The 144,179-nt window shown below is 46.5% G+C and overlaps 1 protein-coding gene across 3 annotated transcripts; it reads right to left on the reverse strand.

The window, feature by feature from the left end:
- Nucleotides 1-46,850: 46,850 nt before the first annotated feature.
- LOC119396385 (transcription factor GATA-4) lies at nt 46,851-119,682 on the reverse strand. 3 transcript variants are annotated; one of them, XM_049417072.1, is made up of 8 exons: nt 119,479-119,680; nt 116,914-117,315; nt 107,328-107,514; nt 67,425-67,603; nt 60,872-61,003; nt 54,961-55,105; nt 52,955-53,029; nt 46,851-49,780 (listed from the first exon to the last, which is right to left on the reverse strand). In XM_049417072.1, the coding sequence occupies exons 1-8, from the start codon at nt 119,626-119,628 to the stop codon at nt 49,560-49,562; spliced, it is 1,491 nt and encodes a 496-aa protein (XP_049273029.1). In that variant the 5' UTR covers nt 119,629-119,680; the 3' UTR covers nt 46,851-49,559. The 3 variants fall into 3 exon arrangements, with proteins under 3 accessions (XP_049273029.1, XP_037519511.2, XP_049273030.1); XM_037663583.2 differs by having other exon boundaries at nt 67,431-67,603; nt 119,479-119,679; XM_049417073.1 differs by lacking the exon at nt 52,955-53,029 and having other exon boundaries at nt 119,479-119,682.
- Nucleotides 119,683-144,179: the final 24,497 nt, after the last annotated feature.

The following is a 144,179-nucleotide window of genomic DNA, read 5'->3' on the forward strand; positions in this document are numbered from 1 at the left end:
CTGTCACTGTCGATCATCTTCGCCGAGTGTCCGCCAATAAACATCTTTATAATTTGGTGGAGAGTGCTGTGCCCTTCAAACAACTACGGTCAGCATTCAATGCCCTTGGAGCTGCGATCCCGTGCCGTGCCGTCTACCATGACTCAAGATGCCGCCCAGCAAACGCCTCCCCCTGCACCGACATCCTGTCCCGGTGTCCCCCGCATCCGCGACCCTCCTGTTTTCACCGGCGCGGATGGCACCGACGTCGAGGACTGGCTCGCGATTTACGAGCGTGTCAGCGTACCCAATAAATGGGACGAGGCCGGAAAACTAAGCAACCTGGTTTTCTACCTCGCGGGTGTCGCGAGCCTATGGTACAACAACCACGCATCCGATTTCGCTACGTGGTCCGCTTTCAAGACCGCCATCGTCGACGTGTTTGGCCGCCCTGCCGTTCGTAAGCTGCAAGCTGAACAGCGTTTACGTGAACGAGCCCAGCAATCCGGCGAGTCTTTCACGAGTTACATTGAAGATGTCCTGGACTTGTGCAAGAAAGCCAATGCGACCATGCCTGAGTCTGACAAGATCCGGAACGTCATGAAAGGCATCGACGACGATGCCTTCACCATGTTGCTCGCGAAAAACCCTAGCACTGTGGCTGAGGTCATCACACTGTGCCAAAGCTACGAGGAGCTGCGCCGGCAGCGGCTGATGACGCGTCGACCTCCATCACGCGACGCCGATCTCGCTGGCATGTCGGCCATCTCGGACCACTCCGTCTTGCTCGCCGAAATCAAGTCCTTCGTGCGCGAGGAGATTGCCCGCCAGTTCTCTCTACTGGCATTCGCTCACCCGCAGCCTGTTGAACAGCCGTCGAGCACACTGCTGCCTCCCCTACGCCGGGCTATTGAGCAGGAAATCGCAGAGGTCATGCCGGAATACCACCAGCCCCCTCGGGCGACTGTGCCGCTCAGTTACGCGCAAGTTGTCGCCAGGCCGCCTCCAGCGATTCCTGTGGTTCCCCCACATACTTACGCCGGAGCCGTCGCAAGGCCTCAGGCCTTCGAAGAGAGTGTGCCGGCTGCGTACGCCGACGTCATCCATACGCCACGACTGCAGCCCACCATGCAGTCATATCAGCAGCCACCTCGTCCCTCGCGTCCTGCGACATGGATGGGACCTAGCCCGGCAAGCCGATGGCGCACTTCCGACAACCGCCCCATCTGCTTTGCGTGCGGTTGCGCCGGTCATGTCGCCCGCTATTGCAATCGCATGCAGGCGCCTCGATTCGGATCGACCGTCACCAGCCAGTCCAGCCGCCCATACTACGAGCCGCCGCCTATGTCACCGACGTCACACCCGTCTCCATCTACCCGCCGTTCGCCGTCCCCAAGACGCCGCTCACTGTCACCGATGCGGCCCCGCCCGGTCGCGCGCGACCAGGAAAACTAGTCGTCGCAGTCCAAGAGGCAAGGGCTGCGACGCTATCGAACTGCCAAAGCCCTCAGCATAGCCCATCGAACGTAGTAGACGTGTTTGTAGATGGCGTGCGCACATTGGCCCTTGTGGACACTGGAGCTGCCGTATCCGTTATGGACGCTAAATTTAGCCGACTACTACGAAAAGTGACGACGCCGCTTTCCGGGCTCTCCCTCCGTACAGCCAGCGCCCAAAGTATTCACCCGACAGCGGTGTGTACAGCCCGTGTCATCATTCAGGACGCTCTGTACGCCGTCGAATTCATCATCATTTCTTCATGCTCTCACGACGTCATCCTGGGTTGGGATTTTCTCGCTCGCCACGATGCCGTAATTCGTTGCGCACCAGCCGAAATCGAGCTCTCACCATTCTCCAATTTGACGCCGGCGAATAGTCCATCGGCTACGACCAAGGTACTCGTCAAAGACGACACAACAGTTCCTGCAAACTCGTCAACGGCTGTGTCCGTCTATTGCACCGGTCTCTCCGACACCGTTGCACTCCTTTCTCCCTCTGACCGCGTTTTCACCAGGAAAGGTTTGCTGGTGCCATTTGCGACCGTGCAAGTCACTCAGGGCGACACCGATATTTTCGTTACGAACTCATCCCCGTACATTGTTACGTTGGTGCGAGGGGAATGTCTCGGCAGAGCGGAAGCCCTCGAAGACGCACAAGTTATGGACGCACCGGGTGACACGCACTGTGCCAGCTCCCGTACGCTCAGTGCTGTTACCACATCCGACTCGTCACCCGCTGACGTGTTTGCTTCCTCCATTGCTGACAACCTTACGTCGGTCCAGCGTTCCCAGCTTCTGTGCCTGTTGGAAGAATTTCGTTCTTCTTTCGATGTCGCGCAAACTTCTCTCGGCCGCACGTCTGCTGTCACGCATCGCATCGACACTGGCGCCCAACCACCACTGCGGCAACGTCCATATCGCGTGTCGCCAACAGAGCGTCGTGTAATTACCGAGCAAGTCGAAGACATGCTTCGCCGCGATGTTATTCGACCCTCAAACAGCCCGTGGGCGTCCCCTGTCGTTCTCGTTGCGAAGAAGGACGGCTCTGTGCGGTTTTGCGTGGACTACCGACGACTCAATAAGATCACCCGCAAAGACGTTTATCCCCTCCCTCGAATAGACGACGCCATTGACAGCCTGCAAGGAGCAGAATTCTTTTCATCGCTAGATTTGCGCTCAGGGTACTGGCAAGTCCCCATGGCTGATGACGCTCGACCGAAGACAGCGTTTGTCACACCCGACGGCTTGTACGAATTCAACGTCATGCCGTTTGGGCTGTGTAATGCGCCCGCGACCTTTGAGCGCATGATGGACACCGTTCTGCGCAACTTGAAATGGCACACGTGCCTGTGCTACCTCGACGACGTCGTCGTTTTCGCCCCGGACTTCTCCACGCATCTTCAACGTCTGCGGCTTGTTTTGACGCGTTTGAGCGACGCCGGGCTACAATTGAACCTAAAGAAGTGCCGATTTGCAGCAAGGCAGCTGACAATACTAGGCTACGTCGTATCCAAGGACGGAATTCTCCCCGATCCAGCCAAGCTTCGGGCCGTGACAGAGTTCCCCAAACCTACGTCCGTCAAAGAACTGCGCAGTTTCGTAGGACTATGCTCCTACTTTCGGCGCTTCATACGAAACTTCGCGACCATCATATCGCCGCTGACGAAGCTCCTTGGCAGCAACGGGCCCCCCAATACGTGGTCGTCAGAGTGCGACGCCGCTTTCGCGAAGCTCCGTCGTTTGTTGACGTCTCCTCCGATACTACGCCACTACGACCCTGCGGCCCCTACAGAGGTACACACGGACGCCAGCGGTGTGGGCCTTGGCGCTGTCCTTGCACAGCGCAAACCTGGGTTTCCGGAATATGTCGTGGCATATGCAAGTCGCACGCTTACTAAAGCCGAGACCAATTACACCGTCACGGAGAAAGAATGCCTGGCAATCATCTGGGCCTTTACGAAGTTCCGACCTTATTTGTATGGTCGCCCATTTGATGTCGTCACCGACCATCATGCGCTGTGCTGGTTGTCGTCATTGAAAGATCCCTCAGGCCGTCTCGCCCGTTGGGCACTTCGCCTGCAAGACTACGACATCCGCGTACTGTACCGCAACGGACGCCAGCATGCTGACGCCGACGCCCTGTCGCGCTCTCCCTTGCCTGACGACAGTGCCCACAGCTCAGTGTCTCCCCTTGCCGTTTCTTCCATCGACATTCAAACCATCGCTACCGAACAGCGCAAGGATCGCTGGATTGCCTCGCTGATAGACTTGCTGACTGATCCGTCGGCAACACCACCCACTCGCGCGTTGCGTCGTCAACTCCACCATTTCGCCGTTCGCGACGACCTCCTCCACCGACGCAACTACAGCGGCGACGGCCGCCAGTGGCTACTAGTAATACCCCGAAGTCTGCGTACTGACATATGCGAGTCGTTCCACTCTGATCCGCAGTGTGCGCATTCTGGGGTATCGAAAACGTACCACCGCATCCGCCAACGGTACTTTTGGCGAGGGATGTACCGCTACGTACAGAAGTTCGTCCGCTCCTGCATCGATTGTCAGCGCCGCAAGACTTCAACGCACCTGTCGCCGACAGGTCTGCAACCTCTACCTTGCCCGGACCGGCCGTTTGGGCGTGTTGGCATCGATTTGTATGGGCCACTTCCTCTGACGTCCGCTGGTAACCGCTGGGCCATCGTCGCTGTAGACCACCTCACGCGATACGCCGAAACTGCCGCCCTCCCAGCGGCTACAGCGCGCGATGTGGCCTCCTTCCTGCTCCACCGATTCATGCTACGTCACGGTCCACCTCAGGAGCTGCTCAGTGATCGAGGCCGTGTCTTCTTGTCAGAAGTCGTCGAAGCCATTCTAAAGGAGTGCAACGTTGTTCACCGCAAAACTACTGCTTACCACCCGCAGACGAATGGCCTCACCGAACGCTTTAACCGTACGCTCGGCGACATGCTCTCCATGTACGTCGCCGCCGATCACACCAATTGGGATGCCATTCTGCCCTTCGTCACCTACGCCTACAATACCGCCGCTCAGAGCACCACTGGTTTTTCTCCCTTTTTCTTATTGTATGGCAGGCACCCCTCGCACACAATCGACACAATCCTTCCATACAAGCCGGATCGGTCTGAGTGTGCGCCGATTTCTGCTACCGCCAGACTTGCTGAAGAGTGTCGCGAACTTGCCAAGACCTTCACTACGCATGACCAAGAGCGGCAGAGGAGCATTAGCGGTGACAGAATCACTTCTGAGCCGACGTTCCTCCCTGGAGCGCTCGTATGGCTCTGGATCCCTACCACTGCACCTGGCCTCTCTTCAAAACTACTGCCCAAATACGAAGGCCCCTACCGTGTCATTGAACGCACTTCTCCTGTAAACTACCTGATCGAACCCATCGATCCATCCTCGGACATGCGCCGTCGAGGGCGCGACATTGTAAACGTGAAGCGCCTCAAGGCGTACCATGACCCGCTCATTGTGACAAGTTGTTAGGTCGCCAGGCGGCTCCCTTTTCGCACCCGTAGTAATTGTAGCGAAGCTTATTGGAACCCTGAAGTGGGTCGTCCTCTCCGGCCCCTTCTAGTGGGTTGCCCTCTTCGGACAGAGCGCAGCTCGCGCAGAGTCGGCCCCGCCTTGACTGTCGCTGTCGATCATCTTCGCCGAGTGTCCGCCAATAAACATCTTTATAATATATATATATATGGAGAGAGATAAGGAACAAGCGAAGAGTACGACGCACGTTGATTTTTTACGGCATGTTTACTGACGTTTCGGCTAGTGGACCAGCCTTTGTCAAAGTACCAACTACATGTCAACGAGTTTCCTTATAACCCTTTGCGACACGGCGTCCTCATTTGGTGACGCGAACTTCGGAGGCGCGTCCCACGCCGCGTGTTTCTTCAAAACGGCTTAAAACTCAATGTGCACATTCGTGCACGCTTCCTGATTGCACAACTAGCGGTCATTAAACTTCATTGTCCTGCGTATTGCTGCAGAAGATCACTTTGCTGAAGACACTACAGTGTTAGACAATCGTTCGACGTGCCGCGTTCCAGGACGACCGTCAAGAATATTTTTTTTCTCCGCTCGAAACGAATACAACAAAAAAAAAAAGGTGTGCATGCTTTTCGGGCCTAATAGTTGAGTCTTTTTTTATGCAAGTATTGAAGCTGATGGATGGCAGAAAAATTAGATAAGTAGTTACATGCTAATTAAAATTAATTACTGAAACTCACACAAATCAACACATTCCTTCGTTTTCTTTCTTGGAATGTAATACTGAGTGCCTTCGAACCATGCCATGCGAATTTGACACATTTGCAGGCAGTGCATCATAATGCATGTCTGAAGGGGATAAATGCGATACACATGAGACAGTATAGCATGGCGACGTAGATCAGCGATTACACAATTCATTGCGAGCAGTGCTCGTGACGGTACAGTTAGATCTCATGCGGAAAAAAGAAAAAAAAGAAAAAAGTACAGGCAGAACATATCGACAACGATACCGGCAATTACAACGCAAACATCACAATATCTAAGCGGCGCGTGACAGTGCATCCAGATTGTATATGCCATATTTTTCGTTATATACATGCTCGAGTGCGCCGTCTGCCAAAAAGCAAGGTTACACCTCTGCAAAGTTATTTCGAACTGAACCAAGAACAAGACAATGTCCCTCCCACCTTGTACGCTTTAATCCACTGGTTCATCAGACATGGCTTTGACCACGCTCGATGTATTAAGGTTCTCTCCATCGGTGCCCGCCGCCGCACAATTCTTCTTTTCGTGTTTCGTGATCTCTTTTCGTGTTTTTACCTTCTCGCTCACGCTTTCTCTCGCTCTCCTTTCGTCCACGACCGCATTTTTTTTCCTGCACTAACTCCCAAGCAATAAGCGCTCCAGTCGTCATTGCCACTATCTTTAACTGCCTTTAGACAGCTGCCTATTTCACTCGTCCGCATCGACTCCCACTCATCTCATAATTTAACCTCACCTAGCAATCTCCTCAGATGCATGCTCGCTTCCTCTACTGGTGGCTAGGACCGATTTGTTAAGTAGTCTATGCATACTCAAAATATTATACAACTGTCTGGACTCCCAGAACAAAATAGGCGCAAAAACTGCGAAGTAGAGCAAGTCCAATGGGAAAAACACACTCTGATCCATAGATGCTGCACCACACCATTCGGATTACATCTTCGCTGCTCCCAGTTTCTTCGAACTTTGTGGTCCGGAGGTTCGTCCTTATCGCGGCCAACGCTTTCAGGACTCTTTCGAGGCTTGGACAGCCGTTTCGATGATGCAAAAACCTGCAATGTGAGCAGATACAATTGTCGTGGCTCAGTGTACATCTAAGATTCCGGTAAAATATTTCTCAGGTTTAGAAGGTTCGGATATTATGGCAGCGGTGCAGACTGACCTATCTTTATCTTAAATGCCTACCACAGTAATGACTCACCAACAACGATCATGACCATTAATAACATCCCTACTTTACAATACCGAAGAGCAGTTGCCCGGCTGAAGTCCTTACACTCACTTTATTTTCGCAAATTTAACATTAGTCCAGAAACTTATATAAGAAATCGAATTTCAAGAAGAACTCGACATACACATTCTTGCACTCTTGAACCTTACTTTAATCTTTTCATGAACTCGTTCTTTCCTGCGACCATCAATGATTGGAACGCGTTACCTTTTGAAGCAATATGTGATAATGAAAATCCTGACTTTAATAACTATGTATCTTTCTCTTTTCAACCGTACAACTCGAAATCTCAGACTGTCTCAAGTTGTATTTGATTTGCATTCTCTAGTTGCGATTTGTATTTTCTTGTTGCCATTGTTCTTTGTTCAATTGTTATCCTGTGTTCTACTGCCTTAACGTGTTTTTATTGCTTGAACTTTCTTTTTATTGAAGTTACATTGTGAATTGCTTTTTGTTTCTCCCCTGCTTGTTCTTTCGACCGCAGTAAGCTGTAAATAAAAAATAAATAAAAAATAGGGTAAGAAAAATTTAGCGCACCATCTTTTTTTAAAATGTGAAGTGTCTTTTTGTGGATACTATCGCCGCTACCGTGGAGGCACTAGGATGGGCTTGTCGCTGCCTTTATACACTTTGTGATTCTCCCTCGACAATCCGTTCACTCTTTGATAGAATAAAAGAGGCCTTTATCTATAGATGGCTGCAACGGCCACAGTTTAGTCGATACTCTTGGTTTCAAATATTATGCAGACTTTATTATAAGGTTACAAAATCAGAGCGGAGGGGTCCAAATGACATTCCTTAATTGGTGGTTTATGAGCCAGAAAATCGCTGATAGTTTAATCTGAATTCATACGTATGCGCATATGTCCTCAGAAGTTCGTTGCTCTCTGGTGGAACCCTTCGCACAATTTCAGCGACTGTGTTACATGAATTTCTGTGCAGGCGAGGGAGCTCTGCCCCACTGGCAGGTCGACCAGCCAGTAAGTAAACTCCTTCTGTTTAACGTGAAATAATTGTACTTCAATTTAGCAGCCTTCAATATTTCCGTTATTAAGTACTTCAGCAACCATAACTTCGCGTCCATTGAGCGCACTGTATTTTAGCCTTGATATAGCGAAGCGTATTTGTTTGACTTCAAAGAATTAGGTTCAATGTTTCTCCTCAGTAACACTGACACAAAGAAACCTAAACTACTCCGGGGTTGTGGAACAGGATCATGGACGGGTTTCACAAACACATCGAATCTCGCGTGACGCGAAGAAAAAAGAAAGCAGAAAATGAAGCTGAGTGCAGCCTTTGCAATCGTCGCAGGAACTACAAGTTGGGGGCAGCGTCTATTCTGGCAGTGCCAAAGTTAGCTGACCATGACTTAGAATATGTACCACGAGGTGTCAGTGGCCATAAGCTAAGGAGTGCAAAGTCGATCAGAGGCGCTATTATCAGGGTGCACACTGCACAGAGCGTAGCCCTCTATTCTATACATGATTTGCGCTAGCGCCTTTCTGTTTTGTTGACTTCGCTTTGTCAGTGATCAGCCCTGCATAACTTCTAATTGAAGATTCAGAGTGGCTAATGTTAGTGTGCCTTAACACACAGGCGCTCTTCGCCACGCCCGCCGACCAGCCGCCTGAGTCACCAAACGTGGCGGCACCGAACTGGTCGGCGGGGCCCAATCCGGCCAAGACGTCCGCCCTGTTTGCGGCCGTCATAAAAAAATATGCTGCCTTCAACTTCAACAGAGAGGCAGTGACTATCAAGGCACAGCCACGACTCAAGACCGCCGAGGTGCAGCACATGCCGGTGATCGTTGATGGTGAGTTTTAAAGGCGAAGCAGTCCGTGCGCACGGCACAGCACCGTGTAAAATTGGAACATCAGGTTTAGCAATAGACTCAATCATAATTGTGCCAGAACATATAAAACACCAACAAGCACAAACCCTTTATACTAGTCGGCGACTTCAACGTAGACATTATGGACCTTAGGACCTAGCTTTGTCATCGACTCTTTATGTCACTTTGTAACTCAATTTACATTATATGGGGCAACACTCGGGGAACGTACGGTTACTCACCCATACAATACCCAGAGCTTCGCCCACTCGTCATGATTCACTTCGTGGAGATGCGTGATACTTTCTCCCTCTATTTATACAATGTTTATTATTGTGCGGTTATATTAGCTATGCAGAGAAGGTACACGTAAGTAGAAACAACAAAACAATTGTGTATTTCTTCTCACACAGAAATGTTTAGGGTCTCTGAAATTTGTTCTATATAAAGGGAACGCTCGAACGTAGACAGCACATCTGACAGATTGTATTGTGCTATAATGAGCCATGGCATGGGATGCTAGTGGGCTGCAGCTAAGACGTCAAGTAGCAGTCGCAGTAATAACCCATCATGTTTCAGTATCAGATGACCTTGTCTATTCGAAGACGTAGTGATGCATTTAAATAAACTCTACTAATAGCAATCTAGCATAACTAAGCCGCGTATAATTAAAAAATTCTCAGAAAAAACTCCGGCAGATCCCACCCACCATGGGAACCGACGTTATGCAAGGCAGATGGTTACGGCTTACGGCTCATTGTTTAACTTGGGATCAAGTATTACGAAGCAGACGCACGCCTTTGTGTAAATAGAGAAGTTCTGAGCGTCATGCGCGCTTACAAGTCACGTCGGTTACACTGTGATAGGTTACAAGGGTGGTTTAGTCCAAATCACAGTCCTGATTAATACGTTTTCCTCACGAAACTCCGCCGTCACGGTATCAGAGAACTTCAGACAGTGCTTAAGGCTGCCGCTACGTTGCGCCACTGGGCTGCAGAGGGCACCTTTTCGCTTTCCAAAACCCTTGTGCTGTGCGAGACGAACTGATGAATTCAATGTGTTCTGTGCAAGTGCCGCACTATTTTTGGAGAGAGCTGTAGTGTTCAAGTGGGACGACGATGCCGAACACGTGTTTAATACCGGGGTGGCTTCCTGCTGCAAAGGAACGGCCAAAAACCTGCCGTTATTTGTTTTTACCAAGTAACAAGGAGCAGTGCAAGAAATAAAAGCCGCCCATACAGCGGCAGGACAGTGGCGATTTCAACTAACTGTGATAAGTAGCAGTGGCGTAAATCGAGGAGAATCACAAGGGGGGGGGGAACACATCTTGCCGTGGCGGCCATTTCGTTTTCCTAAATATATGTTTTATTTTTTTATTATATAAAAATTAAAATCATGCTTTGAATAAAATAAAAGGAAAACGAGCATGTGCGACGGCGCCGGGCCTGGGAGCTTAGCCTAAGAGCAATGAGAAGCCAATTTCTATCATAATTCTAGCGAATACGTCATTCGGGGTAAACCATCAAATGGAAATACTAGGACTTTTTTGTTAAAACGCGTAAACATAGGCGTGCACACGAGGATGGCAGGTGTGTGTGGGGGGGGGGGGTGCCCCCCTCCCCTATATAACCTACGGCGGGTGCGAAGACTGCCCCACACCATTATTCAGTCGTACCTGTACCGTTATTGTTCAAAGAGCAGGCTTATGGCCACGCAGATTGTTCACGATAATGGCAGGCGAAAGGGGGCTGCAATAGAACTCCCCCTCCCCCTCTTAGAAATATTGCGCACGCCTACGCGCGTAAAGGTACAGCTTTCCTTTAAATTATGCAACCTGTCAGAAAAGGCCTCCGACGATTAAAACCTGTAATGTTTCTTGCAAAGCATGTTTATGCTCGCCGGTGATTTTTTTTTTTTTTAATAACGCAGTCATGGTGGAGCAATCGGATTCCTGCTTCATTGTTAATGGACTCCAACAAATCGTCGGCACAAATAAATAACGGTAGATGATCGGGAATTCTTTTTTATTTTCCATTTTGAAGCGCAGCGTAATGAACATTTGCGGTACGTCAGAAGTATTCCCTACCATTTCAGGAAGCTCGTGCTCTTAGTGCCTTTTGAAACGAAAAGCAGATCTCACTTTTGTACTTCGTTTCGGCTCTTTGGAAGGGCTTCAGATTGCTTCACAAGGGCTTGATGTAGCTGCCTTGATGCAAGGTACGTCGCATATTAAATTATGGTGGGAATTTATCTAATGATGCTGAAGCCTAAACGCTGATAAAGTTTCAGAAAACCGCGTGTGGGTCCCTTTAACTGTCAAGTAATTCAAATATGATGTTTGAAAAATTAATCTCATGGGGGGGACACTTGTGAGGGGTGTCCCCCCTAGTCTGAACACAAGGGGGGCCAGGACCCCCCATGATTTACGCCACTGATAAGTAGCCATGATAGCCCACTTATTACGGCTGGAAACTTCGTCGCAAAAACTACAAGTATGGGGCAGCGTCTGCCCGCGGAAAAGGGGGCGGCAGTGTTGTGGCGAGACGCGCCGTGGATATATTCCCAAGTTACGATAAGAGCAGTAGCGCCGCTCGACGTTGCTTTGGAAGCCTATAACTCGCCGACAGACGTTGCGACGACACCAGATGCGCGCCTTAATTAACGGCCTACTGCGTGCTGATCACGCGACCAGCGCAAAGCGAAGTAGACGCACAGCTCGCGTACTCATGTGCATTTATGTTTCCATTCACGCGACGTCGCATGGACGACGTGGGACGAAGTACACACTTTCTCGTCACCTTGGTTAACCTTGATCGGTCAAAGGCATGCAACCAGCCGTTTCCTGGGTTTCTGCCTGGAGACGTAGAGCTATCGCTTTCACACGCAAAGCAGTCTCGGGGAGAACGCAGACATTGCCGTAACTCTGCAATGAACTGACACTACCTTCAACATTTTATATAATTGTACATCCATACAAAATATATTACAACATGCCTTGCGTGTAAAAATAAAACATCCTATTTGTTGGTTTAGGTGTGAACGACTGTGACAGAAGTCGCAGGATAGTGCATAGAATTTACAAGCACGCGCAAAGGGCCACCGCTAGTTTTTCCCCTATAGTGAACCGTAAAGTGGTCCAAGGGGTTCAAGTGCAATGCTGTACCTTCCCAATGATCCCATTGTTGCGCTCTTTGGGCTATAGACTGCTAATAGTTTCCAGATACATTTAGATTAAAGCGCTACATTAGCTATATATTTGGTTGGAATAACCTAAGCAGTGATCCAAATGCAACCCATTAAATTCCCTGCAGGCTGGATGCTGAAAGAGGTGCATAAGTGCACTGGCGGTGGTGGTTCGCAATCGTTGCGCACTTTTCCGAAAATGCCTGTGAATGAATGCAGATCGGTTTTATGCACGCATACCCCAAGAAACGAATTTGCAGTAAAAGCTCTTTCGATCTCCGTTGTTTCGGAAAATTTGGACCTGTTCTCTGGTCCCGGCCCACATATGTATCGTTTAATGGCATCAAACTCTGCAACCCGATTAATTCGGTCGATCCCCGGAGCGCACCTAGCATGAAGCGCCGCAGATGTGCGACGTGTTGAAGATGAAGAGATTCAACCACGGTCTGCATGCTGGCATAAAACTCCCTCGCTACGTTGTCATGGACGAGCGATCAGTTTCCGGCCATTCTTCCGGCGAAAAAAAAATGCACGTGCAAATGGTGGTGTTGGTAATGGCAGAACGTAATAAGGGATGGGTTCAGAGCACGTTTCGGCTCAAGACACGGGGCGCTTGAGCCGCTGTTACATTGTGAACAATGCATCGAATGACGACAATTGCGTCTTTTACTTTGCTCTTATGCAAAATAATTCTGGATTTGCGTATTCATCACGAAAATGAAAATGCATTGACGTAGCAGGCACTTGTTTAGTGTTTTCTCGATACTTTCAATAATTCGGTTAATTCGGACATTTTTTTCCGGTCCCGCGAAATCCGAATTAACGAGTTTTTACTGTAGTAGTAGTATATGATGATCAATTACTTCATTACGATCTCTGAACGTTGATGTGCGTTGACGTTCTTCTTGCAGATCCGGTCACCGGTAAAAATGTGGCTAGGAGCATAAAGGATGCCGACACCCTCAAAGACGCCTTTTCCCAGGCCGCCCAGCACCTCGACGACGGCGACTACGACGAGGTGCTCGGCGAGGGCGACTGGTAAGTGACCATCACATCAAGGAATCTTAGGAAGTGCATATTTTATCCAATACATGCTTCGTGAAGTCATTTCGCTATTGGTGACGTTACCTGAAGTCACTGAAAAAAGAATTCACCGACGACTACTGTACTGCATAATGCGAGTTCTGAGCGTATAGCTGTTTAGGTGTTTTGACTTTGCAGTAATTTGAGGCAAACGCTTATCAGCGTCACAACATGGTATGAGCCTCCTAGTCACGTGCTCTCACAATATATAGTGACGTTTCCACGGCCGCTCCGTATCGTGGCTCCGTTGGTGATGCACAAGCGGCCATTTTGGAAGTTTTGATGACGCACCAGTGGCCCATCTTGGAAGTTTTCGTACATAACGTCATCACAACTAGCCAGGCTGCTGCGTGAAGTCACCGGAATTTCTACTGTAGCCTGACGTCAAGCTAGTATCGATGTCAGTAGGTGCGTCATGGAAAAATTTACTTTAATATCAAATTAAAATATCTCATCAGCATTTGCTGAGCTTCACACTTGCTCAGAGCCGTCTCTGCATGCAGGAGATTCGTATGGCAGAGTAAATTCTCCTTCGAAAAAAAGGTGTCAGTACCCCTTTAAAGGGGTACTGACACAAAATTTAGCGGCCGAGATAGCCTGCGGGATCGATTCCAGTGAACATGCGTATACCATCTGCAAAATAGCAACAGCGAATAGAGCTTGGAAGTTATCTTAAATGAATTTTGAAGTTTGCGTGAGCGATCGACATCCTCGCGCTACTGACACCCTCAAAGGGGACCCTAGGGGACCCCCATACTTCCCTCACGTGACCACGCTGCAACAAGTTATGAGGTGTCCCACACTCGCCGCCATGGCTGCGATAGGCGCTGACTAACACTCCTAGGTTTAAATACACATATATACCCCATAAAGTGGACGAGAGGATGACCGCCGCCGTAGCTCAGTGGTAGAGCATCGGACGCGTTATTCGAGGGTCGCATGTTCGGTCCCTGCCGGCGGCAAGTTTCGTCCACTTTACTTTCTTCACAATTATATCCTAATTACTACAAATAACATCCTCTATACTTTTATTGTCTGTTAGCTCTCATTAATATTGTGTGTAACAACGAAAAACGAGCCCTTAAAAATAATACAGTTGAACTGGTGAACCCTACTGCGAGGCAGAAGCGTTGAATCGCGTCAGGGCTAAAAACATTTGAACTGTGTAATGAGTGCCTAAATTAAAGGGCCACCATTTACAAAGCGCACAGGCATAATTAATCATTACAAGCAACAGCATCAACAAACTGTGCAGGATGCGCAGGTGAGTGTTGCCTTACGAACGCGTAGTGGGTACTACGCCAATTCGCAAAATGAAGAGTTACGGCGTAGTGCGCACTTCTCAACTGTACTACCAAGCATTTTAGGATAGCTTGAAATGGCCAGTGCTACGCACACAGACGTTCCTTTCCTTGCGGCATGGTTAGGTGTCCACCGAGAAGCGAAACCAGACTAGCGATTGAGAAGGCGATGTGAACGAGGACCAATTACGCTAGCGCGTCCTGCTGTTGAAGGCGAAGCTCAAGCGTCCTCCCCAAGCTGAGTTTTCTTTTTTTTAAATAGCGAATCTGTTAAAGCTCGAGGTAAAACATGCGTCCGACCGCAAAAAACCCTCCGCATCGTTGCTTAGCAACAACCAAGCCGCAGCTGCGCAACACCTGGGTTTAACCTCGCCAGGGGCGTTAGAAATTTTTTCGGGGGGGGGGGGGGGGGGTTCAACCATACTTCATGTATGTTCGTGCGTGCGTTTGTATGTGTGCGTGTATATATACGCAAGCAAAATTGAAAAATTTCGGGGGGGGGGGTAGTTGAACCCCCCCAACCCCCCCCAACCCCCCCTTGGCTACGCCCCTGAACCTCGCGTACCCGCGCTGGTGCCAAAGAGCAGCCGTCGCCAAGCCACGCCCACCGACTGAGACAGTCCGCGCAGCCGCCAGCTCCGCCACAACTGGTGTGACGTCAGCATAGCCGCGCATGGCCTTGCGCCGCAGCTGTGTGACGTAGCACTGCCGCGCATGGCCGCCGTGACGTAGCATAATCGCATATGGGCTATGCATAACCGTGTCGTATATCTATAGCATAACCGTTGCATAGCCATGCCGTAGCTAGTATAGCGTCGTCACAGCAGGTTTGACGTCAGCACTGTTGCTTAGCGACCGCGTATACGTCATAGCTCCTCTAAGTGTACGTGCGCTCGGCCGTGTTTAAGCAGTCTGTAGCCATGGTTCGACCAAAGAAGGTGCGCACGGCAGAAGCCGCTTAACGTGAGCCTCGGCGGGCTGCGGATCGAGAGCGCAACCGCCAACGGCGATTGGATACCGCCTGCGTGGCCCATGAAACGGCCATGAAGCGGCAACGACGAGCGGAGCTGGGCTATGCTCGGCGAGAGCGCGAGGCCGACGCGGGAAGAACGCGGACTATGTGAAGTTTTCCCGGCGTGCGCGAGCAGGGGGGGGGGGGGAGTACGAGCGACGAAAGCATCAGCCAAGAAGGCCACGTTAAGCCTTCTTAAGCTTACAAGATTTCTTAAGCTTTACACGCCTAGTGTAAACCTTTTTTTTTTTTTCTTTACTACACAATCCTTCTTTGCATGTCTTCGCAGATAACCGGATGCCATGTGGCCGGGCAGGGCCACAGCGGGTACAACGCGAACCTGCCCAACGTACCCAAACTACGACAAACTACCGACCCGAAACTCCCGACCTGAAATGCGACGACCGACACTCCCCGATCATGACCACATGTTGTTTACCTACCTACCTACCTCCACTGACCATGACCACTCCTCTTTTCGAGGCGGGCGCGATTTGCTCCTAGTGTAGTACACTGTACTCCTAGGGAGTGTGGGGGCTCTGCAGTCTAACTTTGCGCCAAGTAAACGGCCGCTCTACGCTGGCTTCTCTGCCGCCGCAGTTTTGTGCGTTTTAAGTCGGTGCTTGGTAGCGTCTTTTTTTTCTGTGTGTTTGCATGGTCGCTGTGTGTGCACGTGGCAAGCTTCCGTGGTCTTCTGAAGACAATCCGACGTCTACACTGACGTCTGCGACGTAGGACATTCCGATTGTTGTGTATCGTGGGCACGATCTAAGCATTGACCACGCACGGACGCACCGAGCACGTGTTAGTGTTCTAGAGGTTTGTAGTGCGCTCACTGAGCGGCGGAGCGTGACGCACTTCATGTCGCCGCCGACAGGCGGCGCGGCTCGCAGCGTCACCTGAAACTTTCCGGCGGATTGCTGGGCGCGGCTAGCGCGCGTTGCTGTTTTGCGCGCAAGAAAAGTAAAAGTTACGGTGCGCAGCACACGGAGCTTTTTGATGCAACTTTTCTGTGAGTTGTGGACTAAATTACTGTCGTTGTGACTGATTTACGAAGGGTGGGCGATGTTTAAAGCGGCTATTGCATAGATGAATGCTCCTCCACATAGCCGCTGCAGTAACAGATAGGGCGTGTAGTTGGGGGTTGAAGTTTTTTTTTTTTTTTTTTTTGTCCTGCTGATCGATACGATTTTCAATGCCCTTTCGCCACTGTAACGATCATAGCGACTTCACTCTCGCCTTTCAAGCCCCGCAACAACGCTTCACTTTTTTCCTTTTTTTTTTTTTATTCGCATATATGAGCTGGTCTGTGTAATAGGAGAATCTGTTGCTGGGCTTCTTGGTATACATACTTGAAGAAACGAAAAAACCAGCTTACGGACGCCTACACAAGAAGAGAAGACACTCGCTGGAACTAGCAACAGGTTTAATGAAACCACATAACGTTCCCTGATAAGCCAAGCGCGCATGCGTCGTACATAAAACACGTGTGATTCACAATAAGAGAGAATGACAACCACATTTTTTTTTTAATAAGCAATCTCTTTCTTTGATAGTGACAGATACACTAATGCATTTGTTCGAACCATATGTTTCCAGATTCGCGCTTCAATCACTTAACGTTCGTATTAATTGCGTGGTTCCCTTACCAATAATTTGCGTGCCTTTCAGATCAGGAGAACAGCCGCACACCCGGCAATGAGCAGGCAGATTTGCTCCTCCTCCTGACCTGATAGACCTCTGATCTGATTTTATTTACACAAACCCCGGCCTATGTATATATGCGCAAATGCTTGCCATGATTAACAATGCAGAAATGGTCACGACCAATAAACAGCCGACGACGACAATGATCTAACAGGCACTGGAGCATCCCAAAAGGAGCCCAATCCCTACGGGTCTCCCGCTTCCTAATGACAGCTACTTCAGTCTCCCCTACATCTCCTTTTTCTGTACACGAGTATGGTTTTGCTGTCACCACCCTCCTGGTTTTTTTTTTTTGCTTTTATTGTTACCGCACTTGACTACGCGGTGACTCCTAGCTTCGTTGGGTCCAGCTGTTTTTGTTGTCAAACGCTGCCCCAGCAATTTTCTGCACGTACGCTGCATGCCCCATGTGCACGACCGCAGGAGGCTGTAGCGCGTCCCTCCCGTTCAGATGCAGCGGTGGACCGTCTTTGCGACAGTTGCAGTTTGCGGACGGACACAAATGCCGATCCTTCAGAAAAACAAGCATACGTAAGTGCAGCAAAGCGGTACGCGTGGTGCCGATCGACAGAGGTCCTTCAAACGAATGAATGGCGTGAACATGCGCTGCAGCTGGGGGAATCAGCTTAAAAGAATAAAAGGCTCGACCCCCTCCTCCCTCCTTTTTTTTTTTTTTGTGGTCTCTTTTAAGTGTCATTGTGGTGGCCCTCTTACCGCCTTCAACTCCGCGTTTGTTGAACCCCCCGGAACAGGGGCGTAGCCAGACATTTTTTTCGGGGGGGGGGGGGGGGGGTTCAACCATACTTCATGTATGTTCGTGCGTGCGTTTGTATGTGTGCGTGTATATATACGCAAGCAAAACTGAAAAATTTCGGGGGGGGGTTTGAACCCCCCCAACCCCCCCCCCCTTGGCTACGCCCCTGCCCCGGAACTACATCGTAACCAGCGTAACCCCGACCAGGGGACGCATGTCAACGAGTTTCCTTATAAATACGATACACGTGAGATAGTATAGCATGGCGACGTAGATCAGCGATTACACAATTCATTGCGAGCAGTGCTCGTGACGGTACAGTTAGATCTCATGCGGAAAAAAGAAAAAAAAAGAGAAAAGGAAAAAATAAGTACAGGCAGAACATATCGACAACGATACCGGCAATTACAACGCAAACATCACAATATCAAAGCGGCGCGTGACAGTGCATCCAGATTGTATATGCCATATTTTTCGTTATATACATGCTCGAGTGCGCCGTCTGCCAAAAAGCAAGGTTACACCTCTGCAAAGTTATTTCGAACCGAACCAAGAACAAGACAATGTCCCTCCCACCTTGTACGCTTTAATCCACTGGTTCATCAGGCATGGCTTTGACCACGCTCGATGTATTAAGGTTCTCTCCATCGGTGCCCGCCGCTGCACAGTTCTTTTCGTGTTTCGTGATCTCGACTCGTTTCGTGTTTTTACCTTCTCGCTCACGCTTTCTCTCGCTCTCCTCGCGTCCACGCCCGCATTTGTTTCCTGCACTAACTCCCAAGCAATCAACGCTCCCGTCGTCATTGCCACTATCTTTAATTGCCTTTTAGACAGCTGCCTATTTCACTCGTCCTCATCGACTCCCACTCATAATTCTAACCTCACCTAGCAATCTCCTCAGATGCATGCTCGCTTCCTCTACTGGTGGCTATAGGACCAATTCGTTAAGTAGTCTATGCAAACTCAAAATATTATACAACTGTCTGGACTCCCAGAACAAAATAGGCGCAAAAACTGCGAAGTAGAGCAAATCCAATGGGAAAAACACACTCTGATCCATAGATGCTGCACCACACCATTCGGTTTACATGTTCGCTGCTCCCAGTTTCTACGAACTTTGTGGTCCGGAGGTTCGTCCTTATCGCGGCCAACGCTTTCAGGACTCTTCGAGGCTTGGGCAGCCGTTTCGATGATGCAAAAACCTGCAATGTGAGCAGATACAATTGTTGTGGCTCAGTGTACATCTAAGATTCCGGTAAAAATATTTCTCAGGTTTAGAAGGTTCGGATATTATGGCAGCGGTGCAGACTGACCTATCTTTATCTTAAATGCCTACCACAGTAATGACTCACCAACAACGATCATGACCATTAATAACATCCCTACTTTACAATACCGAAGAGCAGTTGCCCGGCTGAAGTCCTTACACTCACTTTATTTTCGCAAATTTAACATTAGTCCAGAAACTTATATAAGAAATTGAATTTCAAGAAAAACTCGACATACACATTCTTGCGCTCTTGAACCTTACTTTAATCTTTTCATGAATTCGTTCTTTCCTCAGCAGCAGTCCGCGGCAAAGTCAACATCACCTAAGCGCCTCTTCTTGTATATGCAGCATTGACGATCACCGTATCAGTTTCCACGTGTGGACGGAAGGGCGTTCGGATCGACTGACAGGCTTCACTCTGGACCTGCGCAGTAAGCTAGCCGCTCCACAAGGGCTATAAAGGTCTCTGCGGACAGCGTCGTCGCCACATTCAGCAGCAGCAGTCCGCGGCAAAGTCAACATCACCTAAGCGCCTCTTCTTGTATATGCAGCATTGACGATCACCGTATCAGTTTCCACGTGTGGACGGAAGGGCGTTCGGATCGACTGACAGGCTTCACTCTGGACCTGCGCAGTAAGCTAGCCGCTCCACAAGGGCTATAAAGGTCTCTGCGGACAGCGTCGTCGCCACATTCAGCAGCAGCAGTCCGCGGCAAAGTCAACATCACCTAAGCGCCTCTTCTTGTATATGCAGGTTGGTTGCGCTCCATTTTAAGGTGTTTTCTGTAAAATAGCTTCACCGCGGCTGCTGCTGAGCCATTGTGCATTTTGGTCTGTTGTCTTGCCGTAAACTAGCATGCCATCCAATGTTGAACTCGCGAAAAGGCTCGAATCGCTCGAGTCAAAGTTTGAAAACAAGTTGGAGGACTTCGTTAATGACCTAACAGGAAGGCTACTAGAAAAAATCAAGAACCGTTCTATTGATGAACAGGGTTCCCTTTGTGAGACAGTGGAATTTCTAAGTAAGGAATATGCTGCAATACGTGCGAGACAGGAAGAGCTTATTGCTGCAAACAAAGTCCTTGCTAATGAAAATGAAGCCCTCAGGAAAAAACTGGCAGACCTTGACCAGTATTCCAGAATGAACAACGTTGAAATAAAGGGCGTCCCAAGTACTCAAGGAGAAGAATGCGCAGCCATTCTCGAGCAGGTTGGCCAAGCAATAGGCTGTCCTGTCTCGACTGATGACATTGATTGTGTTCACCGTGTTGCTGCAAAATCTGGTGAAAAAAACATCATTGCACGTTTTGTCTGCCGCGAGAAGAAAAATGAATTTGTGAAAAAGGCGCGAAAAGCACGGATTCACACATCCCAGATCGGCTTCGGTAATGCGACTGACCGGGCCGTGTATGTAAACGATCACTTGACTCTCGAGAACAAAAAGCTGTTTTCTAGGGCTCTTGCGTTGAAGAAAGAAAAAAGGTGGTCCTTTCTCTGGACAGAAAACTGCCAGATAAAGGCGCGAAAGACTAACGACAGCAGGGTGTTTCGCATTCAGACAGAAACAGATCTGCGCATCTTCACATAGATTTCCTTCTTTTTTGACTACGGCCATGAAATGCAACGTATAAGGGAAACATGGCTTCTCTGTCACCCGCTAAAGTACGATCTTTGATATCTGACAACAATCCCTGCCTCGTTCACTTGAATGCAAGAAGCCTTCGGCGTAATCACGATAATATTAGCAGCTTTCTTACTTCCCTTTCTGTTCCATTTTCTTTCATATGCATAACCGAAACCTGGCTTTGTCAAGCTGATACTAACATGTTTGGATTTCCGTCTTATCAATCAGAATACTGTCACCGCTTAAATGATTGTCATGGAGGATCAGCTATATTCATTTCCGATAAAATCTCCTACACTAGAAGGCGTGACATTAGTATACCTATTGCGCAGTGCGAGTCGGTATGGATTGAACTTGATCATTCGTTCTTGTCCGTTGATTCAAAAAAATTTGTTTTGGGCTGTATATACCGTTCGCCATCATCATGTTCCTCTGAATTTATGATTCACCTGGATCGCATTTTCAACATATTAGCTTCAGAGAACACACATGTTCTCATAGTGGGTGATATGAATATCAATTTGTTAGATATCGACAACAGGCTGTGTGTAAATTATACTGATTGCTTTAGTGGATTTGGTTACGAGCAACTCATAACGTCGCCAACAAGATGTACTCTTTATGGAACAGAAACGCTTCTAGACCATGCATTAACTAACATCACTCCTGCACCTAACTCTGGGGTCATTAAAACTGATATTAGCGATCATTATCCTATTTTCGTCATCTTTAGCTCGTCGAACAGCTCGGATAGTGCACGATACTTAGCTAAAGTATTCGATAAGAACAGCTTTATAGAAGATGTAAGCAATATTGATTGGTCTGAAATTGATCAGGTGCAAGACCCTGAATATGCACTCAAAAGTTTCTGCGATCTTTTTCGGGAAGCCGTGTCTCGGAATACAACTATTAGCAAATGTAAACGGCGTTACAATTCACCTCGATGTCCTTGGATAACTAAGGGTCTTCTTAAAAGTATGCGTAAAAAAGAAAACTTATACAAAAAAACAAAGAAGCGACCTTTCAATCTAACATTGGCATCAAGATACAAAAAGTACTGCAACATCTTAAATTCTTTGCTCAAGAAAGCTAAGAAAAATTATTATGAAAAAGAATTTGTAAGTCGCCAGAACAATTCTAAAAGAAAATGGGAGTTGCTCAATACATTCCTAAACAGAACAACGTGTCACATTTCAATCTCAAAAATCATATATAATGACTGTACGCACGATGACGCGCTTGAAATCGCTAATGCTTTCAGTGACTTCTTTTTTGAAATTTACAATCAGGATCACACGGGCGCTGAATGTAGCATGAGTCGAGTTAATTTTTCGTTTTTTCTTTTCCCTGTAACATCAGAAGAAGTTTTCACCACGATTAAGAACCTTAAAGATACCTCTCCTGGTTTAGATGATATTCATGCGCGCCACCTAAAAATGGTAGGTCATTTAATCTCTCCAACACTAGCTAGCATAATTAACAGCATCTTTAAAACTGGAATTTTTCCACGCACCCTTAAGAACACAAAAGTCATACCCATTTTTAAGAAAGGGGATAGGTCAATTATTTCTAATTACCGACCTATTTCTATCTTATCATCCGTCAGCAAAATATTTGAGAAATTATTTGTTAGTCGCCTGAATAGTTACCTAAAAAAGTTTAATCTCTTGAACAACTGCCAATTCGGTTTCCGTTCTGGTAGTTCAACCGACTTGGCAGTAATCACATTAACTGACTACATTAAGAGTTCCATAGACAAAGGACTTATTGTTGGTTCCGTATTCTTAGATTTTTCCAAGGCTTTTGATACAATTAATCACGGTATGTTACTAAAAAAATTAGAAGCCTATGGAATAACAGGGCCAGCGTTCATCCTTCTGAAAAACTACTTGTGTGACAGAAAGCTGACAGTTTATTTATCTTATAAGTTTTCAGACACTAAAACAATTAATCAGGGGGTGCCACAGGGCTCCATCTTGGGACCATTATTATTCATTCTCTACATAAATGATCTTCCCCTGCACGCTTCACCCTCACAGTGCATGTTATACGCTGATGACACTACTGTCTCAGACTCAGATGTATGTTTAACAACGTTAGCTAATAAATTAAACAGTGCATTGGCTAACATTGCCACTTGGTGCCAGAATAATCACTTGATTTTAAATCCAAACAAAACTAAATTCATGGTTTTCCGTTCTCCTCAAAGACGACTAGAATTTTCACCTCGGGTAACCCTCGAATCCCACTTCATTTCGACTAGCGACTGTGTTTCATTTCTCGGTGTCTATTTCGATGAACAACTAAAATTTCACAATCACATTTCACAAGTTAAGAAAAGAACTTCTTTCGGCATAAGAGCATTAATAAAAGCTAGACATTGTCTGTCTACTCCTGCTCTCTTTTCTGTTTATCACGCATTCATTCATAGTCATATCAATTACGGTATCGCTGCCTATGGCAACACATATCAATGTCATTTCTCATCCATCCAACATATACAAAATCAAGCTCTGCGCATTATTTCTAACTTTAGTCGCGATAACATTAGTATCGTACGCATGGAGAATAAAGTGCTCACCACTAATGACTTATTTGCATTTAACTTAATTACCTTGCTTTTCAGGTTAATTAATAAAGATCTCACCCATGAGTTTATTTCCTTAGATTCCTTGAAGAATTATAAACCGACTCGTTTTGCTCAAAAAAATAACTTCTTGCTGCCTAAAGTTTATACTAATTATGGTAAAATGACAGCATCGTTCTGTGCTATCAAAGCATGGAATTCTCTTCCTCACCCCATAAAAACATCGCCATCTCTTACTGCATTGAAAAAAACACTCAAAGCTCATTTCCTGAACCAATAATTATACGAAATATTCATAGCGTGTACTGTTTTTTTTTTATTTTTTATTATTTTTTTTATTTTTTGCTTTTCTCTCTTTCCTCTATATTTATAAGTGAACATTACGTGAAATCCATTGTTGTAGTTCATTCTGTATTCATTTATATGTTTTCATTGTTAGTATGAATATATATGGATATATATTGTATATATTTAATATCAATATTTCTACAATTAGAAAACAGTTATTTGCGCTTTAAAATGATGTCGCGGGTTATCGTAGCATTTTTTCTGTGTAACTATTGTACTCTTGTTTTAGGTTGACTTGATATTTCATTTATTCATTTTTCCTGCTTATTTTGTAATTTTTATCTAATGATCATGCACAGAGGGTCCCGGTACGGTTTTCTGACCTTGGGACCCTCTTCTGTATATCCTTATCCCTGTAACCATAATATGCAAAATAAAGATTTGATTTGATTTGACCATCAATGATTGGAACGCGTTACCTTTTGAAGCATTATGTGATAAATGAAAATCCTTACTTTGATAACTATGTATCTTTCTCTTTTCAACCGTACAACTCGAACTCTCAGACTGTCTCACGTTGTATTTGATTTGCATTCTCTAGTTGCGATTTGTATTTTCTTGCTGCCATTTTTCTTTGTTCAATTGTTATCCTGTGTTCTACTGCCTTAACGTGTTTTTATTGCTTGAACTTTCTTTTTATTGAAGTTACATTGTGAATTACTTTTTGTTTCTCCCCTGCTTGTTCTTTCGACCGCAGTATGCTGTAAATAAAAAATAAATAAAAAATAGGGTAAGAAAAATTTAGCGCACCATCTTTTTTTTAAATGTGAAGTGTCTTTTTGTGAATACTATCGCCGCTACCGTGGAGGCACTAGGATGGGCTTGTCGCTGCCTTTATACACTTTGTGATTCTCCCTCGACAATCCGTTCACTCTTTGATAGAATAAAAGAGGCCTTTATCTATAAATGGCTGCAAGGGCCACAGTTTAGTCGATACTCTTGGTTTCAAATATTATGCAGACTTTATTATAAGGTTACAAAATCGGGGCGGAGAGGTCCAAATTACATTCCTTAATTGGTGGTTTATGAGCCAGAAAATCGCTGATAGTTTAATCTGAATTCATACGTATGCACATATGTCCTCAGAAGTTCGTTGCTCTCTGGTGGAACCCTTCACACAATTTCAGCGACTGTGTTACATGAATTTCTGCGCAGGCGAGGGAGCGCTGCCCCACTGGCAGGAAGACCAGCCAGTAAGTAAACTCCTTCTGTTTAACGTGAAATAATTGTACTTCAATTTAGCAGCCTTCAATATTTCCGTTATTAAGTACTTCAGCAACCGTAACTTCGCGTCCATTGAGCGCACTGTATTTTAGCCTTGACATAGCGAAGCGTATTTGTTTGACTTCAAAGAATTAGGTTCAATGTTTCTCCTCAGTAACACTGACACCAAGAAACCTAAAATACTCCGGGGTTGTGGAACAGGATCATGGACGGGTTTCACAAACACATCAAATCTCGCGTGACGCGAAGAAAAAAGAAAGCAGAAAATGAAGCTAAGTGCAGCCTTTGCAGTCGTCGCAGGAACTACAAGTAGGGGGCAGCGTCTATTCTGGCAGTGCCAAAGTTAGCTGACCATGACTTAGAATATGTACCAAGAGGTGTCAGTGGCCATAAGCTAAGGAGTGCAAAGTCGATCAGAGGTCCTATTATCAGGGTGCACACTGCACAGAGCGTAGCCCTCTATTCTATACATGATTTGCGCTAGCGCCTTTCTGTTTTGTTGACTTCGCTTTGTCAGTGATCAGCCCTGCATAACTTCTAATTGAAGATTCAGAGTGGCTAATGTTAGTGTGCCTTAACACACGGGCACTCTTCGCCACGCCCGCCGACCAGCCGCCCGAATCGCCAAACGTGGCGGCACCGAACTGGTCGGCGGGGCCCAATCCGGCCAAGACGTCCGCCCTGTTTGCGGCCGTCATCAAAAAGTACGCCGCACACAACTTCGCGACCGACGCCATTGCCACCAAGGCGCAGCCAAGATCAAAGAGCGCCAATGAGCAGCACATGACGGTGATTATTGACGGTGAGTTTTAAGGGCGAAGCACCTTAAGACCGAGGCTTGGCTGTATGGCGTCCGTGCGCACGGCACAGCACCGTGTAAAATCGAAACATCAAGTTTAACAATAGACTCAATCATAATCTCAATCATAATTGTGCCAGAACATATAAAACACCAAGCACAAACCCTTTATACTAGTCGGCGACTTCAACGTAGACATTATGGACCTTAGGACGTAGCTTTGTCATCGACTCTTTATGTCACTTTGTCACTCAGTTTACATTATATGGGGCAACACTCGGGGAACGTACGGTTACTCACCCATACAATACCAAGAGCTTCGCCCACTCGTCATGATTCACTTCGTGGAGATGCGTGATACTTTCTCCCCTTATTTATACAATGTTTATTATTGTGCGGTTATATTAGCTATGCAGAGAAGGTACACGTAAGTAGAAGCAACAAAACAATTGTGTATTTCTTCTCACACAGAAATATTTAGGGTCTCTGAAATTTGTTCTATTTAAAGGGAACGCTCGAACGTAGACAGCACATCTGACAGATTGTATTGTGCTATAATGAGCCATGGCATGGGATGCTAGTGGGCTGCAGCTAAGACGTCAAGTAGCAGTCGCAGTAATAACCCATCATGTTTCAGTATCATATTACCTGGTCTATACGAAGACGTAGTGATGCATTTAAATAAACTCTACTAATAGCAATCTAGCATAACTAAGCCGCGTATAATTAAAAAATTCTCAGAAAAAACTCGGGCAGATCCCACCCACCATGGGAACCGACGTTATGCAAGGCAGGTGGTTACGGCTTACGGCTCATTGTTTAACTTGGGATCAAGTATTACGAAGCAGACGCACGCCTTTGTGTAAATCGAGAAGTTCTGAGCGTCATGCGCGCTTACAAGGCACCTCGGTTGCACTGTGATTGGTTACAAGGGTGGTTTATAGTTCAAATCACAGTCCTAATTAATACGTTTTCCTCACGAAACTCCGCCGTCACGGTATCAGAGAACTTCAGACAGTGCTTAAGGCTGCCGCTACGTTGCGCCACTGGGCTGCAGAGGGCACCTTTTCGCTTTCCAAAGCCCTTGTGCTGTGCGAGACGAACTGATGAATCCAATGTGTTCTGTGCAAGTGCCGCACTATTTTTGGAGAGAGCTGTAGTGTTCAAGTGGGACGACGATGCCGAACACGTGTTTAATACCGGGGTGGCTTCCTGCTGCAAAGGAACGGCCAAAAACCTGCCGTTATTTGTTTTTACCAAGTAACAAGGAGCAGTGCAAGAAATAAAAGCCGCCCATACAGCGGCAGGACAGTGGCGATTTCAACTAACTGTGATAAGTAACTGTGATAAGTAGCAGTGGCGTAAATCGAGGAGAATCACAAGGGGGGGGGGGGGGGGGGGGAGGGACACATCTTGCCATGGCGGCCATTTCGTTTTCCTAAATATATGTTTTTGATTATATAAAAATTAAAATCATGCTTTGAATAGAATAAAAGGAAAACGAGCATGTGCGACGGCGCCGGGCCTGGGAGCTTAGCCTAAGAGCAATGAGAAGCCAATTTCTAGCATAATTCTAGCGAATACGTCATTCGGGGTTAACCATCAAATGGAAATACTAGGACTTTTTTTGTTAAAACGCGTAAACATAGGCGTGCACACGAGGATGGGAGGTGTAGGGGGGGGGGGGTGCCCCCCTCCCCTATATAACCTACGGCGGGTGCGAAGTCTGCCCCACACCATTATTCAGTCGTGCCTGTCCCGTTATTGTTGAAAGAGCAGGGTTATGGCGACGCAGATTGTTCACGATAATGGCGGGCGAAAGGGGGCTGCAATAGAACTCCCCCTCCCCCTCTTAGAAATATTGCGCACGCCTACGCGCGTAAAGGTACAGCTTTCCTTTAAATTATGCAACCTGTCAGAAAAAGCGTCCGACGATTAAAACCTGTAATGTTCCTTGCAAAGCATGTTTATGCTCGCCGGTGATCTTTTTTTTAATAACACGATCATGGTGGAGCATCGGATTCCTGCTTCATTGTTAATGGACTCCAACAAATCGTCGACACAAATAAATAACGGTAGATGATCGGAAATTTTTTTATTTTGCATTTTGAAGCGCAGCGTAATGAACATTTGCGGCACGTCAGAAGTAATCCCTACCATTTCAGGAAGCTCATGCTCTTACTGCCTTTTGAAACGAAAAGCAGATCTCACTTTTGTACTTCGTTTCGGCTCTTTGGAAGGGCTTCAGATTGCTTCACAAGGGCTTGATGTAGCTGCTTTGATGCAAGGTACGTCGCATATTAAATTATGGTGGGAATGATCTAATGATGATGAAGCCTAAACGCTGATAAAATTTCAGAAAACCGCGTGTGGGTCCCTGTAACTGTCAAGTAATTCAAATATGATGTTTGAAACATTAATCTCATGGGGGGGGACACTTGTGATGGGTGTCCCCCCTAGCCTGAACACAAGGGGGGCCAGGACCTCCCGTGATTTACGCCACTGATAAGTAGCCATGATAACCCACTTATCACGGCTGGAAACTTCGTCGCAAAAACTACAAATATGGGGCAGCGTCTGCCCGCGGAAAAAGGGGCGGCAGTGTTGTGGCGAGACGCGCCGTGGATATTCCCAAGTTACGATAAGAGCAGTAGCGCCGCTCGACGTTGCTTTGGAAGCCTATAACTCGCCGACAGACGTTGCGACGACACCAGATGCGCGCCTTAATTAACGGCCTACTGCGTGCTGATCACGCGACCAGCGCAAAGCGAAGTAGACGCACAGCTCGCGTACTCATGTGCATTTATGTTTTCATTCACGCGACGTCGCATGGACGACGTGGACGAAGTACACTCTCTCGTCACCTTGGTTAACCTTGATCGGTCAAAGGCATGCAACCAGCCGTTTCCTGGGTTTCTACCTGGAGACGTAGAGCTATCGCTTTCACACGCAAAGCAGTCTCGGGGAGAACGCAGAGACTGCCATAACTCTGCAATGAACTGACACTACCTTCGACATTTTATATAATTGTACATCCATACAAAATATATTACAACATGCCTTGCGTGTAAAAATAAAACAACCTATTAGTTGTTGTTTTAGGTGTGAACGACTGTGAGAGAAGTCGCAGGATAGTGCATGGAATTTACAAGCACGCGCAAAGGGCCACCGCTAGTTTCTCCCCTATAGTGAACCGTAAAGTGGTCCAAGGGGTTCAAGCGCAATGCTATACCTTCCCAATGATCCCATTGTTGCGCTCTTTGGGCTATAGACTGCTGATAGTTTCCAGATACATTTAGATTAAAGCGCTGCATTAGCTATATATTTGGTTGGAATAACCTAAACAGTGATCCAAATGCAACCCATTAAATTCCCTGCAGGCTGGATGCTGAAAGAGGTGCATGAGTGCACTGGCGGTGGTGGTTCGCAATCGTTGCGCACTTTTCCGAAAATGCCTGTGAATGAATGCAGATTGGTTTTATGCACGCATACCCCAAGAAACGAATTTGCAGTAAAAGCTCGTTAATTCGATCTCCGTTGTTTCGGAAAATTTGGACGTGTTCTCTGGTCCCGGCCCACATATGTATCGTTTAATGGCATCAAACTCTGCAACCCGATTAATTCGGTCGATCCCCGGAGTGCACCTAGCATGAAGCGCCGCAAATGTGCGACGTGTTGAAGATGAAGAGCTTCAGCCACGGTCTGCATGCTGGCATAAAACTCCCTTGCTACGTTGTCACGGACGAGCGGTCAGTTTCCGGCCATTCTTCCGGCGAAAAAAAAGTGCACGTGCAAATGGTGGTGTTGGTAATGGCAGAACGTAATAAGGGATGGGTTCAGAGCACGTTTCGGCTCAAGACACGAGGCGCTTGAGCCGCTGTTACATTGTGAACAATGTGTCGAATGACGACAATTGCGTCTTTTACTTTGCTCCTATGCAAAATAATTCTGGATTTGCGTATTCATCACGAAAATGAAAATGCATTAACGTAGCAGGCACTTGTTTAGTGTTTTCTCGATACTTTCAATAATTCGGTTAATTCGGACATTTTTTTCCGGTCCCGCGAAATCCGAATTAACGAGTTTTTACTGTAGTAGTAGTATATAGTGATCAATTACTTCATTACGATCTCTGAACGTTGATGTGCGTTGACGTTCTTCTTGCAGATCCGGTCACCGGTAAAAATGTGGCTAGGAGCATAAAAGATGCCGACACCCTTAAAGACGCCTTTTCCCAGGCCGCCCAGCACCTCGACGACGGCGACTACGACGAGGTGCTCGGCGAGGGCGACTGGTAAGTGACCATCACATCAAGGAATCTTAGGAAGTGCATATTTTATCCAATACATGCTTCGTGAAGTCATTTCGCTATCTGGTGACGTTACCTGAAGTCACTGAAAAAAGAATTCACCGACGACTACTGTACTGCATAATGCGAGTTCTGAGCGTATAGCTGTTTAGGTGTTTTGACTTTGCAGTAATTTGAGGCAAACGCTTATCAGCGTCACAACATGGTATGAGCCTTCTCGTCACGTGCTCACACAATATATAGTGACGTTTCCACGGCCGCTCCGTATCGTGGCTCCGTTGGTGATGCACAAGCGGCCATTTTGGAAGTTTTGATGACGCACCAGTGGCCCATCTTGGAAGTTTTCGTACATAACGTCATCACAACTAGCCAGGCTGCTGCGTGAAGTCACCGGAATTTCTACTGTAGCCTGACGTCAAGCTAGTATCGATGTCAGTAGGTGCGTCATGGAAAAATTGACTTCAATATCAAATTAAAATATCTTATCACCATTTGCCAAGCTTCACACTTGCTCAGAGCCGTCTCTGCATGCAGGAGATTTGTATGGCAGAGTAAACTCTCCTTCGAAAAAAAGGTGTCAGTACCCCTTTAAAGGGGTACTGACACAAAATTTAGCGGCCGAGATAGCCTGCGGGATCGATTCCAGTGAACATGCGTATACCTTCTGCAAAATACCAACAGCGAATAGAGCTTGGAAGTTATCTTAAATGAATTTTGAAGTTTGCGTGAGCGATCGACATCCTCGCGCTACTGACACCCTCAAAGGGGACCCTTGGGGACCCCCATACTTCCCTCACGTGACCACGCTGCAACAAGTTATGATGTGTCCCACACTCGCCGCCATGGCTGCGATAGGCGCTAACACTCCTAGGTTTAAATACACATATATACCCCATAAAGTGGACGAGAGGATGACCGCCGCCGTAGCTCAGTGGTAACGCATCGGACGCGTTATCCGAGGGTCGCAGGTTCGGTCCCTGCCGGCGGCAAGTTATCTTTTCGTCCACTTTACTTTCTTCACATTTATATCCTTATTACTACAAATAACATCCTCTATACTTTTATTGTCTGTTAGCTCTCATTAATACTGTGTCTAACAACGAAAAACGAGCCCTTAAAAATAATCTTCTTTCCTTCAAGTTGTAATGACGTCATAGCCGTTTTTTTTTTTTTTTTTGCCGCGTTTGCTTCAGCAGCCTACTTCTCAGCTGTATCTCGGCGGCTGCTCATTAACGGGGAGAAGAGCGTCACAGTTCGGTGTGCTGACGTGATCGAGCGCCGCACCCGCTGGGTGGTGATAGTTGCACCCGGAGGCTTGTCGTTTTTGAAACTGAAACTGACACTGGTCGGTAATGAGGAGCCTGTAATTATCTGTCGCGCGCTGCAGCAAACGATGAGCCATGTTATGACTAAAAGGCCCCCAGCAACAAATTGCAGCAAAAAAACGCGAGGCCAACATTTTTGTGTCAGTGCCTCTTTAAGAGGGCGCACCAGCTCCAAAGCAACGTAGACTTGAACTTTTTGTGTCCATAGATGGCAGCACTTATACACCACCAAAAGGGGGATGTTGGGGTACACTCTAAGCGTGTAAATCTCACCAGGACATGAAAGCTTTTGTCATTCCGCGAGCGAAAAGTAGCGCTGCTTGAAACTTGCCCGGAAATACCTCGAAACACGGTGAACGCTTTGTCTAAAGCTCTTCCTAGGTTTTCCGCCCCCTAGCAAATGCGATGGGGTTCCTTCAGCTTTGTCCTCCCCGCACCGTGTGGTGTAAAGGCCGAGATAGACGGCACGATTTTCCATGCGATGCGACGTCCGACGTGGCGGTGGGGTAAAACCGGAACGGTTACCTTCCATAGCATGGGACGGCCACCATTCCCTCTCCCCCACCGCCGTGTCAGCCGTCGCATCGCATGGAAAATCGTACCGTCTGTCTCGTGCTTAAGCCAGTTACGGCCTAGTGACCCTCCAACTCCTCCGTTTCGCCTCGCCGCTCCCGTAGTAACTCAAACAATGGGTAATGACCTGTCTTCACAGTTGTCTGCTGCTTTTTGTGAGAGGCTATCGGACGTCTTCAGCAGCCGGTTTGGAAAAGATGTGACGCACACGCGCACTGAGGTGATAATTCGAATAAACTTTCCACTGTTCGTAGAAGTTAAGGCTGAGACAGACGGTACGATTTTCCATGCGATGCGACGTCCGACGCGGCGGTGAGGAAACCGGAATGGTGACCTTTCATAGAATCGGACAGCCACTAAACCGGCTGCCGCACCGCCGCGTCGGCCGTCGCATCGCATGGAAAATCGTACCGTCTGTCTCGCGCTTTAAGGGCGACGCCGCAAATGTTGCATCCACACTGCAAAGCGACAATATATATATATATATATATATATATATATATATTATATATATATATATATATATATATATATATATATATATATATATATATATATATATATATATATATTTATATATAATCTCGAAGGAAAGTTTTCCCGCCGCAAAACCCATGCTGCTATGGCCTCAGCGGCTCTGCAATGCGCAGATCGTGGGTTTTTGGAACGCGGTGCGAGCTGGCATACCGAAGAATAAACGCAGGATTTCTAGATATATCTGTCAAGATCCACTTTCGCGGTCTTTTTGTCCAATTTTGGGCAAAAATGTGATCGTATTAAACGCATGAAAATGCATTATTTCCAAGGGATGTTGCCCGAAAATAAAAAATCACAGCATATCCACGGAGTGAATGATGATGAGTGGGCGAAGCTGCGGAGGTTCATCGGTAAACCGTGAATCTTCCGTGAATTCTGCCCAGTACATCATCACCGACGTGAGATCGGGCGCGTTTATACTAAAGGTTCGATGAGTTATGACGACTTGCAGCTCACTTTAATTTTACATGTACGCTGTGAATTTTCATTGTTTAGAAAACCATTGCTTTAGAAAACACCTTGCGTCTTTCGTTAAGCAGCTGGCGTCTTTTTCGTTTTGCTTTAGAAACATCTGGCGTTCTTTCGTTTTGTTTTTACAAAACATCTGGCGTCTTTCGTTGGTTTATTTCATCAATCAACGGCGTTTTGAACAAAATTTTTATTGTTTAATCACGCACAGGAGAAATCTCACCAGGCACTACCTTGGAGGTAAACAATGGCTGCTAATGGGAATGAGAGACAGAAGAAGTCGGCTTTTAGCTAACACTTACACTTCTACAGAGACAGAAGAATTCGGCTTTTAGTTAACGCGCACGCTGCGAATTTTTTATTGTTCAACAACGCACAGGAGAAATCTCCCACCGGCACCACCTTGGAGGTCAAAGGGTAAAAACTTGTTACTCACTACTACGAGCACGACGAGGGACGAACGGGTGCCGCCTTAAGGAGCTTCGCCCCTAAAACAAAAACGTATTAGGCTGAAGGTGTATTATGCAGAATCGTATCAACGAGGTTCCACTGCGCCCCGCCACGGTGGTCTAGTGGTAATGTCGCGGGATCGAATCCCGGCCGCGGCGGCTGCATTTTCGATGGAGGCGAAAATATTTAAGGCCCGTGTACTTAAACTTAGGTGCACGTTAAAGAACCCCCAGGTGGTCGAAATTTCCGGAGCCCTCCACTGCGGCGTCCCTCATAATCATATGGTGGTTTGGGGACGTTAAACCCCAGATATTTTTATTATTGTTATTGAAATTCCACTGTGTATATATGCTATACAAATGCATATATTATTCCGAATGTATTTCGGGCATTTATTGAACGTGTCAACCCAATAAAGCATTAAATGAAATTATTTTGGGAACGATTTTTCAAGAATAACTCGGGATGTAAAGGCTTAGAGATATGTGAGCTCAAAGTAACATTAGTTGACTCACTGGAATAAGAACCTCGGGCACGACAATGCTATATTTTAGTTTATCTACCACTTGCCTAATAAGGTAGACAAAATACATGCATCTTTGCAATTACTGACTTGTGATGCACAACTGAAAAAATGAAGATTGAGTGGCAAACTAAACAGACCAAGGTGAACCATTACAGATTCACGAGCAGGTAGCTTCACACTCGGGTGCCTCGTGAAACAGTATGCTGTGCCAAGACGCTCTGTCGAACAGGGTGGTGACCCGTGGTTTCAGGAGGCGTTGACTATGGTGTTCAGTGTCTCAGTGAATTGCATTCAGCAGTGCGATGATACCTGTTATGTTCTGTTTTACTGACACCCCGTCAACCAATTATTCGCGATTATATCATTATTCGGAAAATTGCAGAGTATAATTTCCCCGCACAAAGCACTACTGCCGAAAAATTCAACTCCAGCACTTGTCAAATGGGTACCGCAGTGCCACCGTCGGATAGCCGAGGGGGGGCCGGGCCCCTTCTTAAAAAGTGGAAGGAGCCCCCCCCCCCCCCCTGACTTTAAGCCCTGGGTTTACCGTCAGCACTGTTGATTAGCGACCGCTTATACGTCGTAGCTCCTACAAGTGTACGTGCGCTCGGCCGTGTTAGCAGTCTGTAGCCATGGCTCCACCGAAGAAGGTGCGCACGGCAGAAGCCGCTTACCGTGAGCATCGGCGTGCTGCGGATCGAGAGCGTAACCGCCAACGGCGATTGGATACCGCCTACGTGGCCCATGAAATGGCAATGAAGTGGCAACAACGAGCGGAGCCGGACTATGCTCGGCGAGAGCGCGAGGCGGACGCGGCAAGAAAGCGGACTATGTGTATGGCGTCGCGCGAGCCGAGTACGAGCGACGAAAGCATTAGCTAAGCAAAGACCTAGCATCAGCCAAGAAGGCCACATTAAGCCGCTAAGATCGACCAGTTTCACAGTTTCGCTGTTTCTTAAGCTTTACACGTCTAGTGTAAACAATCCTTCTGTGCATGTCTTCGCAGGTGATCGGACATTCCACGTGGCGGGGCAGGGCCACAGCGACCTTCTCGCGAACCTGCCCAGGATACTTGAAGTGTGACCGCAGCAATTGCCCGACCCGAAATACGGCGACCTACTTTGACTACCCTGATTATGACGACATGTGGCTACCCACACAGTAAAAAAAAATGAAATAATACTCCCAGGTGGCAGTAAAACGCTTGTCCTCTAGCGACCCCCCCCCCCCCATTGGGAGTTTTTTTCCGGACTTCCGGAGTAAAGCTTTCACTCTGGCTGGCCGGAATTATTGCGTGACGCCTCCGGAGTATTTTTTGCTGTTCTTTCACTCCGGCTGGCCGGAGTTTTCTCGCGGCACCTCCGGAGTATTTTTTGCTGTTCTTTCAATCCGGCTGGCTGGAGTGACTGCGTGGCACTTTCGGAATATTTTTTGCTGTTCTTTCACTCCTTCTATCCGGAGTTTTTTCGTGGCACCTCCGGAGTATTTTACGAATTTCCTTACTCTGTCCGGACGGAATTTCAGTGAGATGCATCGCGAGTATTTTTTTCTTTGCTCTGCTGTTACAGTTTCTATACTCTATGCTGATCGTGTCACGCGTTGGTTATGTGAAGGAAACACTGCAGAGTCACTGTACTTTCTTTCTGCAGAGTTCTAGCAGATGAAATTCAAGAGAACACTTGAGTTCCTATTATTTCATTTATTCACCATACAGTGATGCAACAGCTGGGCCAATTGCGCCAATTTGATACAATTCCGTATTTTGGCGCCAAGCTGAGCCAAAACCGTGAAGTCACGCTGCGCCAAAATGCCCGACCAGCTTCAAAATTTTCTCAGTAGCGCAAATTTTAGCGAGAAATGGAGGCCGCGTTGGTCATCTGCAGTAACTTTGGTGTAAGAGAATACGGCCGGTCCAGGGAAAGATGCTCTTTGTGCACAGTGTCTTCGCATTGAGAGCGCAGCACGTAGCAGGATATACGAGCCGCCCGCTGATGGCTGCCGAGACAGCGCGCGCGCCAGCGATCACGACCACGCCCTTAAATAAAAGTACAATGTTGCTGCTCGAGCGACAGCCCCCCCCCCCCCTCGCGTCTTTTCATGCTCGTTCAAGACGGGCGTGGCGTTTCGACGGCAGGCCTCCCGAGCAGAGTGGTGTTATCGCATGCGCCCTCCGTGCGAGGGAGATGGGCTGGCTCGTTTTATCTCTGCTTCAGCCGCGTTCGTCACCGGCACTCGCGCGCTTTTACCCGCTGTAGAACATACTATGCGCGGGGGGATGTTATCAATTTGGACTTTCTACGGGACATGACGGCAAAAACCCGTCGAGAGTGTCCATATAATTGCTATCGCAATAAAAAAGAACAGTGGTTCTAAAATTTCCTGATGCTTGTTTTATCGCGTGCAGAACGCTCTTTAAGCCATTTTGCCGTAGTACACTGGTGTCCTGCGGAAAAGCGTATTGAGATTTAGAAGGGGCTATTAGTACTAGCTGTCAGGGACACAGCACATTTTATTCCTTAATTACTCATTCGTGCACGCGCCGTCTAATTACGAGTCCTAGTATGATCGCTGACGTCTAAAAAATTGCCAATCACTTGGAGCTGCTGTGTATGGCGTTTCTGCGGCCTTGAGAAACAAAAAGACAAAAACGTACGCCAGTTTTATTTTTTCGTCACCCCCACTTGCTCCTGCTTTAAGAAACTCCCGAATTTCGAGATTGCCAGGTTCGCAGGTCCACATTAGCATTTGCAGTGCCAGTAGAATTATTTGACAGGCCCTGCAAATGCTAATGTGGATTTAGTCATTCGCACTGTGGGGTGGCTCAACAGACTGTTTTTATTGAAATAGCAGTGTTCACGTGCACTGTGCACGAGTAAGCTGATGTTGAGTGGTTTGTACGTATATATATAAAAGCCCCAAAGAAAAATAATTCAGAAAAATGCATCCGAAGCGCGGAATCGAACCAGCGACCTCTCGTTCCGCAGCGCGCGGCACTAACCACTACGCCAAAAATCGCAGATCATTCAGGTAGCTAACGGCGAGCGTTATATACACACCCTTTACCGCTGGCAGGACTCTGAGACGGCAGGCGCTTATAAGCGTTTCTTCATTACCAGCGAGATGGCGTGAGGAGCGCGACGGGCGCGTTTAAAAGTCGTCGGCGAGCTCGCTCGCTTCTTATATTTGCGCAGGGAGAACCTTGCCCTTCCGCTGTCTGCTCGCACGGCTTTCTCGTGGTGAGGAGAAGAGGGATGTTTCGAGCTTTCACCGTGATGTCCGCGCTCATATTAGGGAGCGTACGAAAGTCACTCGAGCTCAAGGGACCCCGCTAAACGAACAAACAAGATGAGCGCGAACTCTCAAGTGTCACAGCTCGACACTTGAAGCACGCTAGTTTCCTTCGCTGCTTCGGCCGCCTTTGCAACAGGAGCGCTGTTCAAACTGAGAGGATCCATTGGCGAGCCTCACTTCGTATGGCATTAGTTTCTTGCTATCGCATTCATTGCTTCGCCCTTGCGGCGAAACTGTGACTTTTTTGTTTTATTTTCTAAAAGTAAGCCTTCTTTGTTACGCTGCTCCAAATTTGGATATTTTTGCTCCAAAAGCAACATTTTGCTGCTCCAAAAATTGCTCCAAGTCCTATTTCGGCTGTTGCACCCCTTACCATAACCTGCAGTTTTCGGTTCAGATCCATCATTTGGGAAAGCAATAAAAGAAGAAACAACGATGTAAAAAGCCACAAAAAAACAAAGCAGAAGGCAGATCGCGTGAAATAAACAGCTAGCACTCAAGTTTTAAGCACAGCCTATCGAAATGGAGCCCAGAATGCTGCAAAAAAATTGGGGTACCCTTAAAGGGCCCCTCACCAGGCCACATAGCAAATTTTAGTTAGACGCTGGAAGTTGTTGTGTGCCGAATGAAGAGCAGTATGCCGCAAGAATTTTTCAAGTCGGTTCATTACGAGCTGAGAAAAACAATAATTTGTAGCGGCGCGAAACCATGATGCGAGGAGGCGAGTTTCAAACCCTTGCCACTCGCCCCGTGTAGCCTTAGCAAGCCAAATCCCTTCCCTGCCCTCTTCACTTGGCACATACGCATGAACACGTCATGCGCATGCATGGTCACGTGCGCATGACGTGCCCGAGCCAGCCCGAGCACGCGAGCGGCGTTGCACGGCCGCTACCTTTGTTTTTATGTAGCGGCCGTGGGCGTTTTGTCGGCGTTCTCTGTGGTGTACTGCCTGTTTCTGCGGGACGAGCATGAAAGTCGAGACATTTGTACGGGCACGAGAGTGGCGGTATCATGAGCCAGTGCCGCATTAACGTTTACTTGGACGCGGTAGAATAAATGAGCATAATGAGTGCTCGAACGCGCCAGAACATTACTTTCGTTTCCAGGGCTGGCGTCTGCTCGATGCGCTAACTGCGGGGGCACGAACGCATGGGAAAGGGAGGCACATTAGCCCTGCATCTCGCTGCAATTCACGAAAAAAAAATGAAAAAGACGCACAAATTCCCTTTGTGTGTCTCATTATTTCTCTCAAGTTTTATTAATCTGTTCAAGCAATAAATTACAGAAACTACACATGTCGTGTCAAATAATTATCGCAGTGTCACGTGCTACTGTTGGCGACGTCAGAACACAGTCGTCTACGTAGAGGAGCGACATCACAGCACTGCCATCTACGTAGGGCCATTTTCTCATGTACGTCATCCCCTCATTCTCTAAAGCGCGCGCCCGCGAGAGGAAGGGCAAGCAGCGTTCACCTTGAAATTTGACCCATTTCCGCGGCGCGTAGCGTTGCAAATTTTGGCAGACGTGATCGTGAACGCTCAGTGTATGCATTGCGCTCGTTAGCTCAAAATTGTCAAACCTGGTGAGGGGCCCTTTAAGCTTCGACCTTAAAGGGACAATAAAGGCAAATAATTTGTCAGAGTGAAAGCCCAATGTATGACAACTTCTAAAACGGCAATATTATCAACAGCAGTGCCCTACTTACCGAGAAATTAGGCTAAATGTATCACATGATGAGCGCCACGAGTGGGACATTTTCGAAGTGATCCCGATGACGTATAGACGTCAGACTCTGGAGTTTCCAAGACGTGTGGCGCCACCTGTCGGAGAAGTATTGAGTAGTGCATAGACCGACTCTCTCGCACAGTTTGCTATGGGACCAGGTGCAACTAATGAGTGTGAAAGAACGATTGAGCTTAATATCGCGTGTGTTTGCGCATTTAGCACTCAGAACGAGAGCTGTGAATTGCTCTCCGCTAGTCGGACGCGCCACCGAACCGTCGTGAAGTGCTTGCTGGATCACTCGCCTGAACGACGGCGAAAACAGCAGCAGACGAGACCCCTTCGCACGCTACGAAGAAACTCCGCAAAAGACGCACTGTTGCGCTGTGAATTGCCACAGAAAGGCGAGAGCGCTGGATACGGGCCGTTGCGAGCGTGTTGGGTAAGCGAAGTACCCGCGTTCTCCACAGCCGGTGGCATGAATGTGTGGCTCTGCTGTTGTTTTGCGTAGCCCTGATGCAAAACCGTGGTAACCTTGACTATGAAGCTCAGCAGAGGCTCTGACCGCTGTGCTTGTCGTGTAACACGAAGTGAGCAGCTAGAGGCAAACTGGAGACGCGTGATACGCACACCGCGACGAGTTGGTCGTCACAACACAGCATCGCGGACGTATGTTTTGAAGGCTCAGAGTTCTGGTTCTAACTAGCTAACAGAGGAGCTAACAGCACCACGTGCGTCATACAAGTAAGTCGCAGAATGTTGGTCGTGACCCCCTTCAGGTTTGTTTCGCCCGTGTCTTCCGCGGTTGCCGTAGCTATCTCGGAGGCCACGGTTTTGCCTTTGGTTGTACCCCGCGAAAGTGTACACGCACGTATCCCCATTTGCAGTACATACAAACGGAAGACGACCATCAAGAGACCATTTGAGGATGCGTAATAAAACACTCCAATGCACAGGAAGCGAGAGATGAATTAAGGGAGAATGCAACTGAAAAGGCGAAAATCGCCGGAGCCATTCGTCCCTGATGAACCGAGTTTTGTACCACTGATCGTAAGATGCATAGCTAAGTAAATTGATCGTGTATATAGGTACATTATCGCTGTGACATACGTATATACCCGATCTTAACGCATTTAGGCTCTAGAGAACGGATGTCGGAGGGCTTGCCTCGAACTCGGTGTCGTGTGATGCTCGCGTGTACTTGCGAGTTGCAGCGCGCGGGAATAACTAAAACTTGTTTTGCATTGTACTCGCAGTTCGCTTTGATCAGCTTCCTTTGTTTCTGAAGCGTGGATTGGCGGAAGAAGCTTTCCAGGTCTTTGATTTTCAGGAAACCGCGCATCGACACCAACGAAAGAGGATGGTTATATTGCGGCCTATGCACATTCGCTTGCGGACGGCTCTCTTTGCACTACCCAGTTAGTGCCAGGTCTACGATGAGGGCGCTGGTGGCGGTGTTTTTCGCAGCGCCGCCTGGGCAGAGTCTGACGTCTATGGAAGTCGGCCTACAATAAATCACTAGTAATCAAACTAGCAGCAGTAAAAAAAGAACATTCCGAGCATCAAAAGACGTAATAAAATGCTGTTTGTTCGTTTCCGCTTGATTCATGGAAAACAAAACCTCCGTGGCGTTGCCATGGGGAACGGCGCGCGTGGTTCAAAGGTTCCGTTTTCGCCGAAACTGCGCCTCGCCCGTCTCAGTGGTAGTTTCGGGATCGCGTACTGCCGTGCGTGTTTTGCGCGCTCGTGAAAGTCGCTCTGACAGAAAGTTCGACAAAATGCCGCATGCGTGTGGTATTGCCAGATGCCCGGATGGTGCACAACGCCAGGGCTGCAGCAAGGAAACCGGTGTGTCTTTTCACTGGGTGCCGCGGAATGAACCCTTACGCTCGAAGTGGCTTAGTGTCATGCCATTGCTCCAGTGTGCTAAACAGTCAAAACCTCTGCGTCTGTGCTCGCTGCACTTTCGTACTGAGGATTACGAGACCAACCGCAACTTGGTGAAGGGTTTGAATGTGCCCATCCGAGCAAGTCTTTGCCGCAGCGCCTTTGTTCCTACTGTGGGTCCCGCTACTTCCGCTCGGCTGCTACTAGTGTCGGCGGCCGCGCAGTAAAAACGGGCAACGTTGGGCACGGCAGCAGTGACGTATGAAAGTCGTATTTTCAGGCGGGAGATTTGAAGCGCGCTAACGTGATGCGGACCACTAAAAACGTGATTTTATTTCAAAATAAGCACTTCCTTGGCACAAAAGCAGCACTACGAGGTTTCTGGACCGCTATTTCAACAATCGACGTCGACTTAATATTTGCCTTTAGTGTCCCTTTAAGCTATGACCGCGATAGCGAAATCCGGCCCCTAGTGGGCACTTCAACCATTAAAGGGGTCATGAACCACTTTTCCAAGTAATGATGTAATGACCTCAGTATCGGAGCTTACTGCCTCCCGAATCGATTGCCGCAAAAATTTTTCGAATCTGTCAAGAATGAGCGGAGTTACGGGGGTTTGGCGCACGCTCTCACCGCTTTCTCTTTTCTCGTGCCGACGAGCGCACTGGAAGCTACATAGGGAGTGATGGCACGGGGGAAAGAAGTTACGTCAGCGCGCGTCATGAAACGCGATCGCTCTCCCGCTGTGATTCGCGTGCGCGAGTGCGGCTACCATGTACTGAGGAGTGCGGCGCCGGCAAGTGGCGGCACCCCGTGACAAGAAGCGCATCCGATCCGAACGCCGCTCTCGATTTACGCCGGCTGTCGTCCAATAAGCATGCTATGTCTCTTGCGACGTAAACTGGTAGATCCGCGACGTCAACGTGCAGACGCCCCGCCCACCGACGAGAGTGAGACCGGCCTCTGTTTGAAAAGAGGGTGCCTGGGGAAATGCGGCAACTTCGCGCTCCGCTTGTGGCCTTTACGCGCGCGCACGACTAATATTTGGCAGAGCAGTTCATAGCCGTGTCAGCTTTCCACAGGATGTTTTTCTAGAAGCCCAAGGGGTGCTTCATGGCCCCTTTAAGTGCATACTTATTAATGTGTATTGTTACACGCACACAGACACACACGCGCGCGCGCGCGCGAGTGGTACAGGTTTTCGATCTAAAGCACTTCCCTGTGCAAGAGTCGCATGGCCTCCGAGGTACACGCCGCGCGCCTACCATCTCGGAGGCCATGAAGAGTCGAGACATATTTCTCACAATGCCTCACAGATGGGAGCACATTGTCTAGCGTTTGCTGTTTGCTTGATCACCGCCTTCTCTAGAAAGCCGGCGTTGGCTTGATATGTTTTCCGCCAGATGGACATAATTGTCCATTTTTAGAGCTGTTTGAAAGTTCGTGCGTGTTTTTAGCGGCGATGGCTGCACTATCCCGGCCTTTTTCGACGGAGTTTGATGGCCTCGCCAATGCGCCTACAAATTGTCGAATGGGCTCGTTTTCGTCATGACACCTGCCGAACAAAATGCGTTAGGGGGACTCCTTCCACTACATGGCATTTATGTAGTGTTTTTTTCCGAAGCACTTGCAAGTAACATCGTGGCTTTGTGGTAGCTAGGACACCTGCTTGCCACGCGGACGGCCCGGGTACGATCCTCATTGGGACCGAAGATTTGTATTAACGCGATAGCGTTAAAGAGCTCGTATCGCAGAAATTGCGCCGTCGGCGTCGGGGCCGTTGGTTGTGAGCGAAAAATCATCATCATGTCCATGACCGAAAAATCGAATTGCTGCAAATAAAATAAATAATAAAAATGTTGGGACTGAGTGAGAATCGAACCCAGGCCGTCTGCGTGGCAAGCAGGTGTTCTACCACACAGCCACGCCTCTGCTTGGAGCTGCACTGAAAGTAACTTTCATGCTTCCCAAAAATACGCGTCCTGTATACAGGTGTCACAGTACGAGATGTAATATCGCAGTAATATTGCGTGGTACAAGTGTACATTGCCATAGGGCGTCACACCATGCCAATATCATAACGACTTCGTGGTTTAAAGACAGCCACCATGCATTACAAAAGGCGCACACATTAGTGCGCGTATTCCGTTAAGACCACGTAGTGGGTGCATCGCAACTTCGAAGAAGTTTCTCGCGCATGATTGCTCCTGGTTTAAAGCATGCTACCCATTACATAGGGCACAAGCCTTAGTGGGAGCATTCTGTTAAACCCTCGTAGTGTTCGAACTGCGCACTAGGAACAGAATATCGCTATCGCGTTCAGCTCTTAAAGGCGAAGCTTAAGCGTCCCCCAATTTTGTTTATTTTATTTGTTTCTTTCTCGATTTTTCGGTCACGGACGATTTTTCGCTCACAACCAACGACACCGTCGCCGACACCGGGATTTCTGCGACACGAGCTGTCTACGCTGTCGCGTTAAAAAAATGCACAACAACCGAGGGAAGCGTAGTCGCCGGTAACCATCCACGAACCATCCATCAGATCCATTGACGATGCTGCATAATTTAGCAAAAAAGTTCATGAGAATTGTAAATCATGCCAAAAACACGAAAACTGCATGCCACAGATACTCATTAAATCCCATACAGTGTACCAGTCCATGAGAACACCCAGGCTCTTCCAGCATAGTCAATACTAAAATTAACGACAAAGTTTGACAGAGCAGCGCTAAATAAACAGACCACACAAAGAAGTCAATATCAAGAAGCAGATCCCATGTACTCTGGTGTCAGGCAGCCGCTCTGTGATGAAAACGCGCCTCCGCGCCGCGAACAAAGTGCAAAACGCGCGAAACATTTCCATACGTTTCTAAATCGATACCTCTACTTCTGCTCAATCTTTCAAAACCACTTTTTTTCATTAAAATGAGTGAATTTCGGTACTCTCGATGAAAATATCAGGAATACCTCTCCTGATGAACATGCTAATTTTATGAAATATTATTACGGTTGCATTTTAATCTGTACTTATCGTCCTACTCCGCCTATTAGGCGCTTACAGTTTGTATGCTTCCGGGCGCTCCATAAGAAATGTGTACCTGTATTCTGCTTTGCAAACAGGCTTCGTTGGCGTTGTATCTAACTTTCTTAATTTGCTGCGCCCGCTCGGTCATGGAACTTTTTGTAACGGACATTTTTCAAAATAGTTATTGCGTGACCATGTATAGTTTCCAAACGTACAGCCTCGAGCATAAATTTTTAAAAAATTTACTCCCCTTTAACAAAACAAATCAATAATAAAAGGTACAAACATTACGCCGCCTATGCCAATGCATCTTCAGTACATACTGACAGAAATGAGGGAATGTCGACCGGTCTACTACAACACACAGGCCCTTGCAAACGTCCGGCAGGAGGCCACGGATGGTGTTGCACACCGAGGCGTCGGGATGTGGGCACCAGGATTGGTGGAATTTCCTTTTTCCCTCTTTTGTTCACGGGCCAACGCCGTTGCATTGTTCAGGTCCAAACTATGCCCCGTCTGCGAGTACTGTTCGTCAGGGAGAGATAGAAATGTTTTATTCACAGAGACACTTTACTTGAAGGTGAACATCTTGACAGTTTTAACTATCTGGTCGGGGAGAAAAACTGAGAATTAATAGCGCCTCAACCCCTCCCCCCTCAAAAAAATTCTACATACATAACCTTGGCAGCAGGACGGAAAAGAGAAAAAAAAAAGCCGCAGCGCAATTGTTCCACACTCGCAGTCATGGCTGCGATCGGCGCTGACTAACACTTCTAGGCTTAAGTGAACATATATACTCCAAAAAGTGGACCAGGGGATGACCGCCGCCGTAGCTCAGTGGTAGAGCATCGGACGCATTATTCCAAGGTCGCAGGTTCGGTCGCTGCCGGCGGTAAGTTATCTTTTCGTCCACTTTACTTTCTCCACATTTATATTCTAATTGCTACAAATAGCACCCCCTATACTTTCCTTGGCATTATTGTCTGTTCTCATTAATATTAAATTGTCATTAATATTAAAAACGAGCCCTTAAACGTCACCTTCTTTCCTTAATTCATAGCGAGCGAGACTTGATGCCTTCAGGTAGTATGCGAGGGATTATTGGTCAGCTGCCAGCTCGCATAAAGATCACGTGCTACGTGACGCCAACAGGCAGAAAAAAATGTGTTCCACAATCGCCGTCATGGCTACTGGCGGCGCTGACTGACGCTCCCACGTTTAAATGCACATATATACCCCATAAAGTGGACGGGGGGATGGCCGCCGCGGTAGGTCATCGGACGCGTTATTCGAAGGTGGCAGGTTCGGTCCCTGCCCGCGGCAAGTTATCTTTTCGTCCACTTTACTTTCTTCACATTTATATGCTAATTACTACAAATAACGCCGCCTATACTAGCCTTGGCATTATTGTCTGTTATTTCTCATTCACATTGTGTATAACAAAGAAAACGAGCCCTTAAAATTAACACTTCTTTCCTTCATTCATAGCGAGGGTCTCGTTCTGGCAGACTTGATGCTTTCAGGTAGTATGCGAGGGATTATTGGTCAGCTGCCAGCTCGTAATAAGTTCACGTGCTACGTGACGCCAACAGGCAGAAAAAGAGTGTTCCACACTCGCCGTCATGGCTGCAATCGGCGCCGACTAGCGCTCCTAGGCTTAAATGCACATATATACCCAAAAAGTGGACGAGGGGATGACCGCCGCCGTAGCTCAGTGGTAGAGCATCGGACGCGTTATTCGAAGGTCGCAGATTCGGTCCCTGCCGGCGGCAAGTTATCTTTTCGTCCACTTTACTTTCTTCACATTTATATGCTAATTACTACAAATAACACCGCCTATACTATCCTTGGCATTATTGTCTGTTATTTCTCATTCATATTGTGTATAACAAAGAAAACGAGCCCTTAAAATTAACACTTCTTTCCTTCATTCATAGCGAGGGTCTCGTTCTGCTACGTGACGCCAACAGGCAGAAAAAAAGAGTGTTCCACACTCGCCGTCATGGCTGCAATCGGCGCCGACTAACACTCCTAGGCTTAAATGCACATATATACCCAAAAAGTGGACGAGGGGATGACCGCCGCCGTAGCTCAGTGGTAGAGCATCGGACGCGTTATTCGAAGGTCGCAGATTCGGTCCCTGCCGGCGGCAAGTTATCTTTTCGCCCACTTTACTTTCTTCACATTTATATTCTAATTACTTATTGCCTGTTAGTTCTCATTAATATACCCTGAAGCAATATTGGCTGGCGCTGGTACAGTTTGTCAGCAGTTTTCAAACAGCAGGCAACACATGCGTTTGGTCGTCGTCACAAGGTTCAGGTAGGGTGGCTAGTTCAGGTATGCTGCCTATGAGATGTTTTAGCTTACCTTTATCTCGGAGGCTATGCTGAGGAGTCATGCGTTCTTGGTTATCTTTTGACAAGCAATAACGAGTTTTTTTCCCTTCAGTTTTGGTATCAAAGGCCGCTGTATTAAGTACCTCTTCGCTATATATTTATATTTTGCTATTGAACTCTACATATACACAAGCTTAAATTAGGCCCTTTATGCGATCTGGATTTTTTCTGGTAGTGTGCTTTTAATAGAGCGTTTTAGTTTGTCTGCAACCTTTTTTTTTTTTGCGTTAGCATTATACAGGATACCACATCCGTAAACATGAGGTTAGATAGGTGGTGCCACCTGGGACGGCCGAGATGAACCACGCAAGCAGTGAATTATTACTGCAGAAACATACTGCATTCTACTTCTCTGCTGGTGTACACTCTCATCAGTGACCTAATAGTGAAAGAGTTGCCTCTTTAAACTTTTCCTCAAGAACGCTAGGCAAGAACAAACAAACCTGTCTATAATTCTGGTTGCATGAAGCGTTGCTAGAAGTCGGTGCCATCGTCTGGTAATCCAGTGTTCTGTAAACCCTTTGCGCAACCGCAATACTAGACAAGCTAAAAACCTCTAATACTAAACAACTTCACACTATATTGTATGCAGGAACTCCACATCTAGCAGAAAGTGCAAACGGACAAATGTACACCGTGAAATAATATGTTTTATTATAAATATACTCAGCAACTAAAGTAAAACCATCAACCTAGGGGTGACTTCCGAATTGCAACACACAGATGAAGCAATGTTGCAGGTACGCAAGAGAGAAGCGGGATGAGGCTACAAGTACGTCATGCGTTTTGGTGCACTCCCACATAAAAAGCACACATCTGAGATGCAAAATGTGAAAAATCTCTGCGGTACGTCGATGCATTTAACCTCCAAGGGAAAGGGAGGGAAAGTAAAAAATAAAGAGGGACGAGCAAAGGGGGCAGATGCTCTTCAAGCAGCCTCAGAACAAAGGCACTTGCCACGAGCCTAGCTACGAGAAGTACTGATAAATAAAGTACATTTGGAGCAATAATAATATATAAAAAAACTGGCGATTAACTTTAGTAGTACACTTTCTTTCTCTCTCTCTTTGCTACAAAGCTTGGAGCTATCACAAGAAACCAGGTGTGAGTATTTTCCGAGCACTGTGCTCATAATTGTAGTAACTACGTGAAGAACGAAATACAAGAAAAAAAAAGACGCTCAGAAAACACGCAAAAAAAAATAATAGTGCCAAAAATGCAAGGAAGTATAGGTCACAACACGCTTTTGCAGTGTGGTTGGTGCTGAGAAGCCGTATTGTGCTGCACTACAGGACGATCCTCCAGTATATTATAGTTATGCAAACACACGTGACTCCCCTTCACGATCTAGGCTCACGAAAAAAAAAAGGAAAACGTTATTGTATGCATGTTGTACAAAGTATCGTAGTAATCTGCAGCTATAGGCCTGGCTTGCTCGTGCACGATAGCTACGGGTGAAAGTTAAGGGCTATTCTGTCCCATACCTGTGTCAGCTTAGCAACACGTCGGAGGCATAAGGCAGTTATTATGCTTGCCACAAATCTCTTAAAACGCATCATTTTGCGACTCGCTGTCATGCAAATGCACACACACATACACGCACACTCACTCGCATGCACACAGTGTAAACAACGCGTCAAGAAGAGTGTTCCCACGACAAACGGTTCGAGAGATACAGTGCATCACGCGTCGCTTTAGTTGTTATGTGAGATAACGTTGTCTTCAGGACATCTTCGGGTTGCAGGAAAAAAGTATAAGTTGCAGTGCACGTCACCTAAAAACAAATACAGTTGGTCACAGCTATACGAGATGGGTGACCCAGCTGCCGACAGCATCTGCACGATGTGGTGGATAAGAGCTGCAACGTTCCTTCAAAGCGTGCTCTCGACAAACACTCTGGCCTGTTTATTCAAAGCTCCCACCAGTCTTCCCTTTTTTTTTTCCTCACACGAAATCACAGTTGAGAATACGTTTTGGTGGCGGTGCAGAAAAGAAAAACATTGGTTGAACATAAAAGGCATGATGGGGGGAGGGGCAACGCAGGGTGTGAGATGAGAGAGAAAAGTTATGTTCTACAGCTACGTGTGGATGTCATGACATCGCCCACTGCTGCCTGTGATGCTTACGACAAGGCTTAGAAAGTGCCAGCCGAAATGGCTCGTCGTCTACTAATGACTACTGCCGTATACTCAAGCGCTTCTAAACTCGAACATATTCCTCCACCCAGCTGAGCTGAGCACAGCACCACCCCTGGACTGAACAAGACGCTTTCTCAATAATTACGATCAAACTTCTGTAAAGCACAGCGACTGCTTCTGTCAAGGGACGATGCTGCCATCCAGGGGCGTAGCCAAGAGGGGGGGGGGGGTTCAACCCCCCCTCCCCCCGAAATTTTTCAATTTTGCTTGCGTATATATACACGCACACATACAAATGCACGCACGAACATACATGAAGTATGGTTAAACCCTCCCTGAAAATAATTCCTGGCTACGCCCCTGCTGCTATCAACGTTCTCATGTTGAGGTGAAGTGACGAGAGGAAAAACATCCCGGGTACGGAGGTCAGTCTCCAAGCCTGTGAAGCTACTCAGAAAAACTGCTGCCCCTTCCTGGCCAGAAGCAGTTATGCTCTTTCGATAAAACATTATAAGGGTCCTAAAGTCTGCCGGTAGACATGATGCATATACCACACACTCGAAGAAGAAAGTGTCCAACAAAACAGGAGACAACTGTGAGTAAACAATATTCGCATGGACATTTTGTGCCGTTCAACACTATCGCTTAACACTAATTCCACTGGTAGCAAATGTCGCTATATGTATATAGTGATAACTACATTTGCATTGGAAGGGCCTTCCAAACATGCTCCCACAACCAAATAGTATACAGCGCGATGTCATAACGTTAATGTCATAAGACAGCGCCTAAGGTCATATGTTCAGCTAGGAACGCATAGTGAACACAGGCAGCAAAAAAAAATATATATAGGCAACTAAAGAGGCAGTTGCAGTAGCTAGTCAGCTACCTTCGCTCACAGGAACATGCACGCTTACACAGACAAACACATGCACAACCACGCACAAACGCATCAGCGCCACGAAAGTGCTACTACAAAAATGCATCACACTTTAAAACGGGAAAAAAAGTGAGAAAAAAAAAACATTTTAAAACTCTTCAAGAAAGAGAGAGAGAGCAGTTGAGATGCAGGGCCCCAAATTATGCACAGCACGGCCGAAGGCTTCCATTGTTCTCAGCAGCGGCACGATGAGCGGGGGCCGGCGTACGCCGAACGACGCTGGCCGCGAGTCAGTCCCACTCGGAAGGGCTATTTTTGGGCCATCAGGCCAGGTCTGTGATGCGGGCGGGGTCAGAGTTCTTGTCCGTGCCGCCATCGCTGTGGCTGGTGCCCTCGTAGTCGTCGTAGGCGTTCCAGGGTCCTTTGCTGTCCTGGATAGGTAGGATGCTCAGGGAGGAGCGGGACGAGGTGCTGCTCGGAGAGCGCGTCGACGAGCACGAAGCCAGTCGCTGCAAGGCTTCTTCTTCCTCTGTTCCTTTCGGCTCTATGAAAGCACGGAATGAAAAAAAAAAAGAAGTACACCCTTCGCAGTGCGATCCCAAGCGGCTGCCTTTTTCATTCTAGTGTCCTCGACCTCCATACATGCTTTTTTGCAGTCCTCTGTACCGTATTTACACAGCTAAAACACGTTGGTGGGCTATTTGGTTAGCATCCATGAGAGAGTGAGTAAGCGCAACTTGACAGGGACATAGAAAGCATACAGACAAGGAAAGTGGGAAAGTAGCAGCAGGAAAGTAGCGCTGTGTCCTTATCTGATTTTTTTTCTTTCTATGTCCCTGTCAAGTCACGCTTACTCACTCTATCATGGGTATTACACAATTGTAGGGCGACCCATTTTACCTGAATTTCAAATCTGAAGCTGAGTGAGGGGGGGGGGGGGGTCGACTTACAATCGAAGCCAAAACTAGTACTGCCACTTACGGTGGGACAAACAAGATATTGGGCACACTGTAGCATGGTTACAATATCACGTCCGCTTTCTGGCTCTACCAGTAGCATATAATTATTCCGCCTGCTTGTTTTGAAGAAATGTTCTTTTTCCAACTTTTATGAAGCTGTTGTTTGCAGTCAGCAGTACTGCTGCTGATTGTAAGGGCGGCCCTTCCGCTAACGGTTGACACTTTAAAAAAATGGTGCACATGGCTCTTGCGGTAGTGTTGATTGTTGGTGGAAGAGCGACTGTTCTAATCGGCAGCGGCACCCCCAGCGATGAACAGCGGTGATTTACCAGGGAGGCACTTCAAGGCCAGCAAGGCCTGAGCATTGAAGTTCATGAAAAGGACTGGCTTGACGATAGTGAGTGAGCACTTGTAATAAGTTCATCGACTGTGTAAATCAACTTCCGTTATAAGATGCATTCACACGTTTTTTTTGAAGTGCGATATTAGGGGAGTTGACCTACACTTGAGCCAACTTACAATCGTGTAGATGCACTATGCCGTAAGTTACAGAAACTTATGTGGCGTAATCTCAACGTGAAGCATTCTCTGGGCATTTAATACCTTGATGTGAGAGGCACACGTTGCGTCAGAATAGAAAAAGGTTTTCAGAGCTATAGCTGGGAAACAACCTCTCTAGCCACCTAAGGTATGACATACAGACTATCATATAAAACTGTAATCAAAACAAGATATGCAGCAGAGGAGGAGTTTATAAAGGCACACAAAAGGTAAATAACATTTTATGTCAGAGTGAAAGGACAATCCTTGAGAACGTCTGAAATGTCAATGTTATACACAGCAGCGCTTTCGTAATCAAGAAAATAATGAAAATGTAGGACATGATTTGCGCTACCTGTGGGACATTCAGGGACTCAGGCCCGATGACACAGGGCCTTAGTACAATTAATCACAAGTACTCAAACTACTCACAACAAAAAGAATAGTTCATTGAATTACAAGACTAAGATGAATTTAAAAAATATTCAGCATGGTTCACGCAAAATAAAAACAAAACTTCACATTACCCTTGAAAATGACACAAATTCTGTTTTCGCCAGGCTGTGCTCCGCAGTGCCAGTTGTCAGGCAGCGAGGGTATGGCAAATGCTACATCAGAAAGCTGTTCTTCGAGGCGGACGGTTTGAATTGCGCAGTATGCCAACAGCTAAAACGTGATTTGCTTTCAAAATAAGCATTTCCTTAGAACGAAACAAGCACTACAAGGTTTCTGGAATGCTATTTCAAGAATTCATGTCTATTTAATATTCGTCTTTAGTATCCCTTCAGAGTTGCCAGATGCTACCGAGCTAACAAGCAAATAATCATCACAAAATAAGCCTCAAAAAAGCGGTGCGACTTTCGCGTAGAAGCCCAAAAGAAGCGGACATTTGCTGAATTTTCCCATTCTTGAAAATATTTTAATTATAATAAAAAAAAGTGTTACTGAAATACGAAGGGGAGTTGAAAAAAAATCACTTTAATTACTTTGCACAGTGAAAATATGTGCAACTATGGAGGAAAGTATATATTTACTTTTAACATTGTCTCCAGGGTAGTCTCCATTCAGTTGAATGCACGTTTGCCAATGCATGGTTAACGTCGCTTGTTGATTCCCCCAACGTATGTTTGACTTCAACCCTCAACTACATAAGGTCACTGACAAACACGCTATTAGTGAACGACAAACGCGCTATCAGTGAACGTGATAATCACTAAAATAACTATATTTGTTGGGAAAATGCAAATAAGCCCAAAAAATGCGACAAGCGACTGGAAAATTCTACAAGTGACTCGGCGAAAAAATAAGCCCAAATCCGCTTATTATAAGCGGAACTGGCAACTCTGTGTCCTTTTCAACTGGTTTCTGCGAAGGGCTTTGAACAAATGTGCTCAGTCTTGTTTTAATTCCATTTAACACATACATTATTGATTTAGAAATGAAAACGTAGTACATTTTGGATTTAACGAATCCAGCAATAGGAAACATTAATCAATTAGTTGACAAGGACGTTGCCAAGCATTTATTTCAATAGCCTTCACCATGTCATGTGAAACAAGCACAGCAGCCACCACTGACCGAAGAAAGGAGCAAGCTGTGTATATACATTTAGCCCTCACTGATGCCTCTCAGTCAACTCTGATGAAGGGATTTAATTGGTCCTGAAATGTTTCAATGTCTTAAGTAAAAGCTCTTGATTTACTTGAAGCTTTTCGTTGGTGTATTTTATTACATAAAATATGGCTAGACAGTAACGAGTATCAATTTGCATAAAACATGGCAGCATGGGCTCTGCCCCATTGTTATGTCACCATGGTTACTAGTCAGTAAATGCCACAATAATTTGATGTATATACACGCATTCGCAGAAGGCATAACATATTGCATATCATAACTTGCATCAAGCAGAGCCAGAATTGCTTCACGTAGCAGATAACTAGGCAGTTACGTCTGGAGCTTATATTCTGTAACACAAGAATACTGCCTGTGAGCACTTCGAGCTTCAGCAGTGTTGCTACATATAATTAAACCTCGATGTAACCAGGTCTAAGATCGGCAATCTACTTCCTTATATTGAAACTTTGTTGTATCGTCTACCCTTTATTCGAAGTCTAATTAAATGACTGATTCACTTTGATAGGTGCCGCGAATGTTTTGGAATAACAAAGCAGTACAAAGCAAAAGCTCATTTCAATAACGTAAAAAAATCAATGCTGAACCTGAGATCCGGGGACCATGACTTGATGCTGCACTGGCGTAGTCCTCTTCACAACGACCAAATGTCACATGTAAAGCTGAAAGAGATTCAGGTCCAGACACTGTGGAAGCGAAGCTAGAGTGACCTAGTGAAGCTATCATGCCCAGTGATGAAAGTGACTTTTACTTGGTGGAGTACATTTCGGAGCAGAAAAATGCTAGTTTGGAGCAGTTATTGGTGTTCTAGGAGCAGATGGAAAAATACGCCATAGAACTCCTGGAATTCAAAGCATTGCCGATGCTTTGCATAAATATTATTTATTACGAAAGGTATTTGACAGACGACAATCGAACGTAAATTGCAAGAAACAAACAATTAAAAAGATGGTTATCGAATGCACTGTGATTTGTAGGCTTGTGCGAATAGTAAATTTTAGGTCTGAAGCGAATTTGAAGCAAATAGTGATCAGGTTGAATAATTTCGAGTCGAATTCAAATAGTATATATCACATATTAGAAAGAGAAATTTGCATATTTGTCATGACCAACTAACCTGCGCAATATTTTTTTTAAAACAAGGCTTGTGCAAATGTTGTTCTTTTATTGCAATAGCAATTATATGGACCCTCACGGCAGGTTTTTGCCGTCACTGTCATGTCCCGGATATGTATATCTATGTATATATAAACAAAAGCCACAAAGAAAAATAAATCAGAAGAAAAATTTTCTAAGCACGCCACCGGGATTCGAACCTGTACCCCCTCGCTCCGCAGCACAGCACATTAGACAACTAGGCCACGCATCATCCTTACTTTGGAGTACTAACGGCGAGCTATTTACAGACACCATTTATCGCTGGCGGTACTCAGAGCTCAGAGGTGCTTCAACGTGTGCAGTATCACCAGCGAGACCACCCGCAGGGCACGCTTTAAAGCAACACTCCTAGATTTTGCTTCAGTGTGAAAACTGTCCTTGAGGCGCGCACTAAAAAGTGGCCCATTTCTGTACCCACTCGTGATATGGAATGCCGAGTAAACAATGCGTGGAACGCCACTGCGCGGCAGGAGACGCAGAGGGGTCACTCCACGCGCCGCAGTTTTCAAGAAAAAAATACATCTAAGAGCGATGGGTTTTAGCGCGCTGATCAAAGTAACAACTGTGACAGTTTTTTGTTTGCGCTCGTCCTGAGTATACCTCTGCGTTCTTTTCGAGCGTCCTTCCTTGCATTTGAGCAGCATGCTGCAACTGTTGAGCTGTGACTGTTGTTATTTCACACTCCTCGTGCGTGTGTTGTTTCCCTGCATCCCTTGTGCTTGAGCGGTGCGCTAGGAGTATAGAGCTGCTTGCTGTTCTTCTTGTGACATTCTAATTTGTTGTTATTGCATTCATTACTTCACCCTTGTGGCGAAACTGTGGCTATTTTGGTTCAAAAGAAGTGGAAGCAACTTTGAATAGTAGCAGGATTTGACTTTCGGTAGAATGCAAGTGACAACCTGCAAAATATGTTACGTTTAAAAATTTACTATGCTTAGAGCATATATGCCAGTATAAAAAGCTTTTAAACTTAAAAAATGAAGAATCAATGTGACTGTAATATGTTAACTTAACCTTAAAGTAGGGCTTCACGGCAGAGCGAATTTTTCCTGAAAAGGCGTATTCACGGTATAGCACCCCTCCACTGCAGTGAAACCACCTTTACAGGGAAATTGAGAACTAAATACAGGGAAAATTGCGCTGTTACAGTAGTCCAAACCTATTCGTTCATTTCGAATACTTCGAAACTTCCAATAATTAAAATTCGAATCGAAGCAAATTCGAATACTGTAATATTCGTTTGAATATTCGAAGTGCTCGAATATTCGCACAAGCCTAGTGATTTGAGCTACATATTTAAAATACCAGCACTTATGGCAGCAATGAGATCGAACCGGTAAAGCTTAGCACCACATCATAGAAGCAATCACAGTCACATATAGTTGTTGCCAAAGCAGCAGTTGATAAGAGATATGAGATCAGGAGCCCAACGTACCTAGGGGCTCATCCTTTTCCACCTTAGTGGAGGTGCAAAGGTTCTCGGGTCCTGGCGGTCCTTTGCCATCAGGAGTGGTCTTGCCTTTGGGCTTGCGCTTGCGAGTCTGGATGCTCTCCTTTCGCATTGCCAAAGGCCGGTTTATCTGTGCAAGAAAACGCACCAGTGGGTGAACGGTACAGCAGTTGGCCCGAACAGCACGCCCCTAATCTCGATAACATCCTCACCAAGAATGGATGTTGCCTTTGCTCACTAACGTGAAACAATAAATTAGTTTAGACTGATAAGCTATGCTCTGAAAAGTCTAGTGTCTTTCATTTCGCCGCTATAGGTTTATTGATTGATGAGAAAATCAATGTCAAAAGTGTCACATTAAAATTTCCCGCCGATATCTCCAATGGTGACGTCACGGATTTCAATGTGTGTTTTTTTTTTCATATTTTGGCTATATTGGCTCAACGAAATTTTCTGAAACTTGGCATGTAGGCCCTAGTGGACACCATCAAAATCTACAACGTCATGGTGACTGGTGCGGGAACTTAAGGTGGCGTCTCCACCAGCATTTTCTTTTTGCGCTTTTTCTCGCTTACCAAGCATCTTCTTGCAGCAAGCATGGTGTGTTTGGCATCATGAAAGAGTAATTTACTAATATGAGAAAAATCATTTTTCTCTTTAGTGAATTATGACAGCAGCATTGTAACTGCATAGCCAATGGCTGGCACACGTGTGCTAGCCAGCAGGATAGGGAAAAAGGTAACAGGTGGGCTGTGGTGGCATAAATGTAATTACTATATTGCATTGCATAATGATCTCACTCCTGTATTTTGTCACCACTATATCTTTTCTCTTTTTTTTTTTGCTTTCGTGCATAACGACTGCACTTCGAAGTTGGCGCGCAACACTCGCGATACTTTTGAGGTTTCCATGAGAAATAGCATGGCCTTCGAGATCTGCATTTGCAGTTTGATGATGGTACCCGCGACATGTTTTAGAAATAGATTTTTTGCTAACACAGTTACAACGAGTAAGGCCACCAAGATCTGTTTCTGCTGCATAGAGCTGTTACATTGGCATGGGCTCATCATCGTCAGAGGTGCTTCCATACTTCCCGCTGTTACTGTAGTCTGATCCTGATTGTGTTGCCTTTATGAGTCGTCGTGCAGGCGCGGTACATGTGTTTAGCACTTTAATGCCTCGAACTGTTGTTGCCAATGGAATCGCATACAGTGATCGTGGTTCAGTAGATGACAAAGTTTTCATTTCAGCTGTTTAATATGTAGCCAAGACCTTGGCTGAGTGTGCCAGTGCTCGCAGCTACAGTGGACAGAGTGCAGCGATCAAGGTTAGGAGGTGACGGAAGGGCCGAATTTTTAGACAATCGCTTTCGGAGGTACTTTTATCAGGCATTTGGCTATCTATGGGCCACGGCAGTCCCGCACTGTGCCAGCTATGCCAATACTATGGGCCGCGAATGTGATCATTCGGAGACACTGATACGTCCAGAGATAACCTTGCGAAAATTATAGCCAAAAGAGATTGTTCACCAGGTGTGGGAGACGATATCCTCATCGATTGTAGTACCACTAGATTACGAAGTTACAGTAGTGCAGGTGCTTAAAAAACGCTTTGGACTGATCGGGCGTGACTAAAATGCAACACGTAACGCTGCACGGTTTTTTTCTCGATTTTCTGTGGGACTGTAGCAATGACCACAGCGATGACGTCGTTGGCCACAACAACGCATCTTGCGGAGATGGCAACGAGGACTCTATGAGTGAAAATTGAAAGGACCTACTGAATATAAAAAATTCCTTTGTTGAATATTGAATATATACCCCGCCTGATGATCGCACCCATTCATTTGTGTATATTGTTCTGAAAAACAAGAAAAGTGCTATCATTATGCAAACAAATACGGTACTCAATAGTAGCTCCAGGGCAGTAGCCCAGCGACGTTGACGATATTCCATTCCAGCGATGCTGTCAGCCAAAGGGGCCAAACTTGTCGACAACGCACTGGAGGACGAGACTTAAAGGGCTTTGAGTGAAGTGCATTTGTGAAAGTTCTTTATGCCTTATGAGAGTGTTAGCTTATTTCATTTCATTCTGCCAGAACATACGGTTCATAGAAATGGTGTTTATAGAAGTTTATTGCAATGTGTGAGCATAGGTCAGCAAACTCCCTCATGAGTAGACTCGCTCAGACTCGCTCAGACTCAGATTGGCCCGTGAGTCTGAGTTTGAGTGAGTCTGGGTGAATAATATTTTGTTGAGCTTGAGTCCGAGTAAGTCCGACTGAGGAAACTTTTAGCGAGTCGGAGTCCGCGTGAGTCTAGTTGAAGAAAATATTGGCGAGTCCGAGTCCGAGTGAGCCCTAAGCACAAAATATATTTCATGAGTGAGTCGGAGTGAGCTCCACCTTTTATTGCCGACCTATGGTCCTATCTACTCATCTTCAGCATTACTGTCAGCCTTATATAGGCTTATGTTTATGCTAAAGTCTACTCACATATCTTAACGCACTAGTGTTCCTGTGCCACATCAATATTTATTGGTCAGAGACATGAATTGGGAGGGGTGCCATGACATCCTCCCACAAACTCTTTTCGCAGGAAGTTCTTCATAAAAATATCTCGTGTGAGTCAGGTATTTAATAAAAATACCCTTACTGTATTACTGCATTACTGATAACTTGTATTTGAAGGTATAAGATCAAAAGGCGTATCGTAGAGCATCGATTATGTTAGATACTGGCATTAAAGAGCATTGACACCAAGATCGAAAAAAGCTAGTTTAACGCTCACGGACTCATGAGTAGACTCACTCAGGCTCACTCAGAATCAAGTCAAGCCGTGAGTTTGAGTGAATCCGGCTGAGTAATATGTTGGTGAGATTGAGTCCGAGTGAGTCTGGTTCAGAAAAAGTTTAGTGAGTCTGAGTCCGAGTGAGTCCAGTTGAGGAAAGTTTTGCTGAGTCTGAGTCCGAGTGAGCCCTCAGAGCAGAATATACTTGTTGAGTGAGTCTGAGTGAGCTCCAACGTTTTGCCGAGCTATGTGTGTATGTACAACATTTTGCGATGAATGTACAAGCATGCGTAATTACGTTTCATCATGCTGACAGAGTAGTACCAGTATTTTCTATTGAAGTTGCAGCTCGTGCATTTTACACAAGGTTGTGGCTTCTACGTCGGGAAAATACATGCGCACTGCACTGACAGATTACCTTGCACTATAATAGCACAAACATCTTAAGGGTGGATGACTGGGCTCGTTGGTATGTAGTGGCTACTGGTGAGAGCTCTAGAGCTAAACTAATGATGATAGACAAAGTAACAAGGACAAGCACAGCACACATCTTTTTAAATGCAAAGCATTTCTTAGCAAGCTTTTGCAACTTTGAGCGTATCTATCTATCCAACTATCTGTCTAGCTGCCTACGACTTTGTGCTCTCGTGGCCATTTCGTTTACTGAATATTGTACAGTAAAACCTGTCTGTAATGAACCTCCATACAAAGAATTCCTCGATATTACGAAGTTTTTCTATTCCCCACTGTTACTCCATAGAAGCACATGTATTTGCGACCTCTATGTAACAAGGTGGCTGCGGGAGGCACCCTTGATATAAAGAATTTTCGCCACCGACAACCTAGGGATATTGCCCCGAATTCTGTCATTTAGGCACGAGCAGGAGCCGCATGCATCTTCTTCAATTGCGCCGCAGAAGTGGTGGTGCTGTGCATGGCGCGCTCGAAGCCCTGGTGACTGCGAGGCAAGAGCAAGTGCTCATTTGTGCATGTGGGTGTGCGGGTGTGCGCGAGGCGGGCAGGCGAGGCCTGCGCTCCTCTTGCGGGTGCCACCACACTAACCGCGCCAAAGAAAGAAAGAAAATTGGCTTTTGCGTTGATAGCGCCACTCTTCAGTTGTTGCAGCAGTCTCTGAACTGCACTTCATTAACGTCACACCAGGTGACGCCACTAAAAAAGAAAAAATCCTTCCTTTGTGTCATTACGCCTCGAGTTTGTGCCGCATATGGAGTTTGCTCTTCATTTTTGACGTCGTGTGCACGTGCACGGTTTCACTGTATGCGCATGGAGCAGCCCCTGACGACGTACAGATTTTGCAATTTTTTTTAACGCCGACAACTGTGCCGTCACTACCGAAGAGATGTCAGATTAGGTGCTAGTGGAAACTGTCCGCGACCACGATGACGACGACGGATCTTCAGAGGTCGACTCGTCACTGTCGTCACTCGCTTTGCTGTCTTGCGCCGCGCCACAGGTCCGCAAGACCGTGGCCTACGAGATTGGCTCCGGTGTGTTGGCAGAGCCATTCTCGGAGGCCACGGCTAGACATCACGCAGCAGCGTTGTATTGATGTCCTACGAACGTTCAGTATTGCCATCCCTCACAAACAAGCAATAGAGCAAAATAATGTAGTTTTTTGCCGCTAAATAAATGATTTGGGTGAGCTCTGCCTATAATTCCTCTTGTGTTTAATTTGTGCGTTTCCTTTTCAGAAAAACCTGTTTAGAACAAATTTTTTTGGGAATTTGTCAATTTCGTTATATCCAGGTTTAACTGTATATACCAAAGCTGGTATAATGTGACATGAGCGTATGACGTCCATAAATGACAGGTGCTAACACGAAAATCATGACATGCATGTCATGTACGGTGCAATTTACATGACACTGTCATGGTGCACACGCGGCTGTTTCATGAACTTGATGTACAGTAAAACCTAATCACAACAAAGTCGCGTGTGACACATGGCTTGGTTACATCCAAAAATTTGTTATAAACATATATTCCTCTTACTGTTCTTGTGGCAGGTCTATTCTCCCTTTAGATTGTTATAACCAATAATTTGTTATATCCGTGTTCCTTACATCAAGGTTAGACTGTACATGAAAACTTGTATAGCACAACGAGAGTGTATGACGAATATAAATGACAGCTTATGCATTGTATATACCAGAATATGTTTCATTAGCACGGTGTTACCAGATTGTACATGCATGCATGCATGACAACGTGCGATAGTGAACGACATGACGTGAATGCCTTGATTTGTCTCAAAGCCAAATCAAGGCAGTGTACGATACACGAGTGACCTGTGTGACTGGTTCGCATTACATAGACTCCCACAGTGTGTGGGATATGTCTGATTCTTGTTTGTCATTGTCAGCTTAGCTCTACGGCTTTGACCAGTAACCATAGACAGACAAGCTTCCACATGTACCTCGGCATGACAAACAGCTTCTTGAAGCCATCTTTTCATAATGTTAGGTGCGAGCGTGACCCCGGGTCAATGGTGCTGTAGGATCACATTTTCTCTTTTTATATTTAGTCGGTGAGGAAGAACAATGGCGTGTGGCGATATAAAAGTGCACGCATCCCATAGCTTTTGCTCTCACACTTCCTGACACTAACAAAGGTGATCTAGAGCTTCACTGTCACGGTAATCGTGGGGTGCTACCGTATACATAGTGTGAGTTGAACGTGGGCACGCATGCTACGCATGCCCACACTCATGCAGTTGAACCATGCATTCTAGATCAGGGGTCATAGGGTAAAACATGTACAACTTAAAAGAATAGTAGAGAAGGTGAGTGAGAACAGCAAAGAGAAAAGGGGCTATTTACAATGTTTACTAGCACTGCACAAGTACCATGCTAGCAGCAAAAACTTTGGCAACACAAATGTAGGCAAAACCGAGTGCCAACCACCAACCAAATCGGCGAGCAACTGTATTTTTTAGCAAGCTTTAGCTGTAAATTGACATTACTTGGGTGGCCCGTGCCTCAGTCTACAAATAGAATCATGCTGTTTCTATGGGACATATCTTCTCAACCTTTTGGTGCGCACGGCAGCAATGTCACACAGTCCCAAGCTTAAAAATACACACTCACGTTGTGGAGCTTGAAGTAGAGCCCACACGCATTGCAGACGGGTTCACCTTCGTTGTTCCGCCTCCACAAGGTAGTGGCCGTGGTACCGCAGTTCGAGCAGCACAGCCCAGCGCGACGAGAAGTAGTCGGCAGCTGTCAACAAAAATTGACAAAACTGTCACTCGGGAAATGTCAGGGAAAGCCAACTCTGCACAATCTTTCCCACTCCCAGTATACTTGTTTTGTGTGCTCAAGTGGCCTCCCTGCCTGCCCCAAGACAACAAACAAAAGGGTACAGTGCAGATCCATGTCGCAATTTTCGGTGGTCACTAAGAGGATAGAAAAAAGTGTAGGCTAAACTTCTAATAGGGGCTGGAACACACGTTTTTATGATCTGTTGTTTCATCTCAGTTGTACAGCCACGAAGAGTCCGTGTGGCAAAGGCTCCTGTGGTTCTTACAAACGAAAAAACGTACGACCTCTAAATGAATTTTTGCTTGAAACAAAAGCAATAACAAGAAACCAACTGATCAACCTGTGGCATGACTGTCCATGAAACTAATGCATGAAAGGTTGAAGCGGCTTGAGAAAAAGCTTGATGGTTTAAAAAAAAAAGAAAGGAAGTTTATTTGGAGGCTAGGCAAAGGAGCCAAACGTTCTAGTTCTTGCCACTGTCACGCATAACTTCCAGCAAGTGATGAAGCCAGCATTTTTTAAAAATTTTTGGTATTAAAAACAGCTATTTTTGTGAGCTTCTCATTACGCCACCATGCGCATGTCAAACAAAATTTTTCACAGAGACTGCTCTATATGTAGAGGCGTCGTCAAAAGTTTATGGACCACGATACACGAAAAAGAGCTGAATATTGCCGCTGGTTCGGCAGGCAGCCTTGAATTTAGATTTCCAGCCTATTGTAAATCAAGCTAACAACATGTACCACGCAGTTCGAACGAAAATAGTCACAAATCAGAAGTTTTCTCAGACCTAGTGCTCCCTATAAACTTTTGATGCCAACTGCACATTATATAAAACTAGGCATCTTAACACCATTTAAAACTTTCTTGAAGTTTGCCGTTAAAGCCAGGCTCAATGCACATGCTAGAAAAAAAACCGGCAAGGCTGGCTTGCCAATCCCCACTGTTTCACAAATGAGATGCTCCTAGCCAGTACATTTCATATTTATTTATGCACTCATTAGCTATGTTTTGACCGTGAGCATCTCAGCAGGACAGATCACAACAAGCACGGCTGGTAGCGTCAAGAGAAACAACAGCGCACCTGTAACAATCCCAATCCGATCCAACCAGCAAGGCAGGATGAAGGGCACAGCGGCCATGAGAAGTATTTCAGGAATCCATGCGACGCGAGCAACATTTTGTGTCGCAATACTCAATCTGCACTAAATCATTTTCCTGCTAAGCAACTGAAAGCTACAGTGGCACACATATGGCACACAATGATGAAAATTATGTAAATACAATGATGATGTAAAACACTGGCGTTTCACCCAAAGAACGAAGTAAGGTTTAGCAATGCTCTTGAACGCTACAAACGGAGTTCTAACAATACACTGGTGTGACCTGCTGCAAGGCAACAACGGTACAGAGGTGTGGCAATACACTGGTGCGGCATGCAAGGCAACATATGCTGCGCAGGGACCCGTCGCATTGGTCTAGTGGTTATGGTGCTTGACTGCTGACCTGAAGTTTGCCGGATTGAATCCCGGCCACGACAGCCGCATTTTGATGAAGACAAAATGCTAGAGGTCCGTGCGCTTAGATTTAGGTGCACGCGAAAGAACCCCAGGTGGTCGAAATTTCCGTAGCCCTCCACTACAGCATCTCTCATAGTCATAAGGTGGTTTTGGGACACTAAGAATTATTGTTATTATTGATGCTGTCCATCAGAGCGCCCTGGCAGCTATCACACATCTCATAACACATCATGTTGCTGTGAGGCACCCTGGCAGCAAGGAGTGCTTGCTGCCAGTGGCTTATTCTTAGTCGCACATTCGTAGTGTGAGCTCTTTTAATCCCACAGACGAGCTCGACACATCCACACATTCTGCAGCCACCCCTCCGCCCCAGCCTATTTACCATGGAATCATTAGTTTCTTTGCTCAGATCGTGTTTGGCAAGGGAATAGACTGATGAATGGATAAAATTATATACATCTATACATCCCCTCACCATCTGACCAAGTCCTCGCATCTAATTCTCTTTTTGTCATGCTATAGTAGTACAAAACTATTATTCCGACAATACAGCAAGTGAAACTGCAAGCTGTGCAGGAAAGTAAACATACACCTACACTAAACAATCTTTCACTCAATGTTCTCCAATGAAAAAATATTGTTTTTAACGCACTTCTCATGTTTATTAACGCACAGATTGTAGACTAATTACACAAGAATGAGTTATTTGGGAATATTTCTTTCAAAAATAATTTTGAAATTAAAAAGTAAAAGTACGCCCCAAATAACAGAAACAGTGCTACGCGCGTGCCCAGCAGAAAATTGGCCTGTTGCTGCAAACTTAACGTTACTCTTCAATACAGATCACAGCGGGAGGACTTTCATTTTCAATGTACGCGCAACCCTTCACTTCTAGTGTCGCAGTTTGACGCCCGACAGCCGTCACGCAGTGATGTGCATGAGGCAATAAGTGGCCACAGACTGCGCAGAATTCTCAGGGACGTGCACGGGCATAAACGTTCAAAAGCCAAAAGCACCATTTAAGCTACACTAAACTGAGTTTGAAAGGATTTTGATATGAGAATCTCTTGACAACCAATTAAGTTCTGTTTGAGCTGCCAGTCCAGGGACGATGCTCAATTATGAGGACCTAACAATCACTGCGCTGAAGCTTCCTTTCAGAAAGAGAGGGAGACAAAGTGCAACACAGACACTTTATGTGTAGCTTATGAATTTCTTTGCTAACATTCGAACATGTCTTCCACATATCGCGTTGCAGGTCATCTTTATGCTATGATGTTTCCTACAGCCTACAGTAAATACGCACGGTGTTGGTTGCAAAGTATATGTTCCGCTGCTGAGCTCGAGGATGAAGGTTCGACTCCAGGCCATGGCACCCGCGCATAGACGGGGGCGAAATGCAAGAAGACCTGCGTACTTGGATTTAGGCGCACGCTAAAGAGCCCAAAAATGGTCAAAACGATCCTGGTGTCCACCACTATGCGAGGTTCTCCCCAGAAATAAGCATCCCTATTTCGACACACATTTCGTTTCTGGTCGCAAATCTCTGGCATATATGATGCACATAGAAAACGGAAGCAAGGGCGCTTGTGTTCTGGAGCTGACACTGGAGTTGGCGATCTTTGAAACTACAAGGCCACCTTTTCAGGACTCCCTTTTACATAACATGGTGGCGGGAAGCACGGCTCGCTGGCATTGTGCGCGCACGGTTCCTATTTATTAGTTCCTCAGGAGCACATTTTAAAGGGGTGAATTGAAACGGGGGACAGTCTGTTGAAAGCGGTGCATGGTGAATCTGAGCGGTGGCTGGCATTTCCACCGCCACTCACCGTGGAGAAAACCCTGACTACGGGACACCTCACAACTGCATCACGGTTTTGGCACATACTAAATCCCAAGGATTTTTTTCTTGATTTACAATGTCTGGCATGATTAGAGTTACCGGCAAATGAAGGCCACAAGATATTGTCTCATGACTAATAAGAACACCACTTGCGTTGTGCATGTCTTCCCGTTTTCATCAGCCACGAATGAATATCAAGAAGCCCACCCTATATACTTTTCTCTATAGTATTCTATATTGCCTCCATGTTCTCTATACTCTTCAAGATATTGATGATATTTCTCTAAACTCTTCTAGATATTGCCAGTCACCCATTGGTGACTTTCAACAAAACAAACAGCACTGGCTGACGTTTGACTTGAGCCTCCAGCCTCAACGAAGCAGTCGCCAGGGCTTAATTATCATTTGTCGGTAGCTTGATTTACGCAACCTTGCCCAACCGTGCACATCAACAGAATGCAAGGAAGCGACCTCGTGTCCCTGAAGCAGCAAGAAATACTGCACGTGGAGTCTAGCCGACTGACACACGAGATAATTACCAGGGCCACAAACAAGAAGATAATACAGTGACATTTAACTATTACTATTAGTGGTAAGAAAGGTTACACAGAGAGATGAATAATAAATTGCCATTACAAAAATGGATCCAAAGAATGATTTGTATTAGAAGTGCCATGCAGTGAGAACTATGCCCCAGAAAAAGAAAATCACAATTCGATTAAAATGTACTTATGCAGTTATTCCTTTATATTTTGCAGAGGAAGCACAACGCAAAACTTAGGACTTTTTCCTTCTACTTTCGTATCATTAAGGAGATATACAAATGATGCCACCGTATACGAACAACGTTAGTGTGCCTTCACGTTTTTTTTTCTTAAGAATCACAAAAATGGTCGCCCTTCAGTGGCCATAAGATAAAGGGTTATTGGAATATTCTGTTTTTCTGACGGATGAACAACCATAGAATTCACTTGCATGCACTCATATACACAGCAATTGCACTACTGGCGTGTGTCGGTTTCTCTGCTGCGTACAATTCTAGCCATGATTATTACGATTCAAACTATTGCCCTAATGCCAAATCAGAAACTAGCTTGAACTCTGAATCTGTTTGAGGAGCAAATTCTCAGAAGCGTGCCCTGCACGATGATTTTGACCGAGGCGTATGCACTGATCTGGTGGTGGTGGTGTTTTGTCCCGCAATTCCCAACAGATAGTACTATTTGATTAAGGTTTAATGATGACGCTTTGATAGCGAAGTATTAGCAATGACTCGGCGTTATTAAAGGGATACTGAACAAAAATTTGAAAAAAGCTACGAAAACGCTGTTCCTAGAAACAGCGTTTATTTCACGTAATTTCGAGCAGTTGGCTGTATTTTTAGTGGATTGTGAGAGCGCGGCGGCTGCACGCCAGTGCGCTTGTCGACGGCCGTGACGTCGAATGCTGCAGCAAGAGGGGGGCAACCGGCACGCTAAGACGCTCTCTCCTGCCCTGCCACTTCCCTTTCTCCACCTCTCCTCTCAAGAACACCTTCCCGACCGTGGGAACACGTTTTGAGAGAGACGCGCGGCAGCGGGTGGCGGCTTGCGATGTCGATTGGTAAGCGATTTTGCAGCGAGTGCGATTGGCGAGTCAGTATCCGCCGAGTTTCACGTCACTTCCTCTCTAGTTCGCGGCGTGGCCGCTAGACGCGCCAATTTGCGAAAAAGGCATTAAATTCATTATTTTCTGCTAGCCTCTGGCTGAAATGTTGTTTCAACAAATTTCAGCACCCAATCTTTCAATTGGGCCATTTATCTCGGCGGCGAAAATTTTGTTCAGTATCCCTTTAATATGTTCTCAAATCTGTGGTCCGTTAGGCTTAACAAGAATTGTCCTGTTGGCTGGACATGCCCTCAAAGGTTTTGGTGCTCTCAAAGTATTGCTTGCAAAAGCTGTTCTACTTTGATGATATGTGATGGTTAATGGCGCAAGGGCCATGTGATGGCCAAAGGGCACCAGGGCATGGTATGGTGCGTGGTCTACGATGGTGTAAGGTGGCTGTATAAGGGCCTTTAAAAACCTGCACACTAAATGTGTGTAAAACACATATACTAGTTAAAACAATGAAAGTGACGTGAAATGTATCCAATCAGTCGAAGACAGTACTATGCATGAGGTGTACTAAGAAGGTGAAGCAATACTAGGCACTGTTACCTCGCAAGGACCCTTGCGAGCAAGGGCCCTGAGGTTGAGTGCTTTCAAACATGGTGCTGTTGCAGCAGCATCCTCCTGCAGAGGATGTACTGCGATTCTTAGGGGCAAATGATTTTCAAAGCACCGACGTCGTCTAAAAACGAGAGGACTGACTTTTTGTCAAACATCGGTTCAGTACCCAAGAACTTTGTTGTTCACGTTTAATCTGTCCATAACTGTACCCTCCACAGCAGGTAAGATAGGTGAGAAAACTACCTTCAATGTAGACAAGCAATAATAATTGTGGAGGTTTTATGTCCCAAAATCACGATATCGTTGTGGCGGATGCCATAGTGGAGGGCTCCGGCAATTTTGCCCATCTGGCGTTCTTTAATGTGCACCCAAATCTATGTACACGGGCCTTTAGCATTTTTGCCCCCTTCGAAATGCGGCGACCACCGCTGGGATCCGATCCCGCAACCTGCGGGTCCACAGTCGAGCACCATAATCACTATAGTCGGATACAACTTTAGAAGGCAGCGGCATTTCCTTCTCAAAGGCAGACGAACACAAGCCTGCACCAATGGGCACGCACTCGGGGCTGACGTCATGAGCGGGACGGCCGGTGGCTCCGCCTTCGAAGAACATCGGCGTGTGCATGAAAGGGACTATTTCTTTAGTCGCGTAGGCAATTGGTAGCTGCGCTTCAGGCGTCTGGGCGGGGCCTCTCCTGCCTTCTTAAGTTGTATTTGACTATAGACCACCGTGGAAGGTAAATGTAGACCAGTGTTTTGGGCTTCAGGGGGTTACACAAGATGAATAAGATGCCACGACTAACCAGTACCATTCTTCGTTGTGGTTTTGCAGTGGGTCTGGTGGAGCCATTCATCTTGTGATACAGGCCACACGCGTTGCACAGATAGTGGCCGGTGCCATCCCTGCGCCACAAGGGCGTGGAGATGGCACCGCAGTTGACGCACTCCCTGGCTTCACCGAACCCCGCATAGTCAGACGAATCTGCAACGGAAAGGTCGGGCAGAAAGCGGGAGTGGCGCGGACGCCGACCCACGGCAAAACGGCACACATTAGCATACGGAGACGGTGAAACTTTTTTGACAAGGGATAGGATAAGAGTGAGGAAAGACGGAAATCGGCTTTTGTAACTACAGTAGACTCTCGTTAAACGGAAACTGAAGGGACCAGGAATACATGTTCCGTTTAACGAGAAACAAACAGGGATGCGGAATTAAAGTACGAAACCAATCATACTAGAAACAGTGTTCCATTTAAGCAACAGTTCCGTTTAAGAGATTTCCATTTAGTGAGAGCTCACTGCACTCTTTTCCCCAATCCATCATTTCTACATCCTTTACAATTTGGCTCATAAAAAGTAGCACTATCGTTACTGCTCGAATTAGCTCATTGCACAGAGGACAAGAAAACGAATTTACTGAAGAAGAATTGCAACAAATTTGGCACCAACGAGACATGTTGATTTGTCATACAGACCAATTTCACTGCTAGGTTCACTGTTCCAATGCTAACATGAAGGCTTCCGGTAGTCATTGGGGGTGTGACAACTACGATTTCCTTTGTTCGAGAAACCAATTTGGCAGGGCATCATAAAGGCGTGTTGCTGGGATAGTTGTTTCATACTTGCAGAGTTGAGAAGCACGCAGCTTTAGGGACAGGACAGTGAAGAAGACGTGAGAGAAGCATTGGTCAGTTGCACGTTAGCGATTGTCTTGCGTCTTCTTCGCTGTAGTGTCCCAGGTTACATGCTTCTCAACTTTGCAAGTATCACAGTGTCATTTGCTCTTCTACACATAATCGTACATTTTACTAAGGAGTCAAAAGAACATTCCAGGTCTAAGAGCTTGAGTGCCGGTACATTATCGAAAGCCTTTATCAACCCCCAAGCTTCGCCGAAGCTCGCATAGTACAAGTCTGTATGAGAAAGTCTGGTCCAACTTCCGATGCTGTCTTACTCAATACCTAGCCTATGCTTGCATATAACTACGAAATGGCTAGGACTATCGGTATGATGGCGCACGCAGAAATTGTGTGCTCAAAAGCACAGCGACATTGGTCTGATGGCAGCAAGAAACATGTCCGAGAGTGCCAATCATGTTGCAATCCTCACCCAGCGCACACAAAAATATTCTCCGTTATCATAACAGTGCAGATAACCTGCATTTACAAATCACTATCATAGTCTAATGCCGTACTACATGGTTGCACTGTAAAGACTGTGATTTGCACGGTTTCATTTAACAAGGATCGGCTATGCTTGCACGGCATCTTAACACGAGTTTTGTGCGAAGAGTAGCAATAAGCGAAAGTACTTTAAGGAAACACGTGAAAGGCATGCTTGGTTAGTTCAGACTGGTTGAGTTTCGTGCTAAGACAATTTTGACATTCTCTCTTCAAAAGAGCATCACTCTTCCATCATAGTTGCAGTGGCATCAAGTAAGTCTTAGTCATTTATGGATAGAAAAATGTATAACAGCAACCAAGTTGAATATTAACCCATCTCAGATTACAATGAAATACTTTAGCAAATGCCTTAAAAATAAATACACATTTAAAAAAATATCGCCTGGTTTCATTCAACAATGCAGGCAATGTAAACAAAGAATTCCGTAAAACTTAGCCATACAACACAGTTACTTGCGGCACATGTTTGCAGAATCAACAATACCGTGACACAAAAAGCTGAAACAGTGTCAATACAAAAACAACAACACTGTGAATTGTATAGCTAAAGCAATACAACTGCACTGTACCACCTACACAAAATTAAGAAAAATATTGCAAGAGTAGAAACAGAACACACAATGATGCATTGTACAAGTCATGTCAAACTGCTACTAAAAAAACTATGATTTACAATATTTCACAAAAAGGAATGAACATTGAACGCTTGACCAACCATATAGCAAGAAATTGAAGATGTATAAATTCTGAATGAAGACTGTATTTTACTGAGGTCACGGTGCCAACAGGTATACAGTCAAAAAACCTTTCATGGACTTTTGAGGACAAAGTAAACACAAATTAACACACATTTGAGTAGTAACAGCAGTCACTATTTATGACAGTCTTCTCATTGTTGTGTTTCTTGCTGCAATTAAGAAATAAGCAGTATTTCTAAGTAAATGTTTGTATTCTAACAAACAAACATTCCAAAAAGCGGTGGGCATCACAATACGCTGTATGCTTATGACACCAAAAATGCATCTTTAAAATGGCAAGTACACAAGTGGTATTTTTCTTTGCGGCACGTGCATTTCAATGCTACGCCAAGAGCAGATGAATATTCAATGCTTCCAGACTACCTGGAAAAAAGAGAAAACATCGACGTTATGACAACTACTAAATGAGGTACACTGCTGCAAACCTGAAATGGAGCCTTAACGAATCTGCAAGTTTGAAATTAATTTACTTATTATAATTACACGTGCTTCGTTGATCCAGTGTCAGACATACAAAAAAGAATACGAGCTACGTTTCTTAAGTGACAGGATTATGTGCAACTGCAGTTAATAGATTGAAATACTTACAGCAGGAATATATCTGTGCTACTATGAATAGCGCTTCAAATATACTTTACAACAACAACAACAACAACAGCAACAAGAGCACCTCTCTTCGTATAAGACAAATTCAGCGTTGTAAAGTATGTTCTGTTTAAGGCTGTTTATTTCTGAATGTATTTCAATTGACTCAATAGTGAGCAACACTGAGGCGAGTGCACGCCATTCATAAGAATTCGGTAAATTGAGAGAGAGGGAAGAAAAAAGGAGAGAGGGAAACAAAACAATAAGGCATGCTGCACTGACCTGGGAAATCACCGACACACAACGTTCGTGAACAAAGAGAAAACCGTACGTACGTGAAACTCCGGGTAAAGCGACAGCGAGATAAGACCAGTCCACACAAATCCAATTTTCACGCTTACCTCTGCACATCCGGAAACACTCACAAAACCGTAGGGAAAGGCGCGGCGCGCGGTCCACAGCAGACAAGCGCCAGTCACGTGAGCAGAGCAGCGATCATCAATAAACTCGCAGAAATCTAGACTGTTATGTAGTACAATAAAGAAAACAGGTGCGGGCCGCTGTTCGTTTCGTCCGCTTCAAGCAGGCGCTTCGCAAAGTGTGTGTCGCTTAATGCGGCGAACGTTTCATTCGTTTTGTTAGATACGTGCGGCGCGCGTTACTATGGAACCCTAGCGGACTCGACCACGAATCTAACATCACAACCCGTCTCGTTCATAACACACAAAACGCGTACCCCTTCGTTCTCCCGGCTGCGCTGACGCACGCAATCAAAACGCGAAACCCAGATAGCACTTGTCAAGCGCGTCTGCGGTTCACTCCGTGGGGGCCGAACCAGAACGACAAAAAAGACAATACAAACCTGTCAGCCACAATGGAATGCGAGAAACGAAGCCTGCGACGGGGGCTCGTAGTGTACTCACGTCCAACCTCGATCAAAAGCTTCCACACATGGAGAAAGAAAAAAGATACAGAAAGAAATAATGAAATGGAACAAAGCGGTAGGCCAGGTGTTTGTTTCCAGCGCGGATATTTTAGGCCCCAAGCAGCCTTGCAACGTCACGGCACACGGTAAAAATACGATTAAAGATGCGAGACGGCGATAAGCCTCGACTGGGGGTTGGCTCCGCGATCGTCGGAGAGTTGACGGACGCCAGCAAAATCTGACGGAGCGTGTGCGTGTGTTTACGGTGTGTCTCGCGTCTGGGGAGAAATAGCGACGATGCGTCAAGAAAGCGATAGCGACAACGAGGAGTTTATCACGCTCCCAAAATAAAATGAAGGAGCGTTACAAGCACGATTCACCTCACCATACAACATATCCTAGTACGCGACCGCTCGCGAAAACTAGAAGCAAAGATAAGGGAGGAAAAAACTGAGTAGACACCGAAATCTGCCCGAGTTCTCCGTAGAACGTTGGAGCGTCGACAGTATTTCGTTATCGGAAGATCGCGATTGCCAGTCCCAGATAAGGGCGAGACGCTTCAACAATAGGTCGATTGCGATTCGAAGCGGCGATAAAATTGCACAACGCGGACTACAAGAAATTTTCGGGGTGACGTGTCCGAAGGACGCAAAAAATCGAACGCGTCGCCGGAGTTACAACATCGCCTGGCCGATCACAAAAAAGGTGCGCTCCAGTGACCACCGACAAAGCGGAGATTGCCGAGTCTGGTTTCTGTATGTTTTCGTTTTGGAGGCTTACGGTAGCCTTGCGTTATCAGGCGCGATAGACGCCGTCGGCAGCACTAGCTAGCGCGATCGGACCGGACGTCTATCTCCGCTGCTTCGCTAAGGTCGCGTCACGACTAACGATACCTGGCAACGACGCGAAACGTACCGCGTAAATCTGTATGGAAACAATAAACATACTTGTTCGAGGACGCCGCCATTACGTGAAGCGAGAGCTTCCTTTAGGCTGGATTCGGGCGATGATACGATAAGCGGCGCCACCGGTTCGTAATCAAAACAAATAAACTCATAATTGTTGTTAACTATAAGTATTTGCAGTGAAATAATTGTGTATTGTTTTTGCGGGAAAATAACAGTTGGTTTTACGAAGTTTGTGCGCACCGACCGGTTTGCCCTGTTTGACCTACTTCTCTCGGTATGCCGGCGCCGCCGCTAGCACCCCCAGCGGCGAATCGCTAACCTAAAGTTGGCGCGATATTTGACGTACTTTTAGAGGCCCCCCCCCTGAGTTTCATTTCATTTGAACGAAATCTTAGTAGTTTGCCATATGAAATTCTCATTATGGTCATGTTCGAAAATTTTTATCACATTAATTAGGTTCTAAATGTGGCCAACGTGGATGGGAGTCGAACCCGCACCTTCGGGCTTTGTTGGCGGACTTCGAGAGCTCTGCGACCGACCGCGTTGTATTTTCGCTCTCTCTCGTGCGCATTTATTATAGCAATATCAGCACGCTAGTATAACGTAACCAAAAATGCATAATTAGTAGACCAACCAACGCGAATCCATTAAACGTATATTAGTAAAGTACATTTCTATTATGCAAAAAGAGGCACTGTATCGCAACAAAATGCTTGGACATTGGTAAGCAGCGACGACACAAAAAGGAAAGATGGGAGGCGACGCTGCCACGTCACAGGTTTTTACGGTTTCTAGTGAGGCCTATGAAATTTTTCCATCGGTCAAGGTGGACTTCGCTATGTTCTAAAAGAGCTTGAACTTGGAACTGAACTTGGAAAACTTCAGTAACGTATGCACCTGGAAACTTGTGAAGCGACGGTGTCGTACCGGCGGTGGAATTTTCAAGCGATGTTGAAAAAACAAGTAATACCACACCTTCAGGCTGTTTTAGTGACCAAACTAACAGTGTAAAATTAACGGCCGGTAATTCCGAAGACATATGTTTTTGTTGGTTCAAATCAATAAATTGATTTATTGTTTCTTTTAACGGCCCTTTCGGTCATTGGCATATAGACCTTTTCAACGGAGAGATGAAGCACCTTCTTTCTAGATTCTTGCACGGGAGTACAGAGGCTGGCGCATGATGACATCGCTGCCTCGGCAGTGCATTTTTGGGAGGGTCGCGCTTGTTTACAACAGCTATAGGGCATTCTAAAAGCACCCAGGGATCCTTCGTTGAAACGTGCATAGCACCATTTAAGATAAAGTTTTCTTCTTCCAAAAAAGTTGTGTTTTTGTGTGTGTGTGTTTTTTTTCTGCTACGAAGGTTTAACTTCACGAGCCTATGCAGCTTGTCAACGAAGGCTCCCCGGGCGCCGGCATAATCCACTTTGGGGTGTTCTTAATATGCGTGACTCTCCAAAAATTCACTGCCGTGACTGTGATCCTACCGAGGAGGTGATCCTTCTCTGCGTTGAAAATGTCTTACAGCGTTGCTTATATACCTTTTTAACAGAGAGAAGGCTGACCTCCTTTCTGGACTATTGCACGGGAATACAAAGGCTGACGTCGCAGCCTCGGCAGTGCTTTGTCGAGGATCATGCATATGAACATCCCAAAGCGGATTATGGCGGCACCCAGGGAGCCTTCGTTGACAAGCTCACAAGCGCAAAATGTCGCAGACCACAGAATTAGCATAGATTCGAATTTTTTTTTTCCTATCTCATGTGCACTGCAAAACTAAGGCCTCTCTCATTGATCTATCTCAAGACCACCATGTCTTCTGCGGGCTGATTCTATGCTATGCTTTCAGTTTTCTTAATTTCGACGCTCCACGTAACCCTCTGCCGTCCTCACCTGCGCTTCCCACATCTCGTTATCCATATCGTTGACCTAACTGACCATCGGTTATCCGTCCGTCTCATGACGTAGTCTGCCCAGGTCCATAGCTTTCCTCCTGATATCAGCTTGGTATCGGCTACCACTCTTTGTTCTCCGATCATTCCTGCTGTCTTCCCGTCGCTTTATGTTACGCGCCCATCATTTTTAGATCCATCGCACGCTGTGTGATTCTGAACCTCTCGAGTTGTTAGACTCCAAGTTTCTATTTTATGTGTTGTAACTGGAGAAATGAAAATGGTCGTGCACGTTCCTCTGTAGTGACAGCGGTATGTTGCCTCTCATGAAGTGAGAGCGTCTAAGCAGTTAGACAACTCTGAAACTTCTCCATCGTGTTACTCATGTGACGCACCTTATTAACAGTCCTTCGTCGCGACACAAACACGGGAAACGTGTAGTGCCGTGAAGTTAAATCAACGGAACTTTGGCAAGAGTATAAGCATCACGCACTTCTAAAACTTGCCCTCATTTCGCACTTGATGGTCACATGACTACCTCTCACTCAGTTCATGTATCACGTGGCTTCAGATGGCCCTCTCGATGAATTATAGTCGACGTTTGCATCGGGCAATCTCGCACCATCCACCGCATCTAGTCGCAAAGACGATTTCGCAAGGCGGAGAAAGGGGGAAGGGGGAGCGACAACAAAGAAACATAAAGCAAACGAGCATTCTTTCTAATTATTTCTCTTGGGCCACCGCCCTCACCCAATCACTCAGGGGCGTAGCCAAGGGGGGTGGTTCGGGGTTCAAACACCCCCGAAAATGTTCAATTTCGCTTGCGTATATTGTCACGTGGTCGTGACGTCGACGAAGACAGCAGTCGGCGTTTGCAGAATGAAACTGTTTATTTGGCCGAACTTGTGGCCGGGAAAATGAGAACTAGAACTACAGCAATACACGCTGTACAATGATAGCGGCGAACAGGGCGTCGTCCGTCGATCAACTGACAAGCGGTCAAGCGCGTCGGCTTTTATACCGGCGCTATCGAACTTTCCAGCGATATCGCTGGTGGTTGCGCAATCTCTAGAATGAGCTCGAGCGTTCGCGTCTTGCGCGCAATCTTAACAAAATCATCTACAACAATCGTGAAGCTTCTCGAAGACTGAGGCGCGGTTTGCGCTGAGCGTTGCCGACAGCCTTTGTGGCGAATGCAGCAAAAGTGATAAGAAACGTACGTGGCAATGCCCCCCTCTGAAAAAGCATCGTCCCGATGCTTAAAAACAGAACATGGATACATGCAGTACTAAAGAAAACTAAGCACACAAACATTAGAGTCCTCAGGTGAGTTAACGAGCATAGTACGGTTTAAGGCGCACCACATGCACGACCTCTGGTCGAGCTCGGCGCCTCTGAGAGTTCGTGATGCCGTCGGGGACAACCTCGTAGTCGAGTGCGCCGAGACGTCGAAGTACCCTGTACGGTCCGAAGTATCGTCGAAGAAGCTTCTCGCTTAGTCCGCGTCTTCGTATTGGCGTCCAGACCCAGACACGGTCGCCGGGCTGGTACTCCACGAAGCGTCGTCGAAGATTGTAGCGACGGCTGTCGGTGTGCTGCTGGGTCTTGATGCGCAGGCGGGCGAGCTGTCGAGCTTCTTCGGCACGTTGTAAGTAAGCGGCGGCGTCGAGGTTTTCTTCGTCGGTGACGTTCGGTAGCATGGCGTCGAGTGTCGTCGCCGGGCTCCTTCCGTAGACCAACTTGTACGGCGTCATCTGCGTCGTTTCTTGGACGGCCGTGTTGTAAGCGAAGGTCACGTACGGAAGGACGGCATCCCACGTCTTGTGCTCAACGTCGACGTACATGGCCAGCATGTCGGCGATTGTCTTATTTAGACGCTCGGTGAGGCCATTGGTCTGCGGGTGGTAGGCGGTGGTGCGGCGGTGGCTCGTCTCGCTGTATTTGAAAATCGCCTGAGTTAGGTCCGCAGTAAAGGCGGTACCTCTGTCTGTGATAAGGACCTCTGGGGCGCCATGTCGCAAGACGATGTTCTCCACGAAGAATTTGGCTACCTCGGCGGCGCTGCCTTTGGGCAAGGCCTTTGTCTCGGCGTAGCGGGTGAGGTAGTCAGTTGCTACGACGATCCACTTATTGCCGAAAGTCGACGTCGGGAACGGCCCCAGTAGGTCCATCCCGATTTGCTGGAACGGCCGGTGAGGTGGTTCGATTGGCTGCTGAAGTCCCGCTGGCCTAGTCGGCGGTGTCTTCCGTCGCTGGCAGTCTCGGCAAGTCTTAACGTAGTGGGCGACGTCGGCAGCAAGGCGTGGCCAGTAGTATTTTTCCTGTATTCTGGCGAGCGTGCGGGAAACACCAAGGTGTCCAGCCGTCGGGTCGTCGTGTAGGGCCTGTAGGACTTCTGGTCGCAATGATGAGGGCACGACAAGAAGGTATTCGGTTCGAAGTGGCGAGAAGTTCTTCTTCAGGAGAACGCCGTTCCGTAAGAAAAACGACGGCAGTCCTCGCTTGAATACCTTCGGAACAACGGCGGTCTTGCACTCGAGGTACTCCATAAGGCCTCCCAGTTCCGCGTCGGCTCGTTGCCTTTCGGCGAAGTCATCGGTACTTATAGTTCCTAGGAAACAGTCATCGTCGTCGTCTTGCGGCCGCGCGTCGACGGGGGCACGAGACAGGCAGTCGGCGTCGGAGTGTTTTCGTCCGGACTTGTACACGACGGTTATGTCGAATTCTTGAAGCCTCAAACTCCATCGTGCGAGACGACCTGAAGGGTCCTTCAAGTTAGCTAGCCAACATAAGGCGTGATGATCACTGACAACTTTGAAGGGCCTGCCATAGAGGTAGGGGCGAAACTTTGACGTAGCCCAGATGATGGCAAGGCATTCCTTTTCTGTTGTGGAATAGTTGGCCTCTGCCTTGGATAGTGACCGGCTAGCATAACTGATGACCCTTTCCTGCCCGTCAGTCTTCTGCACAAGGACGGCGCCGAGTCCTACGCTGCTTGTGTCTGTGTGGATTTCCGTATCGGCGCAATCGTCGAAATGCGCAAGTATGGGTGGCGTCTGCAGGCGTCGTTTAAGTTCTTGAAAGGCTTGCACTTGCGCCGTTTCCCACCTGAATTCCACGTTAGCCTTCGTGAGAAGCGTCAGTGGTTCGGCGATTCGTGAAAAGTTTTTGACGAAGCGTCTGTAATAGGCGCATAAGCCGAGAAATCGGCGCACGGCCTTCTTGTCGGTGGGTGGTGCGAAGTCGGCGATGGCAGCTGTTTTCCGCGGGTCTGGGCGCACTCACGACTTGCCGATCACATGACCCAGAAACAAGAGCTCGTCATACGCGAATCGGCACTTTTCTGGCTTCAAGGTCAGTCCCGAGGTCTTGATTGCTTGAAGTACTGCCTCAAGCCGCCGGAGATGCTCGTCGAAGGTCGAGGAAAACACGACGACGTCGTCCAAATACACAAGGCACGACTGCCACTTCAATCCGGCCAGTACGGTGTCCATGACGCGCTGGAACGTCGCAGGTGCCGAGCAAAGTCCGAAAGGCATGACCTTGAACTCAAAGAGGCCGTCGGGTGTTATAAAAGCGGTCTTTTCTCGGTCTCTTTCGTCTACTTCGATCTGCCAGTAGCCGGTCTTGAGGTCCATCGACGAAAAGTACGTCGCGTTGTGAAGTCGATCAAGGGTGTCGTCTATCCTTGGGAGGGGGTACACGTCCTTCTTCGTGATCTTGTTCAGGCGCCGGTAATCAACGCAGAAGCGCAGTGTCCCGTCCTTCTTCTTCACTAACACCACTGGTGACGCCCAGGGACTCTTGGACGGCTGGATGATGTTGTCGCGTAGCATCTCGTCGACTTGTCTCTTTATCGCGTCGCGCTCTCGAGTCGAAACTCTGTAGGGGCTCTGACGGAGTGGTCGAGAATTTTCTTCTGTTAGAATGCGATGCTTAGCAAGGGGCGTCTGTCGGACCCGCGATGACGAGGAGAAACAGTTCTTGTATTGCAGGAGCAGCGTTTTGAGCTGGTCTTGCTTGACCTTCGGAAGGCTCGGGTTAACGTCGAAATCTGGTTCGGGACCTCGATTCGTCGAAACAGGTTCGGCAGCATCGAAGAGGGCGAAAGCATTGCTGGTGGCCACACATTCGTCGATGTAGGCAACGGTCGTACCAATGTTGAGGTGCCTATATTCGTGGCTAAAGTTCGTCAACACTACCTTTGCTTTGCCATGACGCAGCTCGGCTATACCTCTTGCGACGCAAACCTGACGGTTCAGAAGTAGGTGCTGATCGCCCTCGATGACACCTTCAAGGTCTGCGGGTTCTTCGGTGCCGACGGAAATAATGACGCTGGAGCGCGGCGGAACGGTCACCTGCTCTTCTATCACATTCAGTGCATGGTTCCGTGGCGTCGCGTGGGGCGGTAGCGCTTTGTCTGAGGTTAGTGTTATCGACTCAGACCTCAGGTCGATGACGGCGCCGTGGTCACTTAGGAAGTCTATTCCAAGTATCACATCTCTGGAGCAGTTTTTTAGGATTACAAAGCTCGCAGGATAAGTCTGGTTATTGATGGTGACTCTCGCCGTGCAGACACCAATCGGCGTTATCAGATGACCTCCAGCGGTCCGGATCTCGGGGCCTTCCCAAGCAGTCTTAACTTTCTTCAACTTTGCTGCGAACGGCCCACTGATGACGGAATAGTCGGCTCCAGTATCGACGAGAGCGGTGACGTTGTGGCCGTCGATCAGAATGTCGAGGTCGCTAGTCCGCCGTCTTGCGTTGCGGTTATGTCGCGGCGTCGGGTCACGGCTACGTCGGTTTGCACCGCTGCTTCCGCGTTGCGTCGTCAGGTCTGCTTCCGGTCGCAAAGTTTCGTCTTCAGGACGTCGTTCGGCGTGCGGCGGGGGCTCGGAACTTCGTCGTGGCGTCGTCAACGACGGCGGAGGATCTTCAGCATTTCGTCGTTCAGCAACCGCACCTCCATCGGTTGCTGCCCTTAGTTTTCCGGATACGGGCTAGGCGACCGGCCCCGGTTTGGGCCAGTGTACTGCCGGCGGTGCGGTGACATGTAACGGCCGGGCGACGGCGAGCGGGAAGGTCGTCGTGCTTGCCACTGTGTTCCGGTGAGGTAGTCGTCGATGTCGCGAGGTCGTTCGCCTGGCTGCGGGCGCGGCGCGTTGACGGCGAATCCGCGTAGCCCCATCTGACGGTACTGGCAGCGGCGGTACGTGTGGCCTGCCTCCCCGCAGTGGTAGCAGAGCGGGCGGTTGTCAGGGGCGCGCCAGACATCGGTCTTCCTCGGGGTATAGCGCTGGCCGACAGGTGGGCGGTAGGGCGTCGGTGGCGGCGGCGGCGTCTGGCCGACAGGTGGACGGTAGGGCGTCGGGGGCGGCGGCGGCGTCTGGCGACGGTATTGCGGCGGTGTGTCGTCTCGGCGTGGGCGTGGAGGAGCAGCATGACGGCGGGCTGCTGCAGCATAGCTCATAGCTTCCGGCTCAGGTTGCGACGGTGCAGCAACTCCTAGCGAATGCTGAAGTTCCTCGCGAACGACGTCGGCTATGGAATGGACCTGGGGTTGCGATGCAGGAAACATCCTTCGCAGCTCTTCGCGTACGACCGCCCTGATCGTCTCACGTAGGTCGTCGGAGCCCAGCGCATGTGCTTCCCCGTAGTTCGTCGTCGGCATGCGGCGGTTGTACTGCCTAGTGCGGATTGCTAGTGCCTTTTCGATTGTGGTGGCCTCCGAAACGAATTCCGAGACCGTCTTCGGTGGGTTGCGCACAAGTCCGGCGAAAAGTTCTTCCTTCACTCCCCGCATCAGGAATCGAACTTTCTTTTCTTCGGACATGGCGGGGTCGGCATGGCGAAAGAGGCGAGTCATTTCTTCGGTGTACAGTCCGATGTTCTCATTGGGGAGCTGTACACGGGTCTCGAGAAGGGTCTCAGCCCTTTCTTTCCGGATGACGCTCGTGAAGGTGTCGAGAAATGCGGTGCGAAAGAGGTCCCATGATGTTAGCGTGGACTCTCGATTCTCGAACCAGGTCCTTGCGCTATCTTCAAGGGCGAAGTAGACATGTCGTAGCTTCTCGTTGCAGTCCCAGTTGTTGAACGTGGAAACCCGGTCGTATGCCTCCAGCCAGCTTTCTGGATCCTCGCATGGTGATCCGCGGAATGTCGGCGGCTCCCTCGGTTGGTGCATGACGACCGTTGTAGGCGCCCCAGCGGTTGTCATTGTGGCTGTTGTCTTCTTCGCTGTGATCCTGGTGTTGTCCGGTAGGGGTTCGTATTCGGGGGGTAGTCCTTTCTGCCGGCGGCTGGTTCGAGGATCCGGGTTGTCCTTAGAGTCGTCTTCTTCGCGGCTTGAGCTTGGGTCAGCGCTCCGCGGTGGCGTCCGGATCATGAAGCAGCACCTCCACCAGATGTCACGTGGTCGTGACGTCGACGAAGACAGCAGTCGGCGTTTGCAGAATGAAACTGTTTATTTGGCCGAACTTGTGGCCGGGAAAATGAGAACTAGAACTACAGCAATACACGCTGTACAATGATAGCGGCGAACAGGGCGTCGTCCGTCGATCAACTGACAAGCGGTCAAGCGCGTCGGCTTTTATACCGGCGCTATCGAACTTTCCAGCGATATCGCTGGTGGTTGCGCAATCTCTAGAATGAGCTCGAGCGTTCGCGTCTTGCGCGCAATCTTAACAAAATCATCTACAACAATCGTGAAGCTTCTCGAAGACTGAGGCGCGGTTTGCGCTGAGCGTTGCCGACAGCCTTTGTGGGCGAATGCAGCAAAAGTGATAAGAAACGTACGTGGCAATATATACACGCACACATACAAACGCACGAACGAACATACATAAAATATGGTTGAAACCTCCTTCCCGCCCTCCCCCTCGAAAAAAATTTCTGGCTACGTCCCTGCAATCACTGTATCTGTAATGCTTGATCCAACCATTGAAGTTTCAAGATGATTTTTTTTTTTAGTTTGTGGCGCTTGATTTGATTTATTTTTCACTACCGTCAGCAAGGTCCCCCCCCCCCCCCCCCAATTTGGGATGATTCATGCCAGTTGCTACATACAAAATGGATAAACACTATTCTATGAGTTCAACATTATTACAGTAGTTTGAAAAGAGGCGATTATCACATGGAAGCCACATCATACTGAGCATTCCATGAAACTTATCAAGGGTGTAAATTATCAATCAATCAATCAATCAATCAATCAATCAATCAATCAATCAATCAATCAATATTCAATGCCCCTTCCTCTCAGGCGTTTCAGCACCTTCAACGTTGCAACAGTACGCGCCATCACGTGCACCTGCTGATCAATCAATCAATCAATCAATCAATCAATCAATCAATCAATCAATCGATCAATCAACCCCTCTCTCCTCCTGCCGCAGCCAGTTCACCGCCCTTAGAACATCACCCGTCGCCACCACCCACACCCAGGTCTCAGACTTGCTTACGAGCTGCAAGGCTGCTTTGCTGCACACTGAATTATGCGGTGAAGATAATCGTCAAGGACATTTACTTGAGGTGAAGCGGGCTCTGCGAGGAGCACTTACTGATATCCATCAGTATGCCTATGAAGAGGCAACAAACAATATAGATGCATGTGCTACCTTGACAAAGGCAGTTACATCTGTATATGGGATGGGTAAACTTCATTACTCTTGTTCAACAAACTTCTGTTCCGTCCTTTCGACCGTTATTCTATCCGCATAATCACGCTTATAGATTGCGTAAGAGTTTGTCGCATTGGTTCGCATGTCACATTTTGCATTCAGGATTGCATATATGAATCACTGTGTTCACGTGGAACACTGTCAGCAGTGTCGGCGCACTAGTTCTCTATTTACCTGTAGAGAATGGTCGCACTTTGTTTTACTTAGACGATCAATATCCTGCATGAATATGATCAATCAATCAATCAATAAATCAATAAATGAATCAATCAGTCAATTACTTTCCACGCGTTTCAAGGTTTGTCTCTACGTGCGCGTGCACTTCTCAAAAGAAAAAAAAAATGTTCTGATGAAATATGTTCAGCAGTCGATGGACGCATGCGTACAGGGGGAAAATGGAATCTCCTTAAACACATGCTAGATGACACGCAGACCAAAGGCAATCAAAGGCAGGCAATGTGCCGCCTGATTCACAAGCACAGCCAAGAGGGTGGAACGGAAGAAACGCTTTTAGACGAGGTAGCCCATAGATATCTCCCGCTCGGCGCAGGACGCCCAGAAGAGTATCCTGAAATAGAATGTGACACGTTAAAAGAGCTCGATGACCCCTTCACGGAGTCTGAAATTAGGGCCGTCCTTCACAACTTGAATAGCAGGTCAGCCTCAGGACCGGACGGCATCTCAAACAGACTGTTAAGGAACCTGGATGATAGATCAATTGAGATGCTAACGAAAGAGGTCAACAAGACTTGGGAGAGTGGAAGCGTCCCGGTAGAGTGGAAAGCGGCCTCGATTGTGCTTATTCCGAAACCGGGTAAGCCTTTAAATCTTGACAACCTAAGGCCGATATCACTAACCTCTTGTGTAGGCAAGGTAGCGGAGCATGCTATTTTCAATAGGATCTCGAACTACATAGAACGCAAGGAACTATTCCCACACAACATGATCGGTTTCAGGCCCGGCCTTTCCACACAAGATGTAATGCTACTTCTTAAGAAGCACATTTTCGATAACACCACTCGGGATGTTAGGGGGATATTAGCCCTTGACCTCACCAAGGCCTTTGACACCGTATCCCATCGCTTTGTCTTGCAGGCCACGGCCAACCTAGGTCTGGGAGCGAAGTTTCAGGCCTTTGTTAGATCATTCCTGATGAATAGAACGGCTACCATAAGGATCGCCCAACACAAGTCAGATGAATTCGCCTTGGGAGCCACAGGCACTCCCCAAGGCGCGGTCATCTCCCCCTTGTTATTCAATATAGTCATGAAGGGCTTATCGGAGAGGCTCAGATCCCTGCCCAATATAGGCCACTCGCTTTACGCGGACGATATCACGATCTGGTGCCCGGGAGGATCACTCGCAGAAGTAGAAAACGCGCTGCAATCAGCCCTAGACGAAACGGAGTCCTACCTAGAAGGCACAGGCCTCCAACTCTCTCCAAAGAAATCAGAACTGTTACTGTACAGGCCGGCCAGGCAAGGCGTTAGGAGACTTCCACACCTGGATCAAATTCCCATCGCCCTTTTTGCAAGAAATGGACAGCGCATTCCTCGAGTAGATTCAATTAGAATCCTAGGACTACTGATTGACGCGAGAGGATGTAACGCCAAAACCCTCACGCACATCACGGCCAAAACCGAAAGCATGCTGAGACTTGTTGCTAGAGTATCAGGACGCAGAAAGGGACTAGGTGAAGCCAACCTACTTCGGATCCATCATGCCTTCCTAATGAGCCACATTAATTATGTAGGATCGGCCCTTAACTGGACTAGAACGGAAAAAATAAGCTAAACACTCTCATCCGTAAGAGCATCAAAAAGGTACTGGGGTTACCAGTAACCACATGCTCTGACAAATTAAGACAACTCGGCATGCACAACGACATTGATGAAGTGATCGAAGCGCAGGTCACCGCCCAGGTGGTCAGGCTGTCGTCAACTAGGGCAGGGAAACGCATCCTAGACGAGGCTGGCATGGCTCCCAGAATGCTTGCTGAACGGGAAATCACCTTATCCAGGGAGGTCCGGGAAACCTTTGTGGTCAGCCCGTTCCCTCGGAATATGCACCCGCAATACAATGTAGGGAGGCGAAAAGCCCGAGCACGGGCGATATTACAGAACGCCGCCGAGAATCGAGAATCGACTGTCTTTGTCGATGCGGCTCAGTACGGCAAGTCTAGCACATTCGCGCTGGCAGTCATTGACGGCAACGGGGAATTACGCTCCTCAGCCTCGGTCAGGTTAGCTACGAGCGCAGTTGCAGAACAGGTCGCCATAGCCCTGGCCATGACCGACCGCTCGCGCACCAACGTGTTCACAGACTCACGAGCGGCCATCAAAGCTTTTGAATCGGGTAACCTAGCGCGAGAGGCTGCCTCCATTCTAGAAAAAAGAACAGACCCTGGCACTCACTTCATCTCTTGGTTTCCCGCTCATATGGGTGCGGACGTTCATCAGGACGTACCAAACCTCAACGAGCTTGCCCATGACCGTGCGCGAGATCTAACGCGCCGCGGCGGCATGGATGCTTTATGGGGTCAGGATGAAATCCAGCATAACGATCCGCTTCTTACGTTTCATGAAGTCACCTCTCACTATCGGCTTAGTAGAAGGGCCTATCCTCTTCCTCACCCGAAATTAGATAGGTCTCAGTCAATTACACTTAGAATGCTCCAGACGGGCTCGTTCCCCTCGCGCGGCTTTCTCAGTCGTATCTCCACAGACGTTGACTCAAGCTGTCCGGACTGTAATGAGAGTTATTGTTCATTAGCGCACATGCTTTGGCGATGCCCCGCGTTACCTAACGGCCCTCTATCCAGCGAAGCCGACTGGGAAGAGGCACTCCGGAGCCCATCGCTCCAGGCACAAATCCAGGCAATCCAGAGGGCCCAAGAAAGGGCGGAACATCACGGTGTCCCAGCCCCGACTTGGACGCGGCCAGCGGCTTCCGCGGGTCCCCGATAGGGGTTCCCGCGAAAGCTCCTCAGGATCAAATAAAGTTCATTGTCTGTGTCTGTCTGTCTTCAGAGTTAGCTTCTCCGCAGTAAGATTCTTTGTAGGGAGAAGTATGCTCGCCCAACTCTTTCTTTCGCAAGCGGCCAGTGCGCGTATTTGGATTTACTGTTTAAGTGTTGAAAACGGAGGGACAGCGCATGAAAAACACAATAGTACAAATAAGGAAGTCTAGACCGAGATGGGAACACGATTGCTTGAGGACTAAGCCAACTGTCGACATTATCTACACTTCATTCTTATGTGGGTGTGTGACGAGGAACGTTGACAAGACCACGATAAGACAATCAGATAATCTCGATATGATTCCAATGCCTGTACTGAACCGATCGCAGTGGTTCAGGAAACGGCGTGTTGCCATCTGCTAAGGCGATCTGATCTGACGCATCGCCATGCGTCTTGCCACACCCGTGGCAAACTACGAACGCTGATCACGAATGTAACAGTTGAATCTTCGCGGCGCAAGGGAGCGGTAAAAAGTAAGGTAATAGAAATACTGGACCACAAAAGGCATGGTCATGGCGATCCAGCGCTGGTAGTGCTACGGTATGAAAGTTAAGTACAGTAAATTATCCCGTGGTGGTGCAAAGGCGTTGTTAGTACCAAAAATCATTAAAGCGCTTAGTGAATTTCCCTTTTTTTTTTTCTTTCGTGCTTTGAAAACACGAACGTAAAAACGTTATTCTAACGCGTCGCGGTTTTCATCTCCGTAGACTTCGTGTCATTCCTATTTTATTTGGACTAATCAGATAAGTAAACTACTGCGTCTCAATCAACGTATTAAGGGAAACAGAATGAAAACAATTCTGGAGGCGGCCCTAATACTTCCCATGGGTGTCTAGTAGTGGCATTCGCACGTCGGCGTTCGTGTGCCTTGGTGTATAAAGTCCCTCTATTGGTGTATTCCTTGGGTGAAGTTTGTGTTTCGCGCGCTGCCGAAGCGGATCTCGGAAGCCACGCAGAGAGAAGCGCGAGGTTGAGATCCGTTCCGCCAGCTGCCGCAACAATCTTAGCTGCTCACAATCTCTCAGTGAACTCAATCTATTAATTGTTATTAATTATACTAACATTTAATTCGCCCTTATTTTAAGCTATGCTCCGATATGATATGTATCCAATATAACTCTTGAACCAGAATCATTGATTTCGTACCAGTTTCATTTGTACAAGACTTTTTTTCTGAATATTCAGAAAACCGGAAGTAAGTGCTGGACCGGAAGTGCTTGGAAGAAAAAAAGACCGCGACTTGGTGCTCGTGCCACTAAAACGCAAGCTCTACGTGAAACGCGAGTGTGAACTATCCAGCTGTTTATCCAGCTATAAGGGCCGCTATCTGAGACGATCATTTTGGACATAACAAGTCTTTTCCGTGCATGCCGATTGGCTGGTTGAGAAAAGGCGGGTAAACTATTCACTTCAATCATTGGACAAGCGAGATTCTATACGTCACGCAAAGTGACACTGTCGCCGGAAAGTTATCGCATTGAAATAGAAACGCAGAAGAAAGACGCAATACAGCGTGCATGTTTCACCGCATGGCACTACAGCATTTTGGTGAAGCTAACTTTAGGAATTAAATGGACACTACAGTGAAATCGTTAAGTTTGTTTGGACTGATTTGGAATGATAAATCACAATTTGAGAACTCTACCACTGATTTAGACATCGTCGGTTCATTCTTAAAAGTCGAAAATGAATGTGAAAGTCGCATTTTTGGATTTCGCGATGAACTTTGAACACCGGAATGTAAGTGTGACGTCACAGAATCCCTTTCTTTTTCTTTCATATTCTGGCCGCATCGGCTAAAAAAGTATCACAAAACTTGCCATGGTAAACATCTGGCTCCTTTAAAACAGAACGTAACCAATTTTCACCGATTTAGAATTAGGTAGCCACCCATAGCAGACGCCGTCAAAGCCTGTGACACCACGGCGACTTCGTGAGCTAACTCCAAGACAGCGCATTTTCGTTTCGCCCGTTTTCTCGATTACCAAACTTCTTCCCGCGGCAGAAGTGCCGCTCCTAGTATAATGAAATAGTAACTTACTAGTACGGAAGAAATTAGTGTGTCCTTAACCACAAGTTCTCTGTCGAACCGTTTTCACGTGGCCGCGAATTTTCGCGTTCACTAAGGTTGTAGTTACAGAAACGCCAAAAGCACACATTCCTTACTCACATGTTGAGCTCCCAAGCGCTTCATCCGCAAAAACCAACATCTATGTTGCTTCCATTAAAGAGACACTAAGGGGAAACGATAAAGTAGTTTAGACTAATAAATTACAGTATGAAAACCATAGTGTCGTTAATGTCACCACCATGGGTTTATTATTAGATGAGGAAGTCAGTGTCAAAAGTTCCACTTTTAAATTTGTTGCCAAAACCTCCGATGGTGACTTCACGAATTTCGAAGTGTTTTTTCGTATTTTATCCACACTGACCCAACGAAATTTCCTGAAACTTGCTATGTTAGCACTCTGGCTCCCTCAGTAGACAACGTACTTCATTTTTACCGATTAAGAACTACGTAAACACTAGTAGACAAAATCTGTGACGTCACGGTGATTGGTGCGGCAACTTCAAGGTGGCGTCGCCACCCGTATTTTCTGTCCACGCGTTTTCTCGCTAAACAATCGTCTTCCCGCGTCAAGCGTGGTGACTTTGGTGTTGTGAAAGAGGAATTTACTAACACGAGAAAATTTGTTTTGCTCTTTAGTGTCCCTTTAAGATACGCATACGAGTCCCCTGCCGAGCCATTTTTACTTGGCGCGAATTTTTTGTCGTAATACGGAAACGCCAAAAGCGGCTTTCTTTGCTCACATGTCGGAACTCCCAAGTGCTTCATCCACAAAAGCCAACAGCTACGTTGCTTGCGTTAACGAAAGCTACAGCGACGAGCTTGTTGACGCCACATGCCCGGTCGAATAACACGCACACACACACACACACATACGAGGAAAAGAAACGATGTTGTCTGCGTCACCACATATGCGGTGCGGGGGGCGTGGCTACCAGGTTTCTGCGCACCACCGCTGAAGACGAGGGTTGGTCCTAGGTGGGCCGCCATTACGTCATCGCACCTCACGTGACACCCTGAGCGCGCCGATCCTCTCTCCAGGGCCCCCTTGCGCCTACGGGGAATTTAGAGAAACGAGCCCGTTTTAGGATTGAGGCCTCTTGTACAGTTATAATTCTCTCTCTTTTTTTTTAATTTGTCACGTTAGCGTTAAGCACTTGCTGCGCTTAACCAGAAGTAACTTTTGCGGCTGTAAAGCAGATGTAAAGAAAACAGACTGCTTGCACGTGTGTCATGCTGTGGTTCCTTTCGTGTGTGAACAGATGAGGAAAAGTGCTGCATGGGAGGGTGAATGACTGCCGTGTTCAACTACCTCTCTTGGTGTACCGCGGTTAACTAAAGTGGTGTGCTGGCGCTAGCTCAAAAGCCAAGTTAGGGTTGCAGGGTGTTTAGAGCAGCTTAATTTCGGTCTCATGCCTTGTACTCAAGTTACTCATGAAGAGATGCTCGCATTTATTCAGCTATTCTAAGGTAGGCCCCTACTCAAGAAATGCCGTGTAAACAGACAGTCGCCAAAATCGAATATGTAAGATGGAATGGAAGCACGGATTCTAAAACTCCGCGGAGAGCTGCGGCTGATACACTCTAAGGAGGAAAAAGTTATTTTACTCTTTTTCGCGAGTCCTCACTTGTCAAAATTACAACTCTCTTTAAAGAGACTCGTGAACTCTCTTACGAGATCATTATACCCTCGTCCGAGAGTCGTGTGACCCCAAAGAGGATTAGCGTGTTAAAGAGAGTCGTATATATGCTCTTATAGTGTAAGACGCGGAGAGCAGATGCTCCAAGAGTTGTCTGTATAGTGACGAAATGGGTGTGAATTGGCACGTGTTCCTAGAAGATTACCAGTGTTTACGTAACCAGCTCACCTACATAAACTAAGTTCGTACAGTAAACTTGTCCACTTTGACCGCTCTGTTATTGCCTTACTTTTAAAAAACTGTGACGACTGCAAAGGTGGCGTTTAAATCCAAGTCTCTGCGATGGCTGGCTCGTGAGTATAACAGATGCAGATCTCAAAGGTCGTGCTTTTGTTGGCTGCATGCCCCGGAAGGAATTTGGAAGCCATTAACGCGCGACAGACGCCATATTTTAGATATGACCTCCGTGATGCGTTTCTGGCTTCGCAATCACTTCCGGCGCATAGCATATCAAAAATGTCTAAACTTCGAGATCTGTATTCGTTACCGTCGCTTTGGTGCATGGATTAGGACATCACCTACGCCCCAGTTTTGCGAGTAGCAAATGATAGAGCGGTCAAAGTGAAGTCTACGTCTCCCTGCAACGCGGTAAGAAGATATACAACTTTCTTATTTGGACTCCCGATTCGTTGACTCTGTCTGCACTTTCGAGAAAGTTTCGTGGTTTTTAGCGGACTTTCCTTAGTTTGCGTTCGCTTCTGAGAATACTCCTGAGAACACGCGACTAAATATATTTCAGATATCTATCTAATTCCCTAGAATAATGATGGGGGCCTAAGTTGAATGAGGAAGGCGAAAGGTTTAGCCATACATTCCAGTGTCATGGTTACTCCTTTCTATTTATAAGCCACAGCAAACTTAGAGTTGACTCTTGAGTGATCAATATTTGTGCAGAGAGTTGGGGTTTGCTCTGTCACCACTGCAGCATGACATCCTACGCTTTGCATATACGATGAGATATGCCCGACATAACAAAGCTAGAGACACTTGCTGTGTTGTTTGAGTTGCATGTGACTGCTGTGGTCAGTGAGCAAATCTCGGAGTTCTTATGTTTCTTTTGTTTTCTTTTTTTTTTCTCGGCTTTACTATTCCTTCGTGTTGCACAATGCTTACAGTGTCAGTGGGCATAGCGAAGTGTATTTTGTGCGACGCATTTGGGTGCGATGTTTACCCTCTCCGAAGTAGCAAAGCTGGCAATAAGTGACAGTTTACAACATGGCGGACCACCTAGGACCAAACCTTATCTTCACTGAGGCGTCGTCTTACATGCATCGGCTTAAACAAAATACACAACATGCACATAAACACGTAACGGACTCTAATCATATCACCACCAATAAGAGCTCTTACCAGCAAATGAAAGACACAACCGCTTGTGCTTTTAACATGAAAACAAAAATAAAAACGAAATAAGGATGGCAGTTCAACATATCTGGATGCATTGCTGACACTTCATGCCGCCTTCATTTCGTTTCTGCAGCGTCCATTGAGGTAATGTCAAGGGTATCTGGCCACATTGCTAGCACATTCGCTCGATCGCTCGCTCGCTCGCTCACTCACTCACTCACTCACTCACTCACTCACTCACTCACTCACTCACTCACTCACTCACTCACTCACTCACTCACTCACTCACTCACTCACTCACTCACTCACTCACTCACTCACTCACTCACTCACTTATCGCTAACGCAATCAGATATCCGTAGTCATGCATAAACCTGCATGGGCTCACTATAGACATTTCCACAGGAGAGAAAAACATCTCCATGCTGGGCTGGGGCACGGAAGTACAAAGGCTCACGTCACTGCCGCGGCAGTGCATTGGGGGGGAGGGGGGTCACGCCTATTCACCCCAGCTCAGAGGGGATTATGGCGGCGCTCAGGCAGCCTTCTGTGAAAAGGTCTATATACCTTCTTGGGCATCGCCATAATCTCCTCTGGGCTGGGGTAAATAGGCGTGACCCCCTAAAAATGCACTGCCGAGGCAGTGGCGTCAGCCTTTGTATTCCTGTGCCCCAGCCCAGCATGGAGGTGTTTTTTTCTATCCTGTCAAAAAATCTATGCACCTTTTCAACGAAGGCTTCCTGGGTGCCGTCATAATCCCCCCTGGGCTGTGGCAAATATGCCTGACCCCCCCACCCCCCCCAAAAAAAAAAATTGCACTGCCGAGTCAGTGGCGTCAGCGTGCGTCAGCCTTTGTACTCTTGTGCCACAATACAGAAAGGAGTTGCTCCCCCTCTCCGTTGAAAAGTTCTATAAAAGACACCAAGAAAGTACTCATGGAAATGTAACAAAGCATATATACAGGACAAAAGAAAGACACAGAACGACAGGACAAATTATGCACTTTTTTTCATCTTGCTCTGCGTTTGTATGCCTGTTTACTTGTTTCTCGTGCTGCTTGGAAAGGTTCCTTGAGCTGCCATTTCAAGCATGAACCTGCACCGACTTGCTCGTTTGTTATTAAAATACTATTATTAACCAAAAAGTGCCGCACACTCTTCAACTACTTACTACTCACAGGCTGTTTGAAAACTTAAAGGAGGGGTTACAGCGCCTCTTTCACATTTCCAGTTCTTACTTTCTAAGCTTAGTTCGTACTCTCCGGGTTCGTTACTTCAAGACAGGCGGACATTGCTCTTTTGCGAGGGTATCCGATCTCGGGAGCCAGCCGATGTATAGTTTACTGGTACGGTCACAGATGGCGCGAGCGCACAAAGTGCGTACCTTTCAGGCAGGACAAGACCACATATTATGGGGGTTTACCAACAAACTGCAACCCGATGAGCTTTTGCAGCCAGCTCCCTCACCAGAAAAGTGGGAGAGGTCATTGAGGAGCACAAAGTGGCGTACGCAGACCAGGCTGGCGGATTGGTCTGGTAGAGTTGCGGCCCCATGGGTCCCAATCTAGCACCCCGTCTAGCCTGGCTCTCCCATTTCTTATCAATAAAGTTTATTATAAAGTTTATTGAAATACATATGGGCTTGGTAGAATAATGTTGTAGCGCACTCGGCACACGATACACACTTACCTCTAACAGTGTGTGCCTGTTCTGTGTTCCCTCGTGTCCCATGTCGGGTGCGCTACATCATTTTCCAACAGAATGCTATGCCGAGAAGCCCGACGTGAAACTTCAATAGGTTTGTAAATTGCAAAGACTGAAAAGAAAGTAATAAGATAGATAGATAGATAGATAGATAGATAGATAGATAGATAGATAGATAGATAGATAGATAGATAGATAGATAGATAGATAGATAGATAGATAGATAGATAGATAGATAGACAGACAGACAGACAGACAGACAGACAGACAGACAGACAGACAGACAGACAGACAGACAGATAGATAGATAGATAGATAGATAGATAGATAGATAGATAGATAGATAGATAGATAGATAGATAGATAGATAGATAGATAGATAGATAGATAGATAGATAGATAGATAGATAGATAGATAGATAGATAGATAGATAGATAGATAGATAGATAGATAGATAGATAGATAGATAGATAGATAGTGTTTCGAACAGAAGGTGCACTATTCGGAGTACTATATATATGTACTCTATGAGAGAGCTGCATGCAGCTGTGCTTAAAAAAAGCGAGGTATGAAATTTTGGTACAAATGAGGCCCGATTTAGAGAACTGAATACTCTACTACGGCAGATCAGTATGCTTTATCTAAATAATAAAAAAAAGTCAAGGGCATACGAGTGACTTGGAGGGGTGGTTGGGGGTCAAGCGCCACTTTTGCACCCACTGCTGAAGCCCATGGTAGGGTTAACACGGGTAGCGCCGGAACACCCGTCTGCGGCTACTGTATACATAGCAGGCACGTAGGCAAGGGGGGGGTCCCGGGGGGCCCGGGCCCCCCCCCCCCCGAAATTCGTCCAGCCTTTTATATTCCCGGGCAACTTTTTTTTCTTTTTGCCATGAAAAGACATTCTTTTCGAATAATTAGGCCTTGGGCCCCCCCCGAAAAAAAATTCTGGCTACGTGCCTGATACATAGTATAGACTGCTGTGTTTGTTTCCCCTAGCAAGCACGTGCCATTCAAACGAGTCACGTAACGTAACGGCCTCTGCTGTGCCCACTGACACGTGACCGGGTGTGTCTGCAGTTATAGGTGCGTGCGCGAAAAATGCACGGGTTCATTTCTAATGCTAGGCGAGGTATTCTTGGCAAGAACATCATGCTGGTCAAGCGAGTGTCGGCACCACTAAATTTGGTAGTAAATGAAATTTGGTGGCCTGTAATAATCATTGCGCCAGAAGATCTAAGTTAAAAGGCGCGTGCCTTCGAAAACGATAACTTCTTTTCTGCTGACAGTCTTTCGTTTTGCCTAATTACTGGGGGACAGTTTGGACAACATCAGGAAAATGAGCCATAGAAACTATGAAGGCTGTGCGACAAGGAGTATGAGAACAAGACTTTTACCGTACGTTGTTGAACAGATTTACGTGCAGTTTATCAAAGCGGTTGTCGAAGCTACATGCTGCAGCATGCTCTCGTATAGAAAAGCACACAGTGCCCTCAACCGGCGCTGGTTTGAACCATACACGTTGTCATCGCAATAACTCCGTGACGTGGTGTTAGGACAGCTTATAGCTGTCCTGTAGTGGAGTGCTCTAAATCGTATCTGTTTATCCTTAACACAATTTTGTGGTGCAAGTACCGAGAGTCACTCGCGTTTCTCACGCAAGCACCCTTCGGTGAACCTACATTCGTGCGTTTCTGACTAAGGTCTGCGAAAAAAATAAAACCGTACAAAAAGGGGTGGCTGTAGTTAATGTTTACGGTGGATATGATATCAAAGCGCAAGTTTAGTTTTGCAATTGTTTCAGATATATCCGATTAAGTGACAGGAATGAAATGGAATAACTTTATTTAGGTCCTTCGGGGCGTGAACTAGAACGTAGTGGGCCGCTCCTACGTCGGGACCGATAAGTCTGGCCTCTCCGCCACGTCGCGGACTCGTTGGACTGCCCATAGTTGTGCTTCAAAATAATAGTTAAAAAAAATAATGAAGTGATGATTTGAGGTCGCGGTGCGGTGCGTTGGCTGTGCGACGACTTATACGCGTACATAGCCCATAGACCGACACCTGACGCGTCGCAGGCACTAGAAAGGATTTTAAAATCGTATGAACTGGAGCTTGTTGGAACATAATCATAGCAGAAAACAGCGCAATACAACGAATACAAGAAAGACCAAACAAGGCCAGCGCTGGTCTTGATTTGTCTTTCTTCTTGTCTTCGTTGTATTGCGCTGTTTTCTACTTTGACTATGAAGGATGTCTGATTCGCGGCGTCCCACATAAAAAAAAAAAAGAGGAATAAATAAGCAAAAATAAATAAAATTAATAAATAAATCATATGTGGCTCATTCCCGCATCGGATATGCGGGTATGAGCCAGGAAAGTGGACGAAACGCTACGAGGCTAGCGCCATTAAATACACTGAAGTGTAATATTATTGTCGTTTTTTTTTCTCTGGAGCTGTTTAAGAGAGAGAGAAAAAAAAGAGAAGAGCTGTTCAAGCTTGGCAAAACTCCGGGTGGCGTTGCTTGCCACAATCTCGGGCGGGTATGTGCCATAGAGTTTCCTACAATACTTACTAGAGGGAACTCTGGCGCTAGTGTCTATGGGAGCTGCAATGCATCGCGCTTCAGCCAGCATGGGAATCATGGGTAGTACACGGATTTGTCTAAACTTCGTTCTTTCGGCTCCGTTTGGCTCCGCGTCGCCTGCATCCGCTTTGTCGCAAAACGAAATTCAGCAAAAATCAGCAGTTTCACTTCACCACTTCAACTTCTTTAGGCTCACCGATACAAATCTGGTCACGAAGTTCACAACGATCCATTCTTTTATCCGAAAGAAAACCAAAACATAGCAATAAACAAAGCCACAAGTGCGTTCGAAGCCCACAAGCACGAAGACTAGGCAAATCCGTGTACTACCCATCATTCCCATGGTGGCTGAACGATCGCAGCGCCAGAGTTCCCTCTAGGTCATTTTAGGAAACTCTATGGTATGGGCCACCCGCCGAGTGATGACGTCGCCATGCGTCGCCTAGCAACGCGTTGGAGGAAGGAATGGAGGAGGAGGAGAGGTGAAGCGTAGAGGAGGAGAATAAGAAATAAATAAAAAGAAATAAGATTACTTCGTGATGCGGGATTCGAACCCGGGTACCCACGGTCCGAAGGCGAGCGTCGTAACCGCTCGGCTATCCAGGCACGCTTGCAGAGCAAGCATTTATGGCGACCATATGATTGCGTTGCTATGGGCGAGTGAATGGGAAAATGATAACGAAAAGAAACGCAGAGAGAAAATAAACAGATAGAAAGAAACAGCTAGAAAGAAAGAAAGCATAGCATAGCCGTGTATAGCGGCTATGCTATGCTTACAGCATAGCATAGCACAGCACTGCCTACATTATAGCGAGGGGGTGGGAAAAGGAATTGAGATTGAGGAGGAGGGATTAGCTTCGATGTTTCCATCGTCTTCGCAACACTAGGGCGTATAGCTACTCCGGTTTTTTTTTTTTTTTCGATTTTTCCAGAAGAAGGCGTTCGTTTCTCCTATGTAGAGTACAGAGTGTCCCAAATCGTCAAGCGCGTTTTTTCATAGTAATCATTCACATGAGGAACGTCGTGAGTCACTCTTATGCCCTTGACTTTTTTTTATTATTTATGGAAAGCATACTGCTCTGCCGTAGTAGGGTATTCAGTTTACTAAATCGTCCTCCTCTGCTCGAAACATTCATATATAGCTTTTTTTTAAGCACAGCTGTATGCACTTCTCTCATAGAACTTCAAACTTCTCTCATAGTACTTTAAATAGTGCACCTTTTGTCCGAAACACTATCTATCTATCTATCTATCTATCTATCTATCTATCTATCTATCTATCTATCTATCTATCTATCTATCTATCTATCTATCTATCTATCTATCTATCTATCTATCTATCTATCTATCTATCTATCTATCTGTCTGTCTGTCTGTCTGTCTGTCTGTCTGTCTGTCTGTCTGTCTGTCTGTCTGTCTGTCTGTATGTATGTATGTATGTATGTATGTATGTATGTATGTATGTATGTATGTATGTATGTATGTATGTATGTATGTCTATGCCACGTATACATAAATAACACGCACATCTGACACTATCAAAATTTTTCGTCACTAGCAGGTGGCAGACGAGCGCGACCGGGCCTAAGGCGCGGTGCCACGGCGCGACACACTGCGGTAGCGCAGCAAAAGGCAAAAAAAAAAAACACATACATCCATCTCGCCGCCCTAAATCAACGCGCATGCGCTGGGAAAACAAAATAGAGAGAACGCAGGACTTAGTGGGAAGAATTGGTAGCGTGGGTAGCGGTGTGAGGGGGGTGAGGGGACATATATAAAATGCTTTACGAGCAAATCTCGTTTGATTCACGGCCTCCGCGCTGGCATTGAAAACACGCGCGACAGCAGCTTGCGAGAATGCATGCATGCAGTCGAGCCGCGGGCCGATAACATCGGGTGCTATTTTGACGTCCGGCACCCCCAAGTTCGAGATCGGTCCCGTTGATTGGATAAAAAGAAAAATATTAAAAGGGGCCTCCTTATTTCTTCGCTCCCCGACACATAGTACGCGCGCGCGCGTTAGAGACACTGCGACGTGGAATAAACCGAAGCTGTCCCGAGGCAGCTTGCATACTTGTACTTCTTCGGTGCTCGCCTTCGTGTACGTATAAATAAAGGGAGTCGGAATAGGGGGGGGGGGGGGGGTGCTGGTTACACTGGCTTTTGGCGCAAATATAAAACGGGGTCTGTGTAATGACGGCGGCCGCTAGAGGGCGCTATCGCATCTCCTCATCTGTGATGGCCGATCGCGGAGGCAACGATGTGTCTTATATCGAGCACTGACATCCGTGACTACCATATATATATATATATATATATATATATATATATATATATATATATATATATATATATATATATATATATATATCCTGTCGTAGCCGGAGGAGGAGGGTCTAACCTCTGCACCCCCCCCCCCCCCCGACGAAATGTTTCAATTTTGCATTGGAAGGGTGGCGATGTGGGCATGTTGGTATGTAATTTTCACGTTGTAATATTCACTGCTGCTCTATGACAAAGTGAAAATTTTACATGTGCACATATATAAATATACACGCATACATACAAACGCAAGCACGACCATAGCTAAAGGGGGACCGGACCTACCCTACGGCCAAAAAAAAAAAAAAAAAAAAAAAGAAGAAATGATCTCTCTACGCTCTTAGATGTACAGTCGGAGTCAAACGTTTATGAGACCGAGAAAAAAAAATTAAATTTCTCAGTGATTTGTATCTATTCGGTCGCTAAAGCTTTTTAGAAGAAGCCACAAATTTAAATTCGTGGCTGCCTGCCGCAGCAGCAGGAATAGAAGCTTTTTTATGTGTCTCGTGGTCCTTAAACGTTTGACGCTGATTGTGACCGTCGTTCCCCGTATTCCCACGTACTAACCATCATTCGCTCAACGATCTCAGTGCCGGAATTACTTTCAGTAATATGACTACCCAATTACACGGCTCAAAATAACTGCACAAACTACATCACGTGATATTCGTAATGACGCGCAACAACAACACTGTAACGACCGCAACAGCAACAACGAACAGAAGAATTCTCCCGCCTTCTTTCCGTGGGAAAAGGGTCTCTGCACGGTGCAGTGTACTTGGGTGTATTTCGGGTGGCAAACAGACTCGTTTTTGACTAAAATGGGAACTATATACTATACCTAGACGACAATTATAATAATGCCCGTGGCAGTCTCGTCAATTTGCTGCATACGCGGCAGCGTGTACGTGCGAATCGTTTCAGCGGGGAGATAAGTGGTCGGTCGCGGCGACGGCCGCACAGCATATCGGGGCAACCCCATCTGAGATCTGATAAGCGCGGTAATAAGTCGATTACCATCTCAAGGACCCCAACTCTGCCTAGCCGGGAAAGAAACACGGTTTGGGAAACGCGGTCAGACGACATGAATGACCCGAGATGGTTTTATGGGGGCAAGTTCGTGAAAGAAAGAAAGAAAGAAAGAAAGAAAGAAAGAAAGAAAGAAAGAAAGAAAGAAAGAAAGAAAGAAAGAAAGAAAGAAAGAAAGAAAGAAAGAAAGAAAGAAAGAAAGAAAGAAAGAAAGAAAGAAAGAAAGAAATGGCGTCTGCCAAGACAGCAGTCTTTCTCGGGCTTCGTGCAGAGAGTATATGCGCTGCATTCTCTATACACGATGAATGAATGGCATACCATTCATTCTTCGTGAATCATTTATTGTATGTTAAGCGGAAGCACAGTGCTTAAAATGAACAGTAAACAACAATATCTGGGAATGGCGTAGCCAGGGGTGGGAACGGGGGGAGGGAGGGGGTGTTCAAGCCCGATTTCGCACTTTTGCATGTGTGTGTACACGCGTACACGTACAAACATACCTACGAACAACCTACGAACACACGTAAAGTGTGGTTGAACTCCCCCCCCCCCCCCTCCCGAAAAACATTTCTGGCCACGCCCCTCATTCTTGGGGTTTTACGTGCCCAAACCACGATATGATTCTGAAGCACGCCGTAGTGGTGGACTGAGGATTAATATGGACCGATCCGGTCAATCTTGACAGTCACAAACGAATTCTCAATGTACGTCTTGAACAACGTAAGTGCAGCGCGAACCAAAAAGGAGACGAGAAAGGGAACACAGAGACGAGACAACATGGACTGGCGCTGAACTCGCTTGATGTCGTCGTTCTCTACGTTGTAAACAGCACTCACAATCGACTCTGGCACGTCGGCGGTACCCCCGGGGCTTTCCAATTAAGATCATTCACGTACACGTATAAACGCAGGAAGCGCGGTGCCCGGAGCGGTGGCGGCTGCGAGAACCGAAACCGGCCGGATAGCCCGGGAAACGTTCAAGTAGTTCGTTACCGTGGGAGAGAAGGCGTCGCGCGCGCCGCACGGTGGCGATAGGCAGCAACGACACCGCATTCAACGCGCCACGAGCGTGCGCGCGATGGAACAACCATAGAGTTTCCTACAATACTTACTAGAGGGAACTCTGGCGCTAGTGTCTATGGGAGCTGCAATGCATCGCGCTTCAGCCAGCATGGGAATCATGGGTAGTACACGGATTTGTCTAAACTTCGTTCTTTTGGCTCCGTTTGGCTCCGCGTCGCCTGCATCCGCTTTGTCGCAAAACGAAGTTCAGCAAAAATCAGCAGTTTCACTTCACCACTTTAACTTCTTTAGCTCACCGATTCAAATCTGGTCACGAAGTTCAAAACGATCCATTCTTTTATCCGAAAGAAAACCAAACCATAGCAATAAACAAAGCCACAAGTGCGTTCGAAGCCCACAAGCACGAAGACTAGGCAAATCCGTGTACTACCCATCATTCCCATGGTGGCTGAACGATCGCAGCGCCAGAGTTCCCTCTAGGTCATTTTAGGAAACTCTATGGGAACAACCAGTACTACATATGAACAAGTACTACCTGCGCGCACCCGAAAGTGCGCTTCGTCTGAGCGTCTGTGTTCCTGTTTTCGTCCTGTCTTCTTTGCGCAGTTAAAATTTTTGCTAAATCTATATATGAACAGACTAGCCCCAACAACATGCAACAGTAACAAGAAGGGGAACTGCAGATCAAGGGCTTGTTTTTCTTTGTTTTATGCAACCTAATAAAACTCGAACGTGTACAATACATTATTTGTAGTCCTTAACTGTAGCGTATTAGTTATGATACAAATGTAAAGAAATCAAAGTGGACGAAAAGACAACTTGCCGCCGGTATGGACCGAACCTACTGATAGAGCATCGGACGCGTTATTCCGAACGTTGTATGTTCGGTCCCTACCGGCGGCAAGTCGTGTTTTCGTCCACTTTGATTTATTTGCATTTAAATCATAAATACTACACTACAGGTAAAGACTACAAATATTGTCCCTTACACTTTCATTGGCTTCTTTGTCAGCTTTGGTTTCATTATCCAGTAACAGGGTAACAACATTCTAAGGACAACATTCTAAGGACGTCGTATCCTAACGATGTATATTCCTAGTTATACAGCGGAATGTAGAATGCATGTACTGTACCTCAGTTGTATTCTACAGGGATGCTCCTATAACGGCCGTCATTGTTTTGTTTTGTTTTTTCTCGGCTAGCACGGCCGGTCTGGAGCGCGCATGGGAGCGCGCGTCTCGCATAGAGTGTAGCGCTGCAACAGGACCGGCTGATCGGCACGTATGACACAACTCGACGCTGCGCGGCGTTCCCATCGCTTCCTCCTTCTGGCGCCGGGTGGTCGTATCGAGCATGCTGGCTACGTGAGTCCTCTGCGAGCCCTCAAAACCCCTTTGAACCCACGGCCGTGCGTCTTGCTCTTCTTCTTCGTCTTTTTTCTACATCCAATCCTTCGAGAGTTGTCCTACCTTTCTTCTTCTTCTTTCTCTCTCTGGCCTCCTCAACCTGCCGACTTGGCGAGACGTATACCTAATGCCGAAGAGCGGATGCTGGTCCAGCTTCTGCTGCTGCTGTTGTTGTTACAGTGTATAGTAGACGGGGTTACCGCCGGGCGCTGATGGCGAGGTTTCTTTCCCTGGCCCTATCGGCTCTTCCTACATCATTGCACTTCTTCTTTCTTTTCTTTCCGATTCATTCGCGAAGCCGGGAAGCCGCCGTAAGATTGGGAGACAGACAGTGCGAGGACGCGATGTTGCGCTGATAAGGCACGTGCGCGCCCCCTATGCGATGTAGGTTTGCGGATGCAAACTGGGCGCATCGGGCCGGTCTGATCTGCGGACGTGACGAGACGAGCTGACTCCCAGCAGCAGCGAACAAACAAACAAACAAACAAACAAACAAACAAACAAACAAACAAACAAACAAGAAACTTGCGGCGAATTTGCATAAGAGGCATTGCTGCATTGTGCTAAGTATCTGATGGAACGAGGCGGAGACATATTCGTACAGAGGTATTATTTTATTACATTTTTAGATACCCGGATAGCCATCATTAAGCAGTGCTGCTATCATGTGAGTAAATACGGTAAGTTTCATGCAGTTGGCTTCTGAGAAGCTTACAGAATGCAAAAGTGTCCATGTGCCTGGAAGCACGAATGGTCGAAATTCAGGATTGTCCGACTCGTGGCATGTCGCGTTATCATATCTGTTTTAAATGTAGAAACGTGAAAACCTCATAATTTAACTTTTTTTTAGCTTACTCACGCTTCAAATATTCTATAGTGTCTAATAGTTCGTCTTGACTACAGTTTCGTACGGCAGTTTTTCTGTCCTTCATTGCATCACCAGACGTTGTTTTTCCCTATTTCATCTCGCACAATGTGGTTCCTAATACTGACCTAAAACAGCTAAGAGGTATAGAACATCTTCGAATCAACAAGCGGACAAACAAATTAATACGTCCCTCCGAACGGTAACTAAAGAGCGTCGGCAGAGAGTCGCTGCACTACGCCTCGTAAATAAGAAGGGAACAACAAACAAACAAACAAACAAACAAACAAACAATGTCAGAAACAAAAACGCAGCCCCAGTCTCACAGAAGAGCTACGGCGTCGCAATGAGTTTATCGTTATATGTTTATTCTTTTTTCGCTCCTTTCGAAGCACGTGATTACATATACATCGTCCGAAAATCCCGGGTCGCGTCCCCGACTTGCACGGGGGCAAATGCATTCCGAGACCATAATACACAGCTCCGGCCGCGCCGTGTACGGAACCGCTAATCCGATCGAGGGCGAGGGCGTATTACAGTGTCAAAGGATGAACGGGTGAGAAGGCTGCATCTCTTCTCCTCACCCTCACCCGTTTCACATTGTGATGTATACGCACACTGCCAACCCGTTCACTCGAAGGACAACCTCCTTTCTTTCCGCTTCTTTAATCCACGGTGACGCAGTGCCTTCTGTAGTGTGTGTATATACTTTGTATTATAAGTACCAGTCTCAAGGGGAGCAGCGGGCTTCGGCAGATCCTCTTCGAGAAGCAATGAGCAGCGCGGTCGCGCGGTGTAGTCTCCCAGCTTTATCTCTGGCAGTGCATTCCGTCTGCCCGGGCCCCGGAGATTATACATAAAGATAAGAAGGAGTTCCTCTCAGTGAAAGAGCGACGGTCGCTCCGTCGGTCGTTTTGAAAGTCGCCTGCAGGCGTCGCTTCCTCCTCGGTCGGCTCGTGCTTATATACCGTATATACTCGTGTAATGGCCGCACCCAGAACTTTGTTAAAGAATCCCCCCCTCCCTCCCTCCAAAAATACATATGTAAAAATTACCCGTGTATTAGCCGCACCCTTAATTTTTTGAGAAGGTCAGCAGGGTTATTCCTTGTGCTGTGCTACAATTTAAAAGTTTTTATTATTTTTTTTTTTCGGGGCGAAACGAGGCAACCGTACCGTACCGAGATTTCGGCGCCTCCGCGTAGCAAAATCAAGTCTCCGTCATTCAGCGGCTCCCACCGAGGCGCTAGCCTCCACCAAACAATACCGACTGGACGGCTGAAGACGGCATCCCTTGTATATATATGCCACTGAATTTTCGAAGCATGGGCTGGGGTTCCCTTCAAAGACGGTGGAGACAAACTCGGTGGAAGGGAGGAACGACCTCATCCGAGACAGAGGCGCGTTTAAGGATGCGACGAGTAAAGAGGACGAGGGCGAGGGTTGACAAAGGATGTTTTGCGCTTCTGTCAGTACAAGCGAGTACTGTAGTTCAATAAAGGCAAGCATAAGGTTAAAAACACGTGCGAACAAATAAAGTTGTGTCTTTTTATCCCTGTAACGGCCACACTCGCGATTTTCAACCCAAACCTCGGGAGACAAAAAGCTTGCGGTCATTACACGAGTATGTACGGTATATCGCGACCGAGGCAGCTTCTGCTGACCGCGTAAATTAGCGTGAAACAAGCTCGTTCGTTCGGCTTTTTCTCTCCTCTTCGAGAATGCGTGTAACGGAATATGTGTCGCCTTCCGAGCGGCCGCGCAGCATATTTTTTTTTTTTTTTCAGACGCGGATAAATGGCTCCGGTATGCAAATGAGTCGGTCGGGCGACGCGGCTCGAGCGTCTGATAAAAACGTGGGCGTTCGTCTGAACGCGAATCGGATCAGACGGTATCAGACCCGTGCGTCTGATACCACGAAAGCGTTCCTGGTATGGGATTAATGTTAGTAATAAATAAATAAATAAATAAATAAATAAATAAATAAATAAATAAATAAATAAATAAATAAATAAATAAATTATACCATCATAATCATGCGCCTAAGACCGAAAGCCTCCGCCTCCTTCTTCTCACTTGCTTGTACTGATCCTTTCCCTGAGAGCTTCCTGCCCCTAACGTGGTTTTGCGCTGCCTCCAGGATCGGAGGCATCGCAGCTTTCTGCATCCCACATGGGTTTAAAGCACTGCCTCCGAGATCGGCCCACGTTTGACCAAGCGACTATGTGGTGCGATGACATCGTAATGACGTCACTCGCAAATTTTTGGCGACTTGCGACGTCACGATGATTACACATAATGACGTCATCGCATGGTGATGATCTTTCGCATCACTTCGTGTTGATGCCGCCGATGATCAGTGTTCGCTATTGATGAGGCATCTAAGGCTTTAGCCTTAATAAACAAACGCTGGTTTTCTGAAGCTGATAATGGCGGGAAGGCGTGTTGCATCGGCGCGAATCTGCCAGCCTCGTTGGCGATACAGGTTTTTTAGATGGCTGCAACACTGCACAGAACGGCAGGCGGCTGCGCACTGAGGCTTTATTCTAACGATGACTCCATATACGTAATTCCCCCCCCAAAAAACAGCGCAGTATAGAGAGATGCCGATGTTTTCTTTTTCAACTTCACGTTTCGTGGAGTCGCGGGCACCAGGAAAAAAAAAATGAGGGGGGTAGTCAGTTATCACCGCTATACCTCAACATTATTCACGGTTTACAGTATTCAATTTGATTACATTAGAACACGTGTTTTAGTATTTTCATCTATGCTAAATATACTTTTAGCATAGTTCAGAACAGTAAGCGATAAGAAAGAACGAACAAGTTTTGCTCACATTGATTGGTTAAAAAGACATTTATTTCCAAGTCAATCAATTCACAAATCCAGTGGCTTTTTCAAGTGCCGTCATCTTCTTTACATTCATGTGTTTTGTTATATTCCACGTACAACATACGCTTGTACAAAATACACTCAAACGAAGGCCGGTAATATTATGAAATATAATTTAAGGAGTAAAGTGAACTGGGGAAAACGTTCTGTGCTTGTTTTTACTACAGCAGTCTCTGCAGGGAAGCTGTCCATTGCTAACAATATCTTCTTACGCTGTTATTTTACAGCTATATATAGTGTACCACGCACTCGACTGACAGGGTTCTCTAGATACATAAGCATCCGTTTCGGCGTATAGCTGACTTCAGCAAATTATGTGCACTGCACACACAACCGCAACGCATTACTTTTTGTCGTCCTTCAAGCAACGACACTCTCGTAGTTAATCAAATTAATCACGCAGTTTTAGAAATGGCGAATGCAGAGCGTCTCATTTGACGCAGTCGGGCTACATATGTCGTGGTAACCAGAACTTTCCACGAGGATTCTCTCTCTCTCTTCTTCTTCTTCTTCTTCTTCTTATAATTATATTTATAATTATAATTATTATTTATGTTTTTATTTGCGTTTTCGAAGAATCTTCAGAAGTTTGGCAGCAGCTATTTCTAAATTTACGCGCACTCCGTGCGCTCACACGAAAAAAAAAAAGCCATGATCTATCTTTCTCAATATCTCCCTCAACCTTTTCGCGAGGGTGTTAATAACGTGGCAAACGTAAATGATGGATTGCTTCGCGCAAAGTTAAACGAATTACGCACATTTCGCCGAAACTTCTGGAACACGATGAAAGTTCCGCCCCCCGTTTCCCCCTCTCATCATCACACCAACCAATAGGGTAACTTTTCTTGAGGATGTGTCCACTTTTACCACGCCTGCCAAATAATATTTCTGGACATGGCAGCTACAAACTGTGCATTCCGCACTAATCACTTTCTGCAGCCTTTTCAACGACCTTCTCTAACTTTTCACAAATGAAGAGTGAGAGAGAGAGAAATATTAAATATGCGCGAGAGGGAGCGATTAAGCGGTCGTCTTGGCACAATTTGGCTCGGGTCTTAAGAATGCCAAGAACTTACATGGACGTGTACGTCGACGGCGCAGAAAGCAACGAAGGGATTGCTTGTGTACTTCGATAACCCTTCCCGTCGACAGTCCTTCGCGACTGCTTGACATGGCATGTAAACTCCCTAGATTTTTCACTTTTACAAAAAAGAAGAAAAAAATCTAGGAACATTTATAGTATGCACATTCAAGAGAATTCGTACTCTCTTCTTTTCCCTTTCTATTTTCATGATGTGACGTCATAATGACGGTGCAATGCGAAAGAATCCTTGCCGTATTCGTGCAAGCTGACATGCACTCAAATGCTGGCTATATCCAGGAAACTAGACGAAAAATGTCCGGTTTCCTCTATATATCTAGCACTTTAAGCGGGACCTGATTAAGAGTGTATACATGCTGCTGCAGCTAACTTGCGCCAAATTGTGTATATTTTTGTAATTTCGCTCACTCTAAAGAAAAGCTGCAAAAAAGTTAAACAGGGCAGTTATCTTAGCATAGACGAATTAACCCGAGGTTGCTGAGCAAACGTTACCACTTTTCTATCGAATATTTCTCGTTATAGCTGCTGTTTTAAAGGTTAATTAAGAAATATTTGTTAATTACCCAGCTTATCGGATTGGCAGTTAATCTTAACATGGATAAAATATTCCGATGTTTAAAAACAAGAGCTACAACGTTTGCAATGAAGATTTTTCGCTAGAGTTACTCATTGAAAAGTTAATTAGACAATATTTGTTAATTATCCAGATTCGTGGTTTGGAAAGAAATATCCTGACTGGCTACATACATATGGCTCGGAACAATACTGAACCAATTTGACACACGTAGCGCATATGCTTGCCTTTTTAATACTAGGCGCAAGTTCACTGAAACACCCTGTATATTTTAGACAGTAGGTCAGACAATACAATGCAATAAATTCGCCCCTTCAATGCCCTCCCAGCTGTTATCACACGCAGGTATTCTTGACGTCATGTTATTCCTGATGCGACAATGATGTGGTGTCCCATTCTTCTTCAAAACAGTACATTCCAAAATGACACAACAAACAGATGAACCAAGGAGTGAAGCAAACTGTGACTGTATACTGATGCAAACGGTTACTCTGCTTCTATTCTATGTTACGTCACAATCAAATAGTCAAATAATCACGATCACTTCCCACAAAATGGCGCGCGCACACTTAAAGGGACACTAAAGGCAAATATTAAGTCGACGTTGATTGTTGAAACAGCGGTACAGAAACCTCGTAGTGCTGCTTTTGTGCCAAGGAAGTGCTTATTTTGAAATAAAATCACGTTTTTAGTGGTCCGCATCGCGTTAGCGCGCTTCAAATCTCCCGCCTGAAAATACGACTTTCATACGTCACTGCTGCCGTGCCCAACGTTGCCCGCTTTTACTGCGCGGCCGCCGACACTAGTAGCAGCCGAGCGGAAGTAACGGGACCCACAGTATAGCAACAACGGCGCTGCGGCAAAGACTTGCTCGGATGGGCACATTCAAAGCCTTCACCAAGTTGCGGTTGGTCTCGTAATCCTCAGTTCGAAAGTGCAGCGAGCACACACGCAGAGGTTTTGACTGTTTAGCACACTGGCGCAATGGCATGACACTAAGCCACTTCGAGCGTAAGGGTTCATTCCGCGGCACCCAGGGAAAGCACACACCGGTTTCTTTGCTGCAGCACTGGCGTTGTGCACCATTCGGGCATCCGGCAATATCACAAGCATGCGGCATTTTGTTGAACTTTCTGTCAGAGCAACTTTCACGAGCGCGCAAAACACGCACGGCAGTACGCGATCCCGAAACTACCACTGAGACGGGCGAGGCGCAGTTCGGCGAAAACGGAACCTTCAAACCACGCGCGCCGTTCCCCATGGCAACGCCACGGATGTTTTGTTTTCCATGAATAAAGCGGAAACGAACAAACAGCATTTTATTACGTCTTTTGATGCTCGGAATGTTCTTTTTTTACTGCTGCTAGTTTGATTACTAGTGATTTATTGTAGGCCGACTTCCATACGTCATCGGGATCACTTCGAAAATGTCCCACTCGTGGCGCTCATCATGTGATACATTTAGCTTAATTTCTCGGTAAGTAGGGCACTGCTGTTGATAATATTGCCATTTTAGAAGTTGTCATACATTGGGCTTTCCCTCTGACATAAATTGTTATTTGCCTTTAGTGTCCCTTTAAGACAGCCGCGGCTGCTCACAGCTGAATTCGAACGTGCACCTCTTCATACAGATTTCCATTCCTCTGCATCGATGATGGGAAGACAGCACAGTTCTGTTCACAAAATATCATGGGAAACCGCGCAAGCATGTCGACTCATACACAGATACAATCTCGCTAATCGGTTCTGCGGAATCCCGCAAGGTGGCAGAAGGGTTACGAGAAGGAAATTGACAACCACCCATTTGTAGCACGAAGCCACGAGTAAACCAAAACGATTTTTCCGAAAGAAAGCTTCTTAGTTGCCAAAACATTCGTCCTGGTCCGGGGTTCGAACCCGGGACCAACGTCTTTACGGAGCGGTCGCCCCTGGAAGGCGTTGGTCCCAGGTTCGATCCCAGGACCAGGGCAAAATTTTCGGCAACTAAGAAGCTTTCTTTCTGAAAAAATCCGTACGGATTTCCTTGCGGCTGCCTGCTTTACAAACGGGTGGTCGTCACTTTCCCTTATACACATAATCTGCGCGGCGGCACACGTGAGCAAGTGAGTGAGTGAGTGAGCAGAGTGACGTCCTCACCAGTGATTCTTGCGAAGGGTGAGGCTCCACCCTGGATGGAGGACAGGCTGGACTCGACGCCGACCCAGGGCGTCACCTCGGTGCCCATGTAGGCGTACGAACCCAGACCGTTGGCCGCCCGGCTCAGGTACGCTGAAGGGCCTTCACGGCACGACGCCGCAGCCACGCTCGTCACGCCCGATGCGCCCTGCACGTGCGACGCCACACCAACATTCGAGCACGCGTTCATTCAGATGGGAGGGAATGAAACCGTGCCGCAAGAACATCTCTTGCGTCTCTATACAAAGAAGTTTTAGTAACACGTGACGATAGCGAGAGGGAAAGAGAAGGAGGAGTAATGATAATTGTTGGGGGTTTCACGCGCCGAAACCCCGATATGATTGTGAGAGACGCCGTATAGTGGAGGGCTCCGGAAATTTCGACCACCTGGGGTTCTTAATATGCACCTAAATTTAAGTACACGGGCCCCTACCGTTTCGCCTCCATCGAAATGAGGCCCGCACGGCCGGGATTTCATTCCGCGACCTTCGGGTCAACGGTCGAGCGCCATAACCAATATAGACCACCTCGGCGGAGGAGAGAGAGGAAAGGTAAGCAGGTTAAAGACTTCAGAATATCCGGTGTGCAACCGTATTCTTAGTAAAACATGTTGTTTGGCTAGTTGGTTCACGGTGACCAAAGGGTAAGGACGCAACCCAAGGTGAAGAAAAAACAGGAGGACACGAAAGAGCGTGTACACTGGTGAAAGGGAGGGGGCAGGCTGAAAGTTAGAAGAGTAATGAGAGATAGAGCGAGAAAGCACACATACACACGCAGGTGACGTGACAGACAGTCAGTCAGTCAGTCCGTGTACGGCATCATCACAACTCTACAGCCGCTCGTGCAGGTCTGTTGTCTCTAGAAATTTTAGCAATGGCTTCGTTGCCTTCATCCTCGATTGCTTTTCAGGATATCACAGAATGGTTGCTGTAGTGGTATCGGTCTGTGGTCAAGGTGAGCTGTAGGGATTGGTTGGTTGATTGATTGATTGATTGATTGATTGATTGATTGATTGATTGATTGATTGATTGATTGATTGATTGAGATAGGAACGAATGAAACCGTGCCGCAAGAACATTATTGCGTGCTGCATCTCTACAAAAAAAAAAGCCTTAGTAACAACAAGTAAAGAGAGAAAGGGAGGAAGGGAAAGGGAGGGGGGGTCCGACACCATTTATGTATGTATATTGTCTATATTTCCTCGAAATTATGGTGCTGTGGCTCTGCCCCACAATGCCACACAAGTAGCTGAAACTCTGTTCTAAGCAACTGAAGTACTTCGACTTCCTGTCTTCACGACGCGATAGGATTTATACGTTTTTTATGCTATTTGCCTTGTACCTCTTGTAGTAATGTTTGCTTTGTAGACTGTATGATTTGCCAGTCCTTTAGGTTGAAATTTGCGCTCTGCAGTATGTCGTCGAAAAACAAATGTATTTTTTTCTTTTTATTTCTTTTTCTCGAAACGTATACAGGTGCGTGCATGGAGGGCTAGGAGAATGGCTGCACCCCGTGGCTTGCCGGGAATCAGGAGGTCACCCACCTCAGGCGAAGGTACTTCCGGTTTATGCACATCTTACTACTGGTTAGAACCTGCCCTGACTACAGATGGAGGCTACTCGAGACAAGTAACATTCTGTCAGAAATATATATTCGCGAACAACCTCATATACATCGTTAATCAAAGTTAATCAAAGAAAAGTGCACGGCACCACATACAAAAAGGTGCAGCCGGTGCTGACACTTGGTGCAGCGCCGGCTGCGAGGCTGCACCAAAATGCTGCATTCTCGCGCTGGAAGGTGCAAAGGTACGCGGAACCGCGGCAGCACCTTATACACCCTGCACAATCGAGGACGGTGGTGCAGGGGGCGCCGCTGTAGCTTGTGGAATCGAGGAGCGAGGTGCAGCGCACCGTGAAAAGGTGCAGAAGGTGCAGAGAACCTAGGCTGAATCGAATAGACCTATTGTCTTCGAAACCCTAAAGAAACAAAAACATTCTTGGGTTTTACTTGCGAAAACCGCGACATTATATATAGGTTCATCGCAGTGGGGTGCTCCGTACTGATTTCGCCCACCTGGCGTTTTTAACGTGCACATAAAAGTACATTGGTGTTGACTTCATTTTCGCCCCCATCGAAATGCACCGCCGCTGCGGGGAATCGAACCTGCGCCCTCGATCTCTGTTCAAACCGCGAGAGTTAGTAGCGTGAGCATTTGCGTACATCAAATTGAGCCTTTGGAAGCTTTTCACCGCAAGACTGGAAGACTCGCAAGTGGTTCGTTATACGAGCCATGGGAACGTATACATCCAGGCATGTTGGGACCTCCGGAACGGATACTCCGATCGACGGTTCCTTTGAACATCCTCGATCAGATTAATAGCCCCGACCGCTGCTTCGCGTATAATTCAATTCAGCGCGCGTCGTATCTTTGTTGCGGTCGTGGCACTTTTGATCTGTCGCTAAGATCGGAACGTTTTCCGCAGATGTTTCGCTTGTGAACCGCCGAATGTCAGAGGAAGAGAACCTCACGTAGACAGTTCAATGCCACTGTTCGCTACACTGCTGTTGTTGCCGCTATATATATATATTGCTGGTGTTGCATGCGCACGTGTATACAGGGTGTGGCAGCTTGGTCACGTCCTTTTTCCGCTTTCGCTAATCTTATGGATCGTTTGGGGCACGTTTCCCGAAACACCGAAGAAAATGATAAATAAAAGCCTCCCTTATCGCGTTGTTGTGCGGGATGCGTGACGCGTCGTGTGAGGGGCGGGGTTTGGACACGCGCAATTAGCTTCCGGGGCTCCTCTCGTGCGCAAAGCGATAAGCGTAGAGACAATGATTAAGCTTTTCCGCAGCTGCTGCGTAATCACTGCACATAACTCATCCCCTCGGTGTATCGATCGTCGCTCTGTGTATACGCTCAGTGAGGTGTAAAAGAGAGGGGTGAGGAGATACGTAGGGGAAAGGCGGGAACGATTATGAGCCCAGTTAGCTACCCTGCTCCGGGGAAAGGAAGTGGACTCCAAATAGGAGGAGGAGGAGGAGAGGCGTTCGTACGTTGTAGTTCGTACTGTAGTCGGTTACAACCTTATATAGAAAATCCCAAGGGGTCCCTTATGTATTCGGCTAGGACGACCCGAAGGTGAAAGCCGTATACTTCTTTTTATTCTCAGTAGATGTACTTACTGATACTCCCCGGCCCCCTCCGAAAGCTTTCTGCACCTATAACGTGGCATTGCACTGCCTCCAGGATCCGAGGCATTGCAATTGCAAGGCATTGCATCGATGTCATGCGATGATGTCATCACGCGAGGTCACGAATTTTGGTATATGTGGCGTCATGTTGACGTCATATGGTGACGTCATCAAGGGATGATCTTTTTTTTTTGCATCGCTCGTGTTGATACCAACGCCGCCGATGGTCAATTTTCGCGTTTGATGAGGGATCTAAGGCTTTCGCCTTAAAATTGTAAGCTGCGCCCACAAAAGTGCGGCGCGTCTGCCTATGTCTTGCGAAAGATAGTCGTGCTAGTTGGTTCCTAAAAAGTGTTTTCCTAAAAAGGTGGTTCCTAAAAAGGTTCCTAAAAAAGTTGGTTCCTAAAAAGTGTTGCACACCAACACTTTTTCTCGGCTAATGTAAATACTACGCATGTTGAGGGTTGAAGGTTCGTCGTTACTACCTGAAAAATTACGTTTAGCTGAGCAGCGATGTCCAGATCGCCGACGAAGTTTACCAGGATGCTCAAGTTTCCGGCCTAATACCAGCGACGCAAACGTAACAACAGAAGAACAAAGAGTATGCACTGTCAATGAATCGATTGAATGGAGCGACATAACCTTCTTCCAAACCATGCTGCGGACTACGATCCGCTTCCCTTCGACCGCCTATTAATGTTCAGCGCACGAATGATTTCCAAATTCATTCGGATGTCACGTTCGGGAATCGAGCTACCTACCTGGCGCATCGCGGCAGAAAGCCACAGTGCTTTAGACACTATAGAGACGTGGCGTCACGTGTAATGCTTTTGTGAGTATATATAATTGTTGCGGGAAATGCGGCTGCAGCTGCTAAAAGTGGTGTAACATTTTGCTTTATATATATATATATATATATATATATATATATATATATATATATATATATATATATATATATATATATATATATATATATATATATATATATATATATATATATATATATTCCTTCATGGCTGCGGATGACACTTTTTGGCCATATATATAGTACATAGAGGCTGACTTTGACGGCGGCTGTAATGAAAATAACTTTCATATATGTATCGTGGAATGGTGTGTCTGGAATGCAAGCCTACGCAGTATATATATAACGGTATACGTCCAACGTCTATATGTCGAATAAAGATATAGCGAAATGCCGGTTATAACGATGTTATCGAGTCTTGCCGCTAGCGGTTGTGTTGGTCCGCCTGACGACATGACCCTGTCGGAACTGTCAGTGCTAGAATGCCGACTGTTTCTGTCGTCGTACCGGAATTCTAGTAAGGCCTTATTGAACTTTTTTCGTGGCACTGGACTATTGGATAGGCTATGGCACTTCCGCCCCGCACCTTCCTTTTTGTTTGTTCGTTTGTTACCGCGCCTGCTCTACTCTCCGCTTTTCTTTCCCTTTCCCCCTTCCCTTATTGTAGGGTAGAAAATCGAACATTATAATTCTGGCTTACCTCCTTGCCTTTTTCTCATATTTTTTATCTCTCTCTCTCTCTTCAATTTATGTCCAATACCCACCGCGGTGGTCTATAGTTGTTATGGTGCTCAACTGCTGACCCGAAAGTCCCGGCACCGAATCCCGGCCGCGGAGGCTTCATTTCGATAGAGGCCAAGTGCTAGATGCACGCGTGTGCTTCAATTTAGGTGCGCGCTATAAAGAACCCCAGGTGGTCGAAATTTCGGAAGCCCTCCATTACGGCGTCCCTCATCATGGTAAGGTGGTTTTGAGACGTAAAAGCCCAGCAATTATTATTATCTTAGAAGAACTTCTTGTTGGGTGAGTTGGTGCATGACTTATTGTATATATATGTGCGCAAAGCTCGGACGAACACAGCTCGAACGAACAGTCTACATCGTTTTTCCCGTGTTCGCCCGAGCTTTGCGCACATATATACTACAATAAATTATTATTATATTGCAAGCTTTCTGCACCTAACGTGGTTTTGCACAGCCCCCGTGATCGGCCCACCTTTGAACACCCGTCCTATATTATTATTTTTTTATTATTATTATTATTTACAAATACTGCAGGCCCTGTTCGGGCCCAAGCAGGAGTGGGTAACAAATGTCAGTGACAAAATCAGAATAAAAAACACAATGAAAATACAATACAAGATACGAAATTCAGAACATTGTCAACATCAGGGAAAAATATAATTAATACATAGCAATAATGGCATTCATACAGAAATACAAAAAAATATCAGCACTTATGAGGAACACAATGTTAAAAATCAAGTGCTAGGTCATTGACGAGATGGGCGAACGATTGTATTGTGTCCGCATTAACGATCTCCTGAAGTAACTTATTCCATAATGAAAAAGCATGAGGGAATAATGAGTACTGATGGACGTTCAGATGACTGAATGGTTGTCTAACTGTCTTATTATGATGGATACGATCTAAGCGCACGGGCGGGTTAGTTATGTAACGATTGGGTGGGATTTTAAATTGACCATGGTACAATTGATAGGTGAATTTCAGTCGAGAGACTATTCTACGATGAGCGAGTGTCTTCAGATTTGCCTTCTCGCGAAGGGCAGAAACGCTTGCAAAACGAGAATAGCTAGAATAAATGAATCTCAGAGCCAGGTTTTGGACCCTCTCTATTTTTTTAATTAAGTATTTTTGATACGGGGCCCAGATCAGGTCTGCATATTCTAACCTAGGCCTGATAAGTGCTCTGTAAGCTGTTAGTTTTACGGAAGGTGAAGTGTGACGCAGTTTACGTTTTAAAAACGCTAACTTTTTTAGCGCATTGCTACAGATGTTGTCTATATGAGTTTCCCAATTTAAATTGCTTGTAAGCGTGACACCCAGATATTTTACTTGTGTAACCTTTTTAACATAAGCGTTATTAATGGTATATTGGAATGCTAATGGGTTTTGTTTGTTCGTAACTGTGATGGAAGCCGTTTTTGATGCGTTGAGCTTCAAGCCCCACTTATCACACCAGGCGCAGATGGATTGCAATGCATCGTTAAGTCTGGCTTGATCAGAATACTGATCAATGTCGGCATAAATAACACAATCGTCCGCAAAAAGTCGGATTTTCACAGGTGATTGAACTGAGAAATAAATATCATTTATGTACACTAAAAACAATAATGGTGCAAGCACGGATCCTTGCGGCACTCCTGAGTATACGTCTAATGAGTCAGAAACGCCGTCATTGACCATCACATATTGTTTCCGTGATGGCAAATAGCATGCAACCCAACGGACAATGTTCTGATCAACACCAATAGCTGACAGTTTCGTAATTAAATCATCATGTGGTACTACATCAAACGCTTTGGAAAAATCTAAAAACACTGCGTCAATCTGGCCCTTAGAGTTTAATGAATTTGCAAAATCATGAGTGATCTCGGCTAATTGAGTTGAAGTTGATAGGCCAGACCTGAATCCGTGTTGGTTGTCGTGAAGCAGTTTATTGTCTTCCAGGTGTATCATAATCGCCTTAAATATTATGTGTTCTAGTAGCTTACAAGCTGTGGATGTAAGAGAAACTGGCCTGTAGTTGTTTATATCTGATGGTGAGCCAGATTTATGAATTGGGACTATTCTTGCAGAGCGCCAGTCATCGGGTATCACACAAGTTTCTAAGGAAGTTACAAATATCTTATACAAATATTCTGAAACCCAGGATGCATATCTACTAAGAAAAACATTCGATATGTCATCAGGACCCGGGGATTTCCTTGTGTCTAATTTACACAAGAGGCTAAAAATACCATCTTTACTTAAATATACTTTAGGCATATGTTTGACGAGCGTATAAGATGGCAAGTGCGCATGTGAGGCCGTCAGCGTAAATACGGACTGAAAAAAGGCGTTGAAACTTTGAGCAATGACTGTAGCATTATCCGTAGTTCCGTCAGCTGTTTTTATCTCTGTGATGCTCTTTTTATCATTAGATAAGTAACGCCAGAATTTTTTGGGTTGGTCTGTCATGAAGGAAGACAGAGTAGACGTAAAAAACTGGTCTCTTGCTGCATGCATTTTTTCGTGGAAAATGTGTACTAGGCTTTGTAGCTGTTTCTTGTCACTACGTTTATGACAGCGTTTGATCTTGCGCTTCATATGAATCAAATCACGGTTCATCCATGGGTATTCTCTGTTAATACGCTTCTTTTTTAATGGCACATAGCTACGTTCACAGTGTAATATTATAGCTTTAAAACGTGACCACAACTCATTGACGTCATTCAATTCGCTGAAAGAAGGAAATGAGGATTCCATGTAATTGAGCACTGCATCATCAAGCGCATGCTTGTAGTCTCTGACAAATGAGTCGGAAGGTCTAATAGTGGATCGAAAGCCTGAAATTGGACATTCTAAAACAAGTAATTTGTGATCAGAGATGCCTTCTTTGATAGCGACCGAACACTCTTCGAGCGAACTGCTTACAAACGCTAGGTCTAGTACAGAAGAACTATTAGTCATGGTAGCATCAGAAACTAATTGGTTTAAAGAGTACATAGTAGCACGCGATATACACCAGAGCACGCCTGTCTCGCACCCAGGCTGCTGGCGAGCCGAGCGGATACTCTCGCACCCAGACGCCGGGCTGACCGGGGCTGCCAAGGCGTGCGCGGGCTGCACCATGTAAACAGGGCAAGCTGCAGTTCTGAGGCTTTAAAGTGCGAAAAAGTGCCCGTTCACGCCGCTTCAGCGTATAAGAGCTCGTCTGGGCACTACTGCGTCGTCTCTGGATGTCAAAACAAGCAGCGCAACAAGAGGACATTAGCGTTGTCTGCGACGATTACGACGCGCCACGGAAATAGTGCCGGTGTGGTGTTTTCAGCTTCGCCGCGAGTGGATAGCTGTGATTCAAGCAGAAAAACTAGGAGCCGAGTGAAAATGCGCGAGTAAGTACACTAACTGCGTGTATTCTGCAGTGTGATGCCCACCTATTTCATTTTGCGGACGTAATTTGCGTGACACGCAGCTGGGTTGAAGGCAGGCGCGAGCTTTGTGTGGGGGTGCACTTCATACCTTTGAGCGTTTCCTTTGACGAAAATCTAGTGCAAGGTAGTGCTTTCAAGCACAAGCAATCAGCATGCTTTGCCACTTTCAACGTACTATTAAGCTTTAGTGCTTTTGATGGCATCCACGCCTTCGAGATTTCGTCTTCAAAAGGTAATAAATGGCACGGTGTTCCTCAACAGCTGGCCACAATTTCGTGTTTTCATTTCAGTGTTTGATGTCCCCAAATTTATTTGGACACGAGGCATACAGCTGCACATAATACATATATTGGCACGTAAGTAAACAGTACTCGCGCCAGTGTCCTTTACGTCGCAGGCGTAGCTAACCGGCTTAACTAAGAGTAGCACAGTTTCGCTTGTAAAGCATCATCGTTAGAAGAATAAAATCGCGCAAGTAGCTTCCAAAAGGGATCGCTGAACGATACTTCAAATTATACTCTCTGATAGTACGCTTTTATGAGCAAGACGCATTATTGTAAGAGCGCTCGTGAAACAAAAATTACGTTCCGCGAAACTACCCGTAAAGCGTACTCTAATTATTACGCGATGCATGCTGAAATGATGAGCTTTCACGAAACTTTGCGCACAACTTGTAATATGGGGCAACAAAACATCGTTTCACTCTTTCTCGAGCTGCACTGCAATTACGATTCACGCGTACTACTGCGAGAACGTTGTTTTTTTTTTTTTTTTACCAATGTAACAGCGTACGTATCTGACGAGGTTGCTTCCGCAGCCCACTGAGCACGTACTGTATACATTGTGGACTTGCATGAGAAAGATGTTCTTGATGTTCCAATAAAATCAGCGAAAATGTCCAGGCTAGAAAAGACGCGAAACACGCTATCCGACGGGCTGAGTTTCGAGAGTTTCAGGTTTGCTCTGTGTAGCGTCTGCTGGGGTGGCAGCCCGCGCATGTTGTTTCGTCGCGTGTGCGATAGATGGCGCGACGCGCGATGCAAATATGGCGATGCGCATCGAATTCGCTGTGTTCTGGTCTATACAGACGCCGGCAAAAATCTGTTTTTCTAATGGAGCATATCCCTCTCTCCCTCCACCTTTGACCAAGCGACGATCTCATGTGATGACGATCTCATGTGACGTTTGATGACGACGCAAGTTTTGGCGATCTGTGACGTCGTGATGACGTCACAATATGACGTCATCATGTTATAATGATCTTTGCGTTACTCGTGTTGACGCCGACGGTCACTTCTCGCGTTTGGTGAGGGATTTAAGGCTTTCGACTTAATAAAAGAAACAAGCGCGTATGGCAACATTACGTCCAAGATGTGCTTCGCACCTGGAAGGCGAACCTCGCGTGGTGCGCCGCCAGGTGTCCGTGCGCCGGCGAAGGACTCGAGTACTGGGCCGCGGCCGCGGCCGCCGCTGCAGCAGCCGCCGCCGCCGTGTCGGGCGACCCGCGCACCGCTTGTCCCCAGACGCCGCCCAGGTGGCCGCTGTGTCCCTGCTGCACCGCGGACGAATGCTGGTGAGGCGGCGGCTGAGGCGACGCCGGGTTGTGGTGGTGGTGATGGTGGTGGTGGTGGTGGCCCCTGGCCGGAGACGACGTCGGAGGAGGGGGCGCCACTGCCGGGGACACGGGCGCCGCGGGCATGGAGGCCGCGGCCATGGAGCTCACCGCCACCGACGGGGCAGCTGGGGAAGACGCCGACGACGTCGCCACGCTGCCCATGGACGACATCTGCAGCGGTGTGCAAGTGCGAACAGAGGCAAGAACGCGTTGCGCTGTTGTATACTTCATTTTGTACGTGTATGTATGAAACGTGCCTGCGAGTGCAACGTATCAGAGAGTGCTGTGGTGCCCCCAAGCAGTTGGGTTCGCCCAGGAAGAAGAAATCGGCATGGTTGGGCATGAAGCGAGAAAGCAAGACACCGCTGGTTATTAAAGGGCCCCTAAACAACCTCTGAAAATACAAAGAACGCGCACGTTATTCTCTCCTGGCGCTTCCCGATATTGACGCCAGCAGTCGTACACGTGACGTCATGAGAGGAACTAAGCTCTCGACGATTGGTCGATATACGAGGAATATCAGTTGTGAACTGTCTCCCATATATACACTGCCTTCACATGCTATCGCACTCCCGTTCTGCCTTTTCTCGCATGCCTATCGTGCGCGATGAACTAATTTCACTTTGTTTTGTACCCGCCAAGGTGGACTAGTGGTTATGGTGCTCGACTGCTGGCCCGAAGGTCGCGGGATCGAATCCCGGCCGTGGCGGCTGCATTTCGGAGGCGAAATGCTTGAGGCCCGTGCACTTACAGATTTTGGTGCACGTTAAAAAAATACCAAACTATCAAAATTTCCGAAGCCCTTTACTATATATATGGCGTCCCTCATAATATCGTGGTTTGTGGGATGTAAAACCCCAACCATTCTTATCACTTCGTTTTGTGTGTTTTCGACCGCGCAAGCGGAGATAACAGCGTGCAGCCGAAAAGCGCGAAATTGTGATAGGCTCAACGCTTAGTACTGGCATAGTCCACGTGTTTTATGAATAAATAAGTGGCGAGGTGGAGATAGCGCCTTTACAAACGGTAGTGAGCCTGAGAAAGGAACCACTCTGTCGTCTTTGAACTCGGGAGTGGTTTAGGGGCCGTTGAAGAGTAGCACTATAGATTCCAAGAGAAGACTATATAGCGCGAAGTGCATGGGCAGATGAGATTCAGAAGTTTGCGGCGATTTCGGGGACGCTGCAAGCCTATATATAGCCTGATTAAATGTAGAGACATGGGAGGGGCCTTTGCCTTCCAGTGGGCGTAGTCAGGCTCGTGATGATGGTGATAATGAACGTGTAATAACATACAAGTAAAAATGTTACGCAGTATAGTTATAGCAACGTGTACAATAACGCGTATAGAAATGCGCTATAGTAACGCTATTGCAACTGATATAGCATTGCTACTCGTATAGTGCAGAAACCATAACGCAACAAACGAACACCGGACAAGATATCAAGTACCCAATGTGCCCTCCCCTTGCTACATGGGCTGCCTGCGACTTGCATGGTCAATCGCGAACGTAAACATTTCACGGTGATTCAGGAACACAAAATCGGCGTTTGTTGTGCTCAGTTGAGTGAGTGACGTCCTTTATTTGTGCAGTGATCACGCAGTCGGCATTCATATTGGACCTATACACCCTTAACCAAGTCCTGGTTAAATGATGGATATATCCAGGAAACCAGACCAAAAAATGTCCGGTTTATATCTAGCACTTTAAGCGGGAACGAATTAAGAGGGTATCCTAAATAACAATAACTGAAATAGTATATTGGAGAAAGAGTGGGCTGACCCTCCCCCCCCCCCTCAAACCTCCCCATTCAGGGGCACCAGGGTTTCTTAAGCCCATCTGCAGAGCAGAATGTGGTGTGGTGTATAAGCTTACTCAAATGAAACCAACAGTCAGTGAAGCCAATTAAGGAATTATAGGATGCATTATTTGTACTATTTAACTGTACAGTAGTAATTATGATATAAATGCAAGGGATTTAAAATGGACCAAGAGACAACTCGCCGAAGGTATAGGGACCGAACCTACAACCTTCGGTTAATGCGTACGATGCTCTGCCATGCAATTGAGCTACTGCGGAGCTCTTCCTCCCGTTCACTTTATTGGCTATACCCAATAAAGTCTTTTCGTACATTTTAATTTCTTTACAGTTATAGCCCAATTACTACACAATGTATACAGCTAAAGACTATAAGTAACGTTTCCTCTATTTCCTTGGCTTCATTGGGTCGTATATATACGTATATATAAAAAAGGGCCCTTGATCAATTCCCCCTTTTCGTGGCCTATTCATCCAGCTCAGCTTTCTGTGAAGTACAAAGTGTCCTTCTTACCTGATGGTGATGCATGTACTGATGCGGCACGGGTACAAGCGGCCTGGTGCCCGGCACATACACCGGTGGTCCCGGGTGCAAAAAGGCCGCCGACGCGGCGCTCGAGCCGTCCTGGTACGAAGGCAGGTGCATGGCTAGGTTCTGGAACATGGCTGCCCCTATACACACCGAAGACGCTAACGCATCTGCAGCGGCCGGCCGGCGCAGCCTAGAGCGACCTGCGCTCGGCAACGGCTCTCAGAAGAAGGGTCTTTTTACTACCGGCTGTTTTTAAGCCTAAGGCTCGAACACGAGGAGTGGGCAGTCTGAGCAACCCAGGTCGTCATTGCTGGAACATGATCGACGGCTGCTGAAAGACCTTGAACTCCATCCTGCACAAAAAAAGATATAAACGACATGAACACATTTGGCTATATTTTTTTTTATGCGAAAAAGATTCATCGGACTCTTTTTTTTTTTTGTGAGTCCCGACTTGCGACGGGATATGACTCTCTTTAAGGAGACATGTGAACTCTCTTTGGAGGTCATTATACCCTCGTCGGAGAGTTATTAAAAAGAGTTATTAACGTTGACTCTATAAAGAGAGTCGTATACGTGGCAAGTGAGGACTCGCCGAAAGGAGTAACACATACTCTTTTTTTTTTGTCTTAGAGTGTATATATAGAGTGAGGTATCGGAAGCATCTTTTGGGTTTAAAGAAGAAGCAACGAAAAAAAAAACGCCATTTTGAGGGCTGTAACTGAAAAAGCAAACACACTAGCAATGGAGCACGTAAAAGAGAGTATACATATAGCGAGGTATACTGGGACAAATACCCAACACCTAACACCTCCATCAAATGGGAAAAGCTACTTAACAAGTTACACAGTGAACAAAGAGGTGACGTATGAACCAAGATGGTGTCGTGATTCCACGCAACCTCTCTCAACTGTTTCGTTATCGTCATTTCAGTGACAAAATGAAACTATTATGAACACGTACGACATATAAACTATAGAAAATTAATTACCTTTGAAAGAATGCTCTATCACGGAGCCCATATACTGCGGATTTCAAGTGAGGGGTGAGATGGCCGTGGAAGCAACAATAGACAAAGCACTGGGTAATTGCTCGCTATTGCACCGTCTAGTGTTTTATTGATGGGTGTTGGCTACCGTTGGTGTTGGCTTAGTGTTGCCGCCGACATGCGCAGTTCTTGCTTTGCGCAGACGAGAGTTAATTCTCCTCGCGGAAATACGCAGCCATTTCTTCGGTGCACATACGTGCGTGCAATCTGACGACATGTAGAACTAGTAACAGTAACTGATCTATACACTCCGTTACAAATGTGCTTACATTCATATATCAGTTTTTCAAGGATACCCTCTTCCTAAATTAGTCACATATATATCTTAGTGTAATGTAGCATCTAACAGACCAGTTTTGTTCGCTCTATAGATGTGCCGTATTTTATCTCTCGCTTTTTGTTGCAAGTTGGAGCCACCGCTTATTGCTTTATTTTCTATTGACTGTCCTAATTTTTTTTAAATTTCGGCAATATTTTGTTGAAACCGTGACAAAATGTTTCTCACGCGATGCGTGACCAACAAGGATTCCTTCGGAATATTAGAAGCAATAAATGGCGATGAGAAAAATATCTCAAAAGTTGAGAAAATCCTGGCATTAACAACCCCGGCAACTTATTCGAGTGTCGATGACGACTTGAAACGACGATTGCATTTCAGAAAAAAAAAAAACAAGAAAAGGTAACAGCATAGCGACACCAGTATGACCTTTCCTACCCCTCATCCATTCAGCCTTACCGTGAGAACCATGGCGTAGAAACTCTAGTCACGTGACTACGACAGAAAAGTTCCGAAGGGTTAGAGAGATGTATAAGACGATTTCACGTAAGACTTATAGGCACCGCCACCTTGGTCTGTTAAACGAATGTTGTCTTATTTTTGTGTTTCGCGACGCGAATAAGGTAGCCCAATATGGCGGCACCGAAACGCATCCATAAAACAGTCTATAGGAGCGCTGTAAGATTAGGAAACCATACGGCGACGCTGGCACGACTTTTCTTATCTCTCACACTTTCAGTCTTAACCATCTTAATTGCAAAACGGCACCGCAAGAACCCGCCAGGGTACTTAAGGCTGGTTCACACCGGCGACTTGCAATGGTCGCGCGACTAAGTTAGTCGCAAAGCGACTGGTCGCAAACGGTCGCAAATGGCCGTTTTGGTCGCAAAGCGACTGCTTTGGTTCAGTCGCTCGCTGCTCGATTTTTCAGTCGCGCGACTGCAGTCGCAAACCTCTGAACCAATCAGATGCGCAGGAACAGGACGTCAGCCTATTTTACGGGGCAACGGCAATGCAAGCTGCATACGAGCAGACGTGAATTCTATATGGCGACGGTTATAAGTCGCACGCAGGTGTGAACATCGGTCGCTTTGAGTCGCTTTTTGACTTCCAGTCGCAAACGGTCGCGCGACCATTGCTAGTCGCCGGTGTGAATGAGCCTTTAAAGAGGAAGAGACTCCAGTCACGTGACTAACAGAATTAGTTTCCGCGCACGAGAGGGAGCGTGGTCGCCGCTTGCTGCGCCCCCCCGCGTGCGGCACTGCCATCGCTCATCGTTGACGGCAGGGGGCAAGGAGGCGGCGTGTGTGCGGTTTCAGGCGGAGGCGACTGTTAGGACAACAATTGACTCGGCTGAGAAAGGGCGAACGCGCGAGGCTGCGGCAGTGGTGCCCTCTACGCGGTCTAGCCGCGACGCGTCGGCGCGGGTCCAATCCGGGAGCCGGGCTTTGCTGCTGGGGGGCGAGCCCGGGGGAGGAGCCTAGCGCTCATAAGTCGCGCCGCTTGCTGTGCTCGCATAACGATAACCCCCGGCTGCTCGGGCTCCCCCGTCGCGTGTAGCACACCGCGTGAAAAGCCGCGCGGACTCCGCAGCTGTCCCAAAGGAACCCGCAGCGTTCGCGCGGACGTATATAGGTGTGCGAGTCGGTATACGAGACTGGGGTTTAAATGAGTCGTATTAGCGGCAAACGCAGAAGGGGACAGTTTGGCGAAGGCTGCATACAATATCGAGCCCTGTGCCGTCAAGCAGAGCTTGGCTAGATTGTTTGAGCGAAATGACACGAAAACAAACGCGAAGAGGTACATGCTGGTTGGCTATCCGCGGTGCTCTCTTTGTGACCTTTCCTTGACGCAAGAGTCTACTAATGCATACAGTTTTGTACAACGGACGACCTGGACCTATACCTGAACCAAGGGCGTTATCCCTCTCTCGCTGTCTCTCTCCTAGTGCGTGTCTGTGATTTCACTCAATATTTCGACTTTTGTTGGTTTTACATAAGTTGTCTTCCTAGCAGTTTTTGGTCTCTTGAGCGTCTACGGCATTAGGCTGGGACTATAATTGTAGTCAACGGCATTTAAAAAAAAATGGAGGTTAGTTTTAACGAGTCAGCCACGAATTTGCAGCCGTATATGTACAGAACTCGACGCTCGCCGGTCTCGACCGGTTAGCCTCTGAGCGATCTCGACGACAGGGTTTCGGCTGATAATCAATCAATCAATCAATCAATCAATCAATTAATCAATCAATTAATCAATCAATCAATCAATCAATCGACTTGACTCGGTTCGTGTAAACGTATACGTGTACTGATAGTTATTGAGAAATGCTGGAAAGAATAGGCAAGACAATAAAAACGACGGGACAGAGCGCTGTTGTTTCCTTCGTCTCTCATTTTTTATTCCTGTAAGCCCACTCATCGGCGCCACGAATGCAGGTTATATAAATAGTATAGAACTGCAAGGAGCGTCATGCGAGTACGGGGTCACGGGTTCGATTCCCGCCATAATGGCGGAAAGCAGGTACACATACATTGGTATACTGAAACTGATGATCTAAAAATTATATATACCTATATATAGCGAATCGTTTTAGAAATGCGACGCGTCCTCACAAAAGAATAGGCTCTATTACTGTTCGCCTGGAAATGCCGCTCTTCCAGCTTTCGCTGTGACTGCTGTGCTACGCTTTCCGCGCAGGCCTGGCGTTCTTTTTTTTTTCTTTTTTTTCGGGGGCGTCGTGTATGGGTGAACGACACGAAACTTGCCGCTCCATCATAAGCATCCAGACTTTCGCAACGGTATCACTCAATCCATCTTTCCCTTTGTTGCTTTCTCTCTGGGCTCGTCACATGAAATATACACTGTGTTTCGAAAGCATGTGCCGCGGTAATCATTGGTCGTTTCCGCTAAATGGACCGAGAGAAAGAGACACATTAACGGAGAGGTGCGCAAATAACAACGCGTCTAAATAACAGCAAGAAAGAGGAAACACATATGGGAGGTTATAATGTACCGGTGCACGTTTCCGGTTTTCTACCCTGCACCGGTGTGGCGAATTAGCGGTTCGGAAGAAATGACAGAGCGACCGAAGCCGGAAAATTGGAAATGTCATCTTAGTGAAAAGAGGGAACACCGTGAGTGTTCGTCCACAAAACTATTTGTATAGTTTTGTGCTTGTCCACTTCTCTCCGTCGGAATCTATTATGCAAGAGGAGTGGCCGATTATAGCACCAACCTTTCCTTGTATATATTAATAAATAATAATAAATAAATAAAAACACCGGATGTGGCCACGTATATATAGTATATGTCTGACCTTCCTGCCCTTGTATGTGCGTGCTTGTTTTGTCTTCGCCGAACTCATATCCACATAGAGAAATATACTTAGCCCTTTTATACATACATGCGTATGAGGGCGCGAATGGGTGAGCATCTTTGCGTGCGTCGTTGTAATACGTATAGTATAGATCATGCATACTTTGACCCTCCGCTTGTGCGTGTTTCCCTTTACAAAATGGCATAGTATGCATACGCAACAAAACACAGCAACGCGCGCCATCAAAGTACGCGTATATTCACTTATAAAGGAGCGGTCGTCTACGCACGTCGCGCGAATTAAGCCCTCTCCTCCTCCTCCTCCTCCTCCTCCTCCTCCTCAGCAAGAAAGTCGAGGCGTTGACGTGAGGAGGCGTGCGCACTGCCGCGTTCGTGAGAAAAAAAGGGGGCACTGCTGCCGAGGCCGGCCGCGAGTTCATGTATACAGTTCCCGCGGGACTCCATTCTAGATCACACCCGGAGATAAAGCGGACGGTTGGCGCGCCATCTCTTAAATCTTGACGTTAAGAACCGGGACGTATATATTTCTTCCTTCCCGCGGTACGTGCACAATGCACATATGAGTGTGTATGCATGGAGCGTGTGTGCGCGAACGCGTGTGTGTGTGTGTGTGTGTGTGTGTGTGTGTGTGTGTGTGTGTGTGTGTGTGTGTGTGTGTGTGTGTGTGTGTGTGTGTGTGTGTGTGTGTGTGTGTGTGTGTGTGTGTGTGTGTTGTGTGAGAGAGAGACGCTGAAGACGTGACATGACGTTCGGGAGTGGACGAGCAAACGCGAGAAGCTTTGCAGAATCGCGAGTAAATACTAACGATAAAGAAAGAAAGAAAGAAAGAAAGAAAGAAAGAAAGAAAGAAAGAAAGAAAGAAAGAAAGAAAGAAAGAAAGAAAGAAAGAAAGAAAGAAAGAAAGAAAGAAAGAAAGAAAGAAAGAAAGAAAGAAAGAAAGAAAGAAAGAAAGAAAGAAAGAAAGAAAGGATACCGGTGGAGCATACTGAAAAGTGTTGTGGAGCTTACTATGAAGAACAGAAAATGATCATAAAAAAAAAAGAGAGAACGAGCGCAAAGCAAAGAGCAAAGTCACCCCTCAAATTTCAAGCCCAGCTAGTTTTACGAGCTTTTGTATTCGCGGAGCGTGAACGCCGAGCTGCCGCTACGAGCGCCAATTAGGAGGCATAAGCCACTCGCTGGCGCAGTCGGCAACAAAATACAAAGATCGCGTGACTTTGTTTAGTGAGCGTTTGTTTCAACTGATCCTCTCGTGTACGCGTCGTATAATAACCTCTGCAAATCACGTGACCTCTCCGTACAGCTCTTTGTGCACTGCGCAGTCGCTGTGCGACCAGTCGCATCCGCGCACTTATAGATACTAAGTATCTCTTTGAGCGCAGCTACACGTATACGCGTTGACCCGAAGGGTGCATGTGCGCATGCGTCAACGTGGGAGGCTAGCGACGCACGGAAGTCGGCAGAAATTACCCGATAACTAATTCCTCGGCAGATGCCAACGCACTCTTGTATAGTTATGCCGATTGTCTTTTTACGAGAGCCAGTATATCATGCAGAAAGCTGAGTTCAAAGGGGTATTACGTGGTATGCATCTCGTTCCCGCAGCCTCAGTTCTTTTTTACTCGAATCCCCGTATTATATCGTACCGCATGCACGCGGATTTTCCGTGCACGTATCCGTATCCCACGCGCTGACCCCTTCTAAAGTGTAATACACATTGGCAGCGATTCCTCTCCGAGATTACGCGGAAGTGATAACGTAAATCACTTAACCCGGACACTGAGGCGGATATGTATAATGTATAAGTACAGTGTGAGCGTGTTCTCGCCACTAACGTTCCTAAATGTTAGCACTAGCCGACCCCGCATATATAGCGAATAATCGTGTATATCGAACAGTTGTAAAGTCCCCTTTGAATGTATATTTTCGATACAAAAAATATTTTACATCACGTTTTACATCATCAGAGAGAGAGAGAACTTTTTTGTGATACCCTTCAGATTCGACACACCCAGGTTTGATTGTATAAATAATTTGACCCAAGCCGCTGTTGTGTGTGTATGCGTGCAAGGGGGAGTGGGGGCTGCAGAAGGGTCACGATCCCGCCTACGGACAGCGAAAAGCACACCCGTGAAGTGCGTTTCAAGCATAGACGTTGAGTTCACACGAAACGACATATTTGTTGCGCAACTGACAACGAGGAAGAAAAATGAGAGGACAGGGCGCAGGCTTTCGACTAGCTTATTTTCTGCACATTACCCAAATATATATATTTCCAGAAATGCGCACAAAGAGTGCCAGGGCGCAGCACATGCATAGGCCTACTACCACACATCCTTATAAACAAACTAGCGAGGTCTTGCCTCAAGTCCACATATTAATTGCATAGCGATATCTAAAAATAGGCATTCGCTTTTGTATACTGCAGATAGGCCTAAGGGACACTGACGCATCCATCCTCCGTCTACTGCCTGTGATATACGCTTCAAGAACTTCACGTGCTTACGTTTCCCTGCTTCCTATACTATCACACGCGCTTCTCCAAACAGTGTGGCACAGCCACACGAAGCACATTGGAATAGCAAGTGCGAACAGCATTGTTAATCGATAAAACATGCTCCCCAAGGCTATCATTGACGCAGCGGCCGCTTTGTCCATGTACGACTTGCCACAGCTCAACGGAACTTCATGAACATCGCCCATGGACACCATGCAACGCAGAACTGGACGGGCGTGGTTCTTTTCGCGCGAAAGCTCGGCTTTTAGCGAAGAAGTGCGGGCACAAAGCTTCGACAGCTTTGTTCGGTGCTCATGGTCAACATTTTCCGGAGCCCTCCCCTACGGCGGGGCTCGTAATCATATCGTGGTTTTAGCACGTAAAACCTATGCTTAAAAACAGGGGACATGCATGGGGACTGCTGTATATGAAGCGGAACATTAGACGGCGATTCGTTAATTGGTCTAATTACGGTGGTTACGAAAGGCACTTTCAAACTTCCTTACAGACAATGATCTCATCTATAAGATAGTTCATCTTTACCAGCCTAACTTAGTTATTTTACTAGAGCTTAAATTGTGGGAGCAGTTGAATTGAGAAGACTATACGTGTCGACCGGCGCGGGATATCCAGCGGTCTTTTTTTGTACGGTGCGGAATTGGTGCAAATTGAAAGGACACTCCACATATATGTGTGATGGCAGCGAGTCATATATATACATGTATTCTCGCTACACAAGAAAGTCTGCAGGCGCATCGTGGCTTTAAGAGAAGGCACAAGGTTGGCATCCGGCACATTATATTATAGGAGCGTAACCGGAGATCGTCAACTGAGGTCTCGCTGGTCGTGCGTGGCGCTCAACTGTAAAACGCACAATGTACAAAACCGTTTCGCTTGTAATTATTTTTGTGACGTCATCGGATCACATCGCCGCTTGATGAAAGGTAGGCCGATCCCGGAGGCACTGCAAAACCACGTTGGGTGCAGAAAGCTTTCGGAAGGCGGGGGGGGGGGGGGGGCGTCAATACGATCGAGTGAGATAAAAAAAAAAGAAGGCTTTCGCCTTGCGGTCGTCTTCGAAAAATGCGTAAGGGACCGTGCGAGTTCGTTTTTTTTTTTTTTTGCGCGTATAACAGCCGAACATTCGGGCGAACGCTATACCCTCTGGTCGGCTTTCAGTATCTCCAGTTTTTCTACAGGTGCACTGTCCGCGCCGTGCAACTTTCAACAACACAGCCACATACAAAATCCAAGCGAGCCGTCTCCGCTGCGCATGCGTCTCGCGTCCTTATATAGCTACGCAGGCCACAGATTCCTGTCCTCCGAGTCCGCGCGATCATCAACGAAACCGTAAAATTGTTCTCGCTTTTGATCTAGCGTCTCCTGGCACGGCTGTATATTTCCGGCGTCAAACAAATGTCATTGATGCGTGATGCTAGAAGCCGATAATAGACCGAGGCTCTTTCGACACGTCGGCAACTGAGGCTCGAGGAAGCAGACATAATACCATGCCCGGAGGCGAGCAGGCGGCGTTGAAAATTTTAAAGAAAGAAAGAAAGAAAGAAAGAAAGAAAGAAAGAAAGAAAGAAAGAAAGAAAGAAAGAAAGAAAGAAAGAAAGAAAGAAAGAAAGAAAGAAAGAAAGAAAGAAAGAAACGCGCACACGCGGCAAACGCCATCATAAACATCACACAGGCTGCAGGGCAACGAGGCTGAAGACGAAATCGACGACATTTTATTGGGACATTTCGGCCCAGTGAATGACGCACGGTTGAGACATTGCTCGACAGCTGCTAAAGATAAAGCGATACCGCGCCAGAGCGAGCGAGCGGCGCAAGTATCCGGTCATATAGTGCATAATCAGCGGCTAATCTTCGCGTTCAGGCCTCCGGCATTCTCCTCGTGTAGGAAACACGCCACTCGTCATCAGGGAGAAACATAAAACAAAAAATAAACTCCATCGTGCGGGGGCACGGCTCGCGGCGTGTAATCAGTTTATCTTTCTCCCCTTCTCTGTCTCTTTGCAGGCGAGAGTTTGCGGGATATATAGAGAAGGTGTTCGGAACCGTCGGGTTGTTTGCTCGAAGCCCGCGGCTCGCCGTATAAGCGATAAACGTATAAACGATATCTCGATACTCGCCTCTGTCTCAATAATTCCGTGCAGCGCGCCGAAGGCTATACGAAGGGCGTCATCAACGGAGAACCAGAAGGGAGAAATGGAAGAAGGGCACATCCCCGCATCGTCCTTCTTTGATTGTCCTTAACTCTAATCCGACTGAACGGAAGCTTCGCTGAAGGATTACTATACTTTATAGTTTAGTACGTACAATGGGCGGGCGAAGCTTTGTGATGTGGAGAACGGGCAGTTGGTTCTCAGACGTATACCCGTGTATGTATGTATGTATGTATATATATATATATATATATATATATATATATATATATATATATATATATATATATATATATATATATATATATATATATATACCGTGGCCGGAACGTTAGCGGCATGCAACATGGCAGATAAAGTCGTTTCATTACCCGAGCGTAATCATATTCTCAAGACAACAGATGCGTGCATCAGTCAATCGCCAATCTCTTTGATAAGTGGCGATTGTACTTGTCATATATGCGCACATGAGCTTAGAAAGCGTCGTTATTGAATGAGTGCATATATTTGTGCGTAATAACCATATGTTACTTGTCGCCTTTTTTTAAAAAGCCCTTACATACATACATACATACATACATACATACATACATACATACATACATACATACATACATACATACATACATACATACGTACGTACGTACGTACGTACATACATACATACATACATACATACATACATACACACACATACATACACACATACATACGTACGTACGTACGTACGTACATACGTACATACATACATACATACATACATACATACATACATACATACATACATACATACATACATACATACATACATACATACATACATACATACATACATACATACATACATACATGAATACTGTTCCTTTACCGTATGCTCGACTGCTAACCCGAAGGCCGCGGGTTTGATCTTGGTCACGGCGGTCGCATTTCGACAGAAACGAAATGCTAGAGGCCCGTGTACTGTGGGATGTCAGTGCACGTTAAAGAAAACCAGATGGTCAATATTTCCGGAGTGCCTAGTAATCATATGGTGATTTTGGCACGTAAAACGCCAGTTATTATTACATATCGTTCCTCGTACGTGTAACGTTACGGGCTTCTTCCGATCGATACCACTTGCCAGCCATGTCGTTACACAGTAAACCACTTTACACCCTTAAGGGGGTTTTGCCGTGTCTATAACACCCTTACACCCTCGGAAAAGGGTGTGTTTACGTATCAAAACACCCATACCATAGAGTGTTGCCACTGGCCTAACACCCTTATCATGGGGTGTTTCCAATGGCCTAAACAACCTTATCACTGAAAAATGTGAAAAATAAAATCTGCTAGTCAGGGACCATGCAATTATAGATGACATCAGCATAGAAGGTGCACACACGCACCAAACCGCACACACAACAGAGCGTATTGTAAAATACCACATCGACGGAGCGCTCGTGCTACACAGCCTTACACTGACCATCTGGTATATATAGCCATAGTATCTTAAGCCGCCGTTCAGTGCCGGTGAAGATTCCTGTTCCGTATAAATGAACATGAAACATTAAGAGAATAGACGTAAATTTATGGTACGCTTGTAGATAGCCCTAAAAGAGACATATCTTTTAATCTAAACTCGGCTAAGATCCAACGACATTTTAATCAGCGAGTCGCAGTTATCATCTGGCACACTGTGGTATGGGCCATGGGTGTTTCGATAACCCGTAACACCCTTAACTCCTAAAGGGTGTTTAGTTAGAGCATTAGCCCTTAAAGGCTATTTTGGGGAAGGAAAACACCCTTACACCTTAATTTTTACAAATTTTGGTTAGGCCAAAGGATGTTTTGCTTGCTTGTAATCCCCTTAAGGGTGCAAAGTGGTTTACAGTTTACTCCTTGGCTGGCACGACACTTCGCTGCATTGCATAGAGATGGCGAGCTAGATGCAGTATTCTGTACTTTTTGTGTGGTTATAATCTGTTTGCGACGTGAATTGTATATGGCCGTTTACTGTATATCACAAATCAACCTTCATCAAAAACGACAGAGATAACCGCCGTCGGCTTCCGTAATTCTCACTTCCGTGAAGGAGGTTATATTCGATACCGGATGCCTGTTGGGCCATCAAAGCGACAAACCGCAAATGACGCGTTCAGGAAGATTGCTAGATTAAAGGCGCCAATGAACTTCATTTGACCATCAGACCGGATATACGAAGGTGGCGAGAGGAGACGAGAACAGGTACTTTTTCCGTCCTTCTCTATATTTATTTACTTGTCATTATTATTTCATAGTAACATCCAAAGTAGGGACATTCAAGTGATTGAGAGAGAACACTCCGACTCGAGCCGCTTTGTACATGCTTGTATAGATGGCGCCAGGAGAGAGAGAGAGAGAGAGAGAAAAGCAAGGAAAGGCAGGCAGAGTAACCAGACGCACATCCGGTTTGCTACCCTGCACTGGGGGAGAGCGATAAAGGGGCGATAAGCTTATAGGTAACAAAATGGTGGTCACTGTTACGCGGCGGGAAACACCTTTCCGCTGTCTACGCTGAAAATTTGTAAGACGGGTTCTTTGCCGCAGCACCAACGTACATATACATACAACACCGTCCCACATGCAGCGTAAAGTATTTATAACACGCCCTCCCACATGCATTCGTATAAAACCACTAGTCAACAACAACGTCGTAACATCTCCATTTCCGTAGCATCCCCCTCCCGTTCCTTATAAGAGGTAACCGCAGTTTGCCTCAACATTGCGGCAACAGTGCATGGCTACTGGAAACCGCACACTCCTAAAACGAAAGAGAAAGGCTACTTATCCATAAGGCCGTATAGACCACCACGAGCATGCGTGGGACGGCCGTGCATGGCGTACCTTTCGAAAGCTATGCAGGAGCGTACGTCATTTATAATGTTCACCCGAGAATATATATATATATATATATATATATATATATATATATATATATATATATATATATATATATATATATATAATATATATATATATATATATATATATATATATATATATATATATGGAAAGCCGTGTATGATATATACCAGCCACATGCATAGCCGCGGGCCGAGGCGTTGCAAGGGTAATTACACAGGCCTCACACGTATGCACGTACACACGTATACTCATATTCCTCGATGTCTCTATGTATATCAGCACTCTTGCCTTTATTGTGACGTTTTTAATCACACCGTCTCGCCACCTGTATGGAACTTCCCACATACACACGCGCATGAACGCTGCGCTTGTCTCTGCTCGTTTCTTTCTTTCTTTCTTTCTTTCTTTCTTTCTTTCTTTCTTTCTTTCTTTGTTCCTTCCTTTCTTTCTTTCTTTTTCTTTCGCTGATGTTGCTGTACGTTGGCTCGATCTTTATTCGCATTTAAGTTGCGTTGACACGTTTTCGCGAATGGGATATCGCCGCAGGAGTGCATGCACGGACGGTGCGTGCCCGATACTAGAAATGAGGCTGTTATATTATGCATACTTGCCTCATAGAGACGTTATATTCTCGGTGAAGACGAGCGACTGCTGTTACTAATTTTACCGGCGTGTAGTCAACGTCCGGTTTTATAGACGTCCACGTGAGCGGGAGGTTTCTCGAGCGAAATATATAGTTTGGAATTGCAGTCACATTTAGAAAAAAAAATCCTCTTCGCTTGTTGCGTGTACGAATAAATGTTTACGCGCCACAGGCTTTTATGAGTCGGATCGGTCCCTGGATGATGAGTCGCCGGTACTCTATTTACAGGTCAAGCTGTATATACTTATTCGACACCCTAAAGATCACAAAGCTGATCTTTAAAAGCTAAGGTCGAGTTTCCCTTGCAGAGAAAGTGTTATACAACTATATTACAATTACAACAAATTTTTACTGCATCCGCTACTAGATTTTTGGTTGAGATGTAATTGAATGACAGGAAAAGTTTTCTAAGCGCTCTCGTTTGGAGTCTTGCATGCCTTTTGGTTGAAATGTATTGTATACCGTCTTTTCGAAAGTCAGAAACACGACAGAACTCACCATGCCTATACGATAATGAGCAAACATAATTGGCTGTCGCATCTGTGGCGCCACTTCTTTCTGGGTTGGGCAATTAACGCGATGAATTTTTCACAGCGCTGTAATGTATGTGGTCAGAGCTGTTTATTATAATTATTATTTACTTTGTTCCATTAATTTCATCTGTCATCAGTCTCGTTGCGTGCTTGTATATAAATATAACATTAAACAAGCATGCAAACCACACGGGTGCTGCTGGGGACATTGTTTAATATCGCAATATCGTCGAATTCGCCTTGTTGGTCAGTTCTGACAGGTTCTTGGGACTGATAAGTAGGCCTCTAATATTCGTGAAAGCCACCGACACGAGCGGTACAGGTTAACGTGACGGCATCAGACGGTGTCTGAGGATCGAGTCCTTTCAACCTCGAAGCCAGCTAGATTTGTACGCATATATAGTGCAGCCATATCAAGCTTAGAGCTATGGCAGGCAAAACATGAACTATATATATACTCGCTTCCACGTGTTTTTAATGCATACGCGAAATATGATTATAAGATGATCAAGGTCAAACTTACACGACGGTCATGCCACCCCGACACTCTGAAATAAAGGGCGTATTGGAATAATGATTGTTTTGGGGTTCAACGCCCCAGTACCACGATACGATTATGAGAGACGCCGTAGTGGAGGGCTCCGGAAATTTCAACCATGCCCACCTGGAGTTCTAAGTATACATTTTCGCCTCCATCGAAAATGCGGCCGGCCGCCGTGGCATGGATTAGATCCCACGACCTGCGGGTCAGCAGTCGAGCGCCATACCCACTAGACCACCGTGGCGGGTTAAGGGTGTACACTCTTAACCAGGTCCCGCTTAAAGTGCTAGATATAGCCAGGAAACCGGCTATTTTTGTTCTGGTTTCCGGGATATAGCCGGCATTTAACCAGGATCTGATTAGAGTGTATCAGAGGCGTATTTAGGTCGCACAACGATAATAATCATCTATCTCGCGTGCCTGTCCTTGCATTATCGTCGCGTGCCCGCGGTGATTCCAAGTCACGAACGGCGTTACGCGCTATCAGCGTGGCAAACATTCTTGATGGGAAAGTGGCGAGAGCCGGGTTTTCAAGAAAGGAACTCCCCAAATACTCCCTAAATACTCTATTTTATTTTTCTTAGTGTGTAAAGCGTAGTTCTCAACTGGGATAACTTTCGTTCTCTTCTCAAAAACCAGTCAACACCTCTTGGAACCAAACCTGCGCGTATTGGTTACACGCTTTAAAAAAAGCGATTAGCCATCGATATATATAGAAAGGGATACAAATGTCGTCGTTACATAAAAGGCCCGCGTGGTTGTCGCGCGTTGGTCTAAGATTTCGTTATTATACTTTTTTATTTTGTTTCTGTGACTCGCGCGCGTAATCGTCGCATATTCCGCCGCCTTCTTCCTTGTCCACCGTCCACGCATGCGAGTGCGTGATTAAGATCTATACGCGCCTTCCTTAGTTTCGCATTTCCACACCACGAGAAACGCGACACGGGTGTTAGTGCCAGAAAATTGTCGCAGAAAAGTTGTCGAGCAGGATGACAGCGACAAGAGAGAGAGGGGGGTGGGGGGCGCAGTCTCGATGCGAGGCATAGGCCGCTTGCATGATTACGTACCCTTCCATGCATGCATGGATGCAATGAGACTAAGGTGAACATTGGCATCCTAACCATTCGCGCCTCACGAAACGTGTTACTTCCTCTTGCGCCTTTGCGTTAGGTGTGGTTACGTTATAACTACAAGGGCGAAGCGCAAAAAATAATCGCGTACCTAATGTATATGGAGGGTGAACATTAACGAACTAACACGAAGGTTGTCTGAAGGAAACCGCTGTGTCACACGCGACAGAGAAAGACACAACACGAAGCGCATCGTGTTGTCTCTTTGTATGTCCCGTGTGGTCTGACGGTTACGTTTCCTAATCGCGAACAGCCAACTGGCCTACACACACACATCCTGCTATAGCAGCCAAGGCTTCAGCCAATCGTGAGTCAATATCGGCGAATGCTATTTAATTCGCAACTCAAATATCTAGACATGGCCGCGGAGACCATTCATGCGCGCCTCGCAGACGCCGCGGTGATATATACAATGGTTACGGTGCTCGGCTGCTGACCCAAAAGCCGCGGGTTCGATCCGGGCCGCAGCGGTCGAATTTCGATGGAGGCGAAATGATAGAGGCCCGTGTTCTTGGACTTAGGTGACCGTTAACGAACACCATATGGTCGAAATTTCTGGTTTTGGCACGTAAAACCCCAGATATTATTATTATGATAATTTTTGTCTCTCTGCTTTCTCTCTCTCTCTCTCTCTATCTCTGTATTATTAAACGAAAACTCACTGTGCTACCCGGTGCTTCATTGTTCGTTGACTTGATATGGTGCAGGGCTCTTATAAGGTCAATGGCATCGTCTGCACGTGAATCTATGCACACTCAAGTCTATAAACTTGAAACAAAGTATTTTTCTTGCGCTTGCAGTGCAAAAACCGGACGGTGCATTATCCCTTTGGCATGCAGTGTCACTGACGTTCCCTTCTCTTATGCACGCTCAAACGTAAACTACCCGGTTTTACGAGAAAAATACTTATCTTTAATGGTAACCGGAAGAAAAGAGGTAAAAAAAAAGGCGAGAAATTGGTAGAGAAAAAGAACACTCGGCTGTAAACTCCCACGAGCTGTAAACTTTACTTCCAGCGAACGTGTGCTGCATTTTCTGGGGAATACACACACACAGTGCTCCGTGCCACATGAGTTGAGGAGCACCTTAAGTAAGCAAACCCGTGGGTTGAGATGGTACGTCAGATAACATTTGCATGATCAACGGGCTCCGACTGTATATACGTATTCGACCACGTGGTATCAGTTATCTTCAGCGTCGTTATATGAGGTTTGGCCCGCGCAGTGAAACGCATACGTGACTGATATACCTGACCGTCGCTTGTAAATGTCAGGCACACGTATATCGTTGCTCGCCTAAATTTGCGCAGCGGGTCAATAAAATGTGGCACATTGTAAATGCATAGAAGATCGAAATAAGGGGAAGTTAAGATACGTATTTAAAATAAGGCGAGGTTGAGATACTTAGTATTAATTGTTGGACGTATCTTATATACACTGTACAACGCTCTGACACTTGAGTATAAAGCACCAAATGATATCTGCAAGCGATCAACGTTAAGTACTAGTTCTGTGCACTAGTATTTCATTCTGTCGCCGTTCTCTGCGAGTCGTTTTTGCGCGCACTGTCTCTTTGAGGGCTTGTATGATGATGTGCTTCGACTGCTCTTTTGTATAGTGCCGTGTGCGTTTGCCACCGGAGTCTCATTATGTGTAAATGTTATTATAAATGTTATTTACTTTTACTGCAAGTTTGTACGTTCAAAGCTCCTAACTTTTCAGGAGACTATCTGTTGCTCTGAGGGCTCTGCTGTTGATATATTTTTATTTTCACTGTTCCTTAGTCGTGTGCACGCATGAACCTCTATATGCAGTCTCGTTACTAATTCAAAGACTCGACTATCATAAATGTTACTTAATACGATTGTACGTTTATGTACACTACATATTTATATGTACTGCATGATTATGTGTATAACTGTCACCAACTTATAGTATTGTAACTCCACTATTCAATGTCTGATCAGTCATTTAGGATACTTAAATAAAAACAAAAATATCTCCGGTTCAGGAGAAATGAAATAACGAGCGCCGCATACAATCGTAACAACATCGGCTCTTTCACGCTTGTACGATGCGTCGGCGTGACTGAACAAGGTGTGCACGGTGCATGACGCGGCGCGATACAAATTGTATACCTTTTGCAACGCAAGATTGCGACATAGCAATTGGGACTACACCAACGCACGATGTATGTATGTATGTATGTATGTATGTATGTATGTATGTATGTATGTATGTATGTATGTATGTATGTATGTATGTATGTATGTATGTATGTATGTATGTATGTATGTGTGTATGTATGTATGTATGTATGTATGTATGTATGTATGTATGTATGTATGTATGTATGTATGTATGTATGTATGTATGTATGTATGTATAACACGCGCTGCTTCACACAACACTCAACCTTCCTGCTTTCTGCGATCACACGTGTATATCTGTAGTTCTGTACAGCTAGAGACATTCGTATTCACGGCAAGCCACCGCGCAACATCGTATATTACGGCCGGATTTGTTCTTTTCCCCCGCTGTGCATGCACTCACGTTTGTCCACGCGTTTTGCGTGCCCGTGTATATACAATAGTTGCGTTCAGTGACAGCGATCTGGTATTCATTGCGCGCTGGTTCGTTTGTTGTTTACGGGCACTGCAGGTAAAGCGGCGCAACTGCAAGCCTGTACACACGTTTCGTTGCTTCTGTTGTATTTCTGCGTGCTATACTACACGTGCTGCATTATACTGTAGAGTATACGTTGTGCTACAGAGCTGTGTCTTTGCGAGGCTCACAGTTGTTGTTGCTGATTCTCTCGTTGGCGCGAGATTTTTACGACCGCACATATACACAAGAGACGGTGTATAAGCCTCTACAGAACTGCCGTATATATTGCGTAGCGCCAGTCGCACAGTAAGTGTACCACATGTCCGGATAACAAGAGAAAAAAAAATCAAATCCTACGATTGCGTCGCATGCGGGGCTCGAAAACCAGCGAGAACGTGAGTTTGGTGCGGCGGCAATGATCCACATCGCCGAGCTAGCTCTTTGTATACGAAAACGCGACCACCCTTCTCTCGCATGCTATAGCATGCGAGAGAAGGGTTTTTTATTATCCCAGGGTACGGGGCCTATAGTTTCTTCGTTTATTACATAGAACTCTGGCATGTATGGCACACGCACCCAGTATACCAGACTCACGGAGAGGCACGTACACATTGTACGTTATGCCGCCAAAAACACCAATAGTGGGTGTTTCTTCACGCGGGGCGTGTATATAGGTGAAGCGGTGACGTCAGGAGAGGGAAGCAAAATAGGGAGGGTAAGGGGTTTGGTTTCGCGACAATGCTGCCCGTATGTACAGCACATAGGGGTTTATTATGCCGGGCGTGACGTATATGTATGCAAATCCTCGCACGCGCGAATAGAGAAAGAGAGACGTGCGAAAGGAGCAGGCGGGAGGGACTTCTGTTCCTCGGCGTGTGTAGATAAAGCAGTAATATCGGAGAGGGGGGGGGGGGGGGGGGGGTCGAGGAGAGGAAGGAGTTCTGGTTTTTGCGACGAAGCTGCGAATCCAGAAGAGCTTTACGACATAACTACATGGCGTGCGCACTCTGGTAGATTGAATCGGGTCGGTTAAATAGTAACGACTGCGGTGCGTATAAAGCTATATAGTTGGCCTGCGTGGAATGGGCGTCGCTGATAAGAAGCGAGATAGAAGAGAGAGAGTGACAAGCCAGTTCTGCTACTTTTGTATCACGTGGTTAGACAGAGAACGACGCGACGCTACTTCGACGTTGCCGCACATAAAAAAAAAAGAGCTCCCTTTCTCCGCTATATATAGGAGATTTTACCCCAGACACATGGGCGCCGCTGAAGGCAAGGCTACAACCCAATATGGCAGCACCAAAACCCATCCGTAAAATAATCAATAAGATGACGATGGCGTGGGCACAGGGAAAGCAGGACACCCCCCCCCCCTAATGGGGAACCCTGCGCACACATATTGGGATGTTGCAAAAAGTTCGCTGCGCATGTGCAAGCTATATTAAGAATAACATACTCTACAGCGTCCATGTATCGATGCAGTTTTCGGAGCTGAAGGTTATGTACCAAAACAGCGTGGATGGCAAAGCAAAGCGGAATGTTATGTATACACTTCTCTTGCACCGCATGGATGTTGCAAGTTTTTCGGCGAGGCAAGGTAGGCGTAGTGAAAATCGCCGAGTGTAACTTTGGATACGTGATCTGTCGTCGAGGAGGCGACGTGACGGCGGCCGACGTAGCCAGTCCGTCGGCGAGAGGCCGAAGCGGGGCGGCGGTGCCGTGGCTGCGGCGTCCAGCACGGTCAAGTCCTTGAGCGTTCTTTCTCTTCTTCGGGCAAGGCAGAATCATTGAAGGACTCTAGTAAAGGCTATACTGCCGGACTATTCTTATACAGACGTTTAGTCCTTCCTATTAATCATTGGAAGCAACTACCTTTTGTAGTATTGGTGCTTTTCTAACATTATAATAAGGTCCCCCTATAGTGCTTACACTATGGGGGCAGCCCCCCTCCCCCTTTCCTTATGCGCGCGCCTGTGATTCTCGGCCCCGGCGTATTCATTTCGCGCACTCTGCACATTGCGTACGAACCTTCCTTTCTTTAACTTTCTTTAAACTGCGGGGCAGTATAAGGGACCGCCCTGTCATCGTCTCGTGTCTCGCGCTGGCATCACGCATGCAGGTCCCACGTTTGATACACATAAGCCTAGCAAGCAGCACTTGCCCTTGAACGCCAGCGTCGCCGAAGGGCTAATTCATCTGCCCGAGCCAGCGAAGCGAGAGCGTCGGGAGTTAGACGCAACGCGCTCGGAGCAGCGAACAGTATAAAAGAACAGTAGAAAGAAGACCATAGAACAAAAAAATAGACTATCGCAAGACATATCTGTTAATCACAAGGGAAAAAAAGACGGGAAAGGATAGAAAATATCCCGATTATCACACGAAAAAAAGACATAAATGTGCAGATAAACACAAGGAAAGACGCAATAGAAACGCAGGCGAATCAATGCTCCATAGTTCGTACAGCTTTCACTGGGGTTGGAACTGGCTTTGATTTTTTTTTTTTTCACTTTTCTGGCTACGATAAAGAAAGGCTTTCTCGAGAGCCTTCGCGGTGACAGCTACAGCTCGTAGCACCCGTATAGGCTACATATATATATACAGCCGCGCGTCCCCGATGTATGTCGGTGCGGTCGCATCTCGCGAAGGGAGGAGACCCGGTACATGCAAGCGAGCAAGTCTCTGGCCTCGTCTATAGCAGTTCACTGACCGTGATCGCGATTCGTTAAACTCGGGCTAAATCGTTCTAATTGGCCGGCAGATCGGCCGAGAGACACGGTCTAGCGATGCACGTACACACGTGTGTGTGTGTTTGTGCGTGTATTCTGTATACACGTATAGAGAGAGGCTTATAGCATCGCGCATGGATTCTTCCCTTCTTTGGGGCAAGCGGTCGAAAACTCGTTTATACATCACCGTTTGCCCGAGGGCCGTTTAAGACTCGCGACGGGCCGCTAAACGGCTGTTCATTAACGTTGTGTACGCGGCCAGGACACATTGAGCTGCATATCGGTGCCGAAGATCGGGACAGCTGGCTTCGTTTTTAAGCGGGAGGCAATCAAGACAGTGTTTTGATTGCCTTGCGGCAAAGAGACACTGTCTCTTTGCCGCAAGGAGACTGATACCGACGCCCCACGCGGTCATCCTGTTTGATAAGCCTGCGCTGCAACAGCAGTGCACCGGAGTTTGACATACCTGGCCGAAGAGGGCGTATACCTCTCTATATATATATATTGGAAGCAGGTGTTATGGTGGTGGTGTGTGCGTGTGTGTATGTGTGTGTGTGTTTGTTTTGCGGTTCCCTCTTGTAATCTGACTGGCCCCGTCTGTCGGCTTCGTTATCTCTTGCGTTACGCCTGCGCACTTTTGGAGATATCGGTCGCGTCTTATCTCCGTTGTTCGCACCCTCGTAAATACCTGTTTAGATGCAGTCTATATAGAATGTCAATTGTGCGTGAAGAAACGATTCAGAGTACTCGTAATGATATACCCTTTGAACGGACCGCGAGAGTATAATAATTGAACGAGCCAACATGGAAGTCGGGCTTAGTAAAGTTGTACAAAGTTTTTATACAACGACATAAGCTGAGTTGGTACACAGATCGATTCGTTGAAGAAAAAGTTTGCGTACGACTTCCACCTATGGGAAGGAGCCAATGCTTCCAAATCTTGTCGTTTTCAATAAAAGTTGTTTTCTCCTCCTCTTTCTGTCTGTTTCCGTTCTCCTGTGCCTGCGCCTGCAGAACTCTCGTTTTTTTTTTTTTTCGTTTTTTCCCCCCCGTGGTTGCACGTTCCACTTCAGAATCTTCACACGAGAAGGCGCGCAGTAAGATCTCAAGCGTCTTCAGTCATTATAAGACACAGCAAGTTAAGTACTCTTAGTGTGATGTTTTTATGATTATATATAATTCATTATATATATAGAATCAGTTATATGATTATATATAAATGGTCCGTGTCCTAATTTATTTATTTATATATTGATTTATTTGATATTGTCAAACCCGTTCTTGGGGTTATTACAAGGAGGGTGTCATGTCAAAAGTACATGATACATAAAGTTCATTCATAAAAGTTAACATTCCGTGACATATACGAATTAACAGGTGCCATTGACAACGAACAACAGACAAATTATTCAAGGAACAGCGAATATTCTAATAAAAGTCGACAAATAAATGCTCGTACTAAAATTTAGCGAACACCATTACAGTGAAAATTATCGAACGCATGTTCAAAACCAACCCATTTATTAGGCAGTGTATTCCACATTTCAAATGTGTCAGGAAAAAGGAAAAAAATAAAAAGTCTTGTACTGCTAATGATCTTTGCACGATTGTTGGAACAAGCGGTTCAAGCTCATATATATATATATATATATATATATATATATATATATATTATATATATATATTAGATTATATATATATATATATATATATATATATTATATCTATATATTATATTTATTTATTAATATATTTACAGTCTGTGTAAGTTATGGCTTAACGACTATTCATGTTGAAATCTGCGTTTGTGTCTTTTACGCGCTGCGATTTATGAATGGAAGAGACGCGCTTGGAAAGGCCAGTGAGTATAACGCGAGAGAAGAAGTTGATGGTGAGGTTGAAGGTAGCGGTGGGGAAAGGTCCTGAAATACCGAAGACACTTCAAAGTTTAGTATCCGTACCGCTCCGATGCAAAAGTTCGGTCAGGTCTGAATACGGCTCAGCGACAAACCGCACCCTGATAGGACGACGTTTCGTTCTGGACTGCCAGCTGTACCTTTTAAGAGTTCCTTGTACGGTTCCTTCTTTTTTGACTCGTTTTATCGATCAGCGAGATGCTGTAAGCGTCGCTACTCGGAGAACAACGAAATGCAGCAGAGTGCCTTGTCATCACGGTTCGCTAAATATAAGCTGAGGAACGTGTACTGTGTGTCATTTCCTTTAAAATTGGTTACTCGCCAGAAATAGTGCGGATGCCGCGTTTCGTGCGACCGGGCCGGTGAAGAAGTCAGTCGCGAACTACACGGGTCCGAAATAGATTTGCGACGCACAAACTGAGACCGGGAAGGAAGCGATAGATTCGTGGCGCACTGGTCTATAAGGGTTCCCCCGGTAAGTCCCGTATATCAATGACCCCACTGAGATTTAAAGGCGAAAAGAGCAAACGTCTGAGGGGAAATTGAAGGCTGTAATCTGCTTATCCCATGCACTGCTCTGGCGCCAGCGAATGGCAATGCAACGTGTATGAAGCACTCAACGTAGGCGTTCGCAGTCGACGAAACAACGACTATACAAATACATATGTTTCAGAAGGTACGATTGATTGATTGATTGATTGATTGACTGACTGACTGACTGACTGATTGATTGATTGATTGATTGATTGATTGATTGATTGATTGATTGATTGATTGATCCGATTAAAAACCCAGAAGCACAGCGGTCGAAACTCTACCTGGAGCCGAGGTGGTTGAAGTTATATATATCCGGAGTCGTATCTCACTGCCACTATACGTTGCCTTGGTTCCAATCAATCAATCCCGTATCGGATCACTATATTCTTGGATACAGACTAGAGCCGTCACTCGCATATACAACATCGATACGGTTTCGAGCCGACGATACGTATCTCCTCGTGAAAAAATTACTAAATTGATATATTTGATGAAATCAAAACTAATAAATATAGAATAAGAAATGTCTATAGCGATTTGGTGGTAAATTCAAGAAATGCGTTAGTGCTACCTTTAATCGCTTCGAATTGCCTGGACAGCCTCCATTAGCCAACAGTTGTTCAACAGTGTTCGTGTTACGCGAGTGAATGCGGTATAGGCTTTGCGCAAGCTTGTACACTTTTCTCTAGAGAGTTCCTCGTAATGCTAACGGATTAAACACTTATTTACGAGGACAATGTTCTGGCTTATAGCTCACCCGGCAATGTGTATACGCGGATACACTTGCGAAATGTTCTCAGTGGCGCCCTCATATATAGTATACAATTAATCCTCGCTGTAATACACAGTGCAAGAAAAAGCAATTATTACTGAAAGGGCTTGAGAATGTTTCGCAATAACGGCAGAGACGCGGGTGTACACGCCTTGCGCTTCAAGAGCTGAATACGAGAGTGTGTATACACGGTCCCGCAAGGCCGTATGGACTATTTACGGGCCCAAGAGAATGTGTCCATGCGTCGTCGATTTGCGCCGGCACAGGTCTCGGTCGATATATTTGCCTGCGGCGGTAAAGAGCCTTGACGTAACATAGTGCTCGCTCGCACTAAAGATACTGCCCCGGAAAAGGACGTATATATCCGGGCATACCGGGAGTTCATCACCAATGCCTTTAATTCTTTTCCTTTCTTTCTTTTTCTCTTTATTTTTCGTGCGGCGCATGTGATCTTTTGAGGTGACCTGCGGCGTGTTCGTTAAATAGGAGCCCCAGCTATAGACGGAAGTGAGCTACGTTATCAAGAAAAAGAACAAGAAATGACGGGGGGTAGGGGATTTTGTTGTTTCATTTTAGTGCGGGGGAGTGGTTCGTTAATCCGTAGTCGAGGCACACTTGAGTCGATATGCTCGCGGCTCTGTTGTCCATGATGAGAGCCGCCGCACGCACGCACGCACGCACGCACACTAAAGATTTGTTTTCGAGATCAGTATAACCATGCACGCCAGGTGAGCCGCTGGACGCGTGCGTCACAAGTGTAAAGAACCGCAAAAAAGGATGACAGCAGATGCATCGCGGTTCGCAGTTTTCTATACGCGCGAAAATTACAGTTATCTTGTTGTTAAAGGGGTGGTGCCATCAAATTTCGAGGCTATAACAAGCCTGTTGTGGGTTTCCTCTGTATGCAAGGACACTCCACACGAAGGGTCGGACACAGTAAACGTTTAGATTATATTTTAATTCACTTCCAAAGTGTACCTAAATGCCCATTCTCCCGATCGAAGCCCATCGCTAGCGCGCCAACCTGACATAGATGTATAGGAAAGGCAACGAAGTTGTAGTGACGG

The sequence above is a fragment of the Rhipicephalus sanguineus genome, chromosome 6, assembly GCF_013339695.2.
Source record: "Rhipicephalus sanguineus isolate Rsan-2018 chromosome 6, BIME_Rsan_1.4, whole genome shotgun sequence".
Lineage (NCBI taxonomy): Eukaryota > Metazoa > Arthropoda > Arachnida > Ixodida > Ixodidae > Rhipicephalus > Rhipicephalus sanguineus.

Excerpts from the sequence above, each read along its gene's own strand:
- LOC119396385 (XM_049417072.1), bottom strand. The coding sequence starts at position 119,628 with ATGTTCCAGAACCTAGCCATGCACCTGCCTTCGTACCAGGACGGCTCG. Across the intron at positions 107,515-116,913 it reads ACGCGAGGTTCGCCTTCCAG|GGCGCATCGGGCGTGACGAG; the intron begins GTGCGAAGCACA and ends TCGCACGTGCAG. Across the intron at positions 49,781-52,954 it reads TCATGGTCCCCGGATCTCAG|AGCCGAAAGGAACAGAGGAA; the intron begins GTTCAGCATTGA and ends GTGCTTTCATAG.